Genomic DNA, 123,052 nt, shown 5'->3' on the forward strand with positions numbered 1-123,052 from the left:
GTGTGGCTTCAGATGTGTGACACAGAGACGCCAGCCCTGAGCTCCTCGGGAACCTGAGCCGGACGGTGCATCGGTCATAGAGATATTGGGGGGCCTGTCAACACAGGCGTTTCCTCCCTGGGAAATTGTTAGCTCCATCTTCCAGCTCCCTGGAAGGGCTGGCAGGTGCCTGGGCACGCGTTCTGCCTGCGGTACAGGCAGCCAGCTCTGCAGCTGGATCCCTCGCACCGTGTCAGCCGGCCGGCTGCGTGGGGTCCTTCCTTGGGCAGACGAAGGGCGCGGAGCTGAAGGCTTCTCGTTCCCGTTAGGAACAGGCTGTCTTTGGTGAGCCACAGCTTGAGGTCTGTGTGGGGTGCCGTGGGTGGGAGATGTATATTTCCCCACCCAAACCCCATTGCTACACCCACCGGGGAATCAAGTACCGAAGGGTTTGCACCCTCCGGACCCTGAATGTCCCCAGAAAGCCCATGGAGCACCGGTCCCTCTTGCCAGGCCTGACCCTGCATCCGCAGGACACGTGTTCTTCATCCAACCTGTGTCTGTATGGCACCTTCAGCCCCTGGCTTGATGGGGACGTGATGCTCCCACGACTGTCTCTTCTGTCCCCAAGCCCTCAGGGCCGTTTCTCTCCCTGGCTCCTGTGCCCCACGCTCCCTGTGGTGCTTCTCCACCACCCTGATCTTTCCTAGGAGCAGTCGCCACCCACCATTTCAAATCTTCTTCATGCTTTCCAGAGGTCCCAGACTGAGCTCCACCACGCGTATCGGATATCCCTCCTGCAGATGCCCAGGTGTGCTCAGCTCTCCGCAGACCAGCCGGTCCATGCACCCAGCAGCAGGTCTTCCACCTCTTCTTCCCCTCCAAGCCCAGGTACCTGACCCGAGCGTCCTCCCTCGCCCGGGTACCACCCTTCCCACTCCCGACCGAGCCCTCTCATCCCCCACTGAGCAAAACTCATTCCCCAGGGATGGAGTCGGCAGGCGGGGGGGAGGCAGCTCCCCCCAATTTCTTTGCCTTCAGCACTTTGAGTTCCCGTTTCAATGTCACTTTAACTTGAGAGCGCGCGTGTGCAGGGGAGAAAGGCTTGGTATTAAATTGCCAATCTGGTCACATGTTGCCTGGGATTTGGTGGTAGCTAAGCAGCACCACCCCCGCATTCACTTTTTTGGCTGGTGACTCCTCTGCTCGGTGTAAGGCAGAGCCGGGAAGAATAGGAGAAACCGGAGGGGGAAGGAAAAAAAAAAATAAATAAAAAATAAGGCGAGTCATTGTGAATGTCAGGAGCTCCTCGGCTGCGGGTGTGACAGCGATCCTCCCCCTCCAAACTCGCTCCGGGTGAGAGCCAAAGAGAGAGGATTTCATTAGGATCTGGTAGCAGGCTATTTTCAGAGCTGACATCCTACCCACGGCTAAAAATAGCTGGTCCCCTCCACGCAAACCAGGGTTTCTTTTCTGTTAAACTTTAATAAACCTCAGCAAGGCTCAGACCTTGCTTTCTCCCCACACTTTGCTCCCTTGCTCGCTCCACTCCCTTCCATCACCCCTTGCTTTCCCCCTTCGCCATCCCTCAGTTCCCGCTGCCCGGGTGTCCTCTCCCATCTGGTCCCGGCTTGCAGGGACCAGAGTGGAGATGTCACCGCGGCGGGGCTGGGGGAGCAGAGGGCTGGGGTCACCTCCTGCCCAAACGCAGCATCCCGCTCACAGAGCCAGGGGCTCTGGGAGGCCAAGCAGGCAGCGAGGGCTTAAGACCCCCAAAGCCGCGGCCAGGCACGGGCAGGGAGCCTCAAGCATCTCTCCGGAGCCCAGCCCCGCTCGTGGATGCTCGTCGGAGTGCCCCGAGAGGAGGGACCACCCCGTGCACCCCAAAAGCGCAGCTGGAGCGGGGCAGAGCCAGCCCAGCTGCAGCCCCAGGGCATCATCTCCACCAAAGGAAGATGCTTTGCTTTGGTGCCCGACCCTTTGGGAACCCCCGGGCACGCAGCCGGGCCGGACTCAGAGGGGTCACAGCACGAAGCTGTCCCACCTGTAGAGGCCGGCTCCAGCACTCGGCCGCAGTCACCTCTAAGAGGGCTCTCCTAAAAACACTGCCTAGCCTAAAAACCGTGTCCCTCCCCTGGGCCGTTGGAGCCACCGGCCCTCCTCTCCAAGGGGCTGCTCACAATTCCCTCCCTTCATTAGCACTGCCACCTCAGAGGTATTTATAGCCAGCGCACCTACCCCCTCCTCCCGGCTTTTTTAAAGACAACACAAATTTAACTCCTTCCCATGCTCCTCTTGACTCCAGCCCAGCCTGGCAGCCCGAAATCCCATGGCTTGGAATAACCAGCCTCTGCAGAGACCTTCCGCGCTCGGTGCATGCAGCCTCCCTGTCCCAGCCCCAAATCTTCCACCTCTCTCCAGTCCCAGCAGAGCCTCAGCAGAGGCTGCAGCCGGTCTGGGCTCTGCTGCTCTTAGGATGGAGTGGAGGTTCATCAAGAGATGCCTCCTCGTCTCACCCCAGCTGCCCAAAACAGCGGGGAATGGATCCGTCCCTGCCAGCTCGGAGCATCCCTTGCTCTGCATCCCCAGGCAGCCTTCCACCTGGCGCCCGAGGCGCACGGGCAGAGCCGGTGGGGGACAGCCTGGCACACCATGGGGACATCCAGGATGATCGGGACCGGTCTCATCGGCTCAGCCCAGTGCCCGTCAGCACGATGGGCTCCGCTCGCCTTCTCCCTCCGCCCTGCGCTGGGCGTGCGCCGGCCCTTTGGAGGCCCTGGCCGCCGGCCAGCCAGCCATTTCCTGGTAATCTAATAGCTGCAGCAGATGAACTGAAAATGCATTTCCTGCCACCGTGCTGTAAAATTTTTATTAATGTAAGGAGAGAACGCAGCGCTGGCTCACGCTGGCCGGGGCCGCAGCGGGACGGAGGGCAGCGGGAGCCTTGGTGGAGCAGCCGGGGCCGGGAGCGGTGGGGACGGCAGCAGTGCCCCGGTGATGCTGCGGGAAGGTGGAGGTACGGGGCCGCGTCCCCCGCCAGCGGCATTGCAGTACGGGGAAACTGAGGCACAGGCAAGGGAAGTGCCTCGGATGGAAGTAAAATCGGGCAGCAGCCCCCCAGCTGCCTCCCCAGGGCAAAGGGCCGCCATGGGTGGGTTTTGCAAGGTGGGCTCAGCCCACCCCGATGGCTCTCTCCAGCCACTGGACAGCTGTGTCCTTGAAAGCCACCCGAGACGGGACCGCTGATGCTGCGGGTCCTTCTCCCTTGTGGTCCTCTCCCAGGGGCACCCGCCTCTGCGAGGATCCTGGCCAGCGAAGGCAGCACGGAGGGGACGGAGGCAGGGTGAGAGGAGCCGGCATGCCCTGGCAGAGGGGCACCGTGGTGGGAGACCTGCCACACCTTCCCGCCTGCCCTCCACACGGCATCTCATCCGCCTCCTGCCTCCCTCTGTGGCCCGGGCTGACCCTTCCCGGCTGGCGAAGGGAGGTCCCAGTTGAAGTCCTCCATTAAGGTGCTCTTGGGTAAGGAACAGCCTATAGCGACCGGTAAATAGTGACCTCCAGCTGCTGAGTTTGCCTGGGGAGGGAGCAGAAACGCTTGCCAGGGAGGAGCAAGGTGCTGGAGCTGGGACGCACGTGTCCTCGTGTCGCTACTTGGGCAGCGGTCGCTGCGCCCACGTACGACCCACAGCCCTCAAGGGCTTTGCGAAGGACCCGCAGGGCCAGCAGCCAGCTCAGCATCCCCTCCGCACCCCCTTCGGCATCCCCTTCCCCACTCGCCCCCAGCCCCAACATCCCACCCGGACCAGGGCATCCGGTGGGTGACATCCCCGGGGCCCGGAGCTGGAGCCGTTTGCACAGCCCTTTTCCCACTCGGAGCCTGCTCCTTGTGCCAAGGCAGAGCTAAATTGGAAAAACACACACAATGACCTCTTGTGGAATGTAGTATGAATATTTGATAGGTCTAATGTAATCATATCCAATCGATACAGGCAGGAATATCTCCCCCCCCGCCCCACGCTCTCACTCTGCCCTGTCCCTTCCTCTCTTTTCCTCTCTCTCCCTCGCTCTCTCTTTCATTAATGCATTCTCCACTTTACATTATTTATTAACTTCCTTCCTTTTTTTTATTTAGAAAAAATAAATTAAATAACAGTGGTTATCTGGAGGCTTGGACCCTCCTGCCTAAGTGCTTTTGGACCAGGCAAAAACTTTGCTGACCTTCTCTCACCTCCTTGCCTTCCTCTGGTGAGACAGAGAGGCTCTGCCCCACGGCTGTGACCCCCTGACACCCCATCCCTCGCTGCCCCCCAACACAGCCCATCTCCCGCCTCCCCGCGGGCACCTGCTCTGTGGTGTGAGCCCCAAAAATCCCCTGAGCACGTCCACCCATTGCACACGACAAAGCAGAAGATGCCCAAAGCCCGTAAGCAAGCCCCCGAGGTGCAGGCAATGCCTCGGAGGTTGAAGGTCTCCCGGTCCGGCCAGAAGGGTGGTCTGCTCCCACCTCCAGCATGGCAGGGCCAGAGGATTTCCCCTCCCGCCCCCAAACTGAGCCCAGCTGGAGCCAGCGAAGCGGGGAGGGTGGTGGTCAGACCCACGGTGAGCTGATGCTCTGCTCCGGGCTCTCGCAAACCTGGCTCGTCTGTCCCTCGCTGTGGTTCCCAGGAAAAGCATCTGCCAAGACAGGCTTCAGGTCCCCATCGGGAAGAGGGGGGTGACACCAGTGTCCCCCAGCTGCCCGCACCCCCCCAAAAAGCCACCTTTCAGCAGTGGCTGGAGCTTGTCCGGCTGCAGATCCCGGCCACTGGCACTTGGTGTGGTGGGACCCCCCATCAGGAGGAACAGGGGGCTGAGCACGCAACAAGGAGGGGTCTTCTCTCACACCGGCACCAACCCCAACACCGTGCCCCAGCTCTGCCCCGCAGAGCCGGTGATGGAGAGCAGCAGAGATGCTTAAAGCCCTTTAATGGGCTTGGAAAGGTGAGGAGGAGGTTGATGTGGGGCTGGGGTCTCCTCCGGCTATTCCCAAGGCTTCCCAGAGCGGCCGGGCAGGTCCTGGCAGTCCAGGGATGCTCCCCAGGGATGCTGCTGGTCCGTACTGCCCTGCCAGCGTGGGGCTGAGCGCAGGGGCTCTCCTGGATGGGGATGACCATGCCATCTGCCTTCCTGCCAAGTGCCCCTGACACCAAGACCCCCCCCGGGCCATTTATTAGGACAAAGAGACCCTGGGCTGGAGATCCGCATTCCTCCGCTCTGAGCCAGAGACCCGAGGGGCCGTGGAAGGGCTGGGGCAGGGCCAGGCTCGGCTGCAGGCAGTGGGAAAGTTGGGACGGACGGAGAAAGGGGCTGTGCAGCAGCCAAAGCGGTGGCCCCGGGGTGAAGGACATCCCTGGGGTGAAGGACAGGGGTGTGAGCAGAGGGAGTGAGCCCAGGGATGCCCCGAGGGGGACGGAGCGGAGCAGGGGGAGTTAGCAGGCAGCCCCCCACGGTCACGCTGCCTTCAGTGCAGGCAGAGCTGCCCTCGCTCCAAAATACGGCGACTGGCAAAAAGGGGGACCTGCGCGCACCACCCTCCTGCCTCGGAGGTGGGTAGCATCGGGATGTCCCTTGCTCGGGGACCACATCCAGCAGTGCTGGCCACCTGGCAAGGAGAGACCGCAGCGTTTTGTTGGGCAGTTTTGAGCTGGGGAGCCCTGCTACAGGGCTGCGTCCCCTCCCGATGGCAGTGCTGCTCCCAGGCCCCAGCGGGGTGGGAGAGGAGGCACGGCCTGAACCCCCAGCGCAAGGGATGGGGCACCGGGATGATGCTGGGGAGGCCGTGCAGGAGCCGTGGGGCAGACCGGGGGACACAGGACATGGGTCCTAGCGGGGCTCCGACCCTCAGCTTGGACACACGGAGCCACTGAGGTCCTGGATTTAACGGGCTCGGTCTCTGCGTGCCTTCCACCTGACTCGTCCCACTTTCTCCCGCTCACGCCCGGGGGAGGCTGATCTCCGCCCTCCCCAAATATCTGCTCTGGGGCAGGAAAAGCACCCACCCCCAGCACAGGAGGGGAAATTTTGGCTGTATAAAGGCTCACCTTTCCCCATCTCCATCGGGAGGCACGGGAAGGTGCAGATGCTGCCCCAGCCCTGCACCTTCACCTGCGCCAGCACCCTGGGTGTCTGTCCCTCCAGGGACACCCCATTTTCCCAGGGCGGGCAATGTAAGGCTGAAGATTTTCCTACGGGGGCAACGTGAGGCTGAAGGTTTTATTATTTTCCATGAGCGGAGGGTGGGAGAGCAGCCTGGGAAAGGACCTGCTGCTCCACAACAAATACACAGGCAATAAAGTCCAAAAAAGTCTTTGCCCACACTGGTCAACTCCTCCCTTTCTGGAGGACACCACCAAGCACCCATTCATGGAAATGAGGAAATTAAGTCGGTTCACAGTTCCTGACTCAGTTTACCACTTCTGATAGGTGCAATGGCTTATTCTCGGTCTGCAATGATTTGGGAAGGATCCTTCCCGCTCCCATGCTATGGGAGATGTGGAAGACCCCAGGGCACAGCCGGAGGAGGAGGTTGGCTGCTGCTCTCCAAGACGCCACGATCCTAAGTATCTTTGCCGGGGGCCATGACAGAGCAGGCTGGAAGGAGGGCGATGATGCAGCCTCAATGTTGGACGTAGCTTCTCCTCCGCTGCCAGTGTCCCTGGGCAGGTCAGAAGGACATGTAGGATTTCAGCTGGGAATGGGCTTGAGAAAATCACTGGCTCCCTGGGGAAAGCGCGTCCGGATCCACCTGGGTCTGTTTGGAGAGAGCAAAGGACTGTTCACCCCCAAAGCAGGGAGGGCTGAGGGTTTCCTGCTTCCCCGCTGAAGGGTTTCCAGAAGGGTCCCATGGAGCAGCTGCATTTCCCCACCACTGGGTCTCATGAACCAGGGCTGCTCAGGGCACAGGGGAGGAAGAGCCACCCAAGTCTCCCAGAAAACCGGACACAGAGCTGGCGGGGACCTGGGGGACCGTGACAGCTCTCCCCAGACGGCTCCCCCGTCACCCTCGCGCCCGGCTCGCAGACGCGACAGCACTGCCATCGCACGTCACCGCTGCCCAGCCCTGGCTTGCGCTCCCCTCGCTGCTGGGTTTTGCTGAACCAGGAAAATCGATAGCGGCTGTCTGCTGATGGCCAGCCCAGGGCGGGGGGATCCGACGGAGGAGAGGCAGGGGCTGAGGTGAGGGAGGGAGACAGAGGAGGAGCAGGGGGACCCCGGGGGCTCAGGGAAAGGAAGCAGAGCCCCGTGGCAGGAGAAGGTTTGGACAGAGGAGACCCGCAAGGATTCGTCTCCCATCCCCGGAGGGTCTGGAGGATTCACCCTGCTGAGGCAGCCCCCTCCTCCCAGCCGCCCTGGCAGAGACCCGGCTGCCGTAGACACACGGGAACCGACAGAGACTCCGCTTTAATGCGAATCACTTATTGACCCTGCAGAGCCGAGGGCGGAGGAAGATTGAAAGGAGGAAGCGTAGGGAAAGAGCTCCAATTAGCAGCATCAAAGCTATATATTATCCTCTGGAATGAGCGCCCGGGCCAGCAGGCAGCAAGCCAGCACGGTGGCTGCTGCACCGCACGGTGCTGGGGGTCACCTGGCCTCGCACAGAGCCCGGGGACCCCCCCGAGCATCCCCACTTGCTCCCCAGGAAAGACCCCCATGCCCACCACCCTCCTGCAGAGCGAGAGGCTGCACAGCTCGGGGTGGACGCTTTGCCAAATGCATGGGGTCGGGAGAAGGGACCCAGAGCCAGGGAACCTGCCCCCACGGAAGAGGCAGGCGAGTGTGCCAAAAGATGGGCAGAGACCTCCCTCCTCAGCCCCTCGTGCTCTCCTCATCGGGCCCAGATGCCCACAGCGGTGCTCTGCATCATCTGAGCCATCTCCTCCGACTTTCCCAAGGCACTGAGGTGCTGGAAGAGATGAGGAAATTTGCTGGGAGCCCAGGGGAAAACTGCTCCATGGCAGACGAGCAAAAGGCAGAAGAGCTGCTGGGATGTGGGGCTCAAGGCAGGAGGTCTGGGAGCCGCTTGCGTTGCCTTGGCTGGGAGAAGTTCAAGTCTCCTGCATGAGGACATCGGCAGGAGCTGGGTGGTGGTGGGGGACACCCACAGCACCCAAAGGGTGTCTTCAGGGCCCCTCCACTGCTGCAAAGAAAAGACCAGTGAGAGCGAATGCCCCATTTCTAACAGAGAGACAACCTCCCGTTGCCTTCTTGCTCCGGCATTTTCCACCACGCCTCTCCCTCCAGTACCTCCAGCATCTTCGTTTACCCTGCAAGGGTCCCAGGGACTCGTCTCCTGAGCCCACCCAAATGTGTCTCCGACCCCAGCAATCCTGGCAGGGTCTCACCTCCCGCAGAGCCACCCCAACCAACATCCCTGGGCAGATGCTCTTCCCAGGAGAGCTTCAGAAGTCTCCAGAGCTGATCGAGCCCCCGTTGCACATTCCCCTTTCCCTTGAACTGCGTCCCTGCCCTCAACAGGGAGCAGGGAGCGAGAGGACCACAAAGCCTCCAGCTCCCCTACCCATCATATTCAATACCCCATCAATATTTGCCTCTTTCGGGCCACGTCGAGCACATACCCCAGCTTGGAGGAAGGAGAGACTTTCCAACCTAATGGCTTGTGTCAGGAGCCGCGGGATGAGCTCCTGACTGATCGCTCAGACCTGCGAGCACCCCCTCCTCCTCTGTCTGGGGTCTGTAACCACCCCAGACATCACTGGATGCCCGTGGTTGAGTGGGACCTGCCGGGATGAAGAGGGTGAAGGCCTGTGAGAAGAGCACAGCTCACACCCCAGCCCAGATCCTTTGCGGGTTCTCCCCCTCCATGGTCTCCAGCCAGGGCTGAATCGTGGGGTCCCAGCCACACCGTGGGTCAGGGGCTCAGAAGATGACACCAGGGCAGGGTGGAGAGAACGTGGATTGCAAGGAGATGCTCTCCTTGCAGACGTCCCACCAAGGGTCCCGTGAGCTGGTGACAAAGGCGCTGGCAGGCAGGCGCTGCCTGTCCGAGGGGGAGCGGAGGCAGCGGAGGCAGCGGAGGCAGCTGGCAGCACGCGGCCCCCAGGCCAAGCTAATCGGAGAGAAACCATGACGTAAGGCCGGGGGAAGCGGGGTCCCGGCCTTTCCCAGGCTCTGCCGTGCTCCATGCTCCCGTTCCCTGCCAGCTTATTGGCCACTGGAGCACGACCAAGGGAACATCGGCCAGGACAGAACAAACAAACATCCGAGTTTGGGCTTCCTTCCTTCCTTCGAATAACCAACAAAAAAAAAAAAAAAAAAGAAGGGGAGGGTTTCAATTAAATTAAAAAAAAAAATACTGAAACAAGTCAAATAAATAAGCATTTGTGTTTCCATGGGGATGTGATGCATTCTTGGGAGTGGGAGCTTGGCCTTAGGGAGAAGTAACGCCGGAGCAGCAAAGCCAGTGATGCCACGAGCGGCCCCACGGGCAGCCCACCGCTGCGCCCGAAGGGACTTGGCATGTGTCCCTTGGCTCCGATAGCCCTTGGATCAAGCGCTGCACAGGCGGCCGCACACCGCAGTCAGGATCACAGCCGCACCAGGGGCTTTGCTTCAGGTTTTAGCTCGCTTTCTGAACACGGTTGCATGCTCCAGGTTTTCCTGCTGGGCTCTGTTCCCTCCTGAAATCACTGACCAGTATCACTGTAAGAGACAGATGTTGAGAGGTGACTTTAGTCCTTGTAAGCGTCATGAAAGGAGAGAGTCAGGAGGCGCAGAGAGGCTCAACCCCTTATTAGACACCAGAAAATCCCCCTGGACTCTCAGGTCCCGAGCACAGCCATGTTTCACCAGTTCACAGCCTGTTTCGAGGGGAAGTCCTGGTGGGTAGAGGTTGTTTTGCTCTTTCTATTTCGCTACAACAGCCTTGCAGCAGGGGTAGGGTAGGACCAGCCAGCAACTGGAGCTCCAGTCCATGGACCCTCCTCTCCTTGAGCGTTCTTAAAGGTCCTCTGGATTTTCCTCTGATCTTGCTGTGCTGTGTCATCCATGATGGGTTTTGTTGGGTTGTGTTGAGTTGGGCCGGGTTGTATCATTCACGTTGGGTTGGATTGCGCCATTCTCATTGGGTTGCGTCACGTTGGATCATTCCTCTTGGGTTGGGCTGTGTTGGGTCATTCGTGTTGGGTTGGGTTGGGGTAGGCTGGGCTGCATCATTCAGGTTGGGTTGGGTTGAGTTGTGCTCTTTGGGTTGTATTGGGTTGAGCTGGGCTGGACGGCGACATTCAGGTTGGGCTGGATGTGCAGCAAAATGAAACAGCTCCTACACCCACACTGACATTTTTCAGAATTTTTGTCCTAAGAACCATTTCCAGGAATATCCCCTACCTGCTCGGCCGCCCTTTATTCTTGCTGCTGTTGTGGAAATTGCCACATTTCCCGTAAAATGTGAATTCCCTGTCCTGACCTGCGGAAATATCCCCCAAGTTTTGCCAGCACAGAAGCCACATATGGAGAGAAACCTGCACGCGCCCTGCACGTCACAGAAAGCACCGCTTGACATCAGCGCCGGCAACGCGACCTCCAAGGAATCCCACGAGCGGGGAAGAGAAACTGATTCCTTGCACGACCCATCAGAGGGGAACGAGCGAGCCCAACAGAGGATGCATCTGTAGGATGCGGAGTCACTTTCCTCCGCGCGTGGCGATGCGCCGCTGACCTCAGAGCCCCGCGGCGCTGGAGCTGCCGGCAGGGACTGGCAGGGCCTTTCCCAGGCGGAGGGCTAATTCTGTATCCTCCGGGCCGGATGCGGTATCTCGTCACCAGCACCCGTTAGAGAAGGAAAGAGCATTGTGTGGGCTGTTGCTTTTTTTAAAACTGTTTGTGACCCCGGGACTAGCATGCGAGTGAGAGCCGCTGCTGGAGGAAGGAGGGGAGAAGAGGGGAGGCAGAAAATTCCCAGATCCCAACTCTCCCTGGGAAATCCCCAGAAAGCTCCCAGGCACTTTCTTTCCCAGCACACGAGATCCTACGTGCCGGGGCCAAGCAGCAGGTGCATGTCCGACAGGGCCGGGGCACCTGCGGGAGACCGCAGCCGGCCAGCGCAGCTCCAAGGGGGGCCGGGGCCGCGGCACTGCCTGCCCCCGCCCCACGAGACCCAGGGGGTACGTGCCAGCAGCGCGGGCTCAGCTCTGCGGGGCACAAGAGGGACCGCAAACCCCGGTGAGCTCCAGAGACCACGCTCCACACCCCGAACGGTGGCTCGTCTAAGAAACAACCCCACGAGCCACAAACCATGGGACATCCTGATGCCACTGCACTGCGCATCCCAAACACAGCCAGCAGAGAACCTCGGGAGGGGGATCATCCCTCCTCAGAGCCCCCCAGTCTCCCCCAGACCCCTGACAGCAGCCCTTCAGCCGATTCACTATTTATTCGTATTTGCACACATCCACCGCTCACATCAGGAACGCACCTGGATCCCGCAGACACCCAGGCGAGTCCCTGCTCGGCTCAGGGGCTGCGTCAGAGGGGCTGCGAGTGCCAGGGCACGGTGGGAGAGGCGCCGGGGCTTCCTGCCAGGACCACAGTGCGCGGGAGAAGGACCAAGGGACAGGCGACGGGCACTGCCCGAGCACGAGGAGCACGGGGCCGGCCATCGCCCGTGGCCACGCAGCCGCTGCCTCCTCCAGGGAGCCGGCACTGGGGCGTGCTTGCACCCCGGCAGCCCGGGAAGGGCCCGCGACGAATTCTCATGGAGGCCAAGATGCCTCTGCCGTGAGCTCACCGAGTGACTAACTTGTTTATCTCCCCTGGGAACTGCACCGAGTTTTTGGGAAGCAGCAGATCCCCGCCAGCTCCTCTGCCTGTTCCAGGCGCCACCCCCACCCCTTTCCTGAAAAACACTCTCAGAAAACAGAAAGCTGCGGTGACACACCACCACGTCCCCTCGCTGCGAAGGCAATCGTGGCAAGCGGCTGTTCTGCCCCTTGCCAGACCAAGCACACCCAGGAGCGCGATGGCAGGGAAACTGGAAGGACTCAAAAAGGCCTGAATTTTGGAAAACCGGGTGCGGAAGTTCAGGCACAGCACAGATACCACGCTGGGGAAACACACTCGCTGCTTCGCTGGGGTGGTTTGTCTACGCAGGTACTGGGGCGGCACAACCGAGACCTCATCCTGCCCCGTCTCCAGCACGAAACAGGGCAGCTGCCTGCCAGGGATGCGTCCCCTGTCCCAGAGTGACCCAGACACGCAGCACGTCCGAGGAGGCTGGGGCTCAGCACCGCTCAGGATGCATCCAAGGTGCTGGGTGGCGGCAGGGTTAGCCCGCCATGGGAGGTTCTGCCATCCCCGCTGCCTGCCAGCTTGTCCCCAGCTGACAGGGACGTCCCGGGACACTCTCCAGGCCAGACAGCCACCTCAGACCACGCGCAGGGAGGAACAGGGGCTGCGGGGGGCTTCTCCTCAGCACCACAGATGGGGCACGGAGAACTGCTGACGGGATGAGAGGGGTGCGGGGGGGGCTCTCCCCTCCTCTACAGAAGCATCACATTTAAGCCTATGATCGATGGGTTATGGCTACCCACACGTAACCAAATCTCAGCGCTCCAGTGCCACCATGTGTCATCTATTGTCACCCCACGCTGCCAGCCCCGCGTCCCTAGAGCCACCTGCGTGCTCCTGCTTTCGGATCCGGCTCCCTCTGGATCCGTGCCCAAAAGCAACTCACTCCCACGATGATCCTGCCCTGAAGACGCTTCGTCCTAGAGAAAAACCCGAAGCACCCGGGGCCAGAGCTGCTGCCCCGAGGCACCCCGCGGTGTCCCCCCTGCTCGGGGCAGGGTGACCAGCGGGGCTGGCTGGGAGAAGCCCCAGGGCGCCTTCGGGGCTGGGAACACGCCCCAGCGAGGCGGCGGGAGGCTGAGGCGGCCGGGGGGAGGCGGCAGCCGCCACGGCCGGGACGAGGCGGCCCTCCGGCGGGCGGGCCCGCTGCCTGCCCGGCTCCGCCGCCCGGCTCCGCGCCTCCCCTCAGCCTCCCCCCCACACAAGCTGGTGTTCCGGTGCCTTTAGATGAAAATTACTATTTTATACCCCAAAAGGTCGTGTCTGCTCCCCCCCCCCTTCCCGCCCCCGGCTGATGCCGGCAACTCCCGAAGGCTCGGCCCGGCGCGGCTCCGCTCCCCGCCACGCCTCGAGCCTCCCCGGGCGCAGGCCGCAGCCAGGACGAGGGAAGCAGCGGGCCGGGGCCGGGGCCGGGGCCGCCGAGCCCGAGCTGGGCCCGAGCCCGAGCCCGAGCCCGGCCCCGTCCCCGTCCCCGCGCCGGTCCCGACCCTGCGGCCATCGGCAACATGGCAGCACCCCGCCCTGCCGGCTCGTGCCCCGGGGCAGTGCGCATGCGTCGCTCCCTCACGCACACCCCGTCCCCGCGACGTTCTACGCTGCGGCGTGCCTCTCTATGGTCTTTCCCCGGGGTCAAAGAAGCAAAGGGCCTCTTCACGCTCCCAGCAGCGGCGCTCATCGCACGCCCCGCCTGCTCCATGGCGGCAGCCTCTCCGGAGACAGGCTCCATGCACAGAGACTTTTCGCCGCTCCCGCTGTCTCTACGCTCTCAGGACAGCCAGGTCTCTATGGTGTGGGTGGGTATGTGTGCGGCGCTCTATCCGCCCTCCCACGTCTCCATGGTGCGTGCGGCGCTCTATACAACGGCCTCCCGGCTCTTTGTAGCCGTCGGGGCTGCGCTTGGTAGCGTTTTCCGTTGCCGCCCGGTGCGGGCCGGGCCGTGCCGCTCTCCCGCAGAGCCCGGTGCTGGCCCGGCCCGCGCCGCCCCCGTGCGCGCTTCAGCCCATAGCGTCTCTATGGGTGCGGGCGCTCTACCCCGCGGCTCGCTCTCTATGGCGGACGGCGCTCTAGCCGAGCCCGCCCGCGCTCCGTGGTGCGGCCCCGCCCCGGGGCGGCCCGCGGCGCCGCTTGACGCCGCCTGAGGCGGCCTCGGCCCCGCCGCCGCCCCCGGCCCGGCCCCGCCGCAGCCCCGCGGGCTTGGGGCCCGGTAAGGCCGCTCAGGAGGAGCCGGGGCGGGCCCGAGCTCCGGGGGAGCTGCCGAGGTGAGGCGGGGGTCGGGGGGTCCCAGCTCGCCGGGGCGGTTGGAGCGCCCGGCTCCCGTCCCGGGCTGGCTGCCGGGCCCGGGCCTGGCACTCGCCGCGTCTCGTCCTCCCCTCCCGGAGCCCGCCGTGCTGCTGCCGGGGCGGGTGCTGGCGGCGTGGGGGCCGCGCTTGCGGAGGGACCCAGGAGCTCAAAATGCAGTTTGTAACGTGGCTTCTTCTTTACTATTTTTTTTTTTCTTTAAAAGGTCAGCAGACCCTGACTGAAGAGCCTTCGGTTCCTCGGGCAGCGTCGGCTTCCTGACGTAGGTGCAGCAGGAAATGTGTAAAAGCCTTCGAGCGGCCTTTTTGCCCTGGTAGGTGCAGGGACCAGGAGAAGGAAGCGGGGAAGAGCCGTGGCCAGCAGCAGAGACCCTCTGGAATTCGTTCAACGTCCTGAGCCCGTCTGCAGCCTCGCTCCATCTTTTCCCCCGCCTCAGCCCCGGGCTCACGCGGTCCCAGGTAACGTTAGCTGGAGACCCGGAGTTCAGCCGGGGAGTAAGACGTCAGGTCCCATTAGTCTGCGAATGAAAGCTTGCAGCCGAGGGCAGCTCCTGGGCAGAGCTGTTTTCTCTCTTTCCCTGATACAAGGCAACCCCTCCCTGCCCAGGAGAGCTGCCTGGCCCCTCTCTGCCAGGGCAGGACCCAGAGCGGGTGAATGAAATGATTTAATAACAGGAGTTTACCGCAATAAGTATCCCTGCGGGGGATGTACCATGAGGGCTGGCTGCTTTGCTGGAAAAAAGAATTAGAGCTTGTTTCTGTTAAGCTGTGCCGCCTGAAAAGCTTTGCTTGAGATAGATGCAGAAACTGCAAAGAGGAGGCTGCAATAACGTTACGGGAAGGGGAGTCTGGAGTCGGGTTTTTGCTGTTAAACGTGGGGTGAGCGGATAATTACCTTTGCTTCTAGTAAAATGAAGTAGCTGTGAAGCTGGCAGTGTCTGGGATGTCTTTATTAGCTCCTTAATTTAATTGAAATCCCTTGCTGGGAAGGGCTGGAAGGGGAATCTAATTCCTGACAGCTGAGATCTAATATAGTTGTCTGCTGCAGCGGAGCAGTCTGGGGGGGGCAGGAGCCTTTCTCAGCAGGAGACAGCCAATCTGCCTGTTGTTTCTTCTGTAATTAATAGGTAAGCTAGGTCAGCTCGGGCTGTTAAACCTTTAACTCTGCTGGCAACCGAGTGTCTGTGTCTGCCGTCCCAGGGGACTTGGCCTGCCGCGGGGGTCTGTCGCCTGGGCTGGTGTACTTTGCTCATCTGGTTCTGGCACGGCCCTCTCAAGGCAGCGGCTCTGTCTCGGCCTTTGCAGCGCTCCTCTTTATCCGTGTTCCCTTCACAGAGGGTACCTTCGCTCAAACAGGGGCACCGTGTGGTGTTTGGGTACGTCTTCCAAAGCTGATAGAAACGTCAGATTAAATATATGTAACCAGGAGGGCAGCAGGATGTGAGCCCTGCCTGAGACTTGCAGACAGGCTATTTCTCAGGTTGCCTTGAAAAACAATTTATTTTCTCTTTCTCTCTCTTTTTGAAGTGTAAGGCTTGTTGTGCTACTGAAATTTTCCTGTTTCTTATGGATCAGAAACCTTTGCTTTAGCCAGATGCTTCTAGCGATGAAAAAGGATGCATGAGTGTAAGCACCTGAATGTTAGGAAATGCTTCATGAAAAACAGATAATTCTTTTCAGATGCCAAATGAGCTTGAAAAACTGGCTGGACATGATGTGACAGGGTGATGAAATGGGTCTGGTCACAGCACCAGCAGTTAGGGCACCAGAGCAGCTTCTCCAATGCCAGCAGGCCGGTGTCACTGTGTTCCTGGAAGGTTTTGGCTAAAAGCTGGCTAAAGACCACAGATTTGTGTGGTTTCTCCTTCCATATATGTTTTCATTGCTGAAACTATTTGGTTACTAATTTTTCCAGCTCCTTATTTTTCTTTGCTCAAAATGGGACTTGTGGCTTTTTATCAAAGAGCTTAAAAATCAGTATTGGTTACTTCAAAAGCTTCTTGTGTCAGCAGTGAGACAGACTGCTGAAGGGCCAGGCGGGAAGTCTCCTGGACAGACCAGCCCCTCATGAGGCCCACTCTTCCTTCCTCCTCCTCTCACAGCACATCTCTTGTCTTTTCTCTCTAGAGACTTATGGTAATTCCTCAAATCACAACATATTTGAGTTTTCTGCCTTTCCCTCCAGCACCCACAGCTCTGTTACTCCTGTTCACCCTGTGGCTTCTAGCATGGGTTCTGTGCGTGCTCCTATTTTTCATCTGCCACGTGGTGGACTCTTGGGTAGGGTGAGCCACACAGAAGGTACTCGCGTATAATGTCTGCACGGGATTTTGTCTTGTTTGGGTAGAGGGGCAGGCGTGGTAATTGAGCATCTCTCCCTTCTCAACGTCCACTTGCGTTTACACGCAGCGTAGTTTAATGTCTTCTTCCTTCTGCCCTTTCTTTTTGAATTTCAAAGGAAATTTTGTCTTGAAATCTCTCGGCTGCTGCATTTCACTGCTGCCCAGGTGAGCTGCGTGTGGTCTGGACAACGTAAAGATGAGAAGCGTAAAGGTGAGGTAAACAGGAGGACTGGGGGAAAGAGTTAGCTGTTCACATAACTCATTCCAGCCAGGAGAGAGCTGTTAGCTCTGATTAAACAAACACAAAGGCAAAAAGTAAATCCTGTCTAATCATACAGATTTTTTTTTGTTTTCAACTCCTCTTAGATTTAGTAACTCTTGGGAAGATTTAATGTAAGGCTTCTCTGTGAGCTGTTTGTGGTGTCTGCTTCCAGCAAGAACAGCAGAGAAGCAAGAGGTCTCATTGATTAGATTAAATGTCTGGGTCACTTACCGTTACCTGTGTTTATTCTCGGGTAAGTTTTGATATTGGAAGAAGACGAGATAAAAGGAACGTGTGCAGAAAGAGATAACTACAGCTGGAGCTGCCCCAGGCAGAGGCCACTTTCTAAATGGATTTGTAGATGAGCTTTTCCTATCAGTTTTGGGTCCTGTGTGAGGAGATATCAGGCGTGTGCAAACAAGCTTGCTTCTTTTTCCCCCCCTCTGTTGGGTTAGTGGATATCCTTGATACCCAAAAGCCAAACTGGACAGAGTCTTCCCTCCTGTGTGTCTTTCTCAAAGAATAGTCTTAAGCTTTGTGAGTTGTAAGGCTTGGTTCAGGAAGTTAAATCATTTCTTTAAGCTTTGTAAAGCCAGTAAACATCATAGCCAACTCCTGGTTTTCTGTAGCTGCGGATTTTCTTCACTTAGTAACTAAGTTTGCATATCAAATTTGGCTAATTCTTTTTCCTATACTAAATTTTCAAAGCTGGGGTGGGTTGGAAAGCATTCTCCCAGAACTTAGCATTGGCATTTCTACAAAAACTGATATTCTGGCTGGCTGGAGACCACCAAAGGAAAAAGTAAGTATTACTGTGTGTCTTCAGATGCCCGGTAACTCTAGCTCAGGCTATGTAAGTTCGCCGGTGCCCCAGTTTCTCTGTCTGTAGTGAGAATGCTGGAGTCTTTCAGGATGTTGCAGCTCAGTCAGCATCAGTAAAGAGTTTCACGGGCTTCGCAGCAGTGCTTGAAGTGCAAGGTCCGTTGTGTTAGCAGAGATCTTGGTTACTGCAGGTGTCAGGCAGCGAGCAAGGAGCTCCCAGTGCCTCCACTCTCGCTATGTGGAGCAAAACATCAACTTCTGATCTGGAACCAGCTGCTTTGCAGGACAACCTGATTCCCTGCAGCCTGCTGAGGGGTGAGCATTGCATTTTAGCAGCCGCAGAAATTGGAAACTTCTGAGTTGAAGTCTTCTGCAGTGCTGAAGCTGTCAGTTGTACACAAGCTGTGGCCAAGAACCTTGCAAAACTCGATGGCTGGAAAGTGTGCATCTGAATCTCAAACCACGTTCTGTTTATGAAAATGTTTCCACTTTATTTTTTTCCTAGAGCTGGCTGGCTGTATTTTATTTTTTTTCTTAGCAAGTGGTTGTCTGGGAATATGGCACCTCTGTTGATTTTATTGTTGTTACCAACTTTTGAGGTCTCTGCACTGAGTCAACTATGAAGTGGAGAGGCAGGTTGGAGAGCCAAAGCACCAGTGCCTGTACTTTTCAGATAAGAAAATGAAGGAAAATCAGAAGTCTAGGATAAGAAATGCTTTCCAAGTCTGTGTCTTATCCAGTGATGCTGCATTTCTATGCGCTTCAGACCAAAGCGCTGTTAAAATCCTGCTGGGTTTGACCTCCAGAACTTAATAAACATGGCTTCATATCTTAAAACTTGTAAGGTTTTTGCCCTTGCTCTTTGTATTGAAGAGTTGTTACAAATCTCCCTCTGAGAAATCACCTTCTAATCTCTAGCCCAGGGTTAACCACGGTCGGTTTCTCTTCCATGCCAGCTGTGTCCTTCAGAGGAAAAAGAGATTTTTCTTCCTCCTCATTGTTTTGCATACTTTTTCTAGAACTGACCTAATTACTGGATTCCTCTAGTTCTCGCTTCTCTAACCAAGGTCACTTTTCTCTACTTCCCTGATCCCTGTAGTTCTGTCCAGGAATGGTGAATTCAAACTGGGAAGGCTGGAGAGAGGACAAGACCTGCAGCAGATGAGGTTTTGCTGGTATTTTGCACAAGAGCATTGAACACGCGGCTGTCTCTTCTGGAATTGCTTTGCCTGATAAATTCTAGGATCTCATTTGTTTCTTCTCAGGACTAGTTTCTGCCGTGGTTTATGGTGGTCCCAAAATAAGCAAGATACCCTTGTCTCTCCTCCTTCTGTTTCCAGCTGATGTGCGTGGATTGGATTAGCTTGTTTGTTTAAAAAATGGATTGACCCCCTAATGGTTAATTCCCTCTTGCTTCCACTACATGCGGGTTTTGAGGGCAGCCAGTTTTCATATGCAACTTCATGGTCTTCCTCCGGGGTGTTGGTGATGTCTGCAAAAGTACCTACTGCAGCTGGTCTAAACAAGGGTAAAGCACCCCATTTTGAGGAGATTGCTGCATAGCCTGTGTGGTGTTAACAATAAGCATGGATTCTAGGCACTGGGAAAAGCTTGGCAGCGTGTCTGACTGCGTTGTCACTGGGAGGATGCAAAAGTGCCGCTGGTACTTGGACTTGGCAGCGAAGGCGTTTAATACGAGACTCTCCAAACTCTTTAGTTATTTTTTCCTGTCTAAATGGTGCCTGGGAGTTATGTGACTCTCTCCTCTGGCCAGGCTGCCAGTCACCATGCCCACTCCTTTTCTTCCCCCTCAATGGACTAGTTCTCACTCTCCTCTTTGTCAGTAAATTACAGTTGTGGAGGATTATGCCGGTTTTCCCAGAAGTGCTTACAGTGCCTGGCATAAGAGCACAGAGATCGAGGCCAGGATGCGATGCGGTAGCACGGCCGAGTCGGCCGAGTCACCTTGTTCTTTCCCTTCTCTCTCTCCCGGCTGCTCAGGATGTGGTGCAGGAGGCTGGCGTGTCTGTTCAAGGTGCCGTGCCGGCTGAGTGGAAGCACTAGACATCGCTCGCCATGGCTGCCCCGTGACAGAAGGACCATCCTCGCTGCTGCAGCTCGCTGGCATCACACGGCCCCAGAGTCCCTCAAGTGTGCCTGGCAGTTACACGGTGATCATCTAGGTAGGTGTGTTGGGGGGCGTGTGTACCTGCTTTTGAGTCTGTTTGGGGAGAGGAGTGAGATTTTCCTGACCTTGTTCCCCAGGAGTGATTTTTTTTCTTTTTTTCTTCTGAAATGGCCTGCGTTAGAGGGATGCACGCTGGAGTCTGTGTTTCATGTTCCCTTTGGGAATTTCCAAAGGCAGGATGGAGCAGGTTTGCTGGTGGCAAGACTTCTATGATAAATGAGACAATGCTAAATCGGAAATCAAATCAAGGGTTTCCTGAACAATAACTGCATCTGAGCCTTGCCCTGTTAGTCACGTATTTTCTGTGTAAAGCTCTGGGCTCTAGCTGGCAGGTGGGATGGCTGCTTTGGTGTGTGCCCTGCTCTCTTGCCCCCGCTTGTGCAGGTTTTCCTTAAAACACTGATGTGTGAAACGCAGTTGTTAGAGCAGGTTTGCAAGCAGCCTGTCTAGTTGTGTGGCTGGATGGCATGAGCAGCAGGAGGCAGGGCGGGCATAAAAGCTTTTTTGATGCAAATCGTACTTCACTGTGAGACTGCTTAAAGGAAAAAGCAAGGAGAGTGTGTCTTAATGTGTAGTAACGCAGCAAGCCAGTTATAAATGCTGTCTAATGCTGATTTTTGTCCTTTTGGTTTTGGAGGGGACTTGGCAACTGAGGCACGTGTTTCCCCGTGGCCTGTTTGGTTTGGTCCAGTGTCTGTCTGCCTGGGTGATGTCAAATGAGGCTAGTTAGATGTTGGCACTCCGAGTCACTTGTAAGCAAAGGGAATTGCTCGGTAGTTTATCCAACACAGTGGCCCCAAGAAAGGTTATCGTTGTTTTCCCACTGCAGAGTGACCTCGGATATTTGGATTTCAAAGCTGAGTAGGAGTAGGAAGAAGGAGTAGGAAGGGCTCTCCTGTTGCCTCTGCTGGCTCTGACCCCCTTCTGAAGAGCTTTGAGTATTCCTAAAGCTGTCCCAGGATGGAGCAAGGAGGAAAGGCTCTATTGTAATGCTAAATGGATATCAAAGCTTTGCATCAAGGTCTTGATGTTGTCTGTAATGTTTGTATAGTTTGCATGTTGGCGTGATTATTTGGTTGACTCTTATCTGTATTCCTGTGCTGGGGTCTACAACGACGTGGAGGGGGGGACGTTTTTATGTACAACAGCTGCTGCACAGCTCTGAATTTACTACTCGTTGAAGAGAGATGATAGATGTAAGTATGTGACCAGCATTTTTGTTAGCCACGCTCCTTCCTGTTGCAGGATGAGATTGCCTGTAGGCTTGGTAAGAAGGGAGACCATGGCAAGATCACTGACAGCCAGGCCTTCTGTGAAGATCCTCTGCCTGGTCTTCATCATGCGAGAAGCTAGGTTAATTTCTGTAAAGAGGTGCTAAGTCTAACAGCCTCTGCATCCCATATAAGTGGGATCATAACTTGTAGGCTCTCAGCTTCAGTTCTTGGCTTTGTTTTTTCTCACTGTTCACACCAATGCATCTTCTGAGCCTGTCCTCCTTTGCAGAGCTCAGGTATGCGAACACACTGATGCGATTCGATTTTGTCTGGCTGCGGGACCACTGCCGCTCAGCTTCCTGCTACAATGCCAAGACGAATCAGCGCAGCTTGGACACAGCTAGCGTGGACCTGGGAATCAAACCCACGGCTGTCCGAGTGGATGAGACCACGCTCTTCCTCACATGTAAGTAGCAAAGCGACAGCACCCTGCGTGTTTTACGGACCACCAGCCCTGCTTGGAGGGAGCCTTGTTGGTGGATCCCATCCTTAGGTTTGCTGGGAGAGGGCAGCCTTATCTCTAAATCAGTAGCTGTTTTGGGAAGAGATTTAGCTGTAAGCAGATTTTAAACACTGCTCTCTGAGCAGCGCTGTTACTGTAAACAGACCTCAGTCTTAAATCTGTGTCTGTTTTTCCTCCCCCTCCCCCAGCCCTTTTTGGGTGGAGATGTGTGTATCTTCAGTGTCTGGGTATTTTATTGGTTGGTTTGAACACAGCAGCAATGCAGGTAGTGAACAGATTGGTCCAGAAATGGTTGGTTTTCTTTTCCTTACCCTGTCCTATTTGAGCTGGTATCCCTGATCAGGATTCACATTTTCTGTCCTTTCTCCTCAGCTTCCCAGCTGCTTTATTCCTTTGGTTGTAGCTTACCTTTATTTGTGGGCTTCTCTTCAGTGCTTTACTTCTCCTTGGGAGTCCTGTCAATAGAAAACAAAACCACTGAAGTTGAAACACTTAGCTCTGAATTTGGAGTTGTTGCAGCAATGACAATGCTTTTTAGGACTTGTGGCCTTAACCAGATAATGTTTTGGGTGGCATCAGGGTGCAAAGAGTCTGTCACCAGACAAAACTAAAAGGGTGAGGACTGTCCTAGACTGATGGTTGCACTGACCACAATCTCAGGCTGTTCAGTGCGACTGCAGTGACTGTGACTCTTCTCCTTTGTCAAAGGGCCGGACGGGCACGTGACGCGGTATGGGCTGGAGTGGCTGGTGAAGAACAGCTACGAGGGGCAGAAGCAGCAGGTCATGCACCCGCGGATTCTCTGGAACGCAGAAATCTACCGCCAAGCCCAGGTCCCATCCGTCGATTGCCAGAGTTTCCTGGAGACGGACGAGGGGCTGAAGGAGTTCTTGCAAAACTTCTTGTTATACGGGATTGCTTTTGTAGAGAATGTCACTCCCACCAAAGAGGACACAGAAATCTTAGCGGAAAGGATCAGCTTAATCAGGTAACTAGGGCTGCCCTGGGAAGGCTGCTGCCAGCTTTGTAGAGGAGCCGTGACGGGTAGACTGTTATTTTCTTTTTGTTTAGAAAGGTGCTGCCCTCTTGTCCCTACATATTGTGCAGTGTGGCCTGGATTGCAAACAAAAGCTCTGGGTCTTCTACAGTCTCTGGCCAGTCCACTTGAACTGAGATGGAGTATTGCGCTGTGGGATCTGACCTCTTTTTAGGGGAGAGCCTGCAGTCACTAGGTTATGGAGCCGCCTCGGGAGCATATGATGACTTTTGTGATAGTGGGACTGTGCGCAGAGAGGAGTGACTGAAGGAAGTAGCCTGTCTGGGAAGACTAGAGCTTTGCAAGGAGACATATTTCCTGTTATGACTTGAAAGGTTAGGAGGGCAGCCCTGGCCCTGGGAGCCAGGGAGATCAAAAACAATTTGTAGCTCTTGCTGAAGAAAACCATTGAGAAATATTTCTTCTGTGTTTGTTTAAAACACACCAACAGCATGGCAAGCCGGGGTTTGAGTTTCAAGTTTTATCCAAGCTGCAGAAACAGTTTAACTTGCCTTGGGCCATTGGAAGAGGAGGGATTTCTTTTAATGAACAGTCACCCCAAATAGAAATGAGGGGCTGCAAGGAATATCCAGCCAGCTTTTTTTTCTCCAGGTATCCTCACCCTCTAGTACTGTTTGTCCTTGCCTTCTGTCTGTTCCCTTCCGTGCATGTCGTAGGGGGGAGGTGGGTAAAAACGCAGGATCCCAGGAACCAGAAATGGGATTATTTGGTAACCCTGCGGTGGGTACAAGCAAGGGCTAGCTGCATTCTGGCAACTCCTCACGTCGCTCAGTGGCTGCCTTGATTTGACTGGGGCTGATGTTTGGTGTGGAAAGAAGATCTGTATTTGTGGAGGGGAAGCAAGACTCATGTACGTCAGTCTTTTTGGGAGGAAAGAGAGAAATTGAATACTAGAGGAGGCACTGGAAGCATCATCTCTTGACAATATGAATTTTGTTAAGTTGTTCTGCTTTAATTTACTCTGTACATAGGATGGAGGGGAGTAACCTCAAATGCAGGAGAGGATCTGCTTTACCACCAGTCTGATCCCTGCAGCACTTGATGATAACTGCCCACCTCTTTTGCAGGGAGACCATTTACGGTAGAATGTGGTACTTTACCTCCGACTTCTCTCGGGGAGACACCGCCTACACCAAGCTGGCTCTGGATCGTCACACTGACACAACCTACTTCCAGGAGCCCTGTGGGTAAGTGCTTTTGCTGCTTCACAGACAGACAGTGCAGAAGGCAGGAGCGATTCACAGTGATGCCGTTTCTAGCAGCACGGGCTTCATTGTCTCCAGTGCTGCTGATGGGATGTACTTCTACTAGCCACACAGCAATTCTGGGTCCTGTCTGATCCCTGTGGAGTGGGGTAGTCTGTAGATCAATTTTTCCTATGCTTGAAACTTCTAGGTCTTCCAGAATGCGGGCAATGAAGGACTTGGCTGTTAGGTAGCTGACTGCTGCTTCTTGGTATTGCTGTGGTTCAAGTAGTCTTTGTAGCCACAAAGAAGGCTCAGCGCTGTAGTCACTTCTGTGCTACCCTGAAGCTTATCTGACAGTCTCTTCTGAAATCACCCTCCTCGGTCTCCAAAGTGACACACAGCTTTCAACCTCACAGAAATGAGCAGTTGATTTGCTTTGTCTTTTGGGTACATCTGGCAAGGCTCAGCTCCTCCTGCAGCAAGTGCCCCTTATCAGCTGTTGTACAAAGTTGCTGCAAAAGTTTGCTTTGACTTAATCCTGCTGACCTGGGGCAAGCCCTCCTCACCCACATCAGCACCGTTTGTTTTGCTGGCTGAGCTTGGTTAGCAGTAGCCTGCGGGGAAGGAGGGAGAACTGCTCACCTTGCCACAGCCTGCAGTAACTGTCTCTGCCCTCCCAAGCTGAGAGCGGTAACTGATGTACGTGCTGTGCTCACGTATGCTCTGTGCAGTCGCTCTGCTTCAGTTCAAACAGGTTGGGCTTTGCATTTTGGCAGTGGTGCAGGCCTGTAGGCAGTCAGAAACCCGGCTTCCCCAGCCCTTCGAAGTTCACACCTGTCTGCGCTTTCAAAAGCGGTTTGTAGCTACAGCATTGTTTCCCAAATGCTAGTTTGCAAACTGCTTTTCTGATACAGCCTCTGGGGTGTGTTTTATACACAGCTGGAGAAAGAAAGGCAGCAGCCCTGATCATGGTTCACAATGAAGTGCAAGAGACTTAGGCTTAATTTCTAGCTTTTTTTTTTTTTGCCTGCTTTCCTCTCAATTAAGAGGGGAATCATTGGGAAACGGCCTGGGGGAGAACGGATGGAAGTACTGTGATCTCTAACAGAACTAGGGCTGCAAAGAGAAGTCATCCAGTCCATGCCTCCTGCCCTAGGGCAGGATTAGCTCTTCCCAAGTGAGGCTGTTAACTTGCTAAACATCTTAATGGGAAAGGTCTGTGGTGCAGAGCTGTAAAAGCAGAGGAGGACTAAGGGGTGAGATCTGTTGGCTGCATGTGGATTTCAGACCACGAAGGGTAGCGTTACCCAGGTGGCACCCTGAGCGCTGCTGTCTGTGCCCAACCAGGCAGGAAGCTTTTGGGTGGTAGCGTTCATTCTAAAGCAGCTCGGCGTCAGGAGCAAAGTAAGTGGATTTTGGTGTGCCCTGTGGGGCTAGAAGTATATGCATAAAGCATAGGTCCTGCCACACGCTTCAAGCTGGATCTAGTTGGCTTCCCTGTTCTCAGTGAACAGCTGACTGCAGAACCCATGTGCTTTTGTGACCTGCACAGTGTTACCTGCTTGGCTGACTTGTTTTAGGAGCTCACAAAATCTTCCCCAAAATCAAATTTAAAAAGTAATTAGTAATCAAAACTTCAGCCTACAAAAGAGCTTTGATTAAACTGCTTGGTGCCAGAACTATAGTGCTCATTAGCTGTTTTTATACCTTTATTTTCTACTTGGAAGGGTTCCCTTCAGGTAGGTGTATTTGCATCTGCAGCCAACTGAAGTATATCAAGCAATGATAGCACGGGCTAAATTAGTTGGGCTAACCCTTAATGCTTGCAATTCTGCAAAACCATAGTTGTGCAGGAAGAACATGAATTTCTGGCTTTCCTGAGCCCCCATCTCTGCCAGAAATCCCTTCTTCCCAGACTGTTTCAGACTTGCTTCCGAAACACTTGAAACAGTCTTTGACCTGCTTCTAAAGGAAATGAGGTGTTTTTCAAGAAAGATACACTCATTTGAATGTCTGCTTTCCCCCGCTGCTTTGGCTGAAATCGGCCAAATCTGATAAGTCTCAAGTTAAATTATTGCAAAGGGTAGAGGATAGGAACTTCCCGAGCAGCGGGAAAGACTGCAACCTTCTCTCACTCATCAGGTACCAAAGCGCCTGCCCCCAGAAGGGGCTTTCTCGGTGCCCCGAGCTGCGGGAAGAGGTTGTTGCCTTTGAGGCACAGAGCGTCCTTTGCTCCAGTGCTTGTGGACTGACTTTGTAAAAGGATCCTGAAACTGTTGTGGGTATGAGGGTGGTCAGAGTGCCCAGGTGAAAAGGTGCTGGTGAGGGTGGAGCTGGGAGGTCCTGCCACATCACTTGCTGTGGGACTGAAGAGAGAGGCTCTGAAGAGAGATCAGAAGATAAAGGCTTTCCCAAAAGGCCACAATTAATTTTCTGACAAGTGAGGTTGGTACACTGTGAAAACTGGGAGTAGGTGGCTCAAGGCAGCTCCTGGGTGTTTGTTCCTAACAGTACAATGCCTACCTTGCTTGGATGAAGGGAAAGAAATTTCAGAGAAGCAATAGAAGGACAAAAGCTGAGTTGGATGGCTTCCCACTAGGGAGGGGATGGCCCTGTAGGTAGACTTCTTGTTGGGGGCTCCTCTGCTCCAGGCTTTCCAAAGGGTCTTTAATGTGCAGCCGTGAAGGGCTTCTGAGTGCCTGTGGGAGACCATGATGTCTGTGCCTTTGAGTGAGAGTCACCCTGGACTCCCCTTGTAGTTCCTGGAGAACTCAGCAGTACAACCAGCACTTCTTTAACTGTCCTCTTGTTCCGAGATGTTCTAGGGAAGTTAGTTTTACGCTTTTGAACCTCTGCATCCTACTGCCTGGATGGACTTTGAGTGACACGGGCCTGATCCCACACCACTTGAAGTCTCCCAGGCTCATGTCACTTGATTTGGGAGGCAGTGTAGGCAGTAGCCCTCTTCTTGGAAAGTGAAATGTGTGAGATTGGGCCTGAAGAAACGGCAGGGACAGCCATTTCTTGCTGGTCTGTCTCCATTCCCTGGCAGGTCTCAGCAAAATGAATTCTATTACAAATAAGTATGTCACAACCATCAGAGAAGGGTGGTGCATCCATCTACGTCTGTCTGCGTCTGCGGGGAGTGCCTTCTCTCCACAGGACAGACAGCCAAAGTCTTTTCTGTTGTGCTCTGGCTTCTCTCACCCGTGCAGCATCCAGGTGTTTCACTGCCTGAAGCACGAGGGCACGGGCGGGCGGACGCTGCTGGTGGATGGTTTCTATGCAGCAGAGCAGGTTCTCCGGCAAGCCCCTGATCAATTTGAGCTGCTCAGCAAGGTGCCGTTGAAGCACGAGTATGTTGAGAACGTGGGAGACTGTCACAACCACATGATCGGAGTTGGGCCGGTTCTCAATGTCTATCCCTGGAACAACGAGCTCTATCTGATCAGGTAACGTCAACGCGAGGCCTCATGCTTACGGGGAGGAGAGGGGATTGTGGCAGATGGTAGTGGTTTTCCAGAAGGTATTGTAACCTAAACACCAATGTATGTTTGAGGGACGGGGTGAAACCACAGAAACACCCTGCGTTTCCTCCTGGGCTGCGTATTGCTGCTTTAGAGGAAGCATCAGAACCACCGATACAAAGATGGGTGTCAGTCCTGAGCTTTGATTTTTATTCCCCCCCTCCCCGCCCCATCATCCTCCCTCCAGCTCTATGCCCTCATCTCACTTCATTTGAGAGGCAGTAGAATTCAGCCCTTCTCTGAAAAAGCCTCTAGAAACTAGCCTGGTGTACAGGGAACAGGGAGAGCGCAGACTGGTCCCCTTCCAAAGGAAATCTGGGCTGCTTTCGGAAACTCTAGCTTGGCTTAGTGCAGCGGGCTGTCCAGCACTGCTTTGCGCTTTTATTCTGAACAACCCTCAGTCTTCCCCATTGCTGCGGCGCATCCTTCTGTGGAAAACCAGCAAGAACAGTGTTATACTTGACAGTAAAGTCCTCCTTGCTCCCAGTGTTGTGTATTCTCCTGAAAGTCCTGCACTTGCAGCATAACCTCCCTAGTCATCTCTACAGCCTCCCTTAAATACCGACTAATCCTACAAGCTCCTGAGGTTCCCTTTAAAGTACCTGGCTGTGCTTGTGGAGCCGTCTGGGCAGTCTCTTATCTCTTCTTTACTTTTAGGTACAATAACTATGATCGTGCTGTCATCAACACCGTGCCTTACGATGTTGTGCATCGCTGGTACGCTGCTCACCGCACACTCACCGCAGAGCTCAGGAGACCAGAGAATGAACTGTGGGTCAAACTGAAGCCGGGCAAGGTAGGACTTGGAGTTGGGAGGCCCGTGTGTGTCTGGTACAGGGAGGGAGGCAGGGTGGCAGGGTGCTCCTTTGCATGTGCGGTCTTGTTGCACCTAAGGTAAATGCTTCAGGCAAGCTCCGTATGCTGCAGTTTTCCTCTTTACAGCTGTTTTAAGCTCTCTTGTATTACACTACTGGCATCTGTTGTCTGTGTGCTCCTACTGTCCTAAAAGAATACGAGCTTCCAGATAAGGCAGAAATGTTTAATTCAAAGTCTGCCTCAGAGGAAAGTTAGTCCCAACTAGGGGAGAGGAGGAAGATGTTTCCAGTCACTGAAATGAGGACCCTCAGAAGCAGAGAGGCTGGGAACACTTAATGTTCAGCCTCTAACTTCTTTCAGAAGAAAATTTTTTATTTTGCTGGAAATATAAAGGTGCGGGAAGCTGAATTTACTTCTGAGGTTGTATTTGAACCCTTACATTGCCAGTGAGTCACAGGAGACCTAGGCTATCTTCACTGTCCCAGAAATGGCTAAGGTGCCTTAGCACACCTTGGTACTGAAAGGAAAAAACTCTGCCCTGTGTTTGAAAGGCTGATGCTGGGTGCAGCTTTGGAGGAGTTTGAAGAGCTAGAGCCATAGCTGTAGAGTTGAAGTTATTACGGTGCATGGCTTCTTCCTTCAGCTGCGCCTGCTTGAAGGGGTTTTATTCCTACAAGGTTTTTTCCTACAAGCTTCCAAACTTTCCAGAGTTTATTCCTACAAGCTTCAGCCTGAGCCCAGGGCCCCAAAAATTAGAGTCCAGCAGGGAAGATGATCATATCGGAGCCCCTACGCCTCTCTGTTCCCAAGGATGCCTGGGGGGCAAGTGACACCGTAGAGGCTGAAGATGGCCAGTTTCTGTTGCTGGTGAACTACTGCACAACCTCTCCATTAGAAAAGCAAAGACACAGCCCAGAACGTATTTCTGTGCTTTGCTAGCTATCATGTCTTAACTTGTGGTTAGCAGCAGAGCAGAACTGCTGGCTTCAGGTAAAACAGCTGTGCTAGATCATGTGAAACATCTGGCTGCAGTCTCATGTGCTGTCTGACAGTGTTGAACAAGAAGGGTCATGCCTGCTGTGGCATACCCTTAATTGCTCTTCCAGTCTCTAGGGATCTCCAGCTCCAGGACCTGTCCTGTCAGAGGGTCCTGGCCCTGGCCGCGGTGGCTGCCTTTCTTCTGACGGCCTTTTCTCTTTGCCTGCAGGCACTGTTCATAGATAACTGGCGTGTCCTGCACGGACGGGAAGCGTTCACGGGGTACCGCCAGCTCTGTGGCTGCTACCTGACGAGAGATGATGTGCTGAACACCGCGCGCGTCCTGGGACTCCAAGCTTAGCCCAGACCACCCTCTGCGGAGAGGCAGTCAGACCTCCAGCACCACCGTGCTGGTGCGTCACCATGACGAAGATATTGCACATACCTCAGACACCTCCACCCTCTCCAAGCAGCTCTCGGTGCCTGCTCAGGAGAGGGAGCAGGTGGAAGCCAAAGGTTATGGGAGCTTTATGGGACCGTATTCTGCCTTTGAGCATGGTCAGCTCTTGCTGTCTCTGCACCCAGCCTGGTCTTTCCAGCCGGTCAGTCTGTCTCAGCTCTGCTGAGTGAGGGTTAATCACACCATGGGAAGTGCTCCCAGCACCTACTGATGTGAAGTGCTCCTCCAGTCAAGTGCCTTCAGGACTTAAAATCTTTGCATTTTTCCCTGTTGTTCAGCCTTTTTGTCAGCTGGTAGTTCTAAGTTTGGTTTGGTTTTTTTTTTTAGCAGAGCAGAATGGAAATTTCTGGGGTCTTGTCTCACCCCAGGCTGGACTTTACCCCTTCTAGAGAAAATGAAAATCTATGGTCCCTATTTGATGAAAATGCCACTACTCAAACTGAGGGCTGTTGGCATATTTCAGTGACTTCTTTCTTCTTAAACATACGATGTACCCCTGTAACAGTCACTGATACAAGCCATGCTGCTCGAGAGATGGCCTGGAAAGAGAACCTGGTGTAGTTAGGGTATTTCTGAAAAGGCTTAGGTTAGAAGGAAAGGGGGAAGTAGCAAGATCTGCTTGTTGGGAAGGAGAGATGACTCTGTTAGATGAGGGATGCATTTCTCGCATTTCCTTGACTTCCAGTAATGTAATGCTTCTGTTCTTTCTGCCTGTTGCACCACGCTTGTATCGAGGGCGAAGGCTCAGCAGCTACAGTATTTGCTGCCAAATTTCCCATCGTGCCTGCTTGTCAGGTCGTTTGTGTTAGGTCATCATTACACTGGCTGCTGGATGAGGCTGACCATTTTTTTTTTTCCACCAGATTCTCCTGCATAAGGTAATGAACGCAGAGGTGCCTTTCAGCTCCTGGTAGCTGGGAGGATAAATTGGAGTCTGGCACATTGAAGGGCCACAGTGTAAGGAACAAAAGCAAATCCTATCATTATTAGAAACATTGGAATTTTAGAAGCAAGAGAGGATTTTAGGATTTGTTTATTTTTCTTTCTTCCGTATCTTTGGGGATGTTTGCTCTGCTCTGGCTAGACCTTAAAACAGAGCTGGTCCCTTTCACTCCTGGCTTTCCTGTGCAAGCAAGATGCTCTTGTGTCCAAGGTACAAGTGCAGCGCAGATGCATATGTGCTAAACTTGCTGCCCTCGTTTAATCTAAATACTGACTATATAGATACTAGTGTTAAGAGACACTCTTGAAAGCTTCTTTTCATGTGGACCGAGCTACCCGATGCTGTCTTTCGCAGTATTTCCCGTCTGCGGTGAGCCACTGCTGCAGTCATCAGGAGTTGAAAAGGGGTTTCTGAGTGAAGGCTTGGCAGGAAGCTGTTGATCAGAGGATATGTGAGAAAGTGAAACGAGCAATGGTGGCAGGTAATACAAGCTTGAAGTGAGCTGGCTTCTGTCAGGTATGTCTCCAGAGCCTGTGAACAGCAGCCTCGGACACAGGCAGGAACTTGAATTTTCCTCTAGGCCAAGCCAGTGAATTCCTTGAGCAGCCTGCAGCGCATATTCTGGTACTTTCTTTATCAGGCATTTTGTTTATAGGTTTTCCTTAGGTGCCAGTTACACCAGCACGACTTGGATGCGAAGTTTTACAAGTCTTTGTTTAATCGTGTTGAAGTAGCAAACCACAGCAGTTACGTACGCTGTCCCTCACGCAGCCCAGCTCGCGTGCTCTGGGGTTGGTTTCGCCCTGTGCTTCTCAGCGAAGCCGTGGCCTGGAGCATGGGGGAAGAGGTGGTGACAAAAAACAATCTGTGTTAGTTGACAAAGGAGGGAACGGAGGACCCTGATCAGTATTTGAAACCCTTGGGCAGTGGAGCTCTCTTTCAAATTGTTTGAGGGTATCAATGGTTCCCGAGGTCTTTTTGCCTCCCTGTGCCCCCAGGATATGAGGGAAAGTGCTTGGGTAATGTGGAAACCTTCTGTTAGTGAAGGAGATCAGCTTTACCTTCCCCTGCTCAGGGGACCTCCGTCTTTATCAGCTGCAAGCTGAAAATCTGTTGCTACCCTGAGCTGGAGCGTGCAGGATCATGGCTAGCACAAGGGAGAACCAACCAAAGTGTATTGATGACAGACTGTCGTGACATAGGTGCCTTTCTGACAAGGAACGTGGTGACTGTCGCTCTGCCTCCCACTGCGGCTGCTGCTGCCAAGGGCTGTGGGCTTCGGACACCAACCTCCTCTTATGAGCCAGCTCCAAGCCAACACACTCCTCGAGGTGACTGTGTAATCTGTTTTGGGGAAAACTCTTCACAGTGAATGTAGAAGAAACACATTTCCTCATAGGTGGTATTCAAATGAATTTAGCCACCCCAACAATAAAATGTGGAGTGGAGAGAGCTTTGTTTAAATCTTGTGCTTCATCTCTCCTCACTTCCTAGAGGGCTAATGCTTCCGAAGCAGCTTGTGAGCATCAAAACTTTATCTGAAGGAACAGGACTGCTTGGTAGCTGCCACCTGTCTGATATGGGCGTTGTGCCGCGTTAGGGAACAGGTTCTGTTTGCTGTAATGATATCGGATCAGGTTTTGTAATCAAGCTTTTTCAGTTCTTCCAGCCAATGATGAACTGCCTCCTCCTCCTTCCACTGGTGGTCCAATATATGTTTAAGACATTTTCCAAAACTAAGAAACCAGGTCTTCAAATAAGTGATTTATAAAGTGGTCAGATTAACAAAATATATATTTTAAGCAATCATGAACTTGAAAATAAATCTGTATTACCCATCAAAGATGGAATAAACGTGAGGAGCGGTAAACCAGTGCATCTCCGTTGACTTCTCATCGTTCATTCTTTCTCTGGCCACACGATGGCAGAAGAGGCAAGAAATTAATATTAAAAAGTCAATGGCAAGTCCCATCCCTGCGTGGCTTTAGGGCTAGCAGCGACGCTGGTTCTGTTTCTTCTGCTGTGCTATAGCCGCTTCTTTTGAGAACCCCAGGAACTGCTGTTCAAAAGCCTATATGACTATGAACACTTTTAAAGAGCTGCAGAATGTGATGTCCGTCATGCCAAAGAAGGGTGGGGAGGGGAAAGGAGATGCACCCAACCTCGTGCACCCTGAGCAAATTTCCCCACCCCATATACACCTTCAGTTGCCTCCTCTTGCCCCCTGCTCCGTTCCAGACTGCCACATTTGCCCTCCAGTGCCCCCCACATCCCTCTCTTTGGTGTCTTGTCTCCCCAGGATCCCCTTTTGTCCCCTTGGGACCACTCCACTCCCTCTTGGCTGTGCGCTACAGCCCATCATTTGGCTTTTGGTGCTCCCCAGAGTCCTCAGTCCTTCAGTGAAACCAGAGCCCTTCCCGCTGTCCCCCCCATTTACCTTGCTGGTCACATCAGGAACCCCCATTTTTCCTCCAGTATGCCCCAGAGCTTTCTGTTTTCCTCCCAGTGTGCTCCAGAGGCCCCGGCTCACGCACAGGTCTCAGGATTGCTTCGTTTCATCTTTTGGTGCATCCCCCCTTTGCCCTTTGGTCCCCTGCCTTAGCCCTCCGGTGCAGCCAGGAGCCTTTCACTCCTCACAGGGCTTGCTTAAAAAATAAATAAGCTGCTTTCAACCCAGCAAAGAATAGTTTGGTAGAAAGACAGGCTACCAAAAAAGGAAAAATAATGTATGTGTCATTCTTGCAACCGTTTGATCCGTGCTTCCCTCTATTATAATCTACATGTAGTGATTAAAAGCCTTTTCTTATATTAAAAAAAAAAATGTTTTAATTCTGCACTTGCTGTACTGAGATTATTCTTAGCTAAGCTGAAAAGTATTTACATTTTTAGCTTTACTTCTCATTTCTTTCCTTTTTGGCTAGTGGAAAACAGAAGCTATTTTAACAGGGTCCTTCAGCTAAGTTAGCTAAAAATGTGTTACCTTTACTGTTACCTAAATTATTAAGTTAATAATTAACTTAATTACAAACCTTAGTTCAGACCTGAACTGTCAGGATCAGAGAGACATGAATGGTTTTGCTGTGGAAATGGGGCAATAGGAATTTACAGAAAAAGAAGGCGGAAGCAAATTAATATGTGGTAAGTATCAAGATTTCGAGGAAAGACAGATGGTGCAAGCGAATTTCCTTGTGATGAACCTCAGAGATGTGCAGGAAGGGTGGACTGCTGTTCATGGTATGTGAAATATTAACGGTAATGTGCAGGCCACACAGCAAACCTCGGTAACAAACTCTCCTGGAACTCTTCCTTACTCCTCCTGCTCTTCTTAAATTCTTAAATAATCCGCAGCAACGCAGACATCGCTGATTTGAGTTGACAGTTTTGAGCAGGGACGTCTCTCTCCCATGCGCCAGCCAGTTGGTATCTGCTAATGTTACCCGGTGTCTCTTTTCTCCTCACTTTTTTCTGTTTGAACTTCAAAGACCTCCTTAGTCATTAACCAGAGAAAGTACGTATTCATTGATGAATGCTGCTAGACTGCGAAGGGGAAGTACCCATTTCCAGTTCATTAACTGTATTGTCGTAGCACTTCGAGCCTCCAGAATGTAATGGGGATAAATCTATTAGATGAGGGAGGGAAGCAAATTATCGCCTAGTCCCCCTTTAATAACTGCAATAGATTTAATGAAATAAAGGGAAAACCTTAACAAACTTGTAGGAGTCTGGTGATTATAGCACCAGACCGAGATTCTCCCAGTGATTAATTATTCTGCTGTTATTTCACACCGACCCATCTACCAGATGTGTACAGTTGACTTCTAGTTAATGAATCCCTTACAGCATCTCTGAAGGGTTTGGGGCTGGGGCGCACAGGGCTGGCAGAGCACCCTCTGCTCCACAGAGCTACAGCTCCTCTGCCCTCCAGCCCAAAGAGGAAAAAAAAGGCACAAAAAAGGGGGTTTTACATAAAAGCAGCCACTAGGGCTCACTATAAAACCTGTTGCTCCAAAGCAGTTTGATTTTTCAGACCGGCCAAACCTCAAAATGTTTTACAGGCAGGGAATTTTATTGTTTTACTGAAAAAAAATGAAGGTAAATCCAGCTTTGTGGTTCAGAAACTCCTGTTTGGACCCCCCTGGGGCAGATCAATCCCATCTCTGCAGAGCTCAGCTCGCAGCATCACGCCCCAAGGAAATACCAGCAGGGAATTCTAACTAAGAAGATTTTGATGATGAATTTGGGCTTGAAAACACGGGAAAGGAGGGAAGCAGAAGCTGTAAGAGGCAGCAAGAGGCGAAAGGCTGCTACTAAGCAGAAGAGAAGATGTGAAATAAAAAGAGAATAAAGATTCCCAGAAGTCAGAGTTACATCTGAGAAAATATTGCATGTTCAAAGAAGCAATCCCCAGCACCAGTTAAGGACACTCTTAAATGCACGTACATAAGCCCTGCTGAAAGGTAACGAGAAGTTTCACTATCGACGTTTGCTGAGTCAGACTTCAGTGTCAAAACAGAGGGAAGGAAAAAAAAAAAGCCACTTGTGAAAGACATGGAGCAGAAGTAATCTGGCGGAACACAGGAAAAGGAGCGTTAGCCCTTTCTCCTGCATCAAAATCCTTCCGTTAAAACACTGGTTATGCAGAAAACTGATTTTTCAGGGGAAAGCAAGAGTCAAGCAGCATGTTTGTGCCGGTACCTCCAGGCAGCAGATAGAGGGGGTGTCACACAGGTTGCTGGTTACTGCCTGCTCTCCCTCTGCAAGCGTTTCTTCCATTGAGAGGTTTGTATTTTGCTGATGTGCATATTAATGTAAAATCCGGGAGTCACAGAGGGTGACGCTTTATGCTCAGTGACATACAAGAAGGGGCAAAACTATTCCCTGCATAAGTTTAGGGAAGGAAGAAATGAGTATATTTTGAATGGCAAGATTATATATATCCAAGCCCTTGAGGGCTTGTAATTTAGCTCATCTGGAAAAGCTCACGAGCTCCACCGAGCCTCCAAGGCTTTGTATCAGCAAGTTTGCAGCAAATCACCTGGATAAAGGATGCACGTCAGCTTTTTTCCTCCGGTTTTCAGGTTTAATCTTGCTTCCCACAAGATTTTCATTTTATTTCTGTGTCCTTTCCACATATTTGCAGCCGTTGCGTGTATCTTTCTGGATATTGTACACAAATCCTTTATTGCGGCTCCAGGTGAAGAGGATTCGAAGGCAATTAGGTAATCAAAGGGCAGCCTTTTCCCACGGGTGTGGTGTTGAATCGTGGTCCATAAAATCAGCCTCAAAGCTTTCCCTAGGGCAGAGAAGCAAAGGGGGTTGTGGTGGTTTTCTGTGCAGAAAAGGAATGGGAAGTGAGTGCTGGGGGGGAAAGGTGTGTCTTGCAATAGCAATAGCCAGCTGGGCTCTCCGATACGCAGGAGGGCGGGGGATTTTCTGCTATTCCCCGAGCGTTTTTGAGGAGGAAGCCAGCAGGAGGCTGCTGCATCCCAAAATTAGGTGGGCTTCACTAGGAAAATGTACTGTTATATCTCAAATATGCTGGCTGTTTCCAGGCTAAAAGTGAAGGGAAGGAACTTTACTCTTTCCAGCTTGTTCTCCCCCAAAACTGGAAAATCTGGGTGTTTTGGTGATGTTCAAACGTGTTGCACGGCGTGTTGTCTGGCAGAGATGCTTGCTTGGGTTGGAGGTGCCCTCGCATGTACGCAGGGGATCAGCGCTAAAGAAATCACATAAGTGCTAATCATAAAGGGGGTGTGTTTGTCACGCAGACTAATGTGGCTGTCAAATGTTAACGAATACAAATAAAATCTTTGTGGGTGTAACTTTTCAGAAGGTGTATGGTAAGAGATGAGAACGCGCTGTGGCCTAGGGTGAGGTGGATGATGGTTACCTGGCAGCTGCTGCTACAGTCAGTGATTATAAGCTGATTTTTTCATGTTGAAATATAAAGTGATCGCGGTGGAATAGTAATTTTTTCCTTTAGCTTGAGTGGATGAGGGGAGGCTGTGGATGTTGTCTACCTGGACTTCAGTAAAGCCTTCGACACCGTTTCCCACAGCATTCTCCTGGAGAAACTGGCTGCTCATGGCTTGGACGGGTGTACTCCTCGCTGGGTAAAGAACTGGCTGGATGGCCGGGCCCAAAGAGTGGTGGGGGATGGAGTTCAATCCAGCTGGTGGCCGGTCACCAGTGGTGTCCCCAGGGCTCGGTGCTGGGGCCAGTCCTGTTTAATATCTTCATCAATGGTCTGGACCAGGGGATCGAGCGCACCCTCAGTGAGTTTGCAGATGACACCAAGTTGTGCGGGAGCGTTGATCTGCTGAGGGGAGGAAGGCTCTGCAGAGGGACCTGGACAGCCTGGATCGATGGGCTGGGGCCAACTGTGTGGGGTTCAACAAGGCTCAGGGCCGGGTCCTGCACTTGGGTCACAGCAACCCCACGCAACGCTGCAGGCTTGGGGAAGAGCGGCTGGAAAGTGCCCGGCGGAAAAGGACCTGGGGGTGTTGGTCGACAGCCGCCTGAATGTGAGCCAGCAGAGTGCCCAGGTGGCCAAGAAGGCCAGTGGCATCCTGGCTTGTGTCAGGAATAGCGTGGCCAGCAGGACTGGGGCAGTGATCGTCCCCTGTACTGGGCACTGGTGAGGCCGCACCTCGAATGCTGTGTTCAGTGTTGGGCCCCTCACTCCCAGAGAGACATGGAGGGGCTGGAGCGTGTCCAGAGAAGGGCAACGGAGCTGGGGAAGGGTCTGGAGCACAAGGCTGATGGGGAGCGGCTGAGGAACTGGGGTTGTTCAGCCTGGAGAAAAGGAGGCTGAGGGGAGACCTCATCGCTCTCTGCAACTGCCTGGAAGGAGGGTGTAGAGAGGTGGGGTCGGTCTCTTCTCCCAGGTAACAAGTGACAGGACGAGAGGAAATGGCCTCAAGTTGCTCCAGGGGAGGTTTAGGTTGGATATTAGGAAATTTGACTTCACGGAAAGGGTTGTCCAGCACTGGAACAGGCTGCCCAGGGCAGTGGTGGAGTCGCCATCCCTGGAGGTATTTAAAAGCCGTTTGGATGAGGTGCTCAGGGACATGGTGCAGTGGTGGGCTTGGCAGTGTTAGGTTTACGGTTGGACTCGATGATCTTAGAGGTCTTTTCCAACCTGAACGATTCTGTGATTTCTCAGCTTAGATTAGGCTTCAATTTCCTTATGCTTGTAACTCTTTAAGGGGTTTGATTTAGATGCTTTAACCTTCTCAAAGAGGAAACTGTGGCAGTAGGTGTGCGGGCGCAGAGCCCCACGCTCGCACTGCCTGGGGCTGGCTGCCTGCTGGGGGAAGGCACGTCTGCTTTGCTCTGCCCTTTTTGAGACCTAACCATAGAAGATAGGTTCATCCATAAAACGCTGCTGTCGGAAAACCATCAACCTGAGTAAAGCAGTGGGTTTTTTGGTTTGTTTTTTTTTTTCCTCTTCTTTCCCCCTAAAGCACAAATCTGAGGTGCAGGGCTGGAGGCTCCTCCTGACCGGAGGAGGAGGAGGGAGTCTTATGGCAATCCCAAAAATAACCTGGGAAAGACACATCTGTGGGACTTCTGAATAAGAGCGTTACCGGAGAGCACCTGATGCCAAACGCACAGCACTTCTGCTGTGAAAACGGCCTGTTTGGGCTGAAATGCTGTTACTGTTTTCCCGGTGTCTCTTGGCTGATGGATGTGCCGTTTCCCATGGCGATGGGCTGGTGATGACATCTGTGGCCTGTAAAGCCCTTTCAGTGGGTCCTTGCTTCCCCATCACCATCAAAAAAATATCCTAAGTCCTAAAATATCCTAAATGTCCCAATTTCAGGACACTTCAGAGAGAGAAAACAACTCTCATGCACTTTACCTGTTACGCGCTGGCAGAGACAAACTGTACGTATTGCATATTCGTGGCTGTAAAAGGGCCAGAAAAGGAAGAAGGGCTGAAAAAGGAAGAAGTTCTTCCCCAGCCAGTGTAATACTGCAGTTCTCCTTTATGGAGAAATTGTGCTCATCTGCTCAAATTCTGATTTTTTGGGGCAAAAGGAGAAGATCCTGAGTCCTGCCTGGTTTTGGACTGTACCTCTCTGACCCTCAGGGAGCGGAGCACCAGGCTGGTAACTCATCCCCGGGCTGTGGTTGCCTTTTGGAGACCATCCGCTTCCCCTGTGTAGGGAAAATCCAATGGACCGGTGGAGGTGTCAAGGGGCCGTTCTGCCCACCTCGCCCCACTGTCCCCTGAGCTGCGAATCTCCATCCCGAGAGAGGAAAATACCCAGTGATGGCTCCCGGCTCCTTCCTGTGCCCTGCGGAGGTCCATGACCAGCAGCTTCCATCCTCATGGTCATGACTTGGCCGTGTCCCAGGGCCGGGAGACACGGGCGCTTCCCCGTGGCGCTGGTTGCTCGCCCCATCCTGCTCTTCCCAAGTAAGTCCAGGAGGGTCTGAGCCACAGGGCTGTGGGACCAGAGGGTGCCTGAGCTGGGCCGAGAGAAGGGGATGGTGTCCAGGATGGCTCAGTTTGGAGACGACCCTCTGCAGCACCCATGACCTGTGGTTTGGGGTTTATTTCTGAGTGCTGGGAGTGTGAAAGGAGGCATCTCCAGCGGGGCTGTGGTAGGAAGAGACCTTTTCTGCTGTGCTTTCATTAAACCAAGAACTTAACTGGTATTTGTCTCTAGATATTAGAGAAACAGGTGGTTTCCGTGACCTGGAGACAAGATGTACGGAATTTGGTTGCGCTGAGCTCTCCCCTGAGAACGGGTCCTCCCTGCTGCTCACCAACAGTGTCGGGCGTACGGTGTCGCCTTCAGGCAGCGAACCCAAACCGGGCACATCACCTAGCCGCGTGCAGGCGTCTTTCCCCCAGCGATGCAGGCGAAGGCAGCGGTAACTGGGGTGACAACGGCCCCGGCCACGCTCACGGGCAGGAAGGAGAGGGTGGGGGAGCCAGGATGTGTCTTGCTCACCCGTGGGCAATGGGCTCCGCTGTGAAGCCCAGCAGTTTGAGATATCACAGAGGCTACTGTAAACGCTCATATTTTTACCATTTATGCACTTTTAATCCCTGTTTATTACTCTTGGTGTTTTGCAGATCCTTATTACAGTGCGGCTTCTCAAGCTATGCTGTAGATGGAGGAGTTCTTTAAATTCCTAATTTTTCACTTGCTGATTAGCCTTGTCCTGCCTTTGCTGCTGGTGCTCTGCAAGGTCCCCATCTTAGTGCAAGGCGGAGGCTTCCCACGCTTCAGACAGGTAACACTGCTTTTGCAACGCTGAGCCCGTTTTGCAGCCCTGGTACTCTCGCCTCCTGCCCTGGTGTCACTCACGGCTCTAAAACAGCCTTTGTGTGACACTGTGCACGTGGCATAGGAGGCCCCAGGTGAAAGCAAAGGTCCCGCAGCTGCCGGGACATGCAGGCAGGACATGTGGAAATGGATGCTCAGGTATTTCTGCAGTGGATGCTTAATGGTGTTGGGCTACATCAATTCCTGAGCGTGCACCCAGCTCTGGAAGCAAAAGAAGCCTCTAAGGAAAACACCTATACCATTAGAAGTTTATTTTTAGAAATAACTACAAAGTTGTGAAGGGTAGGCAAGATGTTTCTATGTCAACACTAGAAAAGTACCAAGGGAGGGATCTTCTGCCTCTTGGGAGGCTGCCTTAGGTGTCGGAGGTGGGGGTAAGCTCATCTGCTGCGGTTGCAGACTCTGTTTCCGAAAGGCTTTTTAGATGAACATCAGTGGCTGTGGCCAGCTGCAGAGGGCTGTCTGCCCCTAAATCCTAGCTGTTCTCCCCAAAGCTGACCGACCGAGGTGCCATCCCACGGCAAAGCGGAGCCACTCGAGCAGAGAAAGGCTTCCTGAAGTGTGTGGGACTTCTGCAACACGACTGTTACGCCCATCAGTCCGAAACAGGCTAGAGGCAATGGGCGCTGTCGAGTGCTGTGCTCAGACTGGGATGTCGCAAGGCTTTTGCAAAGCAAACTTGAATTTTGTGATGCACCTCATGAGGTTGAGGGGACCTTTGAAAAGCAAGGGACGCTTCAGTTCACGGGGGGAGGGAGGGAGGGAGAGTCCCCTGCAAAGCTTTTCCCTCAAATTTTCCTTTGTTCCCAAATCCTTATAGACTTTTTGTTCCCTCCAGAAACCGCTGCTCTTTCCCTGACCATCCCTATCCTCTGCAGCTCCTTCATCGACCTCCTGAAATGTCCCTGCCCCCCATCCTCTTCACCCGCCTGCTTTGATGCCAACCCTCCAGCCTTCCCGCTGGAGACTTCTGATGTACCCTCATCAGGCCAGCACCCCCCGGAGCCCTCCCCACCCACCCTCCCCTGGGCTGGCTGCACCCCACCACCCTAGCCCTTGTGTGTCGGGACAGCAGATATCGTCCTTTTGAGCTGAAGAGAGACTGCAGAGGCACCGACGTGCAGCCAGACTTCACCAGGGCTGTCTCAAGTGGTTAAAAGTCAATGGCATAGAGCTGCTGGCCACTGACCTCCTACGTGAGATGTGTCCTCATGCAAATGTTGAGGTCAGCGCAGATGCTCAGCTTGTCACGACTGTGCCTTTGCTGCACCTCCAAGGCAAGCAAGACATGATCTCTCTTCAGGGATGCTGCACCCTCTGCTCCATCCTGATGTTTGTCAGTAAGTCTGGGACGGGGCAGGCAGAAAGTGACTTGGGGGATGCAAAAGCTGGGACTGGGATAAGGCTGAGCTGGTATGATAAGGGGAAGCAGCTGGCGGTGACCATGAAGTGCTCTCCTGAACCACAGAGGGCAAGAAATGTGGGGAGGGCAAGCACCGCAACATGGTTCATCTGGCAAAGCCACCCCCTGAGAGAGCAGTGATCCAGCTGGACCCGGCACAGCCATTCACTGAGCTCCCGTTCACCGCTTCTACTGCTGTGTCAGTGCTGCGTTACTCACCGCTGGTAACCTCTGGACAGCCCATGCAGGCTGGCTGCAGGACGCAGGGCTGTGCCCATGCAGGGCTGTGCCCATGCAGGCTAACAGCAGGATGGCTGTACCTTCGGAATGTCTCTTCTGCTTTCATGTTTGTGATGATGATATACATGTGAAAAGGCTTTCTCTGGTTTTAGATGTGGGATGGAAATCACAAATTTAACCCTGAGAAGGCATTCACGAGAGCTGGCCCAACCCCTGGCTGTGCCCAAGGGAAGAAAAATTATCTCTCAGGCTGATTGACTGCTGTTTCTCAGCCCGTGCAGCTCCCTGCAAGCCCTGGAGAGGCAGAGCCCTTCACTGACAGAGCTCGGGTCCCCCAGAAAATCCCCCCCACCCCCCCAAAAAAAAAATGGACGCAGCACCTGCATGTTGCTGAGAACCGGCTTCTGCGTGTGGAGCTGCAGCAAAGGGGGTGGTGGGGCGAGGTTGCGCTGCGAACGCCCGCCCGGGCCCTGCTTGGAGAGGGGAAGGGGCAGCGGGTCCAGCCCCTGCTCCCCTGCCGTGGGGTGAAGCGTGTCGCTGATCTGCCCCTTCCCCTTCTCTGCAGGGGGAAACCTGGGTGTCCTCCTCAACATCCATCAGGATTTGGTCAACGGCACCGTGGGTCAGTCCGTGCTCCTGCCCCTCTCCTACAGATTCAGCCGTGCCCCTCGCTTCCCAGTGTCGATTGTCTGGACGTTCACGAACAGCACGGACACACTCATCAGCTGCACGCTGCTGAACTGCGCCCTGGGTGCCGGGGGGGATCCCAGCAACTGCTCTGCAAAATGTTTCCCCCACCCTGCGTACCGTCGCCGTGCTGAGCTCTTCCCCGAGAACGGGTCCCTGCTGCTGCGGGACCTGCAGCTCAGCGACAGCGGGGTTTACAGTGTCTCCTTCAGACCGTGGTACCAAACCCAGCACCTCACCCTGACCGTGCACGAGCAGCGTTCCACCCCTGCGCATCCAGGTGAGTGGAAGCGTAAGCTCAAACCCTCGGCTAGAGCCCAATTGCCAAACCCTGTGCCTGAGCCCAGTGACTCCCACAAACAGGCTTTGGAGACAGGAGAGGACCCCAGGGTAATGGACCAGCCTTGCCGTGCTGTCCTCCGTTTCTGCCCAGTGACCCTATCTCAGCACCCTCATCACCATGGAGGGGGGACCTTTCGGGGGGCCCTGGTCAGGCGCTGCACGTTTGGGGCAACGGGGGGTTCATATTCCCATGCCTCACCTCGTAAGAAGTAATCTTTGATGCCCAGGGCTGCGATCAGTGCAGTTACCAGGGTAGAATGGGGAGCTCTGTTGTATGGGATGGACCAGGTCGGGGTCCTCTTTGCTGTTCCCCTGAAAATCAGAGGTGATGGGAAGCATTTGACAGCATCGGCGTTGGCAGATGTGCAGGGCAAGCAGCAGAGCTCGGTCTTCCCAGCAACAGGAGGAGGAGGAGGAGGACCCCGCAAAGGCCGGCAGAGGCATCGCCAGCTGCAGGCCACCTCCTGGGAAGGGGTGTGCGTGTTTCATGCTGTGCTCGGGAAGGGACATGGCGCTGCGTGCTCGGTCTCAGAGGGTCTGGGAGGCATTGAGGTCCCTCAGCTACTCTGCTCTGCATGGGACCGCAGGAAGCTTGGGATTGTACCCCTACAATGTCCTGTGGGCCTGGAGATGTCCTGTGGGCACCTGGGGAAGGTGAGAACCCCAGGAGATATATTGCAGAAAGGAACATGGGGTGTGCGTTGGGGTCTCAGAGCAGGACTCTTCTCCTCACCCGGCAGCAGTGCAGGCAGCTGCCAATGTCAGGCTGACCACGTCAGCCTCGGGCACTGGACACAAAGCAAGCTCTACAGCAAACCGTGCCCAGCAGCTCGCCATCTCTCCTACCGCAGGCTCTGAGCTAAGTGGAGGAGCAGGGACTGCCATCCCTTGCTATGTCTTCGGAGGCTGCTACTGCTTCATCCTGCTCTTCCTGCAGCTGCTCTTCCACCTCCGATGGCACAGGGTGAGTGCACACCTCTCTGGGTGAGGTGTCTTGGGCTCTCGGGTCCCACGGGAAGGCCAGAAATGCCGGGGATGGAACCGGCTCCTCCGCCGGGGCTGGGGACAGCCGAGCTCGGCGCCACAGAGGCGATTTGCCTCTGGTGACGCTGCTCCCAGCAGCAGACCTGTCACAAGGCCGTGACCCACGGGCGAGCGGTGCCACAGAGACGCAGCGGATCCGTAGGACGAGGGATGTGGTCGGCCCCGGTCTCTTCTTTCACAGCTGCAGCCCGACAGTTTTGGATAACTTCTGCTTTGTGCCCACAGCCAAACTCCTGGGAGGCATCAAACGTGGCGTCCCCCTCAGTCCCAGGGACCAAAAGCAGGCAGAGACGGCTGCAGCGCGGAGCAGCTCCGCAGTCGCCATGATGCCGCTCCTTGAAGCTTTTGGGCGCTGCTGAAGAGAAGAGGGCGAACGTGTGAGAGCAGCGAGAGGCGGTACCCTAAGGAAGTGCTGCAGCTCGGGGCAGCACCCTCACCGCAACGCCTGGGCAGGTTAAACGTGCTGAACTCTTTCCTGAGGCTTGTTTTCCTTGTGTCACGCGCTCTGGTTTTTCCCTTGCTGGTGGAATAGCCCCAGTGGCTGGTGAACACGGCAAAGTGAACGTGCTTTGCGCTGCGGCACCTCCCGCTCGCTTTGCATGAGCAAATGTGCCCGGGACGTGCCTGCTGACGAGGCAGAGGCCCGTGGTTTCCCCCGTATAAAATGGTTGTCCAGCGGCCCCACACAACCGGCTTGGCTTTCTCCCACGCAAGGTGGCACATGCTCCCCTCGGAGCCGGGCCCCGCACAGCCCCAGGCAGCAGCAGCCACCCCGACCTGCCCATGGGCGCATGGCGGAGGGTGCCCGGCCTCCCCGCTCTGTCCCCGCAGGGCGGCAGGACCAGGGTTGGGGTCTCACGCAAGCGCTTCCCACCCCGGCACGTTCCCCGTGTGCCAGCGATGGTGCGGATGCCTCTGCAGCAGCACTTTGTGTCACCGCTCCTCCCCTGGATCAGCCCTCCATGCCAGTGAGGGGAAGGTGACCTGCTTGTCGCCAACCACCTACCCCTTCCTCCAGTGCAGTACCCATCCCTCCAGTCAAACGCCCCTCTCCCCCTTCAGTACCCCCTCCTCCAGTCAAATAAACACCCCTTCCTCCAACAGCTTCTTCCCCACCAAAGCCGTGGCTGCTTCTGCAGCCTCCCTTCGGGCTGTTCCAGCAGCCAAGCAAGAGGGGAGAGAATTTTCCAAAGCTTCTGGCAAGTCCAAAGTGCTCAAGGCACCGCAGCGCGGGGCTGCCAGGAACCAGAGGCTGCTTTTGCAGGGCATTTGCTGATCGTTTCCTGAGGGGGCACACGGGCAGCCCTCGGCATTGCTGGTGCGCTGTAAACCCTGCTGGAGTTTCCACTGAGCATCACCAGGTGAGAGGAGGTGACCCCACACGTGTCTTGCTGTGTTCTTGCAGCCGAGAGGGCTGCGGAGCTTCGTGGCCCCATCCCCGCTGCAGTCGTGCTTCCCCCAGCGCCCACCCACGTCCCACAGCTGCAGCTACGAAGCTGTGGTCGTCTCTGAACAGCAGCCATCAAGATAAAGTTAAAATAGACAGACCGGGCTCCACTTCTGCTCCGGCTGCCTCTTGGACGGAGCGGCTGCGTGCGAGAGGGTCCAGACCCACCGCCTTGCTCCCACTCTCCTAACGGGGTGCTGACAGTCATTAACTTGGGGGGCACGGCGGGGGAGCAGGAGCTGCGGAGAAGGGCAGCCCCGAGGAGCGGGCACGGGGGGCTGGCGGCTCCCTGGGTCAGGGCTGTCCCCTTGCGCCCACGTTTGCAGCTCCCGCTCCTCCTTCCCAGGCCCAGGTGCCCACGTCCACAGCAGCAGCTCCCCGGCACAAGCGCTGCCGCGTCTGTGCTTCCCCACGGCCCCGCTCGAGGAGAAGCACTTCCCTCTCTGCGGCCCTGGAGCCTCCTCTCATCTCTGCCCGCTGGGACCTGCCTGCCCACCTGCCTGCAGCCCTGCCTGCAGCCCTGCCTGCCCACCTGCCTGCCTGCCCAGGGAGGGCTTAGGCAGCTCCGCTGCCCTGCACTGAGCCTGCCTGCCTGGGGGTCCGCACCTCTGGCTGGGAGCTTTGCAAACCCTTTTGCCTGGGTGAGGACCAGCAGCGAGCGGGGCAGGGGAGCGGAGCCGGCTGTTCCCCGGGACCCCATGGGCCGAGCTGGGCCGGGCTCCAGCGGGGACCCCCCCTCTTCCCCGGGTCCCACCGCCAGCACTCGTAGCAGCCCGCGAGCTGTGATCGCCGAGCACAGGAAGAAAGCCTGGGCTCGCACGCTCGCAAATAAACCCTGCGGCACACGAGGGACTGAGGAAGAGTCACCAACTTCCTCCCCTACCGAGGCGACAGCTTGGAGATGCTCGCTGGCAGCCTCCGTGCAGAGCCTGTCGGGTCCGACCCCGTGCCAGAGGCGTGGTGAGCAGCCAGCCAGAGCTCCTGCTTCGCTTCCTCTGCTGTGGTCGGGGCTGGCCCCCAGCCCCCCGAAGAGATGTCATCCAGCCAGTGCTGCTGGAGCCTGGGCTCCCTCCTGCTGCTGCTCGGTGAGTCTGGGCTGAGCTGGGGGTCCCCGGGGACGGGGCGCGCTGCCGGGAGCAGCGCGGCGGAGGGGTGGCGTGGAGAGCGGTGCCGGCGTGGCTCCTTGGCTGGGTGGCAGTGACAGCTGGGTGGTGGCCCCAGGACCGACATCCCCCCGACGTGTGCCATCGGGGACCTGCGCTGGCGTCAGTCCCAGGCAGGGTCACGGTGGCGGGGACTGCTCCGTGCACCGGTAGATGAAGAGCAGGAGGGGAGCAGGAGGGGAGCAGGAGGGGGCTGTGCCTTTGCCTCCCCCTTTCCTATGGGGGCACAAGGACTCGGAGCTGCTTCACGTGTAGGTGGCCAGAGACGCAACCCCGGCCGTGAAACAGCGCGGTGTGCTGAAGTGCCAAGGGACAAGTAACGCCGAGGGTGCTGGATGTTTGGAGCCCATCTCTCAGCCCTCTCCAGGGCTGCTGCCCTGCCTTACGGGCAGGCTCAGCCCGTGCAGCTCCCTGCAAGCCCTGGAGAGGCAGAGCCCTTCACTGACAGAGCTCGGGTCCCCCAGAAAATGCCGCCCCCCCCCCAAAAAAAATGGACGCAGCACCTGCGTGTTGCTGAGAACCGGCTTCTGCGTGTGGAGCTGCAGCAAAGGGGGTGGTGGGGCGAGGTTGCGCTGCAAACGCCCGCCCGGGCCCTGCTTGGAGAGGGGAAGGGGCAGCGGGTCCAGCCCCTGCTCCCCTGCCGTGGGGTGAAGCGTGTCGCTGATCTGCCCCTTCCCCTTCTCTGCAGGGGGAAACCTGGGTGTCCTCCTCAACATCCATCAGGATTTGGTCAACGGCACCGTGGGTCAGTCCGTGCTCCTGCCCCTCTCCTACAGATTCAGCCGTGCCCCTTGCTTCCCAGTGTCGATTGTCTGGACGTTCACGAACAGCACGGACACACTCATCAGCTGCACGCTGCTGAACTGCTCCCTGGGTGCCGGGGGGGATCCCAGCAACTGCTCTGCAAAATGTTTCCCCCACCCTGCGTACCGTCGCCGTGCTGAGCTCTTCCCCGAGAACGGGTCCCTGCTGCTGCGGGACCTGCAGCTCAGCGACAGCGGGGTTTACAGTGTCTCCTTCAGACCGTGGTACCAAACCCAGCACCTCACCCTGACCGTGCACGAGCAGCGTTCCACCCCTGCGCATCCAGGTGAGTGGAAGCGTAAGCTCAAACCCTCGGCTAGAGCCCAATTGCCAAACCCTGTGCCTGAGCCCAGTGACTCCCACAAACAGGCTTTGGAGACAGGAGAGGACCCCAGGGTAATGGACCAGCCTTGCCGTGCTGTCCTCCGTTTCTGCCCAGTGGCCCTATCTCAGCACCCTCATCACCATGGAGGGGGGACCTTTCGGGGGGCCCTGGTCAGGCGCTGCGCGTTTGGGGCAACGGGGGGTTCACTCCTGACCGTGCAGAGGAATGTCAGACATCTCCTGCGCTGCCCCAGCCCCGTGCACGGGAAGGAGCGGGCGCTGGCAGAGTATTTGTCCCTCCTCTCACATGGATGAGCTGCTGCAGTGAAGAGAGGATTTCCCGGGATGTCTTATATGGTGCTTTAGGTCTCTTCTTTTTATGGCAGGAAACCCATCCTGTCCTGCACTTCTAGCTTAATCGAAGTATAAGGGCTTCCTGTGCAGCTGGGTGTCTCGACATGAGAAACGCTCTTTTGCCAGCCTTGCGTTTACGCAGCGTGAACGGCTACAGAGGAGAGACGGGCTGGGAAACCGAAGCGCTGGGTTTGGGTCCCGTACTGCAGGAAATCCAGTATTCACTGGGGAGACTAGGGCGCTCAGGGATAAATCTGTGGCTTCATGGGCTAAGGAAAATACACCAAATGATTGCTATTTATGCCTGTGCAAGTTGCGTATATCGTGGGGCAGGGGCAGTCAGTTAAGCTGGCAGCCTCGGTCCCCTTGGCAGGATGGGCTCCTTCTTTAACCTGCCGGAGTCCGGCGTGTTTATCCACGCTGCCGCGCGGTCCTGATGATGTGCCTCACACCCATCTCTCCCTCTGTGTTTGTTTCTTGCTGTTCCCTGGCCTGCTTTATCACCCTCCACGGTGAACACAGGGGTTTTGAAGACCTAACTTTGCATTCAGTAAATTCCCAACTCCCTCCCTGGGTTTCACCTCCTCTGCTGGATCTCTGCCATCTCTCAAGGCAGGGAACAGAGCACGCTTCCTTCGTACCAATGACTCTTCCACAACTCTGCTGCCACCCTATATACAACGTACATGAAATGATCTCCGTGGCAGTATCTGGCACGGTTCAGTACAAATCGTTGTGTGTAGCACCGGAACGTCTGTGCCTCCTGCGCTAGGACTGGCGAGCTCCTTCCCTATCCCCTCCGGCAGTGCCGTGAGATGTGCGCATGGCTCATACTCTCTCCAGGACAGAAATATATCTACGAATATTTTTCTGGGCTGACATACAAATTCCAGCCGCTGGCCAGCACGGGGCGAAGCTGTCAGCCGTCTTCTCGGCAGTGCCGACAGGGAACCCTCTGCACTTCCACGTGGCTTTGGGGGCTGGGGGAAGATGCCCATCACAAAGCCCAGGGACCGGTTATGAGTCTGAGCCCTGCCTGGCTCCGTGCTGAGCACCCGCAGCTCCCAGGTCCGGCACCCCCGAGGGCTGCGGTGTCAGAGCCACAGCAACCCCCGCGGCACAGGGCGTGCAGCCCGTGGGGCATACACAGTGCAGGCAGACACGCAGGCTGTCAGCGCGGGAAAGGAAATTCATTAATACTTGAGCTGTAGATGCGGGTGGGCTTTTTGCAATGCAGTATTTCCTTTGGCCTGTGTGTCCGTAATGCTGCTCTCCCCGTGCTGTTGTCTGATCCCAAGGAGAGCGCTGTGATCAGCAGGAATGCTCTAGAAAATGTGGTGAAACCCCTGTGATTACTTGTTTAGAAAATACACCGCCTGTTTTCTTTCAAACAGCAGACACTGTGAAGCAAGACCACATCTCTTACTATGTGAGCGGAATTTGTTCAGCCTTCCTCCTGCTGCTCCTGCTCTTCTGCTGCATACGGCACTGGGGTGAGTGGATCTGCTCCTGCTTTTTACCCTTCCAGGCTGCATCCTCCAGCTGGCCCAGGAATATTCTTGGGTGTTAAAGGTAGTGGAGGGCTCAGGAGTTGCCTGGGTTCTGCTCTTCACACCAAAATTATTCCTTTTGTAAGAGCACCTCTCAAATGTGCCGCCTCCTTCCAGTCATAAGAGTCGCTGAATGCATTTCAAGTTCGTAACGCAGCTTAACGAAGCAGAAGCACAGCATGGGTCTGTTGCAACGGGTTTCTGGAGAACTCATACCTTTTGGTGCCGTGACCAGAATCAAGATACTGAAACACATCTAGTCTGTAAAAGAGATACGGTTTCATGGACTCTGAAATGCATCCTCTAAGCGTGGCCATGACTATTCTGTTGTAGATACTTTAAAACTCCAGCTGGGGAGAATACCTGGGGGTGTTTCTGCTTTAAAATAAGCCCACAAGGTGCATATCTCCACAGCTTCCCTCAGTGATGTCTCCAAAACCTTCATCCCTGAGGATGCTTTCGTCAGGAAACCAACTCATTTCTTTACAAGGGGGAGATTTCACTTGCCCTTAGAGAAAGTAATTACAGAAATCTCCATCTTAAAGGTAAAATCCACATCACCCCCCTGGTGAAAGTGCCAGTAGAGTAATCCTGGTCCTCTAGCGCTGGTAGAGAGGAAGGTGTAGGCCATCAGCGTGCCTGCCAGATGATAAAACGCTCTTTTTCCTAGGTGCAGCTCAGCAGAAGAGGAGGAAAATCATTAAACAACAGCAGGTACAGGGGAAATTCTGAAAGCTCTGGGGCACAGGTATCTGGGTAACTGCTAACCGCTGGCTTGAATGAGAGGTACTAGGCTGCAAGTACTCGGGTGCTGGGTATAAAATTAAGAAGTTAATTCATTATTGGAAGGGAAGGCTGCAAAGTGCCTGCCCTTCCCCCAGCTGCGCTGCAGCTGCACGCTTCCCCTCCACCTCCGTCCCGGCCAGACCCCAAACCATGAACCTTACCTTCATGGCTGAGGAGCCCTGGGACAGCTCTGGCCAGCAGCAGCAAGGAAAATGCAGAACGGTTAAATGCAGAGAAACGTGCAGATAATCATCCCTCCCTGCAGGGGAGTGCACGACTATCTGCGTGGCTAGTGTCATGAATTTATGCTAAAGCAGGGATTTATGTTAAAGCGTGAATTTATGTTAAAGCATTTCTTCAGGGGTCGGTGGGAATGATCTAGGGACTCGTCTCCCACAGAGTTTTACCTGTGAAAAATAAATAAAACTGAGAGGAAGAGGCAAAGAAACCAAGAAGGAGATGTGAAAGCAAGATGGCTCAAGTCATTTCTCTGCTCACCACGTAGTGCTGGGAAGGTGACCCCGTGGGGTGGCAGGCGTCCCAGAAGTACTGGAGCACTCCAGAGAGCATGTCCTGCAGATCCTACCAGCCTATCGTTGTCTCCACACAAAGAGGGTTTTGTGATTATTTTTTTTCCGGTGAAAGCAGCCAAGGTCGAGCGTAGGTTCCCCACCCTGTGCTCTCTGGTCTGGAAACCACGACAAAACTTCAGCAAACGTTTTCCTCCCTGTTTCCAGTGTCCATTGAGCTCTCCCATCTGCTCGCCAGGCTGTGTCTGTTTTGTCCGAGAGGTCCTCGGGCAAAGTAGATGTCACCCTCAAGCGCACCTGATGGGCTGAGCCAGTTTTGCATCCATGGGGTGGGGGAGCTGGGACCAACGTTCACCCACCGCTGCTGTGGGTAAAGCCATCTGGGCTTCGTGTAGCTCCTGCCTCTGCCAACTCCTCGTTGCGTGCAGACAGTCAGTAGTGCTGGACCCCTCCTGAGCTCAACACAGCCTCTGGAGAAGGCTCTCATCTTTGGTGTTTTCTTTGTACTTCTCTAGATCTCAAGCGTGGAGGAGTCCCACATGGAAAGCACGGTGGTGAGGGACACGGCCCCCGTTTATGCCAGCATCGAAGACAGCTTTGAACAGTCACAGCCAAGACCAACACCAGAGGTCGTGTACACATCCATAACTTCTCCTGGTCCACCAGGACTGGACACTGGACCCTGCCACCTCCTGCTTTGACTGCGGGAGCGGCCTCAAGCGGGAGCTTCGCAGAAGGTAGTCATGCCTCAAAGCAAAGAGGGGGTTTCTGTCGCTGATGCTGTCTCTGCTGATGCTGCACCCTCGGTGCTCCCCCTCCGCAGCTCCGCACGCTGAGCCTAGGCTGTAAAGGATTTGGAGCGCCGGACTACAGAAATGCATTAGTTTGCCTCAAACCGCAGCCTCTCTTGAATTTGAGGGACGAGCTGGTTTTAGTTTTTCCTGGAGACTTCCTGAGTGTACAAAGACACCCAGCGTAAGAGAAAGATGCTTAAGGCAAAGGCAAATCGACAGTGTGTCCATGGGAAGCTTGCTTCCATAGACTCATCTTAATTTGAGGGGTAATGGAGAGCATTAAATGGATTTTAATCATGTGTCCCACGTTCACTACCAATAGTCTTGTCATATTAAAAGAATATATGAAGATCCTTTGACCTGAAAAGTTGTCCTTATTTTTGTAAGTATGCCAAGTAATTGCTGAGCAGACTCTTCCTACAATGAAATTTGCTTGGCCGATCCCAGGGCAGCAGGTACCTCCGCTGTTGTTTTGAAATGTCCCTTTGAAGCACAAGGAGATGGGGCTTTCTGTACAATGGATTTCCTGGCACGTAATGCCATTTCCTCAAAACTGTATGCATGGGTGGAAGAAGGCCGAGCTGTCGAATTCTAGTTTAAAATTAAAAGGTCACGTCTCCCCCAGCAGCACCAGCATTTTCAGGCGTCTTTAAAATGCAGTGAGGGCATAAATTGGTTTTTTTTTCCCTCGGGGTTTCACGGAAAGCCAGTTAGTACGTACCAAAACGTAGGGCCCCGTCAGTAATAAATGGATGCTACAAAAGGAGGAGAGCCCTTGGCATCTCCCAACCGCAGCCGCTGTCAGCGCACACAGGGATGGCCAGGCTGCAGGGCAGGGCTCCCTTGCATGGAAACTGCTGCCTCTCTCCCTTTTTGGGTGCTCCTCTGCCGGCTGGGATGATGTTCAAGAGGGACGATGCTAAAGATGATGTTCAAAGCACCAAGCACCGGTGCTGCACCTTCCCTCCTGCCCTCTTCCCTCCAGGCAGGAAGGAAAGAGCACCCAACACCGGAGGCTGCCTCCGACGCTCCTGTCTGTCATTAGTGAGGGAAGAAACCTTTTTCTGCAGAGAGACATGCAGTGGCACCCACAGCTTTTGCTTTCTTCTCACCTGCATCTCCGGCTGAGTGTCCTCCAGCCCCTCTCCTGGCACCGGGTGGAAGACCTGCCTCGTGGCCTGGCTGCTCTGCCCTTGGAAAGCCCTGCCGGCGTTCGTGGTGGCAGAGCTTTGCTCCAGAAAACAGAAGTGGCTCAGAAACGCTGTTGTTCGATGAAGTCACGAAAGCTGAAAACTTGCATTAGGTAAAGACAGATCTACTGCTGTGGTTAACGTGCAGGAGAGACAAAAGTACTAAAAGAGTGAAGAAGGAGAAAATAAGTACACAGGAAATAGGGCTTTCACCCCTTAGGCTAAAGCACGTATGGCCACTGCCTTACTGACAGTCCTCTCGGCAGAGCTGGGGGTCTGTCTCTGCCCCACCGCTGAAGGACTTTGGAAACGCCGTCCCTGGGGAGCACGCAAGGGCAGGGGAGGGCTGCTCAGGACACAGGTCTGGTCCTCAGCACCTGCCAGCAGCCGTGGAGCCCATTGAAAGGCTCAGCAGAATAACCTCTTGGTCTCCCCCTGTGTCCGGTAAGCCACAAAATAATCTCAGCCCTGGAGCAAAATGAAGACCTAGAACTGAATTCATGTATCCACGAATCACCCAGAAACACGGCTGCCCTGTTATCAGCATCTGTGTCTCCCAGAGCAGCCTCTCCCTCCTGGAGAAAACACCTCTGGGGAGCCCAGCCCAGGGGCTGTGCTACAGAAACACCCCAGGCTGAGCTCTGCTTCCCAGAAGATAATTCCAAGAGGCAGGATCAGCCCCGAACCCTCTGCAGATCTGTGAGTCTGCAGTAAAGCTTTTCCGCTGTTGCAGGGCATGCACAGACCGTCCCGTATCTCCTCTACCCTCGCGTTGTCCTCTTCTGCTTCGCACGGTGGCACCCAGCTGGTACCTCCAGTTGCTTTGTACCGTGTTGGTGCCGAGTGCCCGCGGAGGGAGAGGAAATCTCATTGCCTTGAAGCCGCACGTGCCGTGAGCTGCTGGTTTGTTTTGGACGTCCGTAGTACGGACCTGCACTTCATGGGGGGATTAAACCCTCCCTGTGGGACTCGGGTCTTGGCCTTACACCAGGAGCTGTGGCACCCCTACAAAGGGGGTTGATCTCAGTTTGAATGTTTTCTTCAGCTGCAGAAATGAGGTAAGCCATGACCGACGGTCTTCCTTAACAGTGAGTTCAGCTAAGGGAAACTTTTGACGCTTCGTGTGCTGCCGACAGGCTGCTGGGAGTATAAAAATGGGATTTGGGTTAAGCAACCAGCTAGGTGATAGCAGCTTCCCTCTTGGAATGAAATTATACTTTGGCGATCAGCGGAAAGACAGATTTCTCCCTAATTATGCCTGAGATAGGCTGAAAACAGCAGAAAGTGAAGTTTTGCAAGAGTTGCCAGAATTTTGCCTTATCATTCTGCTTTTTGGTAAGGTTGGGAGGTAGAGAGGAAGAAGAACCGACTGTGTTTGACACGGACCAACTGCTGCGGCTCTGTGAGAGAATATATAGGCATGCGATGGGCCAGATAGATAAAGGAACACAGCCCGGGAGATTAGCCCGCCGGCGAGCTGTTGTGCCAAATTGGCAGGTCAGTTTATTATGGATTTTATTTTGGACTTGGAAAATGGAGCTATCTAGCAAAATTCACCTGATGGGCTGGCTTGTTTCTGTATATGAAGGGCTTGTGGTACAAGGCTTAACTCTGAGCAGGTTGCTGGGGTGGGGCTTGATGAGTGGTAGCACGAAGGGGTACCGTGATTCTTGTGGTTTACTCATCCCGCTCAGCCTCACCAGAGCCACTTCTGCGAACGACCCTTTTCCCTGCTGTCTCTTTAGGTTTATTCCCCATCAGTAACTACCATCAGCTTTTGAAAGACACCTCTCTGGGGCCGGAGTCATTGGGATGGAGGGTGAGGAGCGGTGCCCCGGCAGGAAGGAGCCATGCAGCGGGGTGGTCCCTCTCTGCCCGGGTGAGCTGGCGGTGGCGTGGAGAGGAAGGGAGCGGAGAGGTCTCGCTGAGCTCACCTAGAGCCACAGGGCAATTGCAGGCCGTTTCCTTCCTGGACGTTTCACAGAAAATCTGCAGTTTTCGCTTTTGTTTTAACATGCCCATAGGAAGACTGAGCTTAGTTTCTTTCTGGAAACTCACTTGCTTTTTTCTCCTCTTGTTTCGAGCTGAAATTCAATTTCTGCCATGCTCAGCCTGTCTCAGGCATGATTAGGGGGAAGGCTGTCTTCTGGCTGGACTGGAGGTCCAGGATTTGGGCTGATGGGTTTAACAAGAACTTCAGCGCCTGATTCTGGAAGTGAGGTGCCGCTTGCGCTCATTTTTTGTCTGTCACGTAACGTGCATGTTATTCGCCAAGTGTGTCAACCAGGAAAAACAGGCTCTTCTATTACACGCCTGCTCTGGAGCTCCCAGGCTTCAGTATATTTGCTTTCGCCCATGCATCCCCATGCAGCCACCAGCATCTGCTCTTCCCATCAGACAGCTGAGCTGGGTAGCAGTACATCCACGCACCTCCGGAGAGAGACAAGTGTCTGCTGGTGGCTGGAAAGATGATTAGTACTAATGCAAGATGCATTAGTACTAATTACATGCAGTTTTGTGCCGATGAGGCTTGCCTAGACCTGCCCTCGATGTTGGCCAATATGCTAATGGGATAATTGCATTTGTGGCACCGTGCTGCTGAAACTCCATGCTTCTTTGGTAGACTGCAAGTTTAGCCTGGGGGAGGAGAAGGCAGGCCCTACGCTGGCCTCACGCAGCTGAGTAGCTGTGAAGTCCTCGCAGCAAGCCCACAGCTCCTCTTGCAGCTCCAGAGACCGAGCACCTGCGGGCTTGTAGCCAGGGTCTCCCCTCTGCAGGAGGGAGAGCACGCTGCATGCAAAATGGAGAGAAAACTGCAGAAATAACGGGCAGAAAAAATAAAAGTGAGAGGAGACAAGGCCGGCCACATTTGCTCCATGATGCTCTTTATGCTTCCCTGTTTCTACCTCCTCTCCACCTCTTTGCTCACCCTGAGCTCCCACCACAGAAGACGTTTGGTCTTCGCCTACGCTGTGTCTCCCTTCCCTGTCTCTAACCCACAGCGCAGCTTCATCGGTCGCCTCTGCCTTTTCATTTCCTTCTCTGAGCAGCTTCTTCACAGGGCTTTGCCCCCCTGGCCCTTCTTTATTTGCTCTTTGAAGCTCTTAAAGGTCAGTGTGGCTTATGGCTGGAAACGGCTCGGTGCTTGCAGACCTCAGGCGCTCACTGGCTGCATCTCAGAGCAAGCTTCCTCCCTTCTGGGTACGCGTAGCCTTGTATTTTAAAGACTTCAAGTGGCACACTGGTCCTCTCAATGGCCTTGCTGCTTGTCATAATTTATTCTTCCATGTTTCAATCCATCCCAGGCCCACATGGCTGAATATCATCCTTTGAGACTGCTGCTGAATGGGTGGGGGACCTGGTGACAAAGGACATGGCCAAGGCACCCAATGCCTTCTTCACCTTGGTTTTTACCAGTAAGACTGGCCTTCAGCAATCCAAGGGCCTGGAGAAGGTCCACAGCAAGGAGGACTCCTTCAGTGGGAGAGGATCAGGTTAAGCAGCACTTAAGCAAACTGGACGTGACAATGGGCCCTGAGAGGATGCACCCGTGAGCGCTGAGGGAGCTGGCTGACAGCATTGCGAGACCACTCTTGATAATCTTTGAAAGGTTGTGGCAACTGGGAGAGGTTTCTGAAGACTGGAGGAGAGCTCCTACCCTCAGAAAGGGGCAAGGAGGAGGACCCAGGGAACTACAGGGCAGTCAACTGCATCTCAATGCCTGGGCAGGTGATGGAGCAGCGAATCCTGGGAACCATTTCCCAGCACATGAAGGACAAGAAGGTGATCAGGAAGAGTCAGCATGGATTTATGAATGAGAAATCCTGTTTAACCAACCTGATAGCCTTCTGCAATGAGGTGACTGGCTTGGTGGACAAGGGGAGAGCAGTGGGTGTTGTCTACCTTGTCTTCAGTAAGGTTTTTGATGCCATCTCCCATAGCATCCTCATAGAGAAGCTGACAAAGTATGGGTTAGGCAAGTGGATTTATGTTTCATGGGTTGAAAACTGGCTGAACAACCAGACCCAGACATGGTCCTGGGCGAGCAGCTGTAGGTGGCCCTGCGTGAGCAGGGCCTTGGAATAGTTCATCTCCAGAGGCGCCTGCCAACCTCAGGTCTTCTGTCGTTCTGGGATTCAGCCGCGCTATTTGTTTAGAGGGGAAAAGTGTCCCAGTTGTCCCTTGTACAGGGGTTGCTCAGAGCCTGCAGGATGGATATCACGGCTACCTGAGCTGATTTAAAGCGAAGAACACAGCACAGTCAAGATGACAGTTGTCTGCCAAGGCTTCAAGCTGCACCTCTTTGCACGGGAGCAGGCTGGAAGAGCTCGCCGTCAGCTGGTTTCCCAGAGCTGGGTCTCCATACAACACCTTCTTCACTGGGACTGATCAGGTGAATCTGGCTCCTTTTTACTGATTGCTTTTTTTCTCTCATTTAATCCTAGGCGGAGAATTTCGGGCAACCCCCCCCCACATGCAAAGCTCTGCGCAGACACCTCTGCTGAGCACCCACGTGAATATTGGTGACAGCCAGGAGCACACTGACCACAGCAAAGCCCTCTCCTTGCCCAGCCTGCCCCAGCATGCTACTGTCCAGCTCAGTAGTTTTGTGGGCAGGACTCAGGAGTCCTTCCCCATTACCCTTGACTGTAGGGGGGTGGCAGTTTGTCTCCTCCAGCCTGGGGACCGCAGAAGGGGGTGAGCAGCCATCAGCTGTTCCATGCACATGCCTGCTGCACCCTGGGCTTGGTCCTGCTGGGGGTGGAGGGGTGTCCGAGACGACTGCTGCCTGCAACAGGGACGCTGAGGTTGACCGGAAAATGCAATTTGCTTTTTCATCCACACACTTCCGATTTCTGGCAGAGACCGACGATCGTCCCTTCATGACTTTGGGGTTGCAGCAGCACGGGAGTGGGAAGAGAGAAGGACCTGGGGTTGTGCGTTCATACCGTCTGTGGTATGAGTTTCACGTCTGCTGATGGTTGCCTGCTCTTCTTATCTCTCCCCAACCACAATAAGCTGCACTGGCCCGAAGCGGCAGGTGTGCAAACTCCTCCTCGCAGCCCATATTTACAGGTTTGTGCTGCTGTATTTGCTGTTTGCTCTCTCCCAGCCCCTCAAAAGGTGCAGGGTGCAACATAAGTGCCAGAAAAGCTTTTAAAATACTTGTGAAAGGAGTTAAGCGCTAGCAGAAACCTGCCTCGGTTTTTCATTTAGTTTATCTAAGATTAAGTGGAGAATATGTTTTTAAAGTTTCCTTCCAGCAACCTGGAAGGATTAATGTGGCCAGAGTGGCCTGACTGATAAAAATTACTCTTTGGAGCAGTTAAATGAAGAGGGGGATATGGATGATGGGGACGTGGTGGGAGCGGCAGGTGGGCAACACTCATCTACGGCAGCTCATCCTTCCCGCAAGCAAATGAAATATCTGCCCGGAGAATGAAAGCTTCGTCCTTCAGTGTCTTTCTGAAGACACCTTCGGGTGAATGGTCACCCCAAACGTTGCTCTTGCACGTTGATGCATCCATTGCAGCTGCCAAGGGCTACCCAAGAAATGTGCTGCCCCAGGGAGGGAACGTCCCCGGGGAAAGGACGGAGCCCTTGTTCCTTATGACAAATTGTATTTTCCTGCTTGTATCTTGCGCCCGTGCCTTTGCACTGCTGTCAGTTGCTTTTAGCTTCAGACGTCCCAAGCTCACGTAAACTGCGCGCAGAACGCAGCAGCCCTTCGCTGCAATGACAAAATGCCAATGGATGTGTGATAGGACCCCACAGATACCTGGCCCTGCATTGAGGACCCGAGTGTATGGGAAAAGAGAAGCTGCACTCTGCAGGGCATGGGGAGAAAGAGAAGTTAAATTAAAAATGAAAGCGCACAGTTGGCCACAAAAGAACGTGAAAGGCAGAAACTGAGTGGGAACAGCCTCCCCTTTAACACACACAAAAAAAAAAAAGGAAGAAAAACAACCCAAAAAGTTGCTTGGCATACAGTTTGTACTGAGCTAGTTGTAAACTCTGCTTGTCTTAAAAGTCATTGTCCTTCCTGTCCGAAGGTGTCTGTCCTGCCTGCTGGGGCTGCAGCTAAATGACGCAGTCGCTGGCCAGGCTCTAGCCTACGGCTAAGGGCATAGAAAACTACTGAAATCGGTGGATGTGACAGCTCACAGCGTGAGGAGCGTCAGACCTCAGAGGCGGTGCGCAAGGTGCGGCTGGGTTTCACGGTGGCCAAGGGGAGGGAAATGCGAAACAACCGAACTTCTCGGATAACTGTGGGGAGCACTGGAGAGCCCTTGGGGAGCAGACCTGCAAGGCCAATATTGCCTAGGTAAAACCAAATTGGCAACGCCAGCTAAAGCTGAGATTGCCTAGGTAATGGTGTCAGGAATACTAAATTTGGGGATGGATGCAGCAAAATGACGACCAACGGGGGAAAAATAATTAGAGGCATATTTATTTGGAAGGAGACAGGTAGAGAATGGAAGGGTTAAGAGATGGGAAAAGGGGCGGCAAGGTCAGCATCGGGCTAACCACGGCATGCGGGTTGGACGTGCTTTGGCAGGCGGGAGGCATGGGCTGGGTGCTTTCCCTGGCTGGCAGGGAGCACGCAGACGGGGCTGACGGAGCCGACGGGTATCACCATGTTGGTGCTCTGGACCCGATGACATCTGCGTGCACCCACCTTTTCTTAATGCTTTACACACAGCAGTCCTGTCCCAGCATCCATCTCGCTCTGGTTTTGGTGGTCCATGGGAGTCAGACAGGGCCAGCCGTGCTCCGCAGGGTAGGAAAGCTTTCCCCAGTGCTCTGGGGCAGAGCTCAAACCTTCCCAAGTCTCTCATCCCTCTGCTCTTCAGTCTAGAGCATGAAACTTGGTCCCCAAGTGCTCCTCTGATCCCAGGAGTGTCTCGCTCTTAAACTGAAATTCCCTTTGCAGAAAGCTTGTGGGACATGGATGATCCCAGCTTACATCTGCCTCGGTGGAGAAAAAAAGCTACTCGTGGTGGGACAAGTGTTTCAGAGCGGGCTTGAGCCCCTGGCCACCCCTAGAAATGGGCTGGAAATGAGTTCAGCCTCTGCTCTGCTCAGGGAGCTGGGCTCCTCTCCCAGGAGCAGGATGGAAGATGACTGAGCTGTCAAGTCCCCGACCGGGACGGATCTTCTGGCCTCAGGGCATGGAAATGATCTAGGACATCCCCTGCAATTTATATTGCTGCAAGAACTGAAATAGAAAACCTCTCCTAGAAGCAGAGTCAGGTGAGTTATTCTCCCTGGTTTGGCCTGGCAATCAAGCTCAACGTTTCTTGCAACGGGGCCGCTTCTGGGGTGCATTGCAGCTCTGCCCGTGTGCCCCTGTGGGGCTGCGGTGTGGCCCTTTTGGGATCCCCCTCTGCCCTGCCCTGGCAGAAACACCATCGGGGGCTGAGCGCCGGGAGCCGCCGCTCCCAGCCGCGGTGCGGGGAGCGATGAGGCGGCTCTGCCGTCCCCGTGCTGCCCGCTCGCAGCGCCGGGAGCAGCTGGCATCGCTCCCGCTGGCGTCGCTGCCCGCATCAGAGAGCGCGGGGGCGAGAGTGGGGAGCTGCATCCGCCTCCGGGAAGCCTCCTGGGAAGGGTCCCCTGGCAGAGGGGCGGGAGAGGAGGCAGCGAGGAAGGAGAGGAGCAATTGGCAGGAAAACGGTGAGTCTGGAGCCAGTCCAGGCTGGCAGTATCCACGGCACTGCCCTCGCGAGCGTCGGAAATCCGGTCCTTAAGACGGTGAAAACTGCTCACACAGTACAGCCCGACCTGTTGTTCTCGTTACAGCGTGGACTTTTAAGGGGCTATTTTAAAAGCGTGGCAATTTTTTGAGCCGTTTTCCCTTGACAGATGCTGATGTGCCATCCCGCAGAGCTGCTGGGGACCAGCTGGGTGCTCCTCGCAGGTAAAATGTCCCCAGGCTCAGCCAGGTGCCGATGTCGCCCAGTGGGCTCCGGGCCAGATCCTCGCCTGTTGCAAACCCACGGAGAGCCTGAGGCTTCAGCGGAGCTTTGCGGTGGGGATCTCTGGTCCATATAAATTAGACTTTTTAGATGGGCAAAATGCTTAACGTGAAAGGGAAAGGCGTCTCTGCTTCGCTGTCCAAAGACAGAGGAGGTAGAAGCAGCTCAAGAGCTAGGCGCGGTGCCAAGGCTAAAAGTCTCTTGCAGACAGATTTATACTGGGGCTGATATATATAATAACACAAAATTTATTGCAGTTATACTCATGTGAGCAATCTCACTGTCGTCCTTATATATGCACTGGCTGCCTCGAAGCACAAATGTACAAAGATTTTCAGGGCAAGCATCTAAAATGGAAAAGAAACCCGTTACAATATAGCCAGATTTTCAGATGCCGTGGTGTTAGTGAGCTCTGTTTGAGTGTCTAGAGAATGAGCTTTGGATATTGCGGTTGTAAAAAGATGCCTGCGATGAAGTATTTTCTCTTACCTTCTGCTGGTGGTACCACACGTTCTGTATAGTGTTCTCCTAGAGCAAGGGGATTTTCAGTCATAAGATGGTTTCTTTTCCCTGCACATCTTACAGCTTGGGGGCACAAAGGCAAAAAAATAAAAACCGATAGCTGTTCCTCAAGGTTACGTGAGGGAGAAATGAAAATCATCAGGTGAGCTTGATTTACTTGGATTGTTACGCCTGTTTTCTTTCCTACCTGTGTTGCAAAGTTACTACGAGAAATCACCAGTCGGAGCACACGGGACAGTTTTCAGGATTGTTTGCAGAGACGGCAGGCGGCAGTGTAAATGCACGCGAACACCTGCTTAGCGGGGCAGGAACTGAGATACTGGTGGAGAGAGAAGAGCAAACGCAGCCTGTGCAGCTGGTGGGTCCACGCCGGGAGCCGCCGGCCGCCCGAGGCACGAACGCCCTGCCTGCCGAGCATCCCTCCGCCGGGCTGCGGGCAGCCGGGTGTCCGGGGCCGCCGGCGCTGGAAACAAGTTTTCATAACGTCTCTTTTGTCGGGACGCGTGGCTGCGGTTGCTTGGTGGTGGGTGCCTGGGGACAGGCTGGGATCGCTGCTGCCGGTCCACTTCTCGGCAAAGTCTCAGACCTGACGCTCCCGTGCGAGGGCCGGACTGACGGCTTTGGCGAGGAGAAGAGGACCTTTAGCCGAAATCCTGGTACCTCCTTCAGAGCAGCCTCTCAGGAGTGCTGGGATTGCCACCGGCAATTAACTGGACCTCTGCCTGGGTAGACAAATACCCTTTCTTTCGTTTCCTCTGCCTGGGGCTGGGCCCTTGCTTTAAACCCTTTAACCTCACCTTTTTGGTTTTGTTTTTGCTTTTCAAATAATCCACTTCACAAGATAGGACTGTAGCAGTGATTTCTGCCTGGCTTTCCTAGAAAGCTCTTTCTTTTTCAGGGCTGGGTGATGTGACAAACCCACAGTGGCTCCTCTTGAAGTCCCCAAGCGCCTGTTAGAGCCCAAGTCGTGACAAGCCCAGAAATTGCCATGTGTTTTGGGGACACAGCTGTGTCCCGCTCTGCCAGGAGTGTGGGGACGCTTTCAGCCCCAAACAAGACCAGGAATTGGGAATGCACCATGGAAATTAGGTCAGGATTAGAAAGTCCCTTCTGGGCACAGACTGGGAGAAAATGCCACCCAAATGCACACAAAACTCAAGTCGAAAAAGCTCGCAGCCCTGCAGCCAGGTATCTCCAAGCACCCTGTGCTGCATTTAGGCACCTGTATCAGCTCTGGCTGGGATGTATCCCTGCCTGGCAGCATGACGGGCAACGGCGATGGCTTTGTGAGAGGCTGTGACCAAGCGGTCCGGGTACCACGTGTGTGTCCTTGGCACAGGGGGTACCAAAGCCTCTCCCAAGCCATGCCGACTTGCTCCATCTCCCCAGCTCATCTTCCCTTCCCCTGCCATCCAGGGCTGCTGGTGCCTTTGCAACAGGCTGCAGAAGCGGCGGGACCCCTCGAGAGAAAAGCCACCGCTGTGGGATCCTCAGTGCTGCTTCCTGGGCCGGATAACGTCACGCACGTCTTCTCCATGCGGTGGGAGCACCTCAATGGCACCAGCTCCCGCACCATCCTGCAGTACTACAGGGGGTCTCACAACCCAGCCATCCACGCACCCTACACAGGACGAGCCATTTTCCATCCATCCAATGGATCTCTCTTGCTGGAGGATGTCCAGGAAAGTGACAGTGGCATCTACAAAGTGACTGTCAACATGGGAGACAGGGAGAGCCTGAAAATCCTGCTGGAAGTCCTCAGTAAGTGGTGGGCATGGGAGGGAGGAGCAGGGTGATGGATGCAAGCAGAGCAGTGATACTACTTGACTGTATATGGACCACCAGCCAGACAAAGGGATTTGGAGAAGGGATTTGAGCTCAGTCTAATGGGCCAGTCATGAGTTTGTTTGTTTGAACCTGCCATGCATGGAGACATCACCAGGGAGACTTTGGGAAGAGGTTCCCAACTCGTCCTAGGGGAGAAGATCTGGCGGTGCTGCCCAAGGAGACCTTCTAGGGCGCCTGGCTGTGACAGAGGGCTGGGTTCCACCCTAGAAAGGCAATTTCCTCCCTTGTTTTCTACGCTCAGTGCAGGGGCGGAGGGGCTGGCGGGATGCCCCGTACCCGCTGCCACCTGTGGAGAGTACCTCTGACACCTTCTGCGAGGGGGACCTGGCAGAGCCGATGGAGCTAAGCCCAGCAGGGTGGGCTTTATGGAGAAGTCACAAAAAAAAAAACAAACCTCTCCCTCAGACCATACTGACTGATAGTCTGTTTGCAATTTGCAGGCGCCAGCTGCTGTCACAGAGATAAGAGCACTCTGTAAATAACACAGAATTTCCTCCTCGGTATCACTCTCAGCAATTCCCTTAATTTGCTTTGGCATTACCCTTCTCTGCTAGAATAATGGTGCTGTCATAATGCTACCACAGCCATTCACCACCCATTTCTCCTTTCCACCACACATAAATCTGAATGGGATTGGCATCCTTTTCCCCTGTTTTCTCATTTCCTGACATATTTTAAAACGCCCTGTATTTACCATAATGCAATAAAAGAAATGACTTGGATAGAAAGAAAAAAAAACAGACCCGGAAGGCACAGCAGCCCTGTGCAGCAACAGGACTTTCCAAGGGAAAGGCACCTGCGATTGCACTGTTGCAGACTCAAGGACGCTGCGGTGACAATCGCAGCCCAGATCCCCATCACGGATGCTCCAGGTCATGTCTGAGAGAAGTGCTGGTGTTTCTGTCCCCTCTCCAGAGCCTGTGTCTCGCCCTCGGCTCTGGAGCAGTGCTCTCGTGGCCCAGGCCACCGGTGAGGTGCTGTGTGACGTGGCGGAGGGCAGGGTGGACACCATCACCTGGAAGAAGGACGGGCAGCCCCTTCCCCCGGACAGAGGTTTCCACCTCTCTGACAGCCTCAGCGTTTTGTACCTGAGGTCGGCGAAGAAGTCGGACTGCGGCTCCTACTCCTGCAACGCCAGCAATGGGATAAGCTGGCAAGAAAACTCTCTGAACGTCACCGTTGCAGGTGATCGCTGCTGGGGTTTCACCTCCCACCACTCTTCCTGCTCTCCACCCTTCCCTGGGGATCCCTGGGTGGTTTCATCCCATCCCTCTGCCTCCATCTCCCCATGAGGCTGTGGCCCACACGCTGTTGACAGGAGCTTCCCATCACAGGATGATCAGCAGCAATTCCTGGTCTCTGATACCACCAAGGCACAGTCCTTGGCAGGATGGGCGGCAGGAGATTGGCTGTTCCCTCTTGGAGAAGGTCCCAAGTGATGGCCCTTGGCCAAGGTGATGGTGAGCAGGACATGGGTAGGGGTGTGGTGGCCAGGAAGCCCCGGGCAGCACACGTCCCAGGTTGGACATTTCATGGACCACAGCCTGCAGCAGAAAGCGGTGATTTGGCCACCAGCTGGCAAATAAATTGAATCTGTCCTGGTGATGGAGGAGCCCCGTGGCCCACCAGAGCCATTTGTGCTGGTCCTGCCGGTGGCCTGACTCCTGGCTCCTTGTTTTTGGGGTTTTTTTTCCAGGTCTCTCCCCTCCCTTGAAGGATGTGCTGAGGATTGCAGTGGTTGCTGTGGTCTTTGCTGCCGTCTCGGGATGGGGATTAATTTTTCCCGTCTGCCAGTCTGAAAAACTACGAATAAGTGAGTCTGCAGTTGGGGGGCAGCTGAACCCTCATTTCCCTTGTCTGGTGGAGGAGAGCAAGGAGCGTTGCTGTGGGAAGAGCTGGTAATCAGCTAATTCCCTTTCTAGCTGTCTAAGCATCTCACCTTCTCCTCATCTAGGTCTCTATAAGAGTAGAGAAACTTTACTTGGCAATTTTTTTTTAATGGTGAAAACTGATTTTATTCTGTTTTCAAGCTAGGTTAGATCCTGGTACTTCCCAGACATTTTTGTTCTAGAGAGTTGAGGTGATTGATTGACACTTTTATAGAAAAAGATGCTTCTCAGGAGCATTTTTTTTTATTACAAGGCTCCATTTTTAAGAGAGTATGTTTAATACACTGTACGGGGGGGAACAGAGCCCTTTCCAGCTAAAGAGCGGGTCAGACCCCGGGGGCCCTGGCCAGGGATACCCCACAGCATCCCGGGTGGGTCAGGCTACATCCCACCCGGAGGAAGGGGTCAGGGCTGGCGCGGGACATCACGAGGGGTCACAGCAGTCACCGCACGCTGCTCTGGGTGTCTAGGGGGAGAGCTGTGGAGGTGGCTCAGCGCCTACACCTGCGGGCTGGTGTGCATCGCCTCCATCCTGGCAGGCACTGCCGGCATCCTCTGGATGCGAGAGGAAGGTAGGAGGTGGCCGCGGGGCGGTTTGGAGTGGGGGGCGGTGCTGTGCAGACCCTGCTCCGTTACCCCGTGCAGGGTGCGGCACAGAAAAGCAATCCTTGCTGTGCAGACCATGTGGGGTGAAGATCTCAGGGGAGATGTAGAGTCTCATGGGGGTCAGGGAGGAAGGCAGTGCGCCGGAGAGGGGGGGAGACTCACGCAGCTAAACACGTGGGGATAGACCCAGCCAGAGCGACACAGGTCTTCCCCGTGTGTGATCACAGCTAGTCGTGGGGGCCTGGACCACCGTATGGATTACACACCCATCCATACAATTAATATAGTTATTCCCCTTTACCCAGAGCCCTCTCCCCGAGTTAATTGCAGAAGGGCAGTTAAAATGACCGAGGGATGGAGAGGCTGCTTGCAAGGACAGGGTGAAAAGGCTGGGAGTCGGGAAAGGGATACGATGGAGGGCTACAAAACGATGAAGGGGGTAGACAAATGCAAGAACTGGTACTCTGCCTTGTCCTCGCTTCTTTCAGGCCCTTCTATTGCGATCATATTGCCCGAGATCGCCCTTACATATGTGATCGTGGTGACCTTCCTGGTCTCCGCCACCGTGATCTTCCAGCCTACAAAGCTCATCCAACTGAAAAGCAAAACAGGTGAGCCGTTTTACCGAGGATGGCAGGGAGGGAGATAAAACTGGTCCAAGGGGTTTTTATTTTGCCCAAAATCTCATCCTTAACTTTTTAAAATGAAAACTTTATTTCTACTTCTGTGCTAACTCAGGCTGGTGGACTCCACACCAGACCATGGGTGAGGGCAGACCCTCGCTCGCGTCTCGTAATGCACATTAACATCACTTTGTCGTCCTTCCCTCGGACAGCGCAGCGCACGATGGGCTACGCTGCTCCCGGAGGAGTGGTTTCGGTGGTGCTGACGACCAGCTTCCTCATAAAGAACATCCACCATCGCCACGGTGAGAGGGGATGCTCCAGGGACCACCCCAAGGATTTGTCACTCTGAGGCTAAAACTTGTCCACAATATCTAATCCTGATATCCCTTCAACTCAGCCATTCGGAGTTAGACCTGCTCCAAAAAAAATCTAACAAACTGGGGTTTTTCAAGGGAGTGAAATCCTTGCAAAAGCAAAACTAGTTTTCACCCCCCACACACCCTTTTTTTTGCACGTCTGCATGTTTTCACAGTGGCAATTTGCCTTTCTCCTTTCTCTCCTTCTGCTTCGGACGGCATTTTGTGCTGACACCTGGTTTGTTTGACCACAGAAGAAGGATGCACGGAGTTCGTGGACGTGACTGTTCTCGCCGTCAGCACGGCGGCCGTGTCGGCCCTCCCGCTCCTCGCCATCTTCCTCTGCTGTAAGTCTCCCTCCTCCTTCATTTCCCTGCCCCTCCGAGTGCCTTATATTTAGCGAGCTGGTTTCCCTCTGTCCCCATGCAACCAAGCAGCCACGTGAATTATTTAAAAATTATTTGTTCGGCTCTTGTGAAGACCCCAAGACCTCTCCATTGACCGTTTCCCTTCCCCGGTGAGCCCCAGCCACCACCCCCGAGTACAACATCCTGCACTATGCGTTCGGTGCCTCTCATACGCTTTCTCCTGATACCTGGGAACAGACTTGTCCTTCCGCAGATCACACGACTCAGGGATGGCTGAAGGAACGTGACTCCAGTTGGGCAGACAAGGAGAGGTAGATCCTCTATTGCCTTTTTCCGTGTAAATTCATACCATCTTGAAGTGAGAAGAGCGGGATATGGAAACTATCCCATGCCTTATTTTAAGTCCTAGACCCCAAGAAAGATGCGGTCCAGCGCTGCCCTCCCAGCCCCTGATTTCATCCGGGGTTCAGAGCAGGTAGCTCTGGTGGAGGTCCCCATCCAGCAAAGCGCTTGAGTGCCTGCTCAAATCTCCCCACAAATTTCTCCCTCATGGCCTCAGCCTGAAGTCTTTGAGCCTGAATTCCTGCTGGTTTCACCCCAGCACTTTGGATTTCAGCCACGCTGTGTGTGCATTTGGGCTTAGCCGACCTGCGTGCCCTGCGGGAAAGCCCCCAGGGCATTGCAACCTCATGGGCCTCAGCCAGCTTCTCTTTGCCCCAGTCAAAACCATCCTGAGAGACAGAGGAATGAGTATCACACCCACAGCCGTCTTGCAGGGTCTTGTTGTGCCTTGGGGCCATGCAAGGGTGGGCGCGGAGAGAGGCCACCGCAGCCCCCACCTCTGTCTGGCAGATGGGGCAGGTCTGGACGGGCACACCAGAGCCCCTGGCTCCAGCGATGCTCAGCACGTCCCACCTCCTCTTCCTTCCAGGTCCTTTGAAATGTCTCAGCCCAGCAGCAAGGATGCTGTTTCCACCTGTTAGAGGTTGGTCGGGGTGTTTCTCACTTGGCTGAGTCAACTCAAACTTTCTCGCAGGTCTGATGGGTTCAGGGCTCTCGGTTTCAGAGGGCTTGAGCCTCTGCAAGATCTGTAATAAACAGCAATGAAATGAACTCATTTCTGCCTTTGGGGTTTTTTTTAACACAGAACCGGGGGAAGCCAAAGGCACATTTTCCCCTTTCTTTCTCTTTAAAACCAGGCCCTAAAGTAGAGAAGTGCCTTTAGAAACAGTTGGAGGAGTCTCTTTAAACAGTTTATTGCAATCATGAGGCTGCATCTTTTTTTAAATGTGTGTGGGTAACCAAATGCGCCCACCCCACCCTTTCCCACATGCTTGACTTCTTGCTCCCCAGTGCGGATGATTTCAGGGCGTGTTTGGAGGGAAGGGGTGACAGTTACTGCCATTTGTAAAGGGAATTTTCTCCCTCTTACAAGTGCAATGTCACGAGAATCTCTAGTTAATAATGGACAGAAAGGAGCTTTGCTGGGGGGCATGGGCCATGTTTATGTATCTCCAAGCCTTATGTCCTGCTTTTCTGTTCCCCTGGTAGCAGCGAATACAAATTATTTATTGACTTAGTGTTTGCATAGCCGTTGCTAGCAGAGTCTCTGGCTTTTCTGTAATACCATTAAGGTTAAAAAAAAAAAGTGGCTGATTTAATCTGGCAGCCTAAACTAGATTTGCTGAGGGTGCATGGTTGCTCAGGACCGTGATCAGGTGGCTTTCAAATGCTGAGAAGGATGGAGACTCCACAACCTCTCTGGGCAACCTGTGCCAGCACTTGGTCACCCTCACAGTAGGACAGTGTTTTCTTCTATTTGGACTGAATTTCCTTTTTAATGTGTGCCATCGCCTCTTGGCCTGTCAGTGGGCACCACTGAAAAGTCTGGCTCCCTCTTCGTTACACCCCGCCTTTAGATATTTATCCCCCTTGACGAGACCCCCCTGAGCCTCCTCTCCTCCAGGCTGAACAGTCCCAGCTCTCCCAACCTCTCCTCGGATGAGAGATGCTTCAGGACCTGAATCATCTTTGTGGCCCTTTGCTGGCCTCTCTCCAGTAAGCCCCTATTCTTCCTGTACTGGGGAGCCCAGAACTGGACCCAGCGCTCCGGATGAGGACTCACCAGTGCTCGAGCAGAGGAGAAGGGTCACCTCCCGCGACCTGCAGTGATGTTCCTCCTAATGCAGCCCAGGACACCGTTGGCCACCTTTGCTGCATGAACACATTGGTGGTTTGCGGTCAAGGTGGTGTCCACCAGGACCCCCAATGCTTGGCAGAGCTGATTCCCAGCCGGCCAGCCCCTACGTGTCCTGGTGCCTGGGGTTGTTCCTCCCCAGGGGCAGGACTTTGCATGTCCCCTTGCTGAACTGCACGAGGTCCCTCTCGGCCCATTTCTGCAGCCTGTGGAGGTCCCTTGATGGCAGCAGGACCCTTGGGTGTACCAGCCGCTCCTCCCAGCTTTGCAGCATCCGCAAACCGGCTGAGGGTGCGCTCTGTGCCATCGTCCAGGTCATTAACGAAGACGTTAAACGGGACTGGCCCCACTACCAACCCCCGGGACGCACCGCTGGCGACAGCCCTCTGGGCCTGGCTGTCCAGCTGGTTTTCAGCCCACCCCACTGCCCACTGCTCTGACCCAGGCCTGGTCAGCTTGTTTAGGAGGATGCTATGAGAGGCGGCGTCAGAAGACCAGCTTGCCGAGGGCAATGGTGGTGGGTAGAAGGCGGCACTTAGTGAGGAGCCAGAGGTCCCCGGGGGCCTCTGGAGATATTTTCCTGAGCGGAAAGGTCTCCCGCGGCGTGGGAAGCTGGAGGTCCGGGTCCCTGCAGAGGTGGGTGCATCGGGCAGAGGGAGCATCTCGGGCCGTGGTGGCCCCGTTGCTTTGGCAGCGGGTGAGCCCCCGGCGTGGGGCAGCCGGGGGCCGAGCGGAAACCAGCTCCCTGCTGCCTCCAGCGCCCTCCGGAGGGAGGAGGAGGAGGAGGAAGGCAGGGAGGGACGGGGACGGAAACGGCTCCGGCTGCCGCCGCTCCCGCAGCCGCTCCCCCCGCTCCCGCGGGGCGCAGCGCGGCGACCCGCCCCCAGCCCGGGCGGGCGTGTCCCGAGCGCCCGCGGCCGCTGCCTGGGGCGGGGGGGCCCGAGCGTTGCGTTCCGGCCCGGCCCTCGCAGCCGCCCCCCAGCGCCCGCTTCTGTGCAGCGGAGCCCGGCCGCAGGCGGGCGGCCGCTCCGGCGCCGCGGTGAGTGTCGCGGGGGCAGCCCCGCGTCCCGTCCGGGCCTCCGGGGCCGCCCTGTGGGGACTGGAGGGGCGGGGATGGGGATGGGGGCCGGAGCGGTGGGAACAGGGACCTGGAGTGATGGGAACAGGGACCTGGAGTGATGGGAACAGGGACTGGAGCGATGGGAACAGGGACGGGAGCGATGGGAACAGGGACCTGGAGTGATGGGAACAGGGACCTGGGGCGATGGGAACAGGGACCTGGGGCGATGGGAACAGGGACCTGGAATGATGGGAACAGGGACCGGAGCGATGGGAACAGGGACCTGGGGCGATGGGAACAGGGACCTGAGGCGATGGGAACAGGGACCTGGAGTGATGGGAACAGGGACCTGGGGCGATGGGAACAGGGACCGGAGCGATGGGAACAGGGACCTGGGGCGATGGGAACAGGGACCTGGAGTGATGGGAACAGGGACCTGGGGCGATGGGAACAGGGACCTGGAATGATGGGAACAGGGACCTGGAGTGATGGGAACAGGGACCGGAGCGATGGGAACAGGGACCGGAGCGATGGGAACAGGGACCTGGGGCGATGGGAACAGGGACGGGAGTGATGGGAACAGGGACCTGGGGCGATGGGAACAGGGACCTGGAGTGATGGGAACAGGGACCGGAGCGATGGGAACAGGGACCGGAGTGATGGGAACAGGGACGGGAGCGATGGGAACAGGGACCTGGGGCGATGGGAACAGGGACCGGAGTGATGGGAACAGGGACCGGAGCGATGGGAACAGGGACCTGGGGCGATGGGAACAGGGACCTGGAGTGATGGGAACAGGGACCTGGGGCGATGGGAACAGGGACCTGGAGTGATGGGAACAGGGACCGGAGCGATGGGAACAGGGACCTGGAATGATGGGAACAGGGACCGGAGCGATGGGAACAGGGACCTGGAGTGATGGGAACAGGGACCGGAGCGATGGGAACAGGGACCTGGAGTGATGGGAACAGGGACCTGGAGTGATGGGAACAGGGACCGGAGCGATGGGAACAGGGACCTGGAGTGATGGGAACAGGGACCGGAGCGATGGGAACAGGGACCTGGGGCGATGGGAACAGGGACCTGGAGTGATGGGAACAGGGACCTGGAATGATGGGAACAGGGACCTGGGGCGATGGGAACAGGGACCTGGAGTGATGGGAACAGGGACCGGAGCGATGGGAACAGGGACCTGGAATGATGGGAACAGGGACCGGAGCGATGGGAACAGGGACCTGGAGTGATGGGAACAGGGACCTGGGGCGATGGGAACAGGGACCTGGAGTGATGGGAACAGGGACCGGAGCGATGGGAACAGGGACGGGAGCGATGGGAACAGGGACCTGAGGCGATGGGAACAGGGACCTGGGGCGATGGGAACAGGGACCTGGGGCGATGGGAACAGGGACGGGAGCGATGGGAACAGGGACCTGGGGCGATGGGAACAGGGACCTGGAGTGATGGGAACAGGGACTGGAGCGATGGGAACAGGGACCTGGAGTGATGGGAACAGGGACGGGAGTGATGGGAACAGGGACAGGAGTGATGGGAACAGAGACTGGAGCAGTGGGGCTGGATACTGGACCCATGCGGCCAGGGACCGGAGCAATGGGGATGTGTACTGGAGTGATAGGGATGGCTATGGGAGCAATGGGGATGGAGGGATGAGGCAGGGGCCGGGGGGATTCCTCCAGCCCCACACTTCCTGGCAGGGCTGCAGGTGCTCTCTCCCACCAGGAGCTGAGCTCTGCTCCCCTCCTACCCAGCCCCAGAAATATTAAATATTTACTGGCAGGCAGATTGGTTATGTGTCATCGCTGTGCTGTTTATACAGCTGCTGCAAAACTATCTCTCCCTGCCGTCCCTGCCCTGCTTATTTGCACAAATGTGGAGAGCTCTGGTCGAGCATCTGCAGCCTCGCCACTGCGATGCTGCGGCTGCTGGCTTTGTCCAGCCGCCTGCTGAGCCCCGTTCCCCCATGCCACCGGCACCGTCGGAGCTGGCCGCTCTGCTGCTAGCGGACTGGTGGCTGGCTGAAGCCCCCTCACATCGTGGCACTTGTGGTTGGGTTTGGTGGCCTTTTGCATGTGTGATTTGGGCTACTCGGTCCCAGAACTCTTTGCCAAGCTTAATTTGTCTGTCCTGGCTGCAGGACGTTTACAGCATTAGAGAAGGGCAGGGTAAAGTTGCAAAAGTCTCTGAAATAACTCATAATTTGTTTATGAGGAAGGGGGTTTCTCGGTTTATTTAGAGCTGCACTTATGCGTAAAGCTGCTCTTTTCTAGATGAGCATTAACACCTGCTTTGGTTATTCTCACTTTTGGTTTGAGCACAAAACGGATCTGTGGACCTCTTAGGTTGTCACGGTTTGTATCATTTGCGAAGAACCTTTGCGACAGTCCTGCTGTTTACAGGGGACGTGGGGTTTTAGCTGAAGGTGTTTTTCCCTTCCATGCAAAGCATTACTGCCAAGTAGCATTTTACAGTTTCTCTACTTGTCATCGGTTGTAGCAGTTTGCCTGTTGCCGTTCTTTTTGCCGTGCCTCAGCCAATGTGAGACCGAGAGAGCAGAGCTAGATGTTGCTCGGGAGGGTTTCAAAGCTGTGGGATGATTTATAATAGGATGATTTGCTTCTCTTTTTTTTAATCATCTCAGGCAAGACCAAAGATCATTCCTTATAATTTTGCAGTAAGGGCTTTGCATAAGAGCAGGAGGAGCATGCTGTTTTTAATGTTTCTCATATGTCCTTATCAAAGGGCCTGACGGTACCAGCCAGCACCACAGGCGCCTGTGGGGGAGCAACCTTTGTCCTTGCAAATCACACATCCCTTTTGTTTCTTCCCATCACAAGGTCCGTTATCCATTAGCCTAGGTCAGGGAAAGTACACGCTTTTAACGACTGCTAATATAAACTCTGTTATGCAGGAGGACACAGTACCCTTCTGCCGGAACCGTCGCCTGGCTCGTTCGGGAGACGTGCCTCCAGGTAAGCGTGGTGTTCGAGCAGCCCCATCCCGCCCCGGGCCAGCCGGCCCCTGCAGCCCACGCTCAGATAACGCCTCGCCCAAGTCCTCCCCCGCCTTCCTTTTGCCAGGGGCTGATAAAGACCGTGTCTCCTCTTCACCCATCATCTTCACTTCCCTAGCGCGGCCGCGTGGGTCCTGGCGAAACGATAATGCCAGAGCTGACAGCAAAGCACGACGCCTGTGCCCGTGCTGATTACCCCGCGCACAGCTGCAGCTCGCTTTGCCAGACCGCACCAAACCCCTCGGACTTCAGCTGTCAGCGTCCGTGCTGCACACAAACTGCCGGAGGAGGAGGAGGAGGAGGAGGAGGAGGAGGAGGAGGAGGAGGAGGAGGTGGTTGCAATACTGGCGGAGCATTTCTTGCCCCCCCTATCCCGAAGGGGGCCATACCCTGCAATACCGAGAGGGTATTGCAGCAGGGAGGACTCGCTGCCTTGCTTGCAGAAGGCTGATTAATGTCCTCAGCAGGCCTTAAAGCCTGGAAGGGCTTTGTAGTGCTGGGGAGCTTCCCTTCCCCCCACACAGACATTTTTTGTTCAGATATGCGGTGCCTCGGTGGTATCATAGCTCCAGCTCACATAATGGGCTCTTTTTTTGCAGCTGAGCTCTTTCTTTGCAGCTGAATGCCATTCCCAGAAAAGGCTGGATGAGAGGCTGAAGTGCCCTGGACACGTTTCCCAAGTGCTGTGTGCATACTTTGTAATCAAGATCCTAAGATATTCCTTACAAAGACCTCTTTGTACAACTCCAGCAGGCTGCAGCGTGCTTCTGTTGCAGCTTTTCCATGTGGATTTTGTAAAAATTAAAGATAACGCAGCATAGCAACGATGCTAGAGGCCAAGGGGAAAACACAGTAGCCTTAAGTATGTGCATCATCACGAGTCCGATTCCTCTCCCTGTTCATGTGAGATTCCATGAAAACTTCTGAAAATATCTGCCCCTTACCAAAAGCGCTGGTTCACATTTACAACCGCCTCTCAGACTGCAAATATTCGACTGTGCTAATGCCTCGCGTGAGACAAGAGGTTCTCTTCAAGAGATAAACCAGTCTGCGTGGCGGCAGGCAGATCCAACCCACCCTCCGCCTTGCACGGGCATCTCGTTACCCAAGGGCTCTTATCCCTTTCCCCAGTCACGTACCTGAGGAGTCCTGGTCTGCTGGTGGAGGAGGGAGGGGAGGAAGAGGGATTCATTTTTCAAAAGGGCAGCAGCACTCCGGGTAGGAGGTGCGGTACGTGCCCTCCTCCCAAATCCGCCGTACTCTCCGTCTCCTGGCGTAAGCCTTATCCCCTCTCCCTAGGCACAGGGAGAGACTGTCGTACCCCGCTGTGCTGGCTGGGAAGAAGGTCCCTGCCATGCCCGTTGGGATTTGCCTGGATAAAGGAAATCGTCTGCCTCTACAGGACATAAATGCTTTTTCCACAACTGTTTTTCTTATATCCTTAAAATGGCCCTGTAAGCTATAAAACAAAACACAGTTCTCATTTCCCTGTAAAAAGCCGCAACCGGTTCTTGCCCAAACCTCAGAGAGAGCAAGAGGATACCAGGGAAAACGGCAAAAAAAGAGGCTTAAAAATAGCACCACAACCCTCCTCCAGGATCTCAGGCATTTTGCAAAGGGAAAGAAGACATAGTCTCCTGCTTCTTCTCCACTTCTAATTAGACCTGTTGGTTAATGAGCAAATAAAATACCAGTTTTGAGGAAATCCCACAACAGAAATTACAGGATTTTTCATGGTTTCCATGTACCCGCTACCCTAGGAAGAGCACAACAAGGAGTTCATGTAAGACACGAAGGCATACAAACAACCAGCTTTCTACGCATTAACATGGCTTTGCAGCCTGCAGCAGCCACTCTGTCCCAGACAATGTAGGTTTTTAGCTGTGCAGAAGCTAAATCACCATTAACTCGAGTAATTTTCCCCAGAACCTTATTTCCTGAATTCCTTTTAGCAGGGGCGCGCAGTTGGCTCTGCTGGTGGCAGGCATGTCCTGGGCTGGAGGTCTCCGTTGCAGGGGTGAACACGACATACCCTGGCTGTTTTCTCTTCCCTTGGGTTTCGGGTTTGGTTTTTTTTTCTTTTCCCCTTCTTGGGGCCAGGGGGCTGGGCTGGGGGGCTGCTTGGCCGGGTCCAGGAGAGCATGCTGGGCATGCTGCACACACGGGCAGCTCCGCAGTGGAAACTGCTTCCCTTTCAGATGCTGCTCTGCTGTTTGCTGGATTCCCCGGAGGAAAGCTGGATGCTGCCAGGAGGTAATGTCTCTCCGAAGGGAGCTCAGCCTTAGACACACCTCCTCACCTCTGCGTCAGAAGTCTGTTCCTTAGCCACCGCCAACCTTGGGCTGTTTCTAAAATAAACCACATACCTAATACAGACCATCTTGACTCTTCTGGTCCCAGCTGAGACTCTGATCACAGGGCAGTGAAAAACCCTTTGGCAAAAAATTGTCCCACTGTCTGCTTTCCCGCTGGCCTCCACCCTCACCCTTGCTCCAGAGCCTTGCAAAACCCACCAGCGAGTGCAGTCCCTGCTGGCCAAACGCCAAAGCCTGGCTCTGCAAACCCGCCCCGAGCGCTGGTCCCGTTCCAATAACACCCCATGGCAAAGTGTGTTGGAGGCAGGCAGGTTGTTCTCGAGCTCTCTCACGCCCACCGAGTGGTGCGGTGTGTGTTGCAGTCTGTGTTGCAAAGAAACTAAGGTAAAAGGTCTCTAAAAAAAGTTGGAGAAGACCCAGAGAACAGCAGCCAAAATGATCAAGAGCTTGCAAGGAGAGACTGAAAAGGCTGGGAGCCTTCAGGTTGGAGAGGAGGGGGTGGCAAAGGGGATGGGATGGAGGTTTTCAAAGTTGTGAAGGTGATGCATAAGGCAGATGTGGAGCCCATATTCACATGGCACATACTCATATTGCCCCTGCCACAGGGGAAGAGTCAGGGAGGGCAAGAGTCAGGGCTGCTCAAGGGAGTGATGAAATGAGTTCAACCTGAGAAGAGAAAGTACTTGTGTAGGCATTGGGGTGTGAGCATGTAGCTCCTACTATCCTGGGAGGCTGTGGAGGTGGTTGCTAAGTACAAACGAGCAACTTCATGGCCAGCAGATGCAGAAATAAATACTAAAAGGACAAGGCAGGGCTGTAGCTGCTAGCATTGTAAAGCTGCAGCACGCAGGAAGGGCTGCAGAAAGCGGCGAGGCACTTGTCACCCCCAATAACTGCTGCGCCTGTGCTGGTCTTGACGCTGTTGGATATCAGCGATCTTTGTGTCTAGGAAGTCCTTCTTTTATTAATCGCTGTGGTGAATTGGTGCTGAACACAGATATGGCCGTGATGGTTTGTTTCCCTGAGCTGCGCTGTTAGGAGCGGCGTGGGCTCGGGCTGCTGTACAGCAACCCCCTGCTTCAGCCTGTGCCGCCTGCAGCGATGCCAGTGCTGTGGGGACACGGAGGAGGCCTGGGGCTCCCGAGCACCCTTCGCCTTCCCCAGTCCCTGTGTGGCGGACGCCAACGGTGCTTTTCACAGTGTCCTTCACAGGCCCGTCCATCATGCCGAGAGCGGCCATCCCAAGAGCTCGTCGCTGCAGAAGCTTATCCCTCGTGCTGGTTTGAAAGAGCCTGCAGGGCTTTACCATGTTAACCTGGCTGCAGGTGGCCGTCGCAGGCTGTGAGTATGAAAAGGGACTTGTGTGGGGCTAGCATCGGCCGTGCACCTCCTGGGAGAACATATGCTTGCAGCATTCCTGTGCTCTCCTTGCATCCCTGCCCCGGGCTGCGGCAGTGCTGGTAAAGGCGTGCGCGCCGGGAGCCATCCTGGCAGGTGCCTCCTTCCTCCCAGCGCTGCGGCATCTCCGTACCTGGGTACCACCACCGCTTCTTACAAGCAGCTCTCCTCCACTGCATGCCTAAGGATTGCTTCCCCGAGAGCCTCTTCTCCGCTCTCCGACCATGGTGTACCCTCCGGTACCCTTCCCTGAGCCTCCCCGCCATCATCTTTCCTTTTTGCTTAGACAAGCTTTCCTTTTGGTACCTGTTCCTGTAGCTTGTTCCCTCTTCAGCAACCAGCATAACCTCTTAAACATGCTAAAAGCAGCTCCAGGATGATGGTTCTGGCAGATGTGGGGGCTGGAGATATCGGATGTGACTTTCCACTTGCTAAGTCCTTTTACACCACCACTGCTACGACAGGGCTCTCACGCCTGGGTTCTGTACAGCCAAGGATACTTTCAGGGTCGCACTTGCAGACTCACCCCCACATTAGTTTCATTCTGCCCGGGGGAAACCATAAAACATTTTCAAGACAACGGCTCTTATGTAAAGGCCCGTTTAGATTCCTTTTTATGCTAAAAGCGGCTCGTCTACGCAGCAGTTGCACCAGAGAGCCGTTGCATTACTCAGACGTGCCAGGAAATGTGAATACATGATGAATTAGACCTTCCAGATGCATAAGGTCACTGGGCGCCTAGCTAAGTGGGAGCGTTAAGTTTTGCAGGGCTTAACCTCCTCTTGAGAGGATGGTGAGGCTGAGGCTGAATACACCTGTAGGTTTTAACAGCGTTCCGAAAGGTCAGCTCTCAGACACCGGTTATTTAGCAGCCAGGACTACACAGTCCCAACAAAGTGCGTTCAGAGCTCGTTTTCCAAGCAATGCTCTTCCTTCCAGGTGCCAAGGGAGCAGCTCAAGATCCAGGGGTGAAGCCACACTGATTACGGTCCCTGATAGCAACTCCTGATGTGCAGAAAACCCCCAAAAGTCCAGATTTTCATAATTTTAATTCCAAAGGGCAAGGAATTGTCTTAACCAGCTAAAAAGCATTTATATAACACACCAACAAAAAATGTTACCATTTTCATCTTGACAAAGCAGGAAGGAAATCAGACGTGGCATAACATGCTTCAGGAAGTCAGTTGGTAACTTGTGCCCAAAAGAAACAGAAGTAGGATGTACAAGCAGATTAAATAGCTCTTCAGCTTTTGCTTTAAAACTAACCCATCCTGCTGTGGCATCTCTCCTATTTCCAGACCTGTTGCTGGTTTTGCAGGGGTCCTCCGCAGTGGTGGAAATCACAGAAAGAAGGGTTGCAGCTGAAGGATCCTCCGTACTGATGCATGCACCGGATATCAAGAACGTAAACTTCACCGAGTGGGAATACATAAGAAACACCACCCCGGAATTCATCCTGCAGTACTATGCAGATTACCAGTCTCCAACCATTTACTCAGCTTACCAAGGCAGAGTGATTTTCTACCCGAAGAACGGCTCGATTCTCCTGCAGAGGTTACAGGAGACAGACAGCGGCATCTATAAAGCAACAGTTGATCTGATGCAGCATAAAGCTAGGACAACCCTCCTTGAAGTTATCAGTAAGTCAAATGTGTCGAGAGGATGTTTTTCTCAGACAGAGATTCTGCTGCCAGCCAGTGCAGCAGACAGGTCCACAAGACAGCAACCAGAACAGAGCCATAGAATCATAGAATATCTCGAGTTACATCGAGGCCAACTCCCTGCTCCTTCCAGGACTACCTAACCCTAAACCGTATGACTAAGAGCCTCCTCCAGTCACTTCTTGAACTCTGGCAGGCTTGGTGCCGTGACCACTTCCTCGGGGACCCCGTTCCAGTGACCAACCGCCCTCGCAGTGAAGAACCTTTTCCTAATGTCCAGTCTGAACTTCCCCTGACGCAGCCTCATTCCATTTCCTTGTGTCCTATGACTGGTCACCAGCGAGAGATCAGCACCTTCCCCTCCGCTTGCCCCCCTTGAGGAAGTTGTAGACTGCGATGAGGTCACCCCTCGGCCATGAGGTCACCCCTCAGCCTTCTTTCCTCCAGGCTGAACAAACCAAGTGACCTCAGCCGCTCCTCCTAAGTCTTGCCCTCGAGACCTTTCACCATCTTGGTCGCCCTTGATGTCCTTCTTATATTGAGGTGCCCAAAACTGCACCCAGCACTCAAGGTGGGGCCGCACCAGTGCAGTGCAGAGTGGGACAATCGCCTCCCTCGACCGGCTAGCGATGCTGTGCTCCATGCACCCCAGGACACAGTTGGCCCTTTTGGCTACCAGGGCACACTGTTGACTCATATGCAACTTGCCATCAACCCAGACCCCCAGATCTCTTTCCGTGGGGCTGCTCTCCAGCCTCTCGTCCCCCAATTTGTACATACAACCAGGATTATCCCGTCCCACGTGGAGAATCCGGCACTTGCTCTTGTCGAATTTCCTACGGTTGGTGATTGCCCAGCTCTCTGGTCTGTCCAGATCTTTCTGTAAGGCCTCTCTACCCTCGAGGGAGTCCACGGCTCCTCCTAGTTTAGTATCATCAGGAAACTTACTTAATGTATATTGGGCTCCTGCATCCAGATCATTTATAAAACCATTAAAGAGCACTGGCCCTAAAATTGAGCCCTGGGGAACCCCACTGGTGACTGGCCGCCAGCCTGATGTCACCCCATTTACTATAACCCTTTGAGCCCGACCCGCCAGCCAGCTGCTCACGCAACCTATGATGGACTTGTCTAGCTGTGTGCTGTGACTTCCATCGCAGAAGGATGCTGTGAGAGACAGCAAAAAGTATCAAAAGTATTGAGTATCAAAAGCTTTGCTAAAATCCAAAAAACCCCACTGGCTTCCCTTGGTCAACTAGATGGGTGACCTTGTCATAAAAGGAAATGACGTTGGTTAAGCAGGACTTTCCCTTCGTGAACTCATGGTGGCTATGACTGCGTTGTCTCTCAAGTGTTTTTCAATAACTCCCAGAATAACCTTTTCCATAATTTTACCAGGCACTGAAGTGAGACTGACAGGCTAATTACCAGGCAATTGTAATTACTGTAAATAATCTGTAATTACCAGGGTCTTCCTTCTTATCGTTCTTGAAAATTGGGACATTTGCCAGCTTCCAGTTGACTGGGACCTCTCCAGATTCCCAAGACCATTGAAAAATAATGGAGAGAGGTTCTGTGATAACATCAGCCACCCCTTTCAGTCCCTTGGGAGGAATCCCAGCGGGCTTCCAGCTGGAGCAGCAAGTCTCGAACTAGAGGAGGATTTCTGGTTTCATCACTGCCTTGAAAGACACAGACTGGAGACCCTGAAAGAGTTGCTGGGAAATGCCAGAGGGTTTTTTGCAACTGAGTCTGGCTGTGGGTTGAGTTCCTGGTTGGGACATCAGGCTGCACGGTGCCTTCATCCTGGAGTGATAGAAACGGGAGACACCTTCTGCCTTAACTTTTATCTAGTTGTTTTGTCATGAACAAAGGATGCTCACAGGAAGTTTATGGCATAAAAATCCCTCAAGAGAAGGGATTTCTGTTCACATTTGATGAGCAAAACAAATGCCATGGTAATGATCTAAGGAACTCAGGAGCTGCAGCTTGTGGCCAGTCCCTTGGAGCTGGGGCCAGAAGCTCCCTGGTAGCACTCCCAGGATAAGCTGCTGCCTCACCAGTTGCCCCGCTAACGCCTTCAGGATCAGATCCTGAGATCAGCTGGGTTTATGGATGCTTTTCACCAGAGGGTGGGTCTGCCAGGCAGACGTGGCTGATCTCCCGTGGCTCCCTGCAGGAGCTCCCCCTCCATAGGTCCAGGCCTTGCAGACTCTTTTCCTTCACGCCAGCATTGCCTTTCTCTGTCTCTGAATTTCCCTGAAAAATAAACAGAAATGACAGCTCAGCCTGTTTTGAACTGCCCTTTCCTAGAGCTCAGCATCACTACATGAGCACACTGCATGTAGGACAACCAGGGATGAAGGACCTCAGGAGCATGTGGTTGCTATCAAGTGGAAGTCCAGATGTAGTTAAGAACAGCCCTGACCCGTCGGCGTTAGCTGAGGGATGGAGTCAGCCCTCTTTTTGCGCATGGCAGGGGTCTCCATCATGCAAGGCTTGCTTCTCTGTGCTTTGGCCCATGTGGAGTTGGACCAGTTTAAATGTGGGCAGCAGCGGAGTCCCACATTGCTGCTCCTTGGCTGAACTTCACGACTTCTTTGACCCCCTCCCACACTTCCTCACGCCACTGCTGTGTGCGAAAAGCTCTCTCCTCTTGGGACACCCCATGGCAGACAGTGTCCAGAAAGTCCCTGTCATCACTTCCCAGTGTAATCCCACCTCGCAGCTCTTTCGGGTCGGTGTCCCTGAGTCCAAGGTGCCGTGCCTGATCTCCAAGGCTTGGTAGTGTCCATCCTAGGGGTGGCACGGTGGCAGGGATGGGGACATCTGCTTTCTGCTTTGATCTTGGTGGATGTTGCCCTGCTCCTGCAGTATCTTCGCTCTCTCCAAACCGACCTGGGGTGTAAATCAGAAGGGAAGGACCTGCTCACTCCCCAAGGGGCTTGGTATTCTTGCATGTCGGCCAGTTTTCAGGTCCAAAGCAAGGCAGTACTCATGCTCCTGGGAGTGCTACCATGCTGCTCTTTGCTTTCCAGAGCCTGTGCCCCAGCCTGAGCTCCAGTGCAGTTTGAACCTGGCAGGTTCGCCCATCGAGCTGGTCTGCGTGGTGCCAGAGGGAACAGTGGCTTCCATCTCCTGGAAGAAGGAGGGACGTCCCCTTCCCCCCGAAAAGTGCTATCTGCTCTCTGGAAACATCTCCGTGCTGCAGATAAGGAACGGAGAGAAGTCAGACTGCGGCTCCTACTCCTGCAACGTCAGCAATGTGATAAGCTGGAAGGAGGCAGCCCTGAACCTGACGGTGACAGGTTAGCCTTGCCTTGACTTCGTGGGCCCAGCGGTTTGTTGTGTTGTCGCAGGTCCACCCCGCAGGGCGCAACTGTCTCTCATGGGCTTTCCTGAGCAAGGAAGACCCAGAACTCGTCCCTTGGGTTTTCCAGCATTTTGAGGTTTCCTGGGATCGCTGCTCTGTGTTTCGAGGTTGTCCCCAGCACAGGGTTTCCCTCCTGCCCTGCCTTGCAGGTCTCACGCCTCCTCTACAACACGTGCAGAGGCTGGCCATCATCGCGCTGACGTTCGTTGCTGCCTCCGCCACCAGCTTCGTTATCCTGCTCTGTCAGCTGAGGGAGCACAGGTTCGGTGAGTGCCAGGACTGCACCCCAGCCCCCCAAACTAAACCCTTCTCTCCCCACCACGGGCAGGGCAGACGGCAGAAAGCCTCAGCCAAGCTCCTTCTCGTCCTGATTCACTTTGGTAGCGGGAGGAAATGTGCTCAGCTCATGCCTTTCTTCTTATGCCTCTGTAGCTTGCACAGAAAATAAAACTTCCTAGAAGCAGCTAATCCCCAATGGCTTTGTAAGAGATGGACCCAAAAATATCACAGAACCAAGCGTAGGAGTCATTCCTCTCCCGTTCCTCGGGCATCCCTGGGGAGAAATAAAAAACACACAGGCTGCATGGGAAGAGCCTTCCTGCCTGGAGCTGGCCAAAGATCATGTCTCGCGGCTTTTGGTGACCAAGCACACTGGTGTTTGGGTCATGACATTGGATCCGTACCCAAGGAGCGTACAGGTTAACGTGGGTTCTTCAGTAGCAACATATATATTGATTAACAGAAAACAAACCTCAAGACGTAGCCAACAGCAAGTCCTCCCACACAGTCTTTGTAATCTGCTAGCGCGTTCTTCTACCCACCAGGAATAATCCCCAGAATAATGGAGACCATCTGGAGAGCAGAGGTGAAGCCCTACGGCTGGCAGGAAAGTTCTCCCATGTGTATTTGTCTCTCAGCATTAACGCTGGGGACATGTGCAGGTTGTGGCGTTAGGTCTTGCCTTTGGGGGTAGTCCCCCTGAGGAGCTCTCCATGCCTGGTGCTTGTGGCAAGAGCTTGTGCCACGTGGGCTTTCCCCCATGAAATGGGTCTCCAGAGGAAATCCAGCTCTTGTCAGGTCATTATAGGAGGCAAAAACTCGGGCAGAAGTGTTGTAAAGTGTCTCACTAGGTGGAATTGGTGCCTGGTTCAGTGTGGAACAACCCCAAATCTGGCTGTTTTTTCTGGTTCCTCCTGAAGTCAAAGCAAGCCCTTGAAAGTTCACCAGGTTTTCTTTTCAGGGTTTCTAAACCTCAGGGATTCAATTCTTTACAAAGAAAACTTGTGCTTGCTTATCTTCCATTTCCAGCCTGCCCCCATCCTGCTTGTGTGGTACTGATTACATTTGCCTTTTTTCCCAGGAGAGGGAACATGGAAACATATAATTCTGTTCACCCATGGACTGCTGTGTATCTCCTCTGTCCTCCTGCTTGGCACCTCCATCATCTGGATGCAGGAACAAGGTAGGATTCATTTAACCTGATTTGTTCTTGATTGCTTCAGTGTCTCATCTTTCTTTTTCCTCCAGGTACTTACAGCAGCATCTTTGATGTAGCAGTATTTGATTTGGAGAAATTGAAGTTAGACTTCACTGCTCTGTAGCCTGCAGGCTCCTCTTTCTCTGCTTTTTTGAAACTCAAGGGCTACATTTGTCCCTTTGCACGCTTCAGGTACCACTACCCCTTCTCCAGGACTTCTCAAAAATGAAAAAGCGGTTCAGAAACCACTTCCACCAGACCGTAAGGCACCGTGGGCGATGAACACAAAGCTCGGCCGTCCTAAAACTGCTCCGTAGCCAGTTCTTCCCTGCCCCAGGCTGAGGCTACCTATTTGTCATGCCATGGGTGCTCCTTTGCTACATGCTGAGCTGCAAGCAGACATTAAGGCAAACAAGCCCGAAGAACCTCCCCCTCGAAACACGCGGGTCTTCTCCCCATTCTCTGTTGAAAGACAGGTGCTGCCTATGTGTACATTTATCATAAATATTGCTTGCTACCAACTTCCAGGATAAAAACTGTCCTCGGCTGTAGGATATGGTCCCCTGGCCAGCAGCGCCGAGCCAGTCCCTGCTTCCAGACCCATGCCCAGGCCATGGGGGACCCTTCTCGTCTGCAGTCCTGCTGCTGCACAGCCCCATTGCACAGGGTGACGGATCCTGCACTCCCAGATGCAGCAGTTGGGTGCAGGGTTGCCACAAGCCAACTTTCCTTGCCTTGTTCTCAGACCGCTGCCTCCACCAGTTTCCATCTCACCTTCTGGTTTACTTCTGCTCCCGCAGGTCTTTCTGCTGCCTTCGTCTTGCTTGGGCTGTTCTTCTTTGCTGCGGTAATAGCAACTGCCCAGGCAGCAGCAGCAGCGGTGTGGAAACCAGAAGCTCTAAGCCGCTTCAAAATCAAAATGTGTAAGTTGCTGTTTATGATCGAAACCTCTGGTAGAAAAAGCCCAATAAGAGCCCAGAAGTAAACTCCTTAGGTTTTCACTCCTGGGAGCGAACAGAGGCTCGGCATGCTGCTGTGGTGCAAGTCCAGAGACGTTGCCCATGCCTCGCTCACCCTCCCACCGAAGCCTGGCTCCTCCGCCTGCCAGCCCGCACTCCTTACGCATTCTCCTCTCATCCGTCAGCAATATTTCCCTCTCCCAGGGTACCGTGTCATCTGGAACTCTACAGCCCCCACAACACTGATTGTCAACTTGTTGTTCACCACCCTCTTGCTCCAAAATATCCAGCAGCTCCATGGTAAGGGGTGGCCCAGGTTTGCACCGCTCGTGCCCTTGCTCGCCTTTCTTCTGGGGAGCAGTGGGGTATCGGGGGGGGGGTTGGCTTCACACAGGGCAGAGAGAGTCCTTAGGTGGCTTTGCACGGCTGGTCCTGCAAGAAACCTTGTTGTAGTTGACGTAGTCGTGGCAGCTTCACGCTCAGCAGGGAGGTGGTAGCTCTTAGGTAGCAAAGCAAGGTTCGCCACGGTGGCTCCGTGATTTGAAACACAGGGATCCCCCCTCTCCATCGCACAGAAAGTCCCTGGATTAAATTCATGGTGCCTCAATGTTCAAAGGGGGGTGTTGGCCAGAGGAGCAACTGCTGACAAGTTCTCCCTTTCTCTTCGGCAGAGCGAGGCTGCTCGGAGGCCATTGATCTGACAACCAGCTATGTCTTTGCAGCTGTAGCAGTCTTCATAATGCTGCTGTTCCTCCTCCTATGGTGTAAGTAGCCCCGCGGTTTCCTTCCAGGAACCGTAACGAGTTGCTCAGCCACTGAGACCCCCCCAGGCTCAGCCACTGAGACCCCCCAGGCTCAGCCACCACACCCTCCCCTGGCAGCGGGTATGAGGAAAGATGCTTTCAGTTAGATAAAAGCCAGACTTTTCTTTTTTAAAGAGCAGGACTGTCCACATCAGCTGAGGACCCAACTCTGGTGTCCATCCTTTTAGGAAAGCCACAGTAGGCACTGGTCCCTGCCTGCAGTCTTTGCCAGCACCTCTGCTTTCTCCATGGATGCTCAAGGAAAGCGAGTTTCTCCTCCAGAACATCCTACCATGGTCTTCCCTAGCGATAGCCATACCCTGGTCAAAAAAACCTCAGCTATGGCAAGCTTTGGGAGGAGAAAACTATCTGATAAACAGGCAGAAATAGGTCTGGGAACCTCTTATGACCCAGGAGAGCAGCTGACCAGTCATCCCAGTGAAGCAGGGGTTGCAGAGTGAGGTTGAGTAGTTCATTTTCCATCCCTCCAGCTCTGGGATGGGAGGGAAGAGATCAGGGATGTGATTTCCACGTGTCTACTGTGGTTTTTCCAGCTTCTCCTTTTAAAGTTCCTGGTTTCTGTGGTCTCGCCATGTGAATCCCCTCATTACCATGATTAGCAATCGTATCTGGCCTCCTCCTGCACAGGCTCTGCGGTGGCCCGGTCTCGAGGGCTGGCTGGCCATCCCAGTGGTCTTCCTGAAAACGCTGGCTCGGTCTTCAGGATCACATGTAGCACCTCGGGGAACTGGTCAGAAGAAGGGTCAATAGCATGTTGAGGAGAGGATGCCCTCCAGGAGAGGACTGAAAGGGGACACTCACGCTTTCCCAGAGCACACGGAGCATTTCCAAGTCAGAAATATAGGAAATATTGCACCGAGTCCATACAGCCAAAGGGAGGCAGGTTCGAGCTGCGGGGCTTGCAGGCAAGGCGGGTGTCGTAGGCAGAAGTCCACTCTCCATGCTGCCTTCTTGCTTCCCCTCCCCAAAATGGGGCTCTCCTGGTTTTGGAAACAGAGGGGCTCTGCCCAGTGAAAGGCTCCCATCGTCGCTGCTGTCTGCAGCCAGCTTTTCTTCACCCGTCCCATGAAATGCAGGGTGCCGCCTAAATTGCCAGGGCATTGTTGGAAACCCAAGAGTTATTTGGCCTTTCCTTTATTTCCAGATTACAGGAATAAGCGAAAGGAGGTGACGAAAAAACAGCATGCCATTCGGAGCACACAGGTCACGGCCACCTTGGTAACTCACTGCCATTAGATGGTTCCCCACTAGCTGGTTCCTCCTTTTTATTTAAGGATGAATATTTAATTCATAATTAATATTTATGAATATTTAATTCATCATACAAAGGAAGCATCTGCCTGCCTTCCTGCAGAATGCTATGGGCTTTGTCCTCACCCCGGGGGGGGCCACAGTGAGCCCACTGGTGGCTGGTGCCGTAGTTCAGCTTGGTCCCATGGGACCCGTGGGGTCACTGCCACGTCCCGGGGAGCTTTCCCGGGTTTGGGGGTGCGGTGGACAATGTCCCGATACCTGCAGCTTCACCCACCTGTGCCAGCACTCCAGGGACGTGCTCAGCTGCCTGGAGAAGCATCTCAATGTCCTGAATACGGCAGTTCTCAGGGCTGCTGCAGTTTGGTTAGAATAAAAACATTCTGCTACACCTTCTCTCCTCTACTACACCTAACCCAAAACAGCTACAAGACACAGAGGAAAACCACAATTCCGTTACCCCCAGCATCAACACTAAACACACACGCCTTCCATAGTCGCTTCACTCTCTCCCTCTTCCGCCCCGCTCCGTCTCAGAGAAACCTCCTTCCCTCCCATGCCGGCACCACCAGCGCTCAGCATCGCTGCGGCCGGGGCAGATTCGCCCCAGCCCCACCTTCCGCTCCTGCCTCCTTATTTCAGAGACGCCAGAAGGATTTGAGGGTCAGGGGAGCCTCCCCTTACTTCTCCTGCAGCTGAGCCTTAGGCTCAACGGTGTCGGCACGGGGCCGATGCTGCACCCCTGCGTTTCGGGGGTGCTGGCGTGCAGCCTTCCCCCGCCTCTGGAGGGGGGCATGGTGCGGGGGGGATTTCTGCCTCCCCCCAGGCCAGTCTCTGGGGGTGATCTGAGGGATTGGGATGTTTAAGAGGAGTGCAACGGCACTGTGTGCCGGCGGGGTGCTCGTCCCAGGGCTGGGACAACCTCCCCCCCCCCCCCAGCAGCGCGGTTTGCTATGGGATGCTTCACAGTGCGGCTGAAGAGGTCTCAGTCCCTTTTGTGCCACCAAAGGACACGGTCCCTGTGTTTTTGGCAGGTGATGGAAGAAACCCAAGGACAGAAGCATGAAGGGGAGTCAACAGTCATCCCTCCGCTGGCCAGGGAGCTGCATTCACTCACCGTGGGCAGCTGGGAAGAGCCCCCAGGAGCGTGGAAGCTGCCGTTGTCCAAAACAAGGCATCTGTAAGCTCTGCCTATAACCTAGCACTAGTGAGGCAAGGCTTTTGGCAAAAATCTTCCCAAAACGTTGCCACCCAGGTCTCCAAGCAATAGCTCCAGGTGACAAATGATACTCCCCCCACCCCACCTGCCCTGCTCTCTATTTGGAAAACACAGGCTAAGAGAAAATATGAGTCAGTGCTCCTGCTAATGCTGGGCACCACCCAAGCAGGGGCGGCTTTTCCATGAGCCAGATCTTGTATCAGACTCCAAGCTGGAGGTTAACCAGCCTCACTAACACTGTCATACCACATGCCTTCTTTTCTAGTATGGCTAAAAAAGACATATTTAAAAAAAAAAAAAAAAAGACATATAAATATCAATCAAGGGAAAAAGCTGATGGTCTGGAGCGTTTCGAGGAATTTGATCCAGTTTTCTCAGACGGAATGTATTGCTGCTATTAATTAGCATAAACAACACAGAAGAGCAGATTAACGCCCAGCTTTAGCCCGGTCAGTGTTTGTTCCGCTATAAAAGCCGCAGGTACCCTGCTGCCCACGCACGGCCAAGACGCGCTGCTGCCAGAGCTGCCCTGCCTGTGCTTTTGCTTCTGAAGCTTTAAGCTGACCCTGCTCTGCTTCCAGCAGAGCTCTGCCGGCCTCTGCCCACAGGAAGATTCCGGTGTCACCACCCATGTGCGGTGCTGCTCTCTGCGCCGCTTCCTCCTCCCGCCTCCGTAAGTCCCTTTTTAAGGTGCAGTGAGTCCGGCTGGTGGTTCGCAGGGGCGGCAGCTCCGCTCAGCTCTGCAATCGCACCTTCCCCTCGAACTTGCCTTCCCTCAGTTTTGCAAGGCAAATGTCCCCCTGTCACATCACCTTCCTCAGAAAACTCAGCCCAAGCGCTTGTCCGTCTGTCCGACGCCCGCTCCCGTCCTTCCTTGTCCGTTGCCAGCTCCTCTGGGCACACCTTTGGCCCCACGCTCCCAACCTTGGAAAGGATGCCTTGCCTTTGAGAAGGATGACCGGGAAAGGCAGCTCCAGGCATCCCTAGGTACTGCCAGGATGGGATTTTTTTAACGTACTTCAAAGCATCCCTGAACTAGATTGGCCTGAGCCCGTTTCCCTTCCACAGTACTCAACCGCCCTTGCATTCATGCTGTGGCCTTCAGCAGTTTCCTTTGCAGGTTGTAGCATTTTAGGTGAAGTTGAACTTCTGCCAAGGTCCTTTTGTTTGTCTCCATTGGACAGGATGTTAGTTCTAAGGTGTGTTCATCCGTTAAAAAAAAAAAAGGCAAAAGAAAAAATACCTTCTGTTTCTTTTTTCCTCACTTTGTTAACAAACGTAATAATATAAATAAAATACAATAAACTTAATAAAATAAAAATATTTCATGTGGATACTTCCGGGTGTATCCCTGTCTTGCTTCCTCAAGCAGAAGGCGACTCCATCCTATTCCCGGCCCCACTCATGGGCGGGTTCCTGCCCCGGCAAGTGCTGGACCAGGTTTCACCGAGTTTGGGGCTTTGCTGCCGTTTCCGCAGCTGCCTCTGCCCTCGGCTCCCCAGCCGGGCGCTGGTTTACGTCGAGGAAAGGGGAGTGCTGTTTTGGGAAGAAGGCGGCTTCTCACCCCGTGTCGGACCTGCTTCTTCCTGGCTGCTGAGCACTGTGAGGCTGGGATGGGGCTCGAGGTCTCCCCCGGCATGGCCAGGAATCGCCCGGGCTGTTAAGCCACGGGAGGGTGCTGGGTGCTGCACCCTGGCTGGGGGGGCTTCCCCACCCATTGCCACCCTCCTCGACCTCCTCACTTCAAGCCCCGCTTCCCCTGCCTGAGCTCCGGCTGGCTGAGCGCCCGTGGCCCTGCCGAATCCCCACCAAGCCGTGCTGGCAGGGATGCTGTCTCTTCCCACGTACGCTTATCCTGTCGGCTGCGTTGGGACGTCCCTCGTCCCCACGTACGCACAGCAGGCTGGATTCGGGGTGTCCCCCCTCGCTGGGGGAGGAACAGCCCTCTCCCCAGCTGGATTTGGGGTGCAGGGGACCACTTCCCACCAGCAGCGCAGCCCGGGCAGGGCTGCGGCTGAGCCGGGGACGGCCGCTCCGCCGGTGTGGCTCGGACAGGGACGGAAAGCCCAGGGCAGGGACACATCCCGTAATGCTTGCCTGTCAGAGTGCGGCTGCAGGCAGCAAACAGGGAGCAGGTTGGGATGCTGTGGATCAAACCTGGGGTACAGACCTGAGACTTCCCCGTTTTTTGGCCCTGCTGAGCCCAGACCACACAGAGGAGGAGGATGGGGAGAAGGAGTGATGGCAGGGCCAGGCGCGGGGCAGCGACAGCTGGGCAGGCAGAGTGCAGCTCTGGGGGGACCTGCTGCAACCTTGGCTTGGGGCTGTGCCCCAGAGACTGTCGTCCCATAGCAAAGAAGAAAACATCCTTCCAGCCAGACAGCGCTGGGCTGGGAGCCTGCGTGTCACGGCATCCCCGTGGCGGGGACCAGGACGAGGGACATGGCAAACCCAGGGAGCTCCAGCCATTAAGCCAGAATATAATGTATTATTTCCTCCACCGAGCTACAAACCTCGTGAAACGGCTCTCAGAGAGCTCCAGGCCCCCAGAGTATCGGGCCAGAGCTGCATCCATCGTGTCCCAGCTCGGTTCAGGTTATCCGATCAAGGACCTTTCCTGTGCAAAGGGGGAAGGGATAGACAAAAGCACATGGAGACACAGCCCGGGTAGACGGGGCGAAGGGAGATGATGCCAAAGACCAAAAATCTCCAATCACCCATTGATGGGCCACCAAGAACTGACAGGCAGAGCTTCGGAGAGGACAAACCTGGAGTTTGCAGCTGATAAGAGGGGGGAAGCAGGAGGAAGATGAGGATTTGGGATATTTGAGGGGGGATGCGGCACTGTGCAAAACTTATTAAGGAATGGGTGGGGGAAGGGGTAGAGAGGACGAGGGTAAAAAGGGCTGGTTGTGTGGAAGCAGCGCTTGTCTGGCCGAGCCGTGATCACCGCAGTCTGCCCCAGCTTCGTATTAAATCCTTTCTTAATTATCCGTGTCACCTCGCTCTCCATCCCGTGTGGGATGTGCTGCAAGGACTCAGTGCCAGTGACGGGTGGGGACCAGTGTGAGCAACTGATGGGAGCAGCCATAAAGGTTATAATGGGAAAATACTGACAGAAAATGTCTGCTACAACGCCGACGGCAGAAGATGTCCGCGAGCCTGGGCACTGCCAGCCTGGGGACCAGGAGCACCCGTGAGGAGCACGGCTGGCATCTGCGAAGTGCAGCTGGGTACCCGAGAACCCGAAACAGCCCGAAATACCCTCGATAGCCGCGAAAACAAGAAACAAGAACAACAAACTTATCAACTGGAAAGGGGAAAATTACTCAAAAAAGGTAAAAAGCAGTCTGGGAAAGTAGGACTCGGTGACAGGTATTGGCTGCTTCAGCTGGAGGAACAGAGAGACAGCCCGGGAAAGCAAAAACTGGTCCGAGAAAAACAGAAAACAACATCAGCGATGGGCTGTTCCAGGCGGGACAGAAAGAGAAACAGAAACATCTGCTCCAAATAGTGGTGTCCTACGCCCCCTCATGTTGCTATGGTATAAAAATTCCTCACTTTCTACCCAAAATAGAGCCTCTCCCGGCAAGAATTTGTCTACCCGAGACAGGACGCTGCCGGGGGATGCCTGCCTGCCTCCTGATTCCCCGACACGGATCATCCACGCAGGGAGGCTTTGTCCACCATCGACTGGCCTCGCTCCCGGGAGCGGTTCGATGAGCACTAGACTGGTAACATTTCAAATAATACATATATATAGGCATTCATATAAGAAATTATAGATCTACATACTGCTCATATTGATATGTAGATATGTAGATATATAGATACTTGCTGCTTTAGTAGAGGTAATTTTGGTAGCAGCTTGAAATATATACATATACTTGCTTTTCTAGGAGTAATTTTGTAGTAACTTGAAATATATACTTGCTTTACCAGTAGTAATTTGTTTGCGTGACAAACGAGCACACCAAAGCACTTCTGCTGCTTGGGACAGTGCTCGGTCAGATTTTGTCTGCGCTGCTACAGCAAAATGATCGCATTTCACAGTCTTTTGCTGACAGCTTTGCTCATTAGGTGTACAGCACGTTAAGCTGCCAAGGCTTCCCAGGGAGGGGGAAGAGACACACGCGGGAGGACGGACACGAAGGCACAAGCACGAGGATGCGGAGGAGATGGATGCCGGCAACATCTCGTCCCCAGGTACATCCCAGCGCATCTGGCATGCTCCGGTACACAAACGCAGCGACCTGTTTACTCAGGGCACGTTTAAACTCTGCATACGCTTTCTATTGTTCCCAAAGGCCATTCTTCCCCCACCAGATTTAGCAGTTACAACGCACAAAGGTATTTCCTACAGCCTAGAGGAGGCTTTTCTGATTACAAACACAGCTACTATGCATAAACCTGCATACGAACGCCACCAGATAAATCTCGAAGCTAAGACCTCCCCTGAAAAGCATCCACAGGGTGAACCCAGAGGCATCGCCGACCCCGTCTCACTCGGGTGGCAACTTCTCACAAGTCCAGCTGCTCCTGGGGCTACGGGCCGTGCCAGGGCGGCTGCTTGCCAGGTCCCAGTGACTCAGGGAAATCATACAGGTTAAAAATACCCTCACCCGGCTTCAGAGCAAGGCTGTCGGGTTGGTTTTAACCCCAGCTCAGTCCCCTAAGCCACGACTGCCGCAGGAGGAGCCGGGCTGCCCGGGCGAGGGAGGGAACCGGGATGCAGGAGCCCCACAGCAGTAGCAAATGACCTCCCCCAGCACAGCGGCTCTTCCCACAGAGCTGGAAGGTAAATCAGGGGAAAATCAGGGGGAAAATCAGGGGGAAACCCAGCATCTCCAAGGTCTGCCACCAGCTGCAACTCACCACCGAAGCCTGAAGCCCACGCAGGGTCTGGCAGCGGGGAGCACATCCCTCCGCTACTGCAGGCTTTAGATACCCCCGAGGGGCTATTTCTCGCCCCTGAAGATCCTGACAATATCAACTGGGATAATGCACGTGCTTTTATTAGTAGCAACAGACATTAAAAAAACACAACGTCTCCAAAAGGATTTACAGACTACTCTCCGAAAAGTTTAGAAAAGCATGTTTTGTAAAACATGGGGCTGCATTCATTTTACACCTGCAAGTGCAACAGGGAACTTGACAACCTGCCTTGCAGCTTAAAACTGAGGCTAAAATCTAGTTTACTCCACCCAAACTGCTCTGCTTCCTTTAATGCTTTAATTGCAACATGAAATCCCAGGCTGAGAGATGGCCCTTTGTTGCCGGCCCCTTTATATCCCGGTTATCGCCCCAGGACAGAGCTACGCTGCACCTTCTGCCAGAGCAGCGGCAGAGCAGGCAGCGTCCAAGGCGGTCAAGCCACGAGCCGGTTCGCTCTCCCACGATTTTCCTATTTGCCCCAGAAAGAGGTGTAGGACAGCTTAGCGACTGCTCACGCCGTGGGATACGATTTGAGCCTCTCCTGGGTGTACTTCTATTCTCCACAGAGAAGGGATAACTCCGAGGAGAGGGAAACGCACCGCTCCCCTGGCCAGGAAAGCCCTTTGCTGCAGAAGCAGGTCTACAGGCAAGACCCAAGCAACAGAAACATCCACCCGTAACGCTCTCCATTTGCTGACTGGGGCTCGGAGCAAGGAGAGGTCCCCAAGCCACCAGCTGCTCTGGGAGAGAAGTGACCATCCAGTAGCTAGAGCAGGGCACCCAAAATGCCTGCCCCTGCAGAGGTGCTGGAGACCGGCTCAGACAGGGTGCTGGTCCTGGGGCTGTCCCCATCAGAATGAAGGATGGGTGCAAACGCCCCGGCCTGGCGATCAGCAAGGCATTTCCTGAGGTCCAGCACTCCTGGGAGAGCATCCAGTTTTCTCCAGGGTGAAGATGCCAGTTGTGCCTCCAGGCTAAATAATTTAAACTCTAAGAACAAATAATGACCCCTTCACAAGCAAAGCCCGGAAGAGCTTTGCAGAAGAAGCATGGGGAAGGGAGGCAAGAGGAGCAGGGGCTGGAAGCAGGGCTGCCCTGGCCATATCAAACCAGACCAAGGCCACCATCACCCGCAGGAGTGGCAGAAGGGAAGGACAAGCTTGCATCGGCACACATACGACCCAGGTGGCCAGTGCTTGGAAGAGGAGGGGATGTCCCCAGATCCCACCGGAGCCCAAGGCTGGAGGACAGAGATGGGCTCGGGGGCATCCCTACGTCTCCCATGCCAGGCTGCGTTGCTGCCCGAACGCAGACGGCCACGGGGGTTTCTTTGGGGTTTGCCTTCTGAAACAAAACTACTTTGTGCTCCTCCATGCCCTGCTGCCTTCCGCTGGCTCCACTCATCTCCTGGACTCCCCAGTGCACACGATAGCAAAATCCTGCCCTTTTTCCTCCCTCCGAGGGCCAAACCGAGTAGAATGCCCACGGCCTCAGCCCCTGAGCCACCCTGGCAAGTCCCAGGCACAGCAGCACACCGGGAGGCCACGGTGAGGGGCTCAAGCCCCGCGGAGGCAGGGGCTGGCACCGCAGCACTCTCCAGCAGCCCCAGCACCGTCCGTTTGTCCGGCAGGGATGGTGGCTCTTTCCAGCCCAGCCGCAAGCACTTACCCCACACGGCCTCTGGAGGAAGTCAGGAGAGGTAAGGAGGTCTGGAGCACAGCAGCAGCCGCCAGGTCTCCGAGCACGGCCGTGCCCACCTCTCTCCCAGGGACGTGCAAGGGGCCCTGGGGAAGGGCAGGACGACATAGAAATAGTCCAAGCCGGTGTTTTACAAAAAAATATTTGTGGGGTTCAGCAGCTTGAGCGATTCAGAGGTGAGCCCAAAAGAGGCTGGGACAGCATCAGACGTCCGGTGCTCCCCAGGCAGCATCCACCATCACCAGCATCGGGGGAAGGCAGCAAGAGCGCAGCCGCTCAAGCTCTCTACCTGCAAGGAGAAGAGAGGTCTCCAGCTAAACCATCTCCTGGGTGTGGATCCCCCATCTGCCACTCACTTAGACACCCTCCGAGGCCTCAGGTAGCTGCAGGGTGTCACCTGCTGGCGGTGGCAGTGATGAGGAGGTCCGGACTTGTGCTCTACACCAAATTTCAGGAGCTACCTTGGCCAACTTATCTCTGAGAGGAGTTATCTGGGACCTGGCTGCACAAGACAACGGAGAGCTCTGCGATTTTTGACTAGCTGCAATGTGGGATGGCGTTTCCTATCCTTAGGGGATCACGTCCTTGTCCTCACCCTCCAGAAAGCTTCAGTTAACAGCCCGAGTTTTTTGTGGTCACATAAAGTGAGCAAGCTCCAAGAAGATTTCAAGAATCCCTCACTTCCCAGAAACCTCTGGAGCCCTTTGGAGAATTCAAAAACACCCACCCATTAAGGAGCACGTTTCAGAGCGGGCCTGCACATCCTCTGCATCTGCTCCAGCCCGGAGGCTGCTGCAGCTTGGTTTATGCCAATCTGGGAAGCATTACTGGAAACCAGAGCTTGGCCCCATCTGAGTCACAGACGTGCTTTGGAGAAGCTGAGCGTTGCCCCTCCGGGCAAGATTCTGCTCTCCCGAAAAAACATAGCATGAGGTTTTGACTGCTTTTGCAACGGGAGGAATTGGGAGAGGACCACCACTTACTACCCCAGTACACCTGGCTTCAGAAAACGTGTAATGGGAATTAAAAAGCCAGCGTAGAGGGAGAACGGGCGATGGAGCAAAGGGATGACAGACCAGGAGGAACTCTGAGGTTCCCCGCTGCCCGGGGGTGCCCGGCGCCTGCTTTGCCAGAGATAACCAGCAGTATCAGGCTGGGGGGGTCCAAGGATATTTCCAGAGCGAATCCCACCAGGGGCTAAACAGGGGGGACAGCAAATCCTTTCAGCTCCCGGAGCAGGGAGAGCAACCCCTCGGCTGCCTCTGACATCTGCAAGGAGAGGCTGGGAAAGGACCCCGAGCCCTCCCACTTGCCCGGCTTACTCAGTTCCAGCCAACAATACCTTCTGCCTTGTAGCTGTGGCTGGAGGAGCAGGGCCACCCCCAAGAGAGGGGCTGAAGGCATCTTACCTACACGGGTTGTGACACGGGCGGTCCCTTCTCCTGCACCAGACGAAGACACCTGGGGACAAACCAGCCATCACCTCCATTAAACGCCCTAGAGATGGTGCTCAGACAAAGCGTGGCAACACTCGGCCGGGAAACGTCGAGCCGGGCGCGCCTGTCAGCGCTCCCTGACGTGGGGCTGGTGTTTGGGGTCTGGAGGAAACCACCTCTGCCCAGCTCCACAGGGACCGATCGCCCCAGCCCAGCCGGTGGCCGCGGAGCAGAGCCGGCCACCGGCTCTGGCCACGTGTGAGCAGGTACGAGGGGAGCGTCACGGGGATGACGAGCAGAAGCACACGGATGAGCTTTTCCAGCACCTCCCCAGCGCCTGGAGGCTTTTCACAGGAAAAACCTGAAAACTTTGTGCAATAGCAAAACATACGTATAAATCACCTAGGGAGAACCGCCTACTTCTATTTTAAACTGCCAGATCCTCTTCTCAGTTCCAGACTTGGGCGTTTCTTTTTTTTCCCCCTCCAAGTTTGCAGTTGGCAATCTGAGAAATGAAATCCCCACTTTGCCAGAGACTGGGGATGGGCCGGAAAAAACGCTCTCCAGCTCCAAAAAAGGAGGAAAAGCAAGACCACTGAGGGAGGAAGCACATTTCCCTTCTGTGGGCAGAAAACCACAGCAGATCGGGTGGGGGGGCTCAGTGCTCTCACCCTAGAAGGGATCTGCGACATCCCCCAGTGCCTGTGGGACTTGGGGGGGCTGACCCAGATAAAGAAAGTAAAGTGTAATCTCATGCCTCTTCTGGACACGCAGGAGGCGTCTTCATGACAACCTTCCCTCCCATGTTTGGGAGCAGGGAGGCAAGGGAAGGCAACGGAGGACAAAATTACCTCCTCGGATTAGGGACGCCCTGCTTGAAATGATGGCAGTGACAAAGCCCCAGCCCTGGCCCACGGGATGCCTGGGTGGGAAACCCAGGTCCCAGCAAGGACGCGCCACACCAGCCAGCACAGACCCCCTCACCCCATCCCCTCTCGCGTGCAGCACCTGCCGTAGCACCCACCGGCGATGCAGCAGCCGGCCAAAAAGCCGGGGTAAAGAGTCAGCCCAGCCCTCACCTGCGAGCGAGCCGACGACAACGCACGCCAGGATCACGGGCAACACCACGTTCGCAGCGTCTGCAAAGGAGAGGATCCACAGTCTCTGCAGCCAGACCGAATTTAACCCCCTACCCACACCCTCCCAGCAAAAACCTGCCGCCGGGCAGTTACACTCGGCGCAGGGACACGCAGGCACTGGGCGAGAGGATACGTTTTTGGGGGCTATTTCCCCTGTTTCTTTTCCTGGGCATGAGGAAGAAATCCCCACTTACTCTGGACGTGGAGCAGGAAGGAGGTTTCATTCTGGCTGACTTCGTTGCGGACCACGCAAGCGTAGTAGCCGCTGTCGTTCATCGACGCTTTAACGATGCACAGGGTGCTGTTGTCAACAAACTGGATGTGGTCGCTTCCCAGCAGCAGCTCCCCATTTTTCTTCCACCAGTACAAGTCTGCCTTCCCTTCCAGGACGTTGCAAACCAGTTTGGTGTTGCCTCCTGCCTTCACCGAGGAGTTGCCCACAATTTCTGGCTCGGAGAGCGGTTCTGGGAGAGACGGAGCGACTGTCAGCATTCAAACCTGCGGCTCCCCGGATGCCAGACCCGGAGCACCTTCCTCCGCAGCGACTCAAGCTCTCCGGCTGCGGCGGAGCTTTGCTATTGCATCACTCACCGACAACGCGCAGCTGGAACCAGCCCGTGGCCTCCGACTCGGACCTGAAGCGGTACAGCCGGTCATCTCCCCGCTGCAGCACGATCTGCAGCGAGAAGTCCGTTTCGTTGAACCTCGTGCGATTCTTGTAGGGGCGAGACGTGTTGGCGGGTCTATCGAAAGCATAATTGACGATGACTCCTTCCTCCGGGCCGGCTTTGTATTCCCAGAAGACAACTTCGCTGGCCTTCAGCGGTGGTATCATCAAAAGCACGGTGCAGCCCACGGCCGAGACAAGTCTCTCCGATGCCGGCCTGAGGTCAGCGGAGTAGCATGGAGAAAGCGTGCGGGCTGAAAAAGAAATCAGATGTTACTCTAGGGCTACCGAGGTTCAGCTTCATCCACCTGGGAGGTGGCCGCAGAAACCCTCCCTGGCTCAGCCGCTCTGCCAACAGCGGCGCTGGGGACTGAATTATTTCTGGCTTTAAGCAGCGGCATGGAAAAGCAGAAGGTCCCGATGGCTGCGTACGAGTTCCCTTCGTATCTCTCACCTGAAAAACGCGGTTGGTTGCCTCAACGCTCAGCTCATCTGTCCGCACAGCTCCAGCGGCTCGGACCTGAGGACGGCTGCTGCTCCGAGAGCCGGCTGCTCCCAGCTCCCACTCGGGGAGCCCTTTTCCTCCCTCCCACTCTGCCAGGGGCACAAACCCAGGGGGGACGGAGCTCAACGAGCCCTCACCGCGCACAACCGCCTTCCCGTCGGATGGCTGTCGGATGGCTGCCAAGAAATCGCGCTGAGAGACAGGAAAGCCTGCAAACCCCTTCCCGATCTGCCTTGAAAAGCTTTTGCCCGGGGAAAAGAGGGGGTTAAGGAGTGCCCAAGTCCGGGCCTTGCCTTGGCTCCCTATAAAAGGAGCCAGGAAAAGTTTCCCGCACCCCTAAAGCCCGGGGAGAAGCTCGGCCAGGCGCAGCCCCGCTGCCCCCCCTGCCGCACCTCCAGGCAGCAAACACGGCCCAGACCGCGCCGTGCCGGACCCACGGGAGCCCCGGAGCGTGCCCGGCCGCCCACGCGGGATGCGGCCCCGGGAGCAGGGAGCCCAGCCGCGTCCCCGGCGCTGGGGGGGTCCCCGGTATCCCCTACTCCCCGCGACAGACACTTGCCTGTGATCCCCAGGCCGGCTGCCGAGCTGCCGGGGCAGGCGAGGAGGAGGAGGAGGAGGAGGCGGAGGACGGGCAACATCTGCGGGGCCGGAGCGGAGGCAGCTCCGCCACGAGGCACCGGACGCTCCCGCCGCCGGGCCGGGGGGGGGGAGGCGGGGGGCGACGGGCGGAGCCGCCCCGGGGATGGCGGAACCGGAGCCGCTCCTCCCGCAGCTCCTCCCGGCCCCGCCCGGCGCTGGCCGCTGTCACGCCGCAGGGTGACCTTGCCGCGGGAGCCCCGGGAGCCCCGGCCCCGGCTGCCCGGCCCGGCTGCGCGGAGAGCGGCGAGCGGCCCCGCTCCAGGGCGGGGAAAGCGGCGCGGGAGGAGGAGGAGGGGAGGGGAGGGAGGAAGGGAGGGGAGGGAGGGGAGGGAGAGCAGAGGGGAGGGAGAGCAGAGCAGAGGGGAGGAGGGAGAGCAGAGGGGAGGGAGGAGGAGGAGGGAGAGCAGAGCAGAGGAGAGGAGGGGAGGAGAGCAGGGGAGGGAGGGAGGGGAGGGAGGGAGAGCAGAGGGGAGGGAGGGAGGAGGAGGAGGAGGAGGGAGAGCAGAGGGAGGGAGGAGGAGGGAGGGGAGAGCAGGAGGGGAGAGCAGAGCAGAGGAGAGGAGGGGAGGGGAGAGCAGGGGAGGGGAGGGGAGCGGAGCGGAGCGCTCCGCACAGGAGGGACCGCGAAGGGGCCGCGGGTGCGGCTCCTGGCTCCCCAGCCCGGCCCGGCCCCGCTTCAGCTCCTCCTCGCCGCTTCCTCTCCTCCTCCTCTCCCCTTCCTCCTCTCTTCCTCCTTTCCTCTTCCTCTCTTCCTCTCCTCTTCCTCTTCCTCTCCTCTTCCTCCCCTCCTCCTCTCCTATTCCTCTCCTCTTCCTCTCCTCCTCCTCTCTTCCTCCCCTCTTCCTCTTCTTCTCCTCTTCCTCTTCCTCTCCTCTTCTTCTCCTCCTCCTCCTCTCCTCTTCCTCTCTTCCTCTCGTCTTCCTCTCCCTCTTCCTCTCCTCTTCCTCTCCCTCTTCCTCTCCTCTTCCTCCCCTCCTCCTCTCTTCCCCCCCTCTTCCTCTTCTTCTCCTCTTCCTCTTCCTCTCCTCTTCTTCTCCTCCTCTTCCTCTCCTCTTCCTCTCTTCCTCTCGTCTTCCTCTCCCTCTCCTCTTCCTCTCCCTCTTCCTCTCCTCTTCCTCCCCTCCTCCTCTCCTCTTCCTCTCTTCTTCTTCTCCTCCTCCTCCTCTCCCTCTCCTCCTCCTCTCCCTCTCCTCCTCCTCTTCCTCTTCCTCTCCTCCTCCTCTCCTCTCCTCCTCCTCTCCTCTTCCTCACCTCCTCCTCTCCCTCTCCCTCTCCTCTCCTTCCTCGGGCAGCCGAACTCAACACGCAGGAAAGAACCCGAAGGCAAGGCCTCCGGGTACCCGCTCTGTTTGCCACGGTGCCACCAGCCCCAGGGCCCGGTGGAAAAGGGCGCTGGGCACCGAACGGCACCGCCGTGTGTCCCTGGCCCCGTGGGCCCTTTGCAGGACGGGGAGGGCAGGCCGAGGAGCCCACGACAGCAGCAAAGGTGGTGGGTCAAGCCAGCGAGGTGGGTCAAGGCCAGAGATCACCTCATGGGGATCAGGGATCGGGGCCTGATCAGGGGTCAGGGCTGCGGTGCCGGTGCCGCTTCCCAAGCTGTCAGGTCACCGCTGCCCGAGGGAACGGAGGAAGAAACCTCCGTCGGCGGGGCGGTGCGTTGTCAGGGTCAGCTTGTCCCACGAGGGCTTAACCCAGTGTCCCTACCCCCGGGAGCAGAGCGGCTTTGCAGCCTGCACCTCCTCGGAGGGGAGATGCCGTGCCAGGATCTCTGACTCGGGACGAAAGCGGCCGCACTAAGGTGCTCCCTGGGCAGGAGAGCCGGGCTGCGGCGGTGCCGGGTGAGGCACGGGCGAGGGCTGTGCCACCCGGGTCGTGAATTCCCACCTTTTGGCAGCCGCGTGCGCACAAAACCTCCGGGAGAGCAGGGGCTGAGCCACCGCACCGCGAGGCAGCCTCGGATACAACCACGGCTTTCGGGTTGTCTCTCGGAGGATGCTCTGCCCCCTCCGTGGGTACCAGCCTGCACCCCGGGAACAGTGAGGGGAGCAGGGCTGCGGGGAGGAGAGGGGCGGCCAGAGCGGGGACCGGACCCGGCGTGGCCAGAGGAAGATCTCCAGGAAGACATCAAGATGCAAGAGAAGAAACGTGGACACGCGTGTGTGCGGAGGGAGGGAGGCCCCGTAACCGTCCCACTAGAGGGAGCGAGGAGATCGGTCGTGAGGAGGCAAGCGGAAGGGTTGGGATGAGGGAACCCAACAGGGAGAAGGAGCTGCAGGCAGCAGCTGGCCCTTCGTCCCCCACCGCAGCCTGGGGATGCTCCTGGCCAGGCCACGCGTGTCTCGGCAGCTAGCAGTCCCACCTCGTGATGTTACACAGCGTGCTGCTGCGTCGGCAGCGTTAGGGCTCTACGTCCCTCCCGGGGAAGCTTGCCCGTCTGTGGCTTTACGGGGCTGGCCCCAGTCTTCCCCCCTCCATCCAGCACACGGCTCGCCACCACGTTTGGCTGACACCACGGAGGCAGAGCCTCGAAACAGGCGCCTTTATAGCCATCCTTCCCTGCGCCACGAGACACCTTCCGTTCGTGCAGAGCCGTGCGTGGATGCCATCCTGTGCGGCAGGATGCCGTGGGCAGCGGCGGAAGGTGGCAGGACACGGAGGGGCTGCCCCGCTGCCTTCTGCTGGGCTGTCCCCAGGTCTCAGCTCCCGCTGTGAGAGCAGGAGCAGAGGCAGCCGCCTTGAAGGAGCACTAGGAAAGCGGGGCTGCGGAGGTCGGGGACAGGAGGCAGGGCTGGCCCGCACAGGCGGCTGACGCACCCGGACCCCAGCTGGGCTGGGCTCTGGCTGTGCTTTTTCCTTTTTTTTTTTTTTTCTTTTTTTTTTTTTTTGGATGCTCTGCTTTGCCAGGAGGTTGCAAAACCCAGGCGATGAGTCAAAACAACCCAGAGCTCCCTTCTACCCCCTGCAGCCCAGGAGCAGCCAGGCATCGTGTCCCAGCTTAACAGCGCAGGGATGGCAGGAGCAGCCCTAGGACGGAGACATCTCCCTTCGGGGTGCAATGACGGATCCTGGGGCTGAGCCACGCTCTGCGAGAGGAGAAGCTGAGCCGAACCAGCCCAGATCCTGCTGGATCCACCAGCTCTCCATCACGGCTTCTGGGAGCGGGAGCTTCTGGCCAGCGAGGGTCAGCTTATGCCCATCCAAGCCAACCTGTCCTGTCCCGTTCAGGGTGACGGCCAACCCTTCCAGCCTCAACCCTACACTTGGCAGCGTGTGGGGCTGGCCCAGCTCTGGAGATGGCCTGATGCAGCCAGGCGGGGAAGATCTCCCTCCGCCGTGATAACACGGACAAGCAAACCCTGGCCCCAGCCGCAGGACCTCCGAGAGCGACCTGATGGGCAGACAAGGGCTGGGGGCTGCTCCCCACCCAAGTGCTGGGAGGGTGTGGGGGGGAAGACGCTGGGTCCTCATGGCTGATGTCTTCCCCTTGCAGCCCCATAGCCGGCACGCAGCGGGGCAGCCCGAGCGCTGCTTCAGCCCCATTGCAGGCTGAGAGCAGGCGGAGGGGCCGAAACCTGCTGCCCCTCAGTGCTGGGCAGCCAAAGCCAGGCGTACATCAACCCAGAATGAGCAAGGCTCACCCAGAAAGAGCGTTTCTAAGATATAACCAGGCAGTGAGCACACGCTTCCCCCGTGAGCCGCCCCAAGAAGGGGAAGGGGCCTCTCGCATCGCTGCGGTTAGTAAATGTATCTCAGCATCCTCACAAGGAGCTGGATAGTTCTGGGGAAGGAGGAAGGCATGAAAAAGCTCTGAGCAGCAGGAAACCTGTGGTGGGAAGCTCTGAGTCAGCTCCAACCATGGCTTTGCTGAAACCAGGCCCCCCTCACAGCCTCCGCATGGCTTGCACGGTTCTCCGAATTCCCAGGAACAAAGCAAAGGGTCTCTGCACCTCGCAGAGCGAGAGCACGCCGCGTCTGTCCGCATCAGGGTGTCTGTGTCTGCGTGCGGGAGGGCAGGGTCTTGGGACCTCTCGGAGGTCGGGCTGAAGGTCCCTGCACAGGTCTGGCCAAGGGACCGGCCCAAAATGGGCAGTTTGGGGCTGACCCAGGTGAGTTTAGGGGAAAGGACAAGGCTGAAAAGCAAAGTCTCCACTTAAATGGATTGCTGGGACCATGGTTTGTACACTACCGCATGGCACTACAGCATGGCAGCAAAGGCTGCTGGATATGGCACAGTTTCGTGGGGAAACTGAGGCAAGGAACTGAGCCAAACCGTTTGCTTGGGTCATGTGGGAGGAAGGGCAGAGGGGGTGAGACAGGTGAGACTGGTCATAAAGCCTAAAACACCTCTTCCACAAGTCTTACTGAGAGCATCGGCACGGCCTGACCCCCGGCGCTGTGGGGTGCTCACGCCGGCAGACCCTCCCGGAGCACCCCTGAGCCAGGCCTGCATCGTCCTGCTCGTCCTGCTACCGCGGCTCCCTTTCCGGAGGGATATTTTGGATGCGGCTGAGAAAGAAGAGCTTCTCTGGGCATCTCTTAAAGACACGGATCCCTCCCATCGTGCAAACTTTCGGGGCTGTTGGGGGAGGATTTTCTGCTGGTTCAACAGTGGTCTCAGGCAGATTGGAACTGCCGATCCCAGGGAGAAACCAGACGCCCAGTTGCTGCAGCATCGGTTACTGCGGCACCAGCACTTAGGCACTGCCAGACAGCATTTCTGGGGTGCTGAGTCATGTCTGTTTGGGTCACCCCGTCCTCGCCCCACTGGCACACCCCTGCCCCCAAGACAGGCTGCCAAGGGGGACCCCACAGCAGGACCAGCCAGCACCATGTGCTCCCACACTCCTTGCCTCCAGGTCCCCACGGGGAGGGCAAAGGGGCACCACGGGCCCTGGGCTGAAATACTTCAGTTCTTCCCATTCTGAACTGAGGTTTTATTTCCTCCGAAAGTGGCCGCCACGTTGGTCCCTCACCCACCCTGGCATCTCTGCAACCTCCCCGTGTCCCCCTCCGATCTCCGGCACCGCAGGCGCCCGCGTCCTGCCCACGGGCTCTGTCTCCCCAGCGTGCCCGTGAGGAGGCAACAGCCGCATCTCCAGAGGGCAAACCCAAATGTGTCCTCCTCCTACCCCTCTCCCTGCTCGGACCCAGCAGACCCTTCTCCCAGCCCACCACCCTCCGCAGCAGCCCAGCTACTTGCTGGCTCTTTGGAGGACCAAGTGTACCTCCCAGGAGACCACCCCGCGGCAGATGGGTCCCTCCACATTTCACCACGAGTTAAACGTGCTGTAAAATCACTGGTATTCTGGGTAGAGGAGGACATAAAAGACCTGGCTTTAATCATCCCTCTTTGCTCCGGGCAAGCAGCAGGGCTGCCCCAGCCATCTCCAGGGGTTTTCTGCCCGTGCCTGATGCAGGGATGGTGACTTTCTGCTCGAAAATGTGTGGCAAGGGATAACACTGACTCTTGAAAAGCTTAACGCTGGCTGCAGGAGCTGGGACCAGCGTCCCAACACCGGGCATTTTGCTGTTGGCACCCACCCCTTTGCAGTCTGGGCCTCCCAACACGCCTCGTGTTCCCAAACTGAGCCCAGTGCCACGCTTTGGTTTCCGCAGGCAGGGAGAGGCACTGGTGACCTGGCACGGCCCCAGCTGGAAAATGACCCCAGAGAGACCGGCACCGAGGCCAGTGCCCAACCGTGCTGCACCAAGCCTTGAGCACCACATCTCCCAGGAGTGTCCCCTCTGCGGTGGCCTCGTAGAGGTGCCCCAGCCAACAAGAAGGTTGCCCACCCTGCTCCATCCCGTACCTCCATCCTGGTCCCCGTAGATCCACCTCCAGTTCAGTTTTTCAAAGACTCTTCTTTTACCCAGGACCCTGCATTGGCATCTCCCCCAGAGGTGCCGCCCGATGGCGACGAGGACCCCGTGCCGCCACCGCAGCGGGATACCCCAAAGCACCATACAGGTGGGCGAGGAGAGGTCCCAGCACACATCCACTGTAAAGCTTGGCCCACTTCACAGCCGAACGTGCCCCACAGCCCCCCGTCAGCGGCCAGCCCCACAGTGCGCAGGCACCGGCCCCCTGACCTCCACCCACGGGCCAGGGCATCACCCAGGGAATGTGACTCTGAGAGGGGGTGAGCTGGCCCTCACATCTCCCGCCTCCCGGCATCGTAAGGGCTCTGGGAGCCCTCCTGCTATTTAAGTCTTTTCTCAGGGCATCTCTCATCTCCTTCCAAACCAGCCTTTCCTCCCGCTGACCGAACACACTCCGTCAGGGCACGTCGCCGCGGCAGACGTGCATTTGCAGCATTCTGCGGGACGAACAAACCCCAGGGCATTGTCCAAGCCGGACATCTTCCTGCCAGTGATCTCGAGCACTTGGGAAACCACGCAGGAAGCACGGCCCTCTGAGAGCCTATGCCGAATGGGGGAAACTGAGGCACAGAGGGGTAGGGGGCCAAGGCACATCACTGGCAGTCTTCTGTTCCCCAGGTTCCTGCGACAGCTACGAGGTGCGATGTTGCGCTGCCCCATGGATGGGGTGATCCACCCCGGCTTTGCTGGGCCACGGAAGAGGTGGCCAAAGGAGGAGGGTTGGTCCTTGCCACCCCAGGAGAGGGTGCTCCCTGCGGCGAGGGCAGAACTGAGCCCGGCACAGAGGTCCCCGTGGGTTCTCCACGTGGTCGGGGCAGGAGGGCGAGCTGATCCAGCACCTCGGCTGGAAGCACTGACCTTCCCGTTCAGCCTTGGAAGTACGGTGTGATGGGGAAGGGGGTTTTTTCCCCCAAAAAAATCTGGGCACAGGAATTGATCGGTTCAAATTGAAAGACAAATGTGTGAGAGAGCATACCAGGGAGGTTAGCAAAGGCCTTCCTGAGCTGCACGCAATGATTTCACATCCCGGGGGGCTGCTGTTTCCTGACTGAAGATCATGTAGCCAACACATGTTAGAAATCATCAGCTGCTCGAGCAAACGACGCCAGGCTGTGGTTTCCCTTAAAGGAACAGCCTCGGGAAGCTCAGACCCAGCACTGGAGTTCTGCGCCAGAAGATGCGAACCAGGGAGGAATGCCCTGTCGCTAACCCCGCTCAAGAGGGGTCCAGTCTAGGCTAACCCAACAGATCCCGCACGCCCTATCACCCCCGTAAAACATGGGAAAATAAGATGACTAAGTCGCACATTCAACCGTCCTGCCTGAAGCAAAGCTGAAGCGAATCCAAGGGACAGGCTGGAAAATCCCAGACGCCAGGCTCGCATCTCCATGCGGGTGCTCTCTGCCTGGTTTCCCCCACCCCAGTGCCTCGCTGACAGCACTGGCAAGACCCCAGCAAAACACCTTCTCCTGCTCTCCTGCACTTGCTCTGCACCGCTGCGTGCTGAGGAAACAAATTTCCAGGCTCAGCTGACCCTGCTCTCCTAGTGCACAGACCAGGAAACATTAAAAGTGAAAAACAACTCCTCAGCCAGCATCGGGAGGCTTTTTTTTTTCTTTAATCTGGCTCCCACCCAATTTTCTTTGCACAGTTCCAGTTTTGGTCCTGCCCTCGCTCACAGGCTTGGCTGCTCTGCAAACCTATCTCCAAGGCACAGAGAGCAGCCCCAGGCTACCAAGTTCTTGTGGCTCCAGGCTTCCCTCTGCTCAGCAGCAGAGCCCACGTGTGCCCTTGCCCCGTCCGACAGCAGCGCAGGGGTGAGCGGTACCCAGGTTGCTCCCGCACGCACGTCCACACCCCAAATTGTAAATGCATCCGGCCCTTCAAGCCCAGCTCCACCGAAAGCAGGAGCTTGGCCATCTCTGCCCTCTCTCCACCCTGCCTGGCTGGCTGCCCTGACAAGCAAGCGCTGCCCCTTGCATGGGGGGTCCCAGCGCACGCAGCCCCTCAACACCAGAAGCAGGCAGAATTGCTGCCTGAGACCCGGGCAAGGTTTTGGAAGTCATTTGTGCCATAGATGCACCTTTCCTAGCTCTTCGCCCTCCACCTGGCTCTGAAGGTCCTGAGCCTTTTTAATGGGAACAACCAGGAGGTTTTGTTTTTCATTGGATTTCTTAGAAATGAGTCGTCATCTCTCACCTGGCTCAGTGCCCTCCCCTGACTCTGATGAAGACATCTCGCCTGCGGCCCCAGCCACTTGCCGGGGCAGGGACGATGCCCGCACCAGCGCCGAGCAGAGCAGCGCCTGCCTCTCGCCGGCTCTGAGCACCGGGTCGTGCACCGAGCTGGCAGAGAGCAGGGGAAAAACCACTCATGGACTTGGCAGATGCTTTTGGCTGGAAGATCCCCTTGTCTCGCGAGCGTCCTGACTGACACAGCACGGAGGTGGAAGGGGCAGCGTTTTCCCCACCCAGGTCCCTGCAAGACAAATCACCAGTTCAGCAGCTCCTCCCCGCAGAAAGAGCAGATGACAGCAAAGGGTGGTGGAGATGAGAGCGGGCACTAGGATCAACAAGCAGCCCAAGCCGAAAGGCTTTGGCTGGGACGGTTGGTAATAAATCAGTCCTCAGCCCTTCAGCATCCGCCTCCACGTCTCTTGTCCACATCTGGTCCCACCTCCTTCGCCCTGCCCCTGCAGCTTTGCTCTGACCGTGCTCCAGCGCAGGTCGACAAGGAGGTGGGGAACAGGGGGAGCCGCAGCCCCCCAACAGCGTCAGTGCTGCCTTTCTGCTAAACGAGCAAGAGGAAAAACCTTTTGGCTACCCAGAAGATGCCAAGGAAACCGCCAGCCTCCTCCACACACAATCCCCCCATCCTCTCCCTTCACAGTCCACTGGAGACACCCGTGCAGGGAGCGAGTGATTAGATCAGTGATCTGAAGACATTCGTACGGAGCCTGCGTTACCCAAGGCTTGGCCAAGTCTTTTACAAAAGCAATAAAAACAGATAAGGTGACTAGTTACCCGCTTCCCCGTGTTTGGGAGGTCATGATAGCCGGTCACGCGGCTCCTCTGCGTGCCGGGCAGAGCCTGGAGGAGCCCAACATGCCTGGCTGGTGCTTCAGGGACTACTGCACATTTGTGCACACCTAAGGATAAAATTGGGCTTGGGGATAGCAAAGTGCTGAGATTTAAGTATCCCCACGCTCACCTCGTGGCAAAACAAGCATGGGTGGAGGGAAGCTTGTGGAGGAGACCCACTCAGAACTGCTCCTGGGGTTCGGGCGTGCCAACCCGGCCAGGCTGCAGTGACGGGTCCAGAGAGCAAGGGTTGGGAGGAAGGACACGTGTACGAACGCCAGCCCAAGGAGCAAGGAGAGAGCCAATACTGACCCTGCAGGGAGCCCTGCCCAGGGGCGAGGGCAGGCAGCCATCGCTCCCGAAACAAGTGTCTGCTCGAGGAGAAACGTGGGACGGGGAGGGCAGGGCGAGCGGCTGGGCAGGGGACGCCCCCGCATCGCTGCTGCAGCACTGCCGGCCCTTTCTGGCCAGCTTTTCCTATGCAAAAGCCACCTTAAACCTCCATCTCCCCTGTCTGGGTGCTCAGCAGCCCCGTGCCAGGGTGCAGCACCTGCGCGATGGGTGTGAACTGCTGCAGAGACAACACCCACTTCCAGGAATAGCCACCGGCACAGGCCAAGGACACCCGTGGGCCACCAAGATGCCACAACCAGATAGAGCCTGGGGGCGATCGGGAAAGGAGAAAGAAGGGGGACCAGGGGTCACTCCCAGTGCGCGGGGAGCACCCTGCTTCGCAGGCAGGAGTGCTCCAAATCAGGCGGAAGAAAAGGCAGGACCTGCTTGAGCCTTTGCCATGCTCTGCCCCACGCGCGACCAGCTCGGACAACAGGGCCACCCACTCACCTCCCCGCATCCCGAGAGGTGGCTGCATCTGGGGATGGGCAGGGGGACCTGCTCCCAGCCCCGAACGTCCTCCAGCAAGGGCCATCTCCTCCATCTCCTGGGGAGGGAACCCCAAGCAGCCTCAGGCTGCCTCGCCATCCTCCTCCGGACCCGCGGGAGGGTGGGTGCTGCCTCGCCCTCCGAACGGGGCGAAGAGCCTGGCAGCGCTGCATGGGCAGCGCCGCCCTCCATAAGGGGGGACAGGGACGCGTCAGCAGAAATGTAGGACTGGAAAGATGCTTGAGAGCTTTTTCTTAAAGCTCCTGCCCTGGCAGCTAAGGGAAAGGGCAATTCCTGTCCCCCCACCCGAGCCCAAGGCAATTAGGGACCTGAGAGGGAGTTGCTGCTTCCCCCCCGCCCCACAAATCACTAAAAAGAGAAACTGGACCTGCTCTTTCCCTTTTAATTAGGTGGTACCTGTGAATTGCTGCCTTCTCCTGCATCCCCTGCGTCTGCTGGGGCTCCCTGCAGGAAACCCGTCCGCACGAAGCCAGGGGGAGGCAAGAGGGTTCGGTGGAAGAGACGGTGCCATTCCTGGCAGGCAGGATGTGAAGTGGGACAAGTTCCTTTTTTAAAGGAAAAAAAAAAAGCCCTTCATTGTGTGAGAGCGCTGGAGAAGCGAGCCGCTGGTAAGCTGCCTCTTCCTACCAGCTCTCCCTGTTCCCCGGGTGGGGGGGTCCTTAGATGACACACGCTCTGCAAGACCCAGCCCAGAAAGTCCAGGCTTAAGGGACCAAACCCTGAACCGATGTTATTACTGAAATATCACAGAGAGCTTTAAGCCCCTCAAGGGTCAAAGCTCAGCCTGGCAGGGCTTTGGTTCACAGCTCTCACCGAGGGAGAGCAGCACTAGCTGGGGACCCCCGTGGCACGCAGGGAGGTCAGCCCTCGTGGACTCAGAGCAGCTCTGGCTTCGCGGCCACGTCTCGGTGGCACGTCCCTATGAATAACTGTGGCTGCAGCACTGGCCTGCGTCCCAGCCTCGGGACGGCTGCAGGGCCTGAAGTCCTGGGGACGGGACGGGCCACAGGGCAGCTGCCTCCATCATGGGTCTCACCTGGGTCCAAATTCTCCCGCTCACAAGCCGGCCCCTATTTCGCCATCAGTCCTAAATCGCCCCCCAGCACAAGGCTCGGGGTTACCAGAGCTGTCTGGGGGTTTGGGCTGGGGCCAGCCCCCTTTTCCCACGCCCCATCCTTAGAGAAGGGGGAGCGGTTCTGGGAAGACTGAAGTGCTTGTGTGTTTTATCAAGATCTCACCTTCATTTCAGCGGTAAAAGCACTAAAAGCCACAGACTCACCTGACCACGGAGTGGCTATTGCAGTGGTCAGGTAGCAGCCGTATCTCCAGCCTCTCTGTTTGCTTTCCAAACAACTCGACATTTGTATTTCAGAGCGACTGGGAACCCTGCGCGCCCGCAGGACGGAGCACCGGGACTCGGTGGCCAAACATCAGCGTGCACAGAGGACAGCCTGCCCTGCTGCCCGCCCGGCGCTGCAGCTCCCAGCCCCGGGGGGGCTCTCGCCGGTGGGCAGCGTGGGCACGTTCCCCCCTGGGCAAGGCCTCTGGGAGATGCTCAGCAGCAGCTGAGCCCCTTTCTGCAAACCTTCACCTGTCTGAGCTTCTCGGGGTGGCCAGCTGAGCCCTGGCCAGGCCTGCTGGCCCAGGGCCCCACAGGGACGTGTGGCCAGCTGAGCCCTGGCCAGGCCTGCTGGCCCAGGGCCCCCTCCCTGGAAACACTCCAGGTCAGGTTGGACGGGCTCCGAGCAAGCTGCTCTGGCTGGAGATGTCCCTGCTCTTGCGGGGGGGTGGACTAGGTGACCCGTGAAGGTCCCTTCCAACCCAAACCATTCTATGAGTCCACGAGTCTGTGACAGGGACGCGTGGCCCATCACCCCAACCCGTGTCAGGTCACGTCCCCCCAGCCCTGCCACCTCCCGTCCTCAGCCCGTGGGGCAGCGTGGGGGGGTTGCTCGCTGCCCCGGAGCGGGATGTGCCCAGCCCCGCGGGGCCACCCCCGGCGCTCCCGCTGCCCTGGGTCACGCGGGGCTCCCCGAGGGCCCCTGTCCCCCTGCTCCCGCTGCCGGCGGGGCCCCGGGGCCGCCCCCTCTCCCGGGGCCACCCTCGGTCCCCGCGTCCCCCCCCACCCCCGGACCCCGCGGAGGGGGCGTGGCTGCGGGAGGCCCCGCCCCGCCCCGCGGCCCCTCCCTCCCCGCGGCCCCGTCGCAGCGCGGCGGGCGCGGGGCAGCGGCAGCCGGGGCGGGCCGGGCCATGGCCCCGCACCAGCCCAGCGCCGGGCCCTTCCTGCGCTCCGACAGCGGCGGCTCGGAGGCCCCTATGCTGGCGGACGGCCCCGGCCCCGGCCCCGGCCCCGGCCCCGGCCCCGGCGGGGCGCGGGGGCGGCGGCGGCGGCGGTGCGGGCCGCTGTGGGGCAGCGTGGCCGTCATGGCCATCCTCGCCCTGCAGATCGCCTCCACCACCGGCCTCTTCGTCTACTTCACCATGGCCATCTCCAAGGTGAGCCCGCCGGCGGGGCCTGGGCCTGCCCTGCCCCCGGCCCCCCGAGCCGCTCCGGTGCGGGCGGGGCCCCGGGGCCGGCGGGGCTGCTGCTCCCCCGGAGACCCGGCGGCTGCGGGGGGGGCTCCGCCCGCTCCCCGCTCCGCGCCGCTGCGAGCCGGGGACGGCGGCTACCGGCGCTGCCCCGCCGCGGGTCCAGATGTGGAGGGGGGCACTGCCCCGAGCCCCGCCCGGAGCCGCGGGTCCTGATGTGGAGGCGGGGGGGGGCACTGCCCCCGGCTCCCCTGGGAGCCGCGGATCCAGATGTGGGGTGGGGATGGACACGGCCCCCAGCTCCGCCCAGAGCCGCGGATCCAGATGTGGAGAGAAGGAGCCTTTGTCCTGGGCTCCGTCCGGAGCCGAGGGCCCGCACTGGGGGGGGGGGCCCTGCCCTGGGCTCCCCTCAGAGTTCGCAGCTCCAGAGGGGGATGGGGGCAGCTGCCCTGGGCTCCGGGCCCCATTCGCCCCTGGTTCCTACTTCATCTCCCCCCCGGCCCCCTCCATTCCCGTCCCACCCACGCTCCAGGACCGCCGAATCCTCCTCACCCCCTTTGTGAGATGCTGGAAGCGGCCTGGCTGGGAAACCCCCCCCCAGCAGCAGCTCTTGGGTGCTTGCTCCAGCTTCATCACACCAAATAACCGTGGTGGGACCCAGCCGTTCCCACCTCCCCGCAGGGTCCCTCGTGCCAAACCGCTCCCAAACTCAGCCTGGTCCTGCTTAACGGCCCCCCCCGGCAGCTGACTGGGGCCCACCGCAGTCCCCGAGCAGCGGGAGGGTCAAGGAGGGGGAAACACCAAACCGGAGAGACCTCTGCCCCGGGGAGAGGGAAACTCGGGCCTGCCAGGCAGCTCCACGGACGGCACCCACCGTCCCTGGTGATGGAGGGCGCATCAAGAAAAGGGCCCCGCAGCGCCAAGCGTTGCGCAAAACCACAACAGAGGTGGGGAAAAAAAAGGAAAAAAGCCCTGCCCGTGGATGCAGGAGGAGCGGCCTGTCTGGTGCCCAGCGGAGCATCCTTCGGAGCAGACTTCAGCCCTCGCTCTGGGCTTTGTTTCCATCCCGGGATCCCATGTGGCACCCGCCGTGAGGGATTTACATGAAAGGCACTGGAGAGAGGAGGGGAACGCGGGCAGCCAGAGCCACAGGGAAGGGCTGAAGGGAGGAGAAAGCCACTTAAATTGACCTCTTTGGGCTAATTTCAGAGGCTGGTCACTGGGTCCCTGCACGGGATCTGTGCTGGGGATAGGTAGTCAGAGCCCAGCATCTCCGGGGACACTGAATCACTCTCATGGCCAGCCTGCCCTCACCCCCTCACGTGGGGTACTTCCCGTGCCTCCAGTTTTACAAAACTTTCCCACTTTTTCCTTAATTTAAACACCCCACCCAGCACAAGGTCCCCAGGAGGGGAGAGGGAGAAGGCAGGCGGAGGGGTTACCCTGCGAAGAGAGAGGTGCTGGTGGTACGTGCAGCCTGTCACAGCAAGCTTTCATCAAGGCAATTAGCTTGATCAGGCGGTGCCAGGCGGTTGTTAGGACCCCGAGGGACGAGGCACACGTTTGCAGTCCCTGTGCCACCGCCTCACCGGGCGCTCGGAGGGGGGCTGACCCCCGTTACGCGGGCACACGCCATAATCGGGGCTCCGGGCGGCGCGGCGGAGCGGCACGTGCTGGCCCTGCCCAAGCACGCGCTGGTGGTGCGGAGTTCCGTGCGAAGAGCCCCATCGCTTGGGGCTTCGCTGCCTCGGCGGGCTCTGCGCATCCACCCACTCGGGCAGGCAGGCCTTTGCAAGACTGCAGCCCGGCTGGCTAAACCCAGCCCGGGGAAAACGCTCCTAGGGCTGCGCTCGCCTGTCTCCGGCCACACGAGCCACCGCATCAGTCCCTCCGAGCTTGCCGCTGCAGCTCGCCTGCCAGCCACCGTGCTCCTGGCGGGTCCAGCCGGCCAGTGCGAGGACAGGCTGTTGGCCCAATAGTGCAAACCCCCCCCCCCCAGCCCTTTTTACCTGACCTCGCCCCGTCTTTCTGCTGGTACCAGAGTCTGTATTGATCCCAAACATGAGCGCGTCCTGGTACCAGGCCAAGCGAGTGCCCAAAACTGCGGCCGAGGGAGGCGGGCAGGCAGGAGTCTGGTGGGGGCTCGGAGCAAGCAGAGACCTGGGGAAGCGCAGGGTGCTGGAGGTGGCCAAGCCCCAGGTGACGATGTGGCCAAGCCCGAGGACTCCTGGGGCCTGGGAGTGACCCAGGTGATAAAGGTAGGATGGCCACGGTGCCAGTGTTCGCTCCCAGCTCCTGGCACACTGATTTCAGGGCAGCCGTCCCATCTGTGCCTCAGTTTCCCCGCGCCCTAGGCAGCAGCATCGTGTGGTGAGGCCCTATAGCCAGCCATGCCTGTCCCCCACTGCGACACCACAGCCAGAGCTGAGCCGGGTCAGCCCCAGGACAGCCTGGGAAGGGGAGCTTGCCGTGCAGCCGCCGGCGTCACGGGGAGGGAAGGCTTCCCAGCCCAAACCGCAAGCCAGCGCAGGCTAGGAAGCATCTGAGATCTGCCTGGGCTGACGCAGCACCGCGAGTGCTTGGGGTCCCGTCCCTGGCCAGCACGGCTCGGCAGCTGGAAGGGCAGAGCTGCGTGAGAGCTTGTTTTGCAACCCCAGTTTAGCTCGGGAACGGGAAAGCGCGAAGAGCGTGGCGCAGGCTGCCTGGGCACGTCCAGCCTGCAGCTGCAGCTCTCACCTCTGCGTGCCGTACGGAGCCAAGCCTCGCAGGGCAACGGCTTCCCCAGGAGCTGTGAACATCTCGCTCAAAGCTCAGGCTGGGTTTTGCCGCTTGAGAAGCCTCGTTCCCCCCAGGGCAGGAGAGGAGGAGGTGAAGGAGATGGGGAATGGGAAATTTGGGTTCCTTTTCTTTACCCGGTGTTCTGCAGCTTGCGGGAGTCCCCGAGTCTCGCCTCCTGCTCGCGCTCGGCGCTGGAACTCAGTGAAAGGGGCTGTCGTGTTTCCCGAAGAGCCGGGATGAGCAAGACTCGCTTCTGCTGGGGATCGTAGGAGGACAAGATGAGATTTAACCTGTCCGATTCACAAAAACAGATTTTTGACAGAACTTGGGATCCACCCAGCCTCCTGCCACCTAACTCCACCCCAGCACGGGGGACACAGTCGGTGTTGGCACCCCGGCGGTGCTGCCCTGTCCCACCGCCGGCTCTGGGATCAGGGCAGCTCAGGGTTGTTCTCCACCCCATGGTGTGGCTGTGGGCACCCTGCCGCTGCAGGAGCGGGGCCGAAGGCGGCCGCCCCGTGCACGCACCCCGCCGGGCATCCCCGCTGCTCCCCGCCGCCGAGCTGCGCGCGCCGCCCTGGCCGGCCCGCTTTGACGCGGGGATGTCCGGGTGTTTCTGTTCCAGCTCAAAGCCCAGGCGCCGGGGAGCGCGGAGGAGCTGCGGTGTCTGCAGGTCATCAACCAGCAGCAGGAGGGCTCCAGCCTGGAGGAGCTGATCAGCAACCAGTCCTGCCTCAAGCTGGCCAACACCATCAAAGCCTACGTGGCCACGGTGAGCCCGGACCCGCCGGCTCTGGGGACCAGGGGAGGATGGGACAGCCGATGGGAGAGCTGTCTGCCTCCCTGCCTCAGTTTCCCCATCCGCCTCCCCGGAGGGGTGGCAGAGGGCAACTGCACGGATGGTTTAAGAGGGGGGCGGAGGAGTGGGGCTGGATGCCAGGCCCTCTGCAGCGAGGAGCGGGTGGAGCCCAGAGACATAGCGTGAAAGGCAAGGTCGTGAAGGCTCCGGAGAGACAAGAGGAGCTGGGGCGCGGGGGACGCCCGTTTCACCTTTAACCGTGGGACTGTTTCTCTTCTCTGATGGCCCAGGTGACGGAGAACGTTATCCGCAGGAGCACGGCGAAGGGTGAGTCCCTCCTGGCCCAGCACCGGGGCTGGCAGCCGCGGTGCCGCTCGCCGGTGCTGCAAAGCATCGACAGCCTCTTTGCCGCGGCCGGGTTGCAGCCGGACAGACGGAGCCGCGGTCCTCGTGTGTGCAGCTCAGCGTGCGGCCGGGGATGCCAGCGGGCTGGGGGGGCTCGGTCACTCCCGGGGCAAACTCCGCCGGGCACGGTGCTGCGAGCTGGGGCAGGAGAGGGGAGAGCAAGGCCTGTCCCAGCGGGCAGGTGAAGGGCACGCGGCCCCGGGGAGCGGGTGGGAGGGACAGCCGTGTACGTCTGTCTGGAGTCCGGGGAACCAGGGCCACAGGGGCAGCGCAGAAATGTTAGATAATGATTGACTAGACATTTCCATCCCCAAATAACCCCCCTCTTTGATGTGTCAGTGGGGCATTTTCCTGCCCCGCTCGCTCTGCTTGCTCAGTAAGCAAGCTCTGCTTGCTCTGCCGGCACGGGGCCGGGGGTCCCCACGCTCTCTGTCCTCTTCAGCCGCGTGTCCCTTTCTCGCAGAGGAGCGGCGGAGCTACTTCAACACCTCGGAGGGGCAGGTTCCTCCCAAAACAGCCGGCAAGCCCTCGGCACATCTCACCCTCCGCCCGCAGAACCTGGCCCAGGATGGTGAGTCGCGGAGCCCCGCTGGGCACCGGAGGGTTTCTGAGTCGGGAACAGGGTAAAGATCGCACCCAAATGGCAGGGGACCAGGATGGGAGGATGCATTTGGTGGCAGATGGGGAGGTGTTTCTCCTGTCCGGTCCAAGACCGCCTCCTTCACCCCTCCAAGCTGGACGACCGTGGGAGAGCGTTAGAGCCACCCCCTCCCTTTCTCCTGACCCTGCCGGGTGCTCCCCAGAGCGTCTCGCTCCCCTCGATGACCCTTCCTTCTCCCCAGGAAACTCCAAGCGCTTCGGGAACCTCTCCCAGTCCTGCCGCCACGCCATCGCCCGCTGGGAAGACAGCACCATCCACTCGCACCTGCAGAACATCACCTACCGGGATGGCCGCCTGCGGGTCAACCAGGCGGGCAAGTACTACATCTACTCCCAGATCTACTTCCGCTACCCCAGCGACGGGGCCAGCGCCCGAGTCTCCGTCCCCCAGCTCGTGCAGTGCATCAACTGGAAGACCTCCTACAGCCAGCCCATCCTCCTGCTCAAAGGGGTCGGCACCAAGTGCTGGGCGCCCGAGGCGGACTACGGGCTCCACGCTCTCTACCAGGGGGGGCTGTTCGAGCTGAAGGCCGGCGATGAGCTCTTTGTCTCCGTCTCCTCCTTGGCCATCGACTACAACGATGCAGCAGCCAGCTACTTCGGGGCCTTCCGGCTCGACCTGTGACAGCCGCCTCCCACCTTCCCGCTGCTCCTGCCCATCCGCTCTCCGGGTGGCCCCGGGGCAGCAGCCATTCGAACAGGACAACGGCCGAATGGCCGGGGGGGCCTGGCGCAGGGACCGTCCCTGCGTGCGTCGTCCCTCGTGGCGAGGGACGAGCCAGAGGAGGGCACGGGGGGCGGCTGCCCGCAGGGACCCCCTGCGCTCGGTGCCGCAAGGGTCCCCGCCGTCCAGCCGGGAGGAAGCCCGCGAGCCAGGAAGGGTCCCCGAGGGCCCACGGGAGACATGCACGAGGGGGGACGTCCCAGCCCTGGGGGGACATCACCTCCCTGGCTCCTGTCTGAGCAAACGGAGCAGGTAGCACCGAACGGCTCCCTGCTGCCGGAGAGGCACCGGGGTCACATCTGCAACCGCAAGACAAAGCCGTCCCCGTGGCAGGGTGACCCTCCGCGAGTCTGGCCCCACGTCTGGCAGGGGCAGACCCAGCCGGGCTGTGAGCGCTCGGGGACCCCGAGCTGGAGGCGCTGGGACAGAAGCCGGGCTTGGCAGAGAGCAGCGGCACAGCGAGCGCGGGCGCAGGGCTGGCACCCCCGGGGCAAAGCACCAGGGCAGAGCCTGCAGCGACGAGGCGGGCCCAGCATCAGCTTCTGGAGAGGAGTGATGGAGTTTCAGTTCAGGCTAATTAGAAACCTGGAGCGATTCCAGCAGCTGGTTTCGGGGGAGGTCAAAGAGCAGGACCATGAAGCTGGAGTAATCACCAGCCCAAGCACCCGGGCACGTGGCAGAGAGGTGCATTTTGCCCGAGCCGAGCTGCGCAGGACTACCCAGCCCAGGAGCTTGCCATCACGCCTCCCCTTCGCTTCTGACCAAGCATCTCTTTCCTTGGGGTTTTTGGTCCTCCCAGCCCTGTTGGGCCAGCGCAGCCACCCGCTTGCTCACATCTTTAGCCCTGGCAATCGTTACCCTGCAGGGTTTCAGCTCATGGGCGAGCCCCGGCGGTAGCAGCACAGGACCCAGGAGGGACAAGACGAAGCCCTCGGCGTTAAAGGCCATGTCGGATGCAAAAGGTGGGTTGAAGCAGGGCAGAGCGCGGTCAAGCTGGCTCGGCCCACGGACGCTGGGGTGGACGCAGCCCCCTTTTGTAATTACCTGTATACTCTCTGTATCATATTAAGACTGTTGGTGTGTACGGACAGGACGGCAGCACAGTCTCCCGCAGAGGATGCAAGCACCCGCCACGCTGGCACGGCTGCGAGGGGGGCTCTCAGTGCTGGTTTAAATAAAGCCTGTACTCCAGCACTGGTCTGGCACCTCTCTGCATCAGGCACCCCAGGCAACGTGCTCTGGGCCTCCGAGCAGTCGCAGTGCTGTGCGAACCAGACATTTTGAGGTCTGGGCCGGTTCCCGCGCTCAGCTGACAACGCTGCAGCACCCCTGGGTCCTGGGCAGCCCCGCTCGCTGCAGCTCAGCCTTATCTGCCCCCCTCTCTGCCCAGCCCAGGCTGGCTGCAAGCGGAGCTCTGCAAGGGGGCAGAGCAGAGGGGCAGCTCCCCCGGCTGCCCGCAGCCTCCCTCCAGCCTCCCCCCCATGCCTTCACGCCTACCGGAGCAGAGTCCGGCCGTGCCAGCCCGGTGGTCCTGGCACACAGGCAGCAGCAGCGGAGCATCCCGGGTGCGGTGCCAGAGCTGCCGGGTGCCGAGGCGGCCTGGGGGAACGGGCTCGTGCGGTTCCCAGGAGCTCTGGCCCCGAGAGCTGCAGAGCCCAGCGAAAGCTGCAGGCAGTAACTGGGTCCTGTCGCGTCTTGCATCTGTAGTGCCTCGAAGGGCTCCGCCACCGCCTCTCTGCCACGGGCGCCTGGGGCATCCCCAGGGAGATGCGCTCCCGCTTCCAAGCCCGGAGCCTTCATCTCCCCTGGGACCAGGGGCAGCCCCACCACCAGCTCCAGCAGAGCCCCTCCCGGGACCTGAGCCTGGCCCAGCTCCTCTTCCTCCCCTGCTCCCGTCAGCTCTCGGGGCTGCGTCTCACCCAGCTGCCCCGGGGGATCCCGGTGCTGCTCCTCGTCCTCCTCTCTCCGCTTTGGGGTTGCCAAGCCCAGCCCAAGGCACAGCCAAACCCCGGGGGGCCAAGATGGGCTTGTTCCGCACCACGCCGTGGCCAGGCAGGGGCTGCTCCTTGCTCCTCCTGTCCGTCCCACAGCTTTCCAGGCCTGAGCTCCCTCTCTGCATCCTCGGCTGAGAGTGGGGGCCAGGCTGAGCCAGGTGGCTCCCGCATCCCCCCCACCCACAGACGTTGGCCATTGCCACTCGCCAGCCTTCAGCTCCAGCAAGGCTGATACACGCCCCCCCCAGGGGCACGGTTTGGCCCCGTCACCCTGCGCACGAGCGCCTGGACCAGCCCTGAATGCACGGGCAGCTTTCCCAGCTCATCCAAAGCCTCGCAGCCAGGGAGCACCCCGAGCGCCGTCCTGCCGTCTGCAAAAGGGGTGACACGGCTGCTCCCCGCTCCAGGCGGGGCTGCAGGGTCCCGCTCCCCCTCCCCCAGCCACCCCCTCCCCGGCCGAGGTCCCCCGGCCCCGCGGAGGGAGGAGAGGCTTGGCTCTGCAGCACGCTCGGCCCTGACCGGCGCGTTGTGCTCTCGCCCAAGGCAAACAGAACCCGAAAGCGCACAGCGCAGCTGGGTCCCCGTGATATCGCTTAGCAAAGACCCCCAAACACGCTGAGCCCCGCAAACCCCTCCCTTCCAAAACCACCTTTGAAATGGTCCCTTTTTCTTCCACTTCTCATTCCTCCTCCTGCTTTCTCAACCACCTTGGGGACCAACAACAGGAATCGGGCTCCCACGGCTCTCACAACCCTTACCGGCTCGAAACCTCCTCCCCGGGGAGCACCGCACTCATCCCGGCTCCCACATCCCCGGCCCCTGAGCTGCCTTTGGCAGCAGCTGTGGGAGCTCAGGGTTGGATCAGACAACGGAGCAGGTGGTTCCAAGTTTTCCTTTGAAATAGAGTTTAAAGCAGCCCCCCCAGCCTGGCGGGACGGGTAGGAGGTGGCCGTTTGCCACGCAGCAAGCAGGAGCCGGCGGCGGCGGCGCAGGTAAAGCAGCCCCTCGCGTGAGCTGGGAGAGCCGGGCTCCGCGCCAGTGGGGCGAGGGGTCACTCCGCTTTCCTGGAAAGGAGCAGATTCGTGGGCGGATGTTTTTGGAGAAGACGAACTCCGCAAGCATCAGGCCAATGGCAGCCTCGCCAAGTCTGGTGAGAGCCGAGCGGCACTGGGCGATGAGAGACGGGATAGACGGGGGGGAAGAGAGCTGGCAGGGTGGGGCGTAGGCTGGGTTCTCAAGGTCCCAGCTCTGCAGCTTTTCCAGGTCTCTGGGCTCTTCACAGTGGCCAGCAGCGGGGAGAGGGGCTGGCAGGCGTCCCCCCGCCCCGCCGCTGCTGCCGAGCCGCTTCTGGAGCCATGGGGCCGACCTGGCCCGTGGGCACCCTGGGGGGAGCAGGCTCCTGCAGAGCCCCGCTGGCACGAGCGGAAAGGGAAGGCGAAAGCTTGCCAGCGCCGGGCAGAGCTGTCGGAGGGAACAAAGCCAGCACGCCCGCACCCAGCGAGGGGCTGCCCTGGCCCTGGGCTGCGCGGGCAGGCTTGAGGCACAGGCTGCTCCAGGAGAGGCACCGGGTCCTGACTCTTCATCTCTCCCCGCCCCGTGACATCTCCCCTTTCAGAGCAACCTCACCCTTCCCAGCCCTGGCCTGAGCTTCGAGGAGGCTTAACGCAAAAAACCCGAGAGGCTGAGAAAAGCAAAACAATGCCGGGAATTCAATGCACATTTGACATGCGCCGAAACTGGAAGACGGTTTTCAGTTTCCCAGACTAGTCTGAAATTTAACAACAAGCAGCAAAACGCTATTGCGCCCGTGATTTAGGCACGGGAGACCCTCCCGCGCTGGCCTTCCCCCCCAGCCCCAGCAGAGACTCTGGTTTCATTCCCGCAGCCACGCGGAGGTTTCCAGCACCAGGCAAGGCTGCCTCGCCGCTTGCTCATACAAACGCAGGTCCTGGGTTTTCTAAGTTTGATGTTAACGAAGAGTCCTGAAGACTGGACAAGATCAACCCCTGGCCACGTGTGCAACATCCTCAGAAATCCCCCATTTCGTTTTAGGGAGTGACTGGAAGAACGACCCGGCTCGTGTCCTTCTCCAAGCTGAGAGCTCATTGACACAACATTATGCAAAGATCCCCCCCCCCCCCGGGAAGACCTGCAGGACAGCCCAGAGGTGTGAAGGGGATGGGGAGTCTTTAAGCAAGGGGGGTTGAAGACAACCGTAACCCGCTAGCCCCCACCGCCTTTGTTTTCTACAGCTGCTGGGGATGGAGAAAGCAGATGGAGTTGGGCAAGAACTGAGCGTGCAGGCAGGCACTACTCGATTTCTTCACCAGGAGACCTGCTCACTCATTAAGCCTCTGTGCCTCAATTTCCCCACTCATACGAGACGCCTACGGACGCTGGTCTTTGTAGAAGGCTCCAACACCGGAGGAGCCTGGGGCTCAGCCCCACGTGTCTCGGGGTGGAGAGCTGGTGGCACAGACACCACCAGGCAAAGACCTCGACCCACTCGCCGTCATGGATTTTACACCAAAAAAAGAATCTGTGCGTGTGCGTACCAACACCTCATAGCGTATACAGCAATACCGGCTGCTGCGTTACTCATCTGCTGCCGGTGGCAGGGTTACTTGGCCCTGCCGCGATTTCTTCCTGCAGCTGCGAGGGCAGAGCCGGGGCAATGCCAGGGAAGGCGAGCGCCGGGCTGCCTGCCTGCCCACGCTGCCTGGAGGAACGGGTGGTTTCGGGGAACAGGATCGGTGCTAAACCTCGGTGCCAAACCTCGGTGCCAGCAGGCCAGTTACAAAACTACTCCCGAAGGGAAAAAGCAGTTTGCTTTTCCCGGGCCGAAGGCAGCGCGGACAAGCCCGCACACTTCACCAGAGCCTTTCCTGGCCTCTAGCAGGATAACGTCTGTCAAGCTCAGAACCACACGGAACAAAAAAAAAAAAAAAAAGAAGAAAAACACCCGAAACTGAAAGCCACTCCAGCTCCCCAGCCCGCTCGGGCGCCTCGTCCCGCCAGGTGACGGCTCAGAAACCTGCCCTGCCCTTTCCTCCTGCTTTAAAAGGGACACGACACACTACAGCTCTGAGAACATTTTCAGGTTGACCTTATTTCTCGTGGATTCGTGTTGATTTGATCCAGATACGTACTGCTTCCTTTCAGTCGCTGCCAAAGGACCGTCTTATCTTCGCCGCCGTGAAGCTCTGCTTTCAATTCAGCGCCGACGAACGTGCCAGCCAGCCAAGGGTGTTCACAGCACTAACTGTGCTGCCCTTTGTCTCAAAATAAATTCTGGGGCTGAAATCTCTTTTTTTTTATCCCCCCCCTTCTGTTGTTATTAACCAGTTCATCACTACATCCAAGTCTGTTGCTCCTTTCCAAACAAGATCTTGTTTTACTTTCAAGTCCCAAGCCCAGAAACAAGTTCGCAGCAGGAAGGAGGAAATCCACACTGAAAAACACGTCAACACCCCAGGAAATCATTTCTTGGGACATTGTAAATAAAGCGTACAAAGAAAGCAAGCCCAGGGTTGTGACCCCACTATCACACGCGCCCAGACGCCACCGGCACCCACCGCTCTGCCCTGATGCGCATCTGCCCCGGGGACACCTCGGGACATCGCACCCAGCCGCGGCTCTCCCCCAGGCATTAAGCAAGCCTGAAAAAGAGGAAAACAAAACAGCAAATCTCTTTCCTTCAGCAAGGATTCAAATAGCTGTGAGGAGGCAGGGTGCTCGTTAAACCGATGGGAAAACATTCGTGCTCTCGCAACGCGAGCGAGCCGGGGGAACCCCGTGCTGCTGCAGGCAGGAGCCCGTTTTCATCCCTCCCGTCCATGCTGGCCTCCCGGAGCCATGCTGCCCACAACGCCTTCCCCAAACGGTTGCAGCCCCCCGGGGACTGGTGCTGGGGTCCCACTGAGGCCCCAGAGGAAAGACGCTGCTTTGAAGGCGATTTCTCTCCCCCTCCAGAGTGAATTGCCTTTTACTTGGACTCTGAGCAACAGACCTCGGACCCTTTACCTTGGACCCTGAGCAACAGACCTCGGACCCGCTCAAGCAGTGAAGCTGATGCAGCAGCTCGGCCGTTCCTTTCTCACCCGCAGACACATCACCGCCGCTGCCTGGCACGGTCCCAGGCTCCCCCGCCAGCACCGACAACTCCCTGGCTCTGCCCTTGGGATGAGCGAGCCGTACACCAGAAAACCCCTGAGCCAGCTTGATCCAGACTTACGGATCTCGTGCGCAAAGGACACGCGTTTTTTCCCTTTATTTCCCCAAGCGAGACAAGCTGGAGATACCAGGAAAAAATAATTCCACTTACCTACTGTTCAGTTTTGGGCCTCTCACAACAAGAGAGACATGGAGGGGCTGGAGCGTGTCCAGAGAAGGGCAACGGAGCTGGGGAAGGGTCTGGAGCACAAGGCTGATGGGGAGCGGCTGAGGAACTGGGGTTGTTCAGCCTGGAGAAAAGGAGGCTGAGGGGAGACCTCATCGCTCTCTGCAACTGCCTGGAAGGAGGGCGTACAGAGGTAGGGTCGGTCTCTTCTCCCAGGTAACAAGTGACAGGACGAGAGGAAATGGCCTCAAGTTGCACCAGGGGAGGTTTAGACTGGATATTAGGAAATTTTACTTCACTGAAAGGGTTGTCCAGCATTGGAACAGGCTGCCCAGGGCAGTGGTGGAGTCCCCATCCCTGCAAGTATCTAAAAGCCGTGTAGATGTGGTGCTCAGGGACAGGGTGTAGTGGTGGGCTTGGCAGTGTTAGGTTAATGGTTGGATTCGATGATCTTAAAGGTCTTTTCCAACCTAAATGATTCTATGATTCTATACTGCCCGCAGCACGGGGGAGGCAGGAGGAGCCCGTCCCTGGGCACCTGGACAAAGCTGCTAAAGCAAGTCCTGACCTCCACAGGAGCCCACTCCT

At 56.3% G+C, this 123,052-nt stretch overlaps 5 protein-coding genes and 1 long non-coding RNA gene across 18 annotated transcripts; 4 read left to right on the forward strand and 2 right to left on the reverse strand.

Moving 5' to 3' along the window:
• Window positions 1-6,220: 6,220 nt before the first annotated feature.
• LOC140658582 (uncharacterized) lies at window positions 6,221-13,868 on the reverse strand. The gene is made up of 2 exons (XR_012044784.1): window positions 8,598-13,868; window positions 6,221-8,158 (listed from the first exon to the last, which is right to left on the reverse strand). It is a non-coding gene; the product is annotated as an uncharacterized lncRNA (long non-coding RNA).
• A 40-nt stretch (window positions 13,869-13,908) lies between these two features.
• TMLHE (trimethyllysine hydroxylase, epsilon) lies at window positions 13,909-33,275 on the forward strand. Of its 2 annotated transcripts, none has more exons than XM_072877194.1 (9): window positions 13,909-14,081; window positions 14,327-14,579; window positions 19,548-19,729; window positions 21,238-21,414; window positions 22,180-22,459; window positions 23,596-23,715; window positions 26,931-27,167; window positions 27,900-28,038; window positions 29,266-33,275. In XM_072877194.1, exons 3-9 carry the CDS (start codon window positions 19,549-19,551, stop codon window positions 29,395-29,397), a joined length of 1,266 nt encoding a protein of 421 aa, XP_072733295.1. In that variant the 5' UTR covers window positions 13,909-14,081; window positions 14,327-14,579; window position 19,548; the 3' UTR covers window positions 29,398-33,275. The 2 variants fall into 2 exon arrangements, with proteins under 2 accessions (XP_072733295.1, XP_072733296.1); XM_072877195.1 differs by having other exon boundaries at window positions 13,914-14,026.
• Window positions 33,276-39,243: 5,968 nt separating this feature from the next.
• On the forward strand, window positions 39,244-51,469 carry LOC140658581 (uncharacterized). Of its 2 annotated transcripts, none has more exons than XM_072877196.1 (11): window positions 39,244-39,691; window positions 40,583-41,084; window positions 41,952-42,353; window positions 43,267-43,379; window positions 43,685-43,912; window positions 44,564-44,820; window positions 45,253-45,991; window positions 46,758-47,159; window positions 48,946-49,044; window positions 49,772-49,815; window positions 50,933-51,469. In XM_072877196.1, the coding sequence occupies exons 7-11, from the start codon at window positions 45,940-45,942 to the stop codon at window positions 51,116-51,118; spliced, it is 783 nt and encodes a 260-aa protein (XP_072733297.1). In that variant the 5' UTR covers window positions 39,244-39,691; window positions 40,583-41,084; window positions 41,952-42,353; window positions 43,267-43,379; window positions 43,685-43,912; window positions 44,564-44,820; window positions 45,253-45,939; the 3' UTR covers window positions 51,119-51,469. The 2 variants fall into 2 exon arrangements, with proteins under 2 accessions (XP_072733297.1, XP_072733298.1); XM_072877197.1 differs by having other exon boundaries at window positions 44,724-44,820.
• A 14,145-nt stretch (window positions 51,470-65,614) lies between these two features.
• On the reverse strand, window positions 65,615-98,644 carry LOC140658715 (transmembrane and immunoglobulin domain-containing protein 1-like). Of its 6 annotated transcripts, XR_012044828.1 has the most exons (8): window positions 98,294-98,643; window positions 97,154-97,483; window positions 96,757-97,026; window positions 96,448-96,562; window positions 95,397-95,448; window positions 93,958-94,276; window positions 68,718-68,806; window positions 65,615-67,680 (listed from the first exon to the last, which is right to left on the reverse strand). XR_012044828.1 is itself a non-coding variant. In XM_072877434.1 (6 exons), exons 1-5 carry the CDS (start codon window positions 98,370-98,372, stop codon window positions 95,397-95,399), a joined length of 846 nt encoding a protein of 281 aa, XP_072733535.1. In that variant the 5' UTR covers window positions 98,373-98,643; the 3' UTR covers window positions 92,354-94,276. The 6 variants fall into 6 exon arrangements, 4 of the variants coding, with proteins under 4 accessions (XP_072733535.1, XP_072733536.1, XP_072733534.1 ...); XR_012044829.1 differs by lacking the exon at window positions 68,718-68,806 and having other exon boundaries at window positions 65,616-67,680; XM_072877434.1 differs by lacking the exons at window positions 65,615-67,680; window positions 68,718-68,806 and having other exon boundaries at window positions 92,354-94,276.
• LOC140658714 (uncharacterized) lies at window positions 69,580-88,666 on the forward strand. 5 transcript variants are annotated; one of them, XM_072877430.1, is made up of 13 exons: window positions 69,580-69,828; window positions 72,776-72,836; window positions 75,076-75,130; window positions 76,393-76,533; window positions 77,889-78,230; window positions 81,290-81,559; window positions 81,774-81,890; window positions 82,985-83,086; window positions 83,902-84,024; window positions 84,265-84,360; window positions 84,732-84,824; window positions 86,029-86,087; window positions 87,170-88,665. In XM_072877430.1, exons 4-13 carry the CDS (start codon window positions 76,500-76,502, stop codon window positions 87,317-87,319), a joined length of 1,386 nt encoding a protein of 461 aa, XP_072733531.1. In that variant the 5' UTR covers window positions 69,580-69,828; window positions 72,776-72,836; window positions 75,076-75,130; window positions 76,393-76,499; the 3' UTR covers window positions 87,320-88,665. The 5 variants fall into 5 exon arrangements, with proteins under 5 accessions (XP_072733531.1, XP_072733529.1, XP_072733532.1 ...); XM_072877428.1 differs by having other exon boundaries at window positions 69,581-69,828; window positions 86,029-86,102; XM_072877431.1 differs by having other exon boundaries at window positions 69,581-69,828; window positions 77,909-78,230; window positions 86,029-86,102.
• An 11,780-nt stretch (window positions 98,645-110,424) lies between the features above and the next one.
• LOC140658578 (tumor necrosis factor ligand superfamily member 10-like) lies at window positions 110,425-117,322 on the forward strand. 2 transcript variants are annotated; one of them, XM_072877190.1, is made up of 5 exons: window positions 110,425-110,732; window positions 114,169-114,315; window positions 114,633-114,669; window positions 115,190-115,318; window positions 115,590-117,322. In XM_072877190.1, exons 1-5 carry the CDS (start codon window positions 110,487-110,489, stop codon window positions 116,030-116,032), a joined length of 1,002 nt encoding a protein of 333 aa, XP_072733291.1. In that variant the 5' UTR covers window positions 110,425-110,486; the 3' UTR covers window positions 116,033-117,322. The 2 variants fall into 2 exon arrangements, with proteins under 2 accessions (XP_072733291.1, XP_072733292.1); XM_072877191.1 differs by having other exon boundaries at window positions 115,211-115,318.
• The last annotated feature ends 5,730 nt before the right edge of the window (window positions 117,323-123,052 follow it).

This window comes from Ciconia boyciana, chromosome 12 (assembly GCF_034638445.1).
Source record: "Ciconia boyciana chromosome 12, ASM3463844v1, whole genome shotgun sequence".
In the NCBI taxonomy this organism is placed as follows: domain Eukaryota; kingdom Metazoa; phylum Chordata; class Aves; order Ciconiiformes; family Ciconiidae; genus Ciconia; species Ciconia boyciana.

Excerpts from the sequence above, each read along its gene's own strand:
- TMLHE (XM_072877194.1), top strand. The coding sequence starts at position 19,549 with ATGTGGTGCAGGAGGCTGGCGTGTCTGTTCAAGGTGCCGTGCCGGCTG. Across the intron at positions 22,460-23,595 it reads GAAAGGATCAGCTTAATCAG|GGAGACCATTTACGGTAGAA; the intron begins GTAACTAGGGCT and ends CCTCTTTTGCAG. Across the intron at positions 28,039-29,265 it reads TCAAACTGAAGCCGGGCAAG|GCACTGTTCATAGATAACTG; the intron begins GTAGGACTTGGA and ends CTTTGCCTGCAG.
- LOC140658581 (XM_072877196.1), top strand. The coding sequence starts at position 45,940 with ATGTCATCCAGCCAGTGCTGCTGGAGCCTGGGCTCCCTCCTGCTGCTG. Across the intron at positions 47,160-48,945 it reads TTCCACCCCTGCGCATCCAG|CAGACACTGTGAAGCAAGAC; the intron begins GTGAGTGGAAGC and ends TCTTTCAAACAG. Across the intron at positions 49,816-50,932 it reads AAATCATTAAACAACAGCAG|ATCTCAAGCGTGGAGGAGTC; the intron begins GTACAGGGGAAA and ends GTACTTCTCTAG.
- LOC140658714 (XM_072877428.1), top strand. The coding sequence starts at position 76,500 with ATGTTAACCTGGCTGCAGGTGGCCGTCGCAGGCT. Across the intron at positions 78,231-81,289 it reads AACCCTCCTTGAAGTTATCA|AGCCTGTGCCCCAGCCTGAG; the intron begins GTAAGTCAAATG and ends TTTGCTTTCCAG. Across the intron at positions 83,087-83,901 it reads CATCTGGATGCAGGAACAAG|GTCTTTCTGCTGCCTTCGTC; the intron begins GTAGGATTCATT and ends CTGCTCCCGCAG.
- LOC140658715 (XM_072877433.1), bottom strand. The coding sequence starts at position 98,372 with ATGTTGCCCGTCCTCCGCCTCCTCCTCCTCCTCCTCCTCGCCTGCCCC. Across the intron at positions 97,484-98,293 it reads AGCCGGCCTGGGGATCACAG|CCCGCACGCTTTCTCCATGC; the intron begins GCAAGTGTCTGT and ends TTTCTTTTTCAG. Across the intron at positions 95,792-96,447 it reads GGCCGGCTGCTGCATCGCCG|TTTTCAGGTTTTTCCTGTGA; the intron begins GTGGGTGCTACG and ends TATTGCACAAAG.
- LOC140658578 (XM_072877190.1), top strand. The coding sequence starts at position 110,487 with ATGGCCCCGCACCAGCCCAGCGCCGGGCCCTTCCTGCGCTCCGACAGC. Across the intron at positions 110,733-114,168 it reads TCACCATGGCCATCTCCAAG|CTCAAAGCCCAGGCGCCGGG; the intron begins GTGAGCCCGCCG and ends TTTCTGTTCCAG. Across the intron at positions 115,319-115,589 it reads GCAGAACCTGGCCCAGGATG|GAAACTCCAAGCGCTTCGGG; the intron begins GTGAGTCGCGGA and ends CCTTCTCCCCAG.